Consider the following 144,179-nt stretch of genomic DNA (forward strand, 5'->3'; position numbering starts at 1 on the left):
CCATCGAACACTTCTCGAAGTTTCATCGTAAGTTCACTTATTTTTTTCTTTAGGCACTGATGCTATCAAAGAGGAAGTTTTAAGTAAAAAACAAAAGAAGACCCAAAAGTTCGTCTCGCCCTCCTGCAAGCCCCAGTGCAACAAGAATTATTTCTTATGACGATTAAACACTTACCCCGGGCTTATGGCAGCTTAATTAGAAACCATACTGGATATTTTTTCCAGCTCTGAGTTATATTTAACTTGGTAATCTTGTAACGTTACATCTAGTTAAGTATTGCTTTAGCCGAGAAAATGTAATTCGAAATTGTAAAGGATATTATTGTCATTTGTATCGCTTTGAGTATATGTATTGTAAACAGTGCAGACTAAAATTCCATATTTATAGTGCGTTAAATTGAACCAATTGTGAAATTCTACCAGCACGAAATGCATGCTGGTTGAGCGATCACATGAACATCACGTGCTCGTCATATAGGCTGAAACAAGGAGAGCGGCTCAGTCCTCACCATTCGAACCTCTTCAGTATACATTACCATTCGTGCTATTGGAGTCAATTTCTATCACCGGTCATGATTTGTTTATCGAAGTGGAATAAAATGATTCTGGACTAGTCTCGGCCACATTCTGTCTTTCCCCGTTCCGCCCGTAAATGCGCAAAGGCGTTGTAGTCGACGCTACGCGCTAACGAACCAAACTCGTAACCTGGTATTCCATAGTCGTATGTAGGAAAAAAGGGTGGCGCGAGATTTCTAGACGAATCACAGTTTATTAAAGATTTCATGCTTAAGAAAAAGTGGGAAGAGTACGATTAACTAACGCAATTTCAGATAGGAATGAAAACACTTGAGAGTCGAAGATACGCGTACTCTGGTGTTCCACAATCGTATATTAAAGGTGCAAACTAAAATGTTGAAATCTCTGTCTGGAGGTGGAGTTCAAAGCTTAGCTTGTCCCATCAATGGAGTTTTTACAGAAGACACCGATGAATTTGAAGATAATATAAGTTCGAGTATATTTCAAATTAATATTGTATTTGTAATTATATGTAAAAAGTGGTTTAACTGCAGAAGTATTCATTAACAAGCTAATATGCATGTATGCCTTCTATTGATTTACCTTTTCTCCATATGTTCCTTTATTAAAATGATCAGTTGATGTAGATGTGTTCCGAGTGAATTAAATTTGAGAGAGAACCTACTTGTGGCTTTTTTTTTTCTGGTCACAAAAGGCATAGCTGGTGATAGGTCCTCGGTAAGAGGAGAGAAGAAGAAAAGAGAGCGAGCAATAGTCGATGAGGTTCTTGGAAGGCATGACACTTTCCTTCATCCTAATTAGATTTTTCTCTCACTTACCCCACGTTTATGCTCGTCCTCACTGTGTCAGGCTTCCAGAGGCAAGGTTAGCTGTGTAGCACGAGGAAGAGTGTAGAATGGAAGGGAAGATTTTCCGGTTTGCTTCTAGTGAGTTGTACAGACGTTAAGTTATTTAAGTTTAGTTAGTTTTACTCAGTTTTTTGGCTCGATTTACTCAGGTTTAGCTGAAGGTCTCTTTCAAGTTTGGTCATTATAACTGTGTAGCTCTACATGTTACACCTTCGAGTCCTTCACTGGAAATGTAAATTTGGAGTGTAAATTCTATTCCCCTAGTAAATTAAACCGAAATGGCAAATTATTGAGTTTCTTAAGTTATCTCAGCGGTTGACAAGAAGGAAATATCACAAGCAGTCACTAAGGACAAAAATTCATGAAGAGTCAACACCCTAAAAGGCAGAACAAAGGGTGGTCCGAGATTTCTAAACCAATCACAGTGCAGTAAAGATTTCATATCTGAGGGTTTTTTAATACTAACCGTCACTCCCACCCACCCTTGGTGGAAGTCTTTGGATAGAAAATGAAAAGCTTAAAAATGTTTCCTAACCTCCCGGAAATATATATTTGTTACGCATTATTTTACATGTGGGGGGGGGGGGGTAACCAAAACCCCTCAAGAGAGTCGAGTCAAGGAGATACATTATGGTTTCAAAACAAAACGGCTCAGTTTTTGGGAAAAACTCAAACTGAATAATTCATTAAAAACAAAAAGTTCAACATTATGAGAGATACAGAAAGCAATTTTGTATCAGTTTACTTGTCACAGGTCATTGTGGCACAAAATCCGCACTGCGGATGAAGCTGAAGCGTGACTTAGAAACCTTGATAGGATAAACTGAGAACGGACTCATATGTAAGGTCTTAAAGATATTTTATTGAAGTCTTCGTTAACGTTTTACAGTAGATCTTGAACCCCTTGTTTGTATCTCTGTGAGACTTCCCTCAAAAAGCCACTAACACATTCAATTTTTTCTTGCTGTAGAAGCCATGTTGATGATCCCGTTTTAACAAAGATATAAAAGAATACCACATACTAAAATGAACTAGAATTCTCGTTGTGAGTTAAAAAATCTAGAAATGGGCTACAAAATTAGATTTAAAAACACTACTAAATATCTAAGTTAGTGGCATTCTAAGACCTTTTTTCTTTTTTCCTTTTTTTGATTTTCAGGTTAATGTGAATAATAATGACGAATTATGTAAAGAAGCAGGCTTCAGCCATGACAGAAGTCACTAATGCTCGCAAACGAGTTATCAAAACTCTAAGACACGACCTATTTAAATCATTTTCATTCTATAAAAACCTCTAAAAAACGAATTCTGACCTTGTTTATTTTCCTCTAACAATTCTAAACTCAGTTTGCATGCAAAGCACTCACAAGCTTGTTGTGGAAATGAACTATTCAAATTTTTGTCGTACCAATTAATATCCTATATCTGACTTGTTACTCGTTACCACAGCATCTTTCTAATTTCTTTTTTAAGGAATTTGCGTTCATAAAGAACGTAGTAACATAACGAAAATAGACTTCACTCTACCTTTTAGTTATCATTATGCTCTCATACGAGTTATAAAAATTATAGAAATGAGCTACTTAGGTCTTTCAATATATTGTTAAATCTCTAATGCGTGACGTCTTATCCAGTAACTGTTTCTCTTTTTTTGTGTCACATTTTTACCTTTTTTTTTCAACTAGAGATATTAACGAAATTAAACAACTCGACACGTACTCTGAATACTCGCTGGACGAGTTGTGGTAATGTTCGAACTATTCAGATTATTGTTGTACCGACTAATGTCTACTAACTGTGGAAATCTTAACCGCAAGTCTAAGTTCTTTGATATAATATCCAACCCAAAATTACCGTCACTTTAACTCCTTATGACTTTAATGCTCGCGGATGAGTTCTAACATGTTAAGAAATGAACTATTTAGTTTACCAGCGTATCATCAAATATCTATTAAGTGGACGTGTTCGACCCATGCATTTGTCTAAGTTTTTCTTGTCAAATTTCAGATGATTTTTCGTGTTTAAACAAAACCTAGAAATGAGCTATCTAAATAGTTGTTATACAGATAAATCTCTGATAATTCTTATTCAAGCCCCTTAGTGTTCTATTATTATCACATTATTTGCTCTTTTCTATATTAGGAACGCTAAAAGAAAGTTCTTCAGGGACATCAAATCCCCTCTAAACTAAGAGTAAACTCCGAATAAACCTAACAATTTCCTATCACACTAGGAGCATAGCCAGCTTTTCGACTTATCGTGGGCCTATACCCTAAGAAAGTTCAATTTTTGTTTCAAAATTTGCACGAGTGATGTGATAAAAGTTAAGATGTACAGGACTCTACGCTGGCTACACCCCTGATATTGTTGTGTTCCGTCTTGAGCCATCCGATTTAACTGCGGTGTAGCAATCATGGTCTTTAGAAATACGCTAAAACTAACAGGCTAAAAGTGTCAGGTAGATGTACATGTTACAAAAAGAAACAAACAAGCAAACCAAAAACGGTCAAAACAAGACAAAAGGAAGATGGACTGATAAATACAGTGCAAGGTATACAATGATTAGCTCGGACAACAAAGTTTTCTAATTATTGTTAACATTAGATCTAAGAAAAAGAAATTACACGCCCACTCAGATATAGCGCAATATGTTCTACTTCAACAATACCTTGTTACCATACAACGATAAGTTCAGACAACAAAGCTACTGAGTATTGTTAACATTAAATCCAAGAAAAAGAAATTAAAGACTAAGATGTTACCATAGACAGTATGTATTGATTACTAGAATTATTTTTCTCCTTTTCCTTGAAATTTTTTAGTTTTTCTCTAGGCCTCGCGGTCTCCATACTAATGGCAATGTTTTTGGCTCTTGGTAACTGTCAGAGAAAAAGGAAAAAAACACGCTTATCAATGAACGCAAAATTAACTTATCGACTAGTTGTTTGTTTGATCTACGGACCCGAAAGTCAGTCAGTCAAGCGTTGAATGTTTGCATGTCTGTATTGAAGTGTTTTGCAGCCATAATCTAATTCAGTTAGTTATAACCATGCCCACTGGCCAGGTGGAGAGTCCAGCAGACAGTCGGGCAGACAATCAGCCCATCTGTCAGTCAGCCAGTGGTCATAGCTCAGGTAGTCCATTCAATTTGACGGCTTACCGGCCAGTTGCACAAATAGTCAGGTTACCAGACTGTCAATCAGGAAGCTGGTCAGTGCATTAAGGACATAAGGCAAATTTGAATATACAAGCATATACAAAGAGAGCACTCATCAGTGCAGCGTATTAGCCACCCAGAAGTTTTTTTTTCAAGTTATACTTTTTCAAATCATAATCAAGCAGAGAAAAAATTGATTAGTTTGAAAATGTTTTGGTAGCCTTACTGCCAACAATGAATGGGCTGCCTGAAAAAATTTGCAAGTGACTTTGAAAAAGACAAGCAGTATATTATAGCTACAACAAATCAGACTTCATCTCCTTCATCTCCAATAACTTCAACCATTACAGTTGCAGTGAAATCTCTAATTTGAAACTGGTTTGAGTTAGCCAAGGAGTAAAAAAATTTAGGATAGAGTTACGCTTTGTGAATGGCATCAAAAAAGTCACTTTTGATTCAGAATATAGATCGGGTTCAACAAACTGATAGTTTAAGTAATCATGAGTCAACTATACATGCATACACACCGTAACGCATCGAAGATTTTCACTCTAAACCTCAAATATTACACTTATTCTGATTGGATTCATGTAACAAAAAAAACTACCTTCTTTAGAGGGATTTGTTTTCCGTACCCCTTTAGTCAGCGGTATTCAGTATTAAAGCAGACGTAATAAGCATTTACCTTGAAAGTACTAAAGCGGCCTGGTATCAAACACGTCTTCTTCCCCTAGACGGAACACGAAAGAGATAGAAATGCAACGCGCTCATTTTTTCTCAAGCGATGCAGTACTAAATTGCACAAGTACAGAATACAGAGCTGCCACTTATTACAGCTCATTTAATTTTGCTTACTTGTGTTGAAGTGTTTTGAAACCTGAGGTACACAACATCAAAGTCACTATTTCCATTCAATGAGTTGTGGTAAGTGGCGGTTCTGTTTTCTGTATCTGGGCAAATTATTACTGTATCGCTTAAAAAACAAACAAACATTTAAAACGGCTCAATAAATTCATAAATGTAGGATTTTAGCATTGTATAAAAAGTTATGGCTCTTCGTTACGAGGAGGTATAATAATACTCAAGTGGTGTGTTTTTTTCCTCAATGTAATCAACTCCCGATGTGAATCGCGACCTTTCGACAGAGCACTTCAAGTGATCTTCAGCCAATTGAGTGGACTGCTTATGCGTCACCTTATAAAGCATGTGTGGAACAATCTGAGTTTATCTCTTCTGATTTATGAAAAATGTTACCTTCCTCTACGACATCCATGTCAGGCTCATGCATCTCCTCTTCTTCTTCAGCTTTTCTAGCTTCTTTAAAAATATATTTATTTGATACAATGTAAGTTAGTATACAGTCATTAAATTTTGTTTTTGTACTTAGGAATTAAAATCATAAATGTTTCACCAATTTCAACACTAGAATTTTTCAGGTGACTACCAAGGGAAAACAGATGTTTTAATTACTCATAAAATGCCTTACTCTCTTGAGTGACTAATCAAAAACCATTATCTCATTTACCTTTGTTACTGGGTACTGAAATCTCTTCAATTTCCACCTGCTCCTCAGATTCAACAGCTGTGTGAAATCAGATTCATTGTTAAAATTCGTAAGGTTAGACAACGCAGCCCATTGCCCGCTATCAAGTCAGAAAATTAGCCTTGTTGCTACTTACACTGTACGCTGGAATAAATGAGACCCATGTGGGACAAATGTTCAGTTCCTAAAAAGCAATTCATTGTTTTTACCTTCCTCAGTTGTCTTTTTAGGTTCATGCTTACTTCCTCCTTCTTCACCTGCACACAAATATTAAAGATATCTTGACATTATAGAAAGTAAAGTATTGTGCTCACTGAAATCCGCAACAATCGCCTTATTCTGCAACTATTATAAGAAGCTATAAGTAACACTGAAGATGAGTGTCCATCATTAAAAAGGTTCTTGTAAGTAGCTTAACCTTCGATCACTTCTGATAATTTTTCTAAAACCTTTCATATGGTTAATTGCAATTGGAACTAGTGGTTCCTTAAAACTGGGCGATTCTCAACATCAAAAACTTCTGTTAGTGTGAAGAGACACTCCTACTTACAGAAAATGTCAACTATTACCTTCTCTTTGTGTTCTTCGTCGATACTGGCTCTCGCGATGATGAACAGTGATTGCATTAAAGAATACCATCCATTTAAATAAACCGCGAGTTATTCCGGAAAGGCTCAAACGTTAATAACGCAAATATGTCTTAAGTCTTTGACAACAGCAAACTTTCCGACAGGACTTTTTTGATTGCATAGACCCGTTAGGTTTAGTAACTGAGGAAGGGTTTTGTGCCTTACGGGAAATAGTGGCCAAAAAGCTGCTCTCGCTAATTTTTTCATGAGACAGACTTAGAATCTGTGATTTGATTGGTGATTACGTGTTAATATGATAACCCTAATCTTATTGGTTTGACATACAAAACCATGCAATCAAGTATACCAAGTGCGCCAGCTTGTTAGCACCAGCCACCTTTCGCTGTTTTGTAGAGTTATGACATTTCTTTAAAAAAAATGAAAATTGAAAAGGTGTTTACCTTCTACAGTCTTTTCAGAGGCTGGTCTGATGTCGAAATCATCCTCATAATCTGTTTTAAGGAACAAGTAGAGTAAAACATGACATAATGCTCATGGTTCATGTTTTATTCTGAAATAAATTTCTTTACAAATGTATTTTACGTACGTTAGATTTTCATATATTTATTTGAGTATTCATTGATTGATCAAACATCACTGAGTTACAAAGCTCAAATTTAAATCTGCAAGTTAATTACTGCGCATGAAAATGGTAGCCGGAATAATACCTCTGCCAAAGACAGTCGGTTAAGACGCATTACCTTTCTTCATTTTGGCGATTCTTATGATCGGTTGTAAGGTGCAATATGCAGTTGAAGTCACCTTGTATAACTGTGATTTTTGCAGTACTTCTTTTGTAAATAGAGCGGTTGTCTATGCCTTCTTTTGATATTTCTTTCATAAATAATTTTTACCTGAGGAAGATGGATTCGCATCCCCCTCACAGGCTTGTTCAATATCTGCCAACAGAGCAAAGAGTTATCTTAAAGTTATTTTTCATATAATATAACTGAAAACTGGAAACAACGAATAATCATTGTCAATATATACGTATCATTCATTTACTACAACCACATCATATGGGGGACGATGGTATCTTCCTTCCATACTGGAATACTACATACTTTGGCACATTACAGTTTACTAATGTAAAGGAATGGTGATATCATGAGTGGAGGTGTTAAAAGTGCATAAGGCAATTTATCACCAGAATATCTGGAGGTAACTTATCAATCAAAATTAATCCAACCTAATTTCATTACATTTGTGTCATACGAGAAACCCTTCCTTGAACTCTCCTTTCTCGAAGTGCACCTACAGCAACTATCAGAGCAGAAAAAGAATACTGTGGTTTCTGGGCATCTTATTTGAAAGAGCTCATATTTGATAGATTAATTAATTAGACTATACACACCTGGCAAGAGAGTTGAATTACAAAGTCAATTACAACATTGTCTTTGGCATAAAAAATTCTACACTTATTTACTGACCTGGTTGGGGAGCAGGCAATTCAGGGGCTTCCACTTCTGGGATTTCGATCTGTGCTATTAACTGCATTTCAACCTGTTCTCCTAGGGGGGAGAAAAATGAAAAAAAGGAATTAAGTACAGAAAAGAGAAAGGAAAGAAAAGTATCGCACATAGAACCCCACAGAGGTGTAGAGAAGATATGTGATTAGATTGAGAAGCACTATATTTTTTACCCTCCTCGACGTTAGCATGTTCATCCCCATTTCCAATCTGTCCCTGCTGATCATTTTCTGCTTCTTTGATATAAAAAGGAACACCAATAAAAAAATAATGGTCATTGTTAGGTTTATCCAAAGGGAAAAAAAAAAACGCTCAGACAAACAATTCAGAATGGATCGTCATCTAATAATTTCAGACAGAAGTATAGTGATTCATATTTTTAGAATTGTTTGTAGAATGAGGTTTTGCTAGCACCTTATTTTAAAAATTTGTCGCAAACGGCAACTATTCGTCTCAATGTTTCTGATGGTTAGTATCTCTAAAGCTGTGTATTAAAGAAAATCGAACTGAAATCATGATTTCTAAACGTGTCGTTGCCTTCATTAAACTTGATGATTTATTACATTCATCCCTTCTCTACTTAGAATCATTCTGGTTTTCTTCTCTACGTCTGCTACAACTTTACATATTGTCAGTTGCACCTTTGTGGTTTCAATAATTTGCTCAGTTTCTTATTCGAAAAAATTAAAAAAAAACATGAGTTTTCTACGATTTCATACCATTTGAAAGCCTTATGAGTAAAAATGACATATGTTACTTAAAGAAAACTGGGTTGCTAATACTCAATTTGGTGAAACTTAAAGTTTGTTCATTTCAAGGTTTGGAATACAATTATTGTTATCATGGTATTTTTCAATGGAGCTTAAAACTGTACCTTCTTGATTTTGTCCTCTGCTGAAAATAGATCGAACATTGGACCACAGCTTCCCCAGTTTTGCTTTCAACGCAGGCTGAACCTAGACATTCAAAATATATTGAATAGTTTACGTAAAGACTTTCAAGTAACGTATTTAGAAGTCACGTTGGTCTCTATGGTTAAAGTTAACGGTGGAGAAGCTAAAAAAATCTGTCCGATCATTTACTTTTTCATGCTTGTTTTGTATGTCAATCGTTACAATTACAAAATTAAGTTGCCAGCCTGCTCTGACACGAAACCAAATTTGAACATAACGGTAGGTGCTATTCCAAAGTAACCAAAAAAGAAACGTTACCTGTGGAGTAGAAAGCGTATACAGCAATGGATTGATAGCTGAATTGATCGGCAGAGCGAACACTGCAATCCATACTGCCAGATCACCAGGAGGATCAAATGTTTTCTCGACGTGGGACCGGATGCCGATAGCAATGATTGGCATCCAACACAAGAAATCGGTCAGAATAATGAAGAAGACTCTTTTGGCAAGTGCTCTTTCTCTTTTAGCTTGTGCACTTTGTGCTCTTGCTCGTATTTCACGAACAGTTCCATGTGCACCAAGCCGTCTGCTTGACGACCATGATTTCCACAAGATGGCAACGTAAGCAACCGTGATGAAGATGAATAGGGAAAAATTCAAAACGATAAAAATGGAAGTGGAGTATTCCCAGCCTTCTTGTAATTCAGGGGAAAGCTGTAGGGGCAAGCACACTACATTATTGCCATAGTACCACTCGCTGAAATAGTGCATTCCAGACAAGGGAAGGAATGCCATAACGCCTCCCACCAGCCAGATAACTACGCACATTATACAGGTCTGCCTTGGGGTAATTTTTGCAAAGGTGTAAGGAAACACGATGTTCTTGAGTCTGTCCAATGCGATCAGAGAAATCATCATCACTGACACTTCACTTGAAAAGACAGACATGGCACCATTGAAATGGCAAAACCAACCGGTGCGCCACTCATAGTCATGCAGGTAGTATTCCCCTGACCATTGCAGGTCTTTTATGCCAATAATGATAAGGTATACCCCCATGATGCCGTCAGATACACCCAGATTCACCAACATGATAGACTGGACCACATTGTTATCAGGGTAGAAATACTGCCACCCAACTACGAATAAATAAATAGAATTTAAATAGATAGTTTAATCTCAAATGCATTTGCAGCCCGAGGGCTGAATTACACATTTTTACAATCCAAGAAATTTAAAATTTAAAATTCAAAAACCTAATTACACGTCTTATTATACCAGCAATTTACAATATAATAACATAATAATAAATTAAATAAAATACATTAGCTATAAATGTGAACTAATTAAAATAAATTTAAATTAATTAAAAGTATCTACATTATCATTATCATTATTATTACTATAATTATCACGCGTGCCGTAACAAAAATAAAGGATATCGTATCGATAAAAATCTAGCCATTAAACTTCCTTGCCATAGCAAATATAAAAGTGTTCATCGTTCTAGAAGTGCGAAGGCGTGGCATATTAAATTGGCGCTTATTTTTGAAGTTATAGCTGGGTTTATGTATGGGTGGAAGAAGCGCCTTTAACTTGTGGCTAGGGTTGTCTAAGATACCTTTAAAAACTTCTGACATAGAAATTCGTAATGTTCTAAGATGGGTCGTATTCCTAAATCTTGAGCAACCGCGCAATCACCCGCAGTTATAATGGAAATTGACCGTTTCTCAATACGTAAAAGCTCATTCTTCAGATATTGCGGAAGCGCATTATAGAAGACAGGTATCGCGTACTCTGTTACAGATCTTACACATGATGTGTAGAAAAGTACTAGGTCTTGTAAGGGAACCCTAGCTCTCTTTAGTTGCACTAAAAAATACAACCTCTTACTGGCCTTTTTGATTACTTCTGATATATGACTGTTCCAGGTCAAATCGCTAGCTATATTAAGGCCCAGGAGCTTTACGCTACCAACTACCTCCAACTCTTTGCCTTCAATTACTATGGGATCAAAGAACCCGGGCCTTTTAGAAAATGAGATCCGAAGCTCTTTGCACTTATCAGAATTCAAGTGAACTCTATTTTCCCGTGACCACTCAATAACACAATCTGCTATATTTTGGGCGTGACTTTCACTCTCTTTTGGTATCATCTCCGAGGCTGTTGTATCATCAACGTATTTCCATAGTGGATACTCGATTTCAAGGTCATTTATCATAAGCACAAATAACCATGGGCCCAATTTTGTGCCCTGTGGTACTCCGGAGGGCACAGATCCCCACTCCGAAAAGCACTCCGCAGCCAGCTTAATTCTTTGTGATCTATCAGAAAGAAAATCAACTATCCAATTGGTAATACTAACTGGCAATTTACACTTAGTACGCAGTTTTCTAATCAGAATTTCATGGTCGATAAAATCAAAGGCCTTTCGATAATCGAATAAGATTGTTCTTACAGTAGCGCCATTTCCATCAGTGTTAATTGACCAATTATGTAACATGCTAATTAAGGCCATAGTCGTGGAAGAGTTTGGTATTGCCCCGTATTGGCTGTCGTCAATGATACTCATAACAGCTGGTTTGACGTAGTCGTCCACAATAAACCCTTCTGCGACCTTAGAAATGCATGGAGTAAGCGAGATAGGTCTTAGGTCCTTTTTCAGTTCCTTTACTGATTTCTTTTTGGGCAGGGGTGTCACGACAGCCAACTTCCACATTTTTGGTAAATGCTGCTCGGAGTAGGAGGCATTAAGGATTTCTGTCACTGGGAAAGCTACTGCATCTGAATATTCCTTCAGTAGCCAATTGGGAATTCTATCAGGCCCACACGCTTTCCCAGGGTTAAGGTGAGACAGAACCTTCTGAACACGTTGTTCACCCACGTGCAGGATCTCTGGTGTTGTATTCGCCTCCATGGGGAGAAACTCTAGTGGAGTTGGCAGTCTGTACTCCTCCAGCGGTTCTAAAAACGCGGCATTGATGGTGTTGGCCTTTTCTATTAATGACAATTCTGAAAAACCTTCCACGTCAATCTGGCTCAAAAGGTCGCCATTTTTCCTTTTGAGCCGCTCAGACGCTTTACTTCGTCCCACCATTTCTTTGGGGCTTCTTGTCTTAAATTCTGAATTCTCACTTCATAATATTTAGCTCTGCATGCCTTTCTTTCCCGGTTAACCAGATTTCGGAAGAACTTGAATTGGGCAGAGTCGCCGCCATATGATTTGAACGCTTTTTGTCTTTTCAGTATCATTGACTTCAGCTTATGGTCAATCCAAGGAGCGTCCGCACTACAGGTGCGAATTTCTTTCTCAGGCATCAGAATATCAAGCCCTGTATGTACAGCAGTGTGGAAAATCTCCCACTTTTCCTGGCAACTATCCGTAGGAGCGAACAATAAAGGCCAATCAATAGAGGTTAGATATCTCCCCAAGGCAGCCTTGTTACTCTCACGTAAGTCACGCCTTTTAACAACGTGCTTTCTGTTTACATCACGTTTACCATCTTTTGGCGACACAACAACAGCGTTGTGATCCGACAACCCGAATGGAGGGTAGGCTTGTGGCGGATTATAGTATTCTTGCATGTTATGACATTCGCTAACATGATCTTAGGAACTTTGGGTGACCATTCAGTACTGGCTGCTCTGTTTTCCTTGGTGCGATCTATAACAATGCAGTTGTTTAGATTGCTACGTGGAAAGGTGTCATTTTGAATATTTAATATGTTCGCCAGTTGGTTATGTAAATGAGGTTTCCTGTGAAGGATTAAGTTCCTGGCAAAGAAACACCCATTAAAGTTCGGAAATTGCTGAATCTTGCGTGCTCCATTCCCCATGCAAATCCCAATCTGCCTTTGTTTGCGCTGTCCTGCTCTTGTCCCTCGACGTGTAGGTCTTTGCCGTGTTATTCCCAGATCAGATATGTTGCGCCATAACTCACGACCGAGCGACTTCTTCGTCGTTGAAGATAAAATGGCATTCAGTGCCGCTCTTGAATAAAATATCGCCATGTAACTAGAGGCCAATATTATAAAAATCTACTTGTGATTAAAATAGTGCTCTTTGTCGTTTCGAGGAAGTTATTTTGAAGAAAGTTCGCTTAGAATCACGGAGCAGGAAAAAACGCGTGCTGCCTGTCAGGCGCTACGTCATAAAGGTGTAGACCCTAGCAACGAGAGAAGACCGACAATCCAAAGAGTTCTCCTTGGAGCATGGTGGCGGAACATGGAGTGGCAGCTTGCGAAATTGTCATTGAAGGAATATTCGCAATCAGCATCCTGCCTGAAAAGATCGAGATGGCAGCACATCAGGTTGGTGTCCAAAGTTCTGGAATTCGAAAAAAGAAGAAAAAAAGAAGAAATAACACTATTATTGCATCATTGAAATCCCTCAATAATCATTAATTGATTAATAACATAGACTATTATTAAAATAATTGTTTTGAAGGGATGAGTGAAGGAAAGGATCGTCATGGAACCTTACACTCTGATGATGTGCGTCAAATGCTTGAAAAAGCCTTTGGGGAGCTCGGCCATCAGGTTGTAATGCATGAACCTGTGATTTAAAATAATCATAATGTGCATTTTAAGTCGGTTTATATCATAAATAACCTAAAAAAGTGAATTTCAATAATAAGATTCATTAAGTTAATGTTAATGTTCAAATTGGCTGTCCAAAAAGACAAAATCAGGAACCTAGCTGAGGATCTTCAGTACGGACCCTAGCTTGATGTTTTCTCAAAGATTCTTTGAAAAGTAGTCATTTAGCCTAAGATAAGTCTCGTCTTGCTTTCTTGGAAATTTTTGATGGCTACTGATTTTATGGACGTGACAGCCCATTCGGTTGAGGTCGTTCGCTGTACAAAAGCCTCTTTCCGGACTCTTCCAGGGAAAAATTCCTTTAGTATATTTATGTTATTTTCCAAAATACTTTGCACGAGTCTTTTCTTTGACAAAACGAAATCAAAAGAATGTTATCTGATTTCAATATATGCAACTAAGTTTAGTTGCCTAGATAAACATCTGTCATTTGCAGTAAACTTACAACATTCGCAATTCGTGGGCATAGTTGAAAGTCGTGCTGGTAACGTTTTGTATCCTATTGCCGAAGATATTCCTGAAACGAAGAATGTAACTGTTTACAACTAACACCAAAACGGGGACTTGCAGCAGTCACATTCCTCATTCTAATAAATTCTCATGGAATTTCAGTTAAGACCACATAGATCGCCACAATGTTTGTTTCCGCTTTTTCATAATATCCACCTAGGTGCACCAAAAGTATGTTATATAAAGGCACATTTTTAGTGCAATATAAATTAAAAAACATTGCTTTGTTGAGGAAGATAACTGGCACCACCCCTGTTCTACATCGTGGTAATTTGTAGACAAAGATCTCAGATTTGAACGCTGATATCATATTCATTCTATCATTTCAAATATTCTGGAATGTTTTGTATGTGATAACTGTACTTACAGAGATCTGAGCTTTTTAACGCCCTTGAAAATTTTATCAGGCAGAGCCTCGATTTGGTTCTCCGAGAGATATCTTAAACAAAGGAAACGGATAAGGAAATAAATATTAAAGTACAATAACATAATATGATTGGGTAGGGCAAATTTATTTGAACAATGACGGAGTTAACAGTAAAAAAATATACTGTATACGGTTTGAGATTCAGATCATTGTGGAAAATGGTTAAACTCTAGATGCACTTACAAATCCAATAGCTCCACCAAGCCCTGGAACTGATCTTCATGAATGCGTTCTTAATTTTGTTGTACTCCATTTTCCTGAAGAAAGCATTATGTGCAGTTTAGAATGAAATGTGTAGTGATATCTTTAGCTCTACTTTTTTTGTGAAGATTTGCGGTTAAGGCAGGGAATTGGCAAACGTTTTCCAGTAAAATAGCTCCAGTATTATATCTTAATGTTCAAAGAACACATCAGACTTATCTATAATGATCTCAAGATTACGCGCGAAAACTCTCAAGTTCATTCTCTGTGACAAATTACAAAATTAGTGCCAGGGTAGTCTGATCTGGCAATACAACAAATTCTTAGATATTGTCACGCCAGATAAAAAGGAAACAAAACAACCTTTGCCTTCCAGAAGTAATTTACAATGTAAGTTGTCATTCACTGAGAAGCTTTGATAGTCACCAAGTGCTGTTATTTTCAAGGAAAATCTTTTAAAACAGTTCTTAATATTTGGGACGGTATCAATCTTACTTACAGAAATTTTACCGCTCTTATGTTTTTGAAAGCATACGCTGGCAGATTTTCAAGTTCATTGTTTGATAAATCCCTGAAAACAATTATTACACAGTTACTAAAATTTCGCTTATGTTAGAGCTACCAAACTGAAATCTGGGAGATTGTTTGAGGTTGCTATTTAATCAGAAGCTATTAAATTCTTACACCACAAAAAGTAACTTAACATTACTAAACCGAAAGCACAAGAAATACATAAGATAGCATCGTCTACTTCAAATTAAGATTTGCAGATACGAGCTGGAAAACAACTTCATGATTGTTTCAAAACTATGAACTGGCCTTGTGCTTTTAACAACACTTATTTTAAAGAATGATCATTTGTTTCGTCCAAGTATTCTCCTTGGTTCAACTAACTAACTCACTAACAAATATGTCCGCTTGGAAAGGCTGTTAACACTGTCCGTCTGGTAAAGCCTATTCAACTTGTTATTTGGGACAGATAGCTGAGAGGAATGGACGCGAATCAAGGGGGGGGAAAATGCATTTTAAGTCTGCAAACTGAAATTTATTTAGGGTAAAAATACATAAAGATTCTGGTCATCAGAAAAACAACCAAAGAACCAAAGAGAAGTACGTAGTTATACAAATGCAATGTTTTGTCTTACAGTACAGAAGAATATTCAAGAGTCCACTTCATTTTTATTTAGTTTGGTCAATATTTATGACAAAAAGCAGAATTGAAGGCGTTGGAAAACTTGAAATCTGCGTGCATACTGAACTCTTTTCCACAACACTGGCAAATGGCTGCCTCTTGGATCAATAACAATGCAATCATTAGGCTCGTGATCCTAAGAAAAGCACTCTGCCAACCCTTTTTCACAAACAGAGAAAGACAACCCCATAAAAAACAACTCTGCTATTCAGAACATGCGTGAATTTTCATTGTTGTATGTATGATCGCTTGTCACTGAAATGTTAGTTTCAGCAACAAACACAAAATTCTCGATGGTTCAATTTTAAAACGTGTTATTAAGTGCAGTGGGACCCCCAAGATTTTAATAATCTGTAACTGAAAAAGATTTTCTTTCGATATGCTCTCAATAGTAGAAAGGGACGAACGAAAGTATGATACTACCCGGAATCTGTGTTTAAATAACACTAGCAGTGATTTAACAAAAAGCAACGGAAAATTTTAGTAAGTGCTGGAACACATTTATGTAGTCACTTGAGTTAAAACAAAGGGAAAGCTGGGAATGAAATAACTTACCGTTCTTTCAAGCTTTGAGATCTTGGAATCAATTAGGAGGCAATTCCGTGAAGTTGTTGTCTGGCAACCATCTGTGTGTGAAATTAAAAAAAAAAACATGTGACCTGTATGTAAAATATGTTTATTTTCATTAAAACAGTTATAAAACCGACTCGTCTTGTGATCACTGAGTGGAAGGGACGAACAAGAGCAAGGAAAAAAAAGTTAATTTGAAAAACAAGTATAGACAGGCCGGTAGAGAGGGGAATGCTGCTGCCCGTTTACCACACCCACACCACCAACCCCGCTCTATCTTCCACAGCCGTATTGATATCTTAACTGACAGTTCCTCTAAACATGTCAAGTTTGTGGAAGGCCACTTCCATTCAACCCTTGCATGTCGTTGTCATTCAGGCGTCTGCGTATTTACCATATAAAACTGACGATTAGTTTAAAGACCATCACACAAGCGAAGTTCATATTGACGCTAGTGGATAGGCAGGTACTACCTGAACACCTTCAGGGCTGTGATCGCAAATACATTTACGGTTTGTTCTGACTTGTGAGCCAAAGTCGGCATGCACTGTCCTTGAGCGAAGAGTTGTGTGGTGCTAAACTTCATGTGTTTACTCGATTTACAACATAAGATTATAATCAAATTTGACTAGATATGGAAAGTTGTTAATGATGGAAATTGGAATGATCTTTATTTAATGAAGGCACTTCTTGATGCCTTTATACAGAGACAGAATCTCAAAACGTCAGTCCTGGACAAAGATCCAGAATGCAACAGTCGATATGTGATCTTCATGATATTTCATATTAATTCTTGATTTACGAAGCGAAACGAATAATCTCATAAATTAATAACACAACGACAACAACAAAAGCAGTTGGAGTCCGGTAGAACGGTTGTGCAGCTGGTCTGAGATTACAGTTAGTCTTATTCTGCAGGTGCGAAAGTTGACTAGTAGTGTTAATTAAAGATGAATTTATTTTGTACTTAAATAGCTACATATTATGAATGAAATATTTGCAAATTTTGTCAATCTTATTAACGCTTACATTGCATCACTAAGAATCTAGGAGCGCGGATCAGACAGAAAAAATGAGGTTACTTACAGAACCTTAGCTGTGTGTTCTTGTCAAAGATTCCTGGAGGTAGGTGGTGCAATTGTATTTCAGACAAGTACCTATGAATTCGACGAAAATTTAGCACACTAAATAAAGGCCAGAGCTGGGATGCATATAAAGTAATAAACCAGATGACTAGTGGAATAAACTCAGTTTTGAAATGCAGCTTGAGGATTGTGTAGACAACTCAAAATGATTATTATTGAGATTTTACCGTGAAATCAAAATGGTGCAGCCATGTACATGTGTTTTAATATTCTCACTTGTCAAGACGAGCAAGGTTTTGCTGTCGTGCTTATCCTAACTCAGTTATGTACCCTTTGACGGAGAAACAAGCTACTCATAAGGCCTCGAAACAATCCTCCAGCTACATCGGTCTTAGGCCACCTTTCGGGCCTTTTCCCATGATAGATGAACTGAAGCAGGCTTTCTTTTTTTTTTTTGGCGGTTCATCTTACGATAATTTGTGGTTCCCCCGTTTCCTTTCCGAATCTGTTGCTCCGAAAACATATAGAAAGGTTATCTTTCTGATTCTCGAATACACCATCGTATTTTTCCTCCTCACATGATTCCGAAAGTTCTTGCGATATCTTGTCTTGTATTTTGATCCTATTTTCTTAAAAAGTTTCATTTTGACCTGCAGATGAAAATCAAGTACAAAACTGATCTTCGCAGGCGCGGTTGTGCAATTGCACCTTACCTGCAGGGATTGCTTTGCTTGATTTTCATCCGCAAAATTTTTCATTTCATCAAAAAATATGATAATATTCCTCTACGGGATAGAAGAAGAACCCTCCAAAATGTGCCCTGATCTCAACGAGTGGCGTCTTAGCTCAGTTGGTTGAGGCACCCCACTAGGTTTGGGGAGGCACGGGTTTGAATCTTGTTGAAGCCTGAATTTTTCTTCGGGCTTCTCAGTTTTTGCAATTGTAAAATACAGGTCAACTTCGAGGATCATTGTCCAATTTTATTTTATTTTATACTCTTTCCTTAAAGCCTTTCTAATGTCGTCATATGATCTGTTAGTCTCAGCGTATAATCATAATATCAGAGTGAAATTTTTTTTCTTTTTTTTCAAACTAAAAGTGGTACCCAAACATTTATAAACACGTAATAGTGGTTAATGTGTTTTAAAATACAAAGACAAATATTGTTTGATGTCCCTTAATAGAGGAAAAATTAACTTACAGCCAAATCAATTTAGTATTTGTAGCGAAAATGTCAGATGGCAAACTCTTCAACGGGTTATCAGACAAGTCTCTAAAAGATAAAAAAAAAAAAATTAGAATTATACAATTTGAAATTGTTAATAGTGGCCTTCTTTAAGCTGTCAGTTTGGCATTGTCAAGTAAAATTCGATATGCATAAGAAATTTGTCATACTGATATAAAGAATAAAAAAAATAAATGGTTATCCGATAAAACGCTCTTAACATAAATCGCCTCCTTTCATGTCAGAATGTGTCACTTAATTTACGTGAAAGACTTTACGTTTACTCACGGTCAATCCTCGTGGAATTACAAGATTATGATTATAAATATAGACACTGACACGGAAGTATGATCAAGTAAAAACGTCGTACTTCTACCTTCTGTACTTCTAAAATTAAAATATAGCAAGTCATAATACAGATTTGCATGGATGCCCGCTACAGATATAATGAAAGGAGAACTGACTAAAAAATTGGGGTTTATTAAAGTTTAAATTTGTGTCCTTAAGCAAGACGCTTCACATCACAGTTTCAAAAATTCGTCTTCTCGCGATAGACGTTAATTTCCCACGCACTGCGATTTGCCGTAAAACTGGAGCTTCCTCCCCTATGGGATGGTGAGATTTCAGAGATTCTTGAGAGGAGAAGTGCAATTATGATCCCAGTATTTCTCAGATTGCAAGAAGTATAATCGTCGTTTCAATGAAATTGGATTTTAAATATTCTAAAGGCTTGCTTTTTCCTTTTTTCAGTTTGTTTTAAGTGTGCTTTGTAATATGTCAATTTGCTTTCCATCTCGCCAGTTTAAGTTCGAGAACCCCCTCGATTATGTCATCTAAATGAATTGGTTGGTTCATGATCAGTTGATTCTCGATGAGATTGATTTCCGACCGGACACATTTTGGACCTCAGAAATAATTCCACTTTTCGACGAAGCTTTCGGTTGCCCGGTGCCACGCACAATTTTTCTCGTGGTCCTTGTTCACACTTTTAGGTCCCTACCTGATCTGAGCGTTTTCAACTATCGTCGTATTTTCTTGAAGTCCAGTAGACTTATTGCGTACAGAGCTCTGTCTATCTATGGGCGATTTTGAAAATTGTCAGGTGTTACAGAGAGAGAGAGTGGGCCTTTGGTATTGCCACTGTGGGTTTGTCTAGCTCTTTAGTCTTAGTGGTCTCACATTTTTTGCAACAAGGAAGCCTTCCAAGATTGTGTTTTTCAAGCTCTGAAGCGCTGAGGGACAAGTCGTCTCTCTCTCCCTCTGGATGTCATTGAGTTAGAGGTCTGAAAAAGGAAGGAATTGATAGGCATGTGAGCGTTCGACCTCTTACTTCTGGGGACCAACGCTCACAGTCCTTTATGTAAGCTCTTGACAAAGTGTTGGCTGTCAGTACACCTTTCCTAGGCTTGTAGCGTATCTTGTAGTCATACTGCTGAAGTCGCGACAAAAGCAGTCCGCAGGATGACTTTCTTACCGAACACATATAGGTGGTTACGCTGTATACCAAGGACCGGGGCAAAAAAATTCCTTCTCGATCTTTGAGCACTTCCTCACTGCCAACGGGAGTGCCCCACTTCTAGATGTCACTGGTTGACCATGCTCCATCAGTAAAGCTAAGCTTATCCTTGGACACATCTCCTTAGTCCTCTGAAGTAAAGTAAAGTTGCTATATGTCTTGCTGAGAATTTGCCACGCCACCATTAGCGTTAGCAGCCCGACATATCAGAAAAGACAGGGGGTAAACAGAACTTTAAAAGGAGTTGATGGCCTACCATCTCAAAACACATGGTTCTACCAAGTCGCGATAGGACTCTTAGAGAGCCTTACTGAGAGACTCGAATAAATGTTATGAGTTTTCTTGTTGTTCTCCAGGCCTTGTAAATCATAGAAAATAGACACCTTTCATGCGCTTTACTTTGTACGCGAACTAATACAGGTTTAACTGGTAAGTAGTTTTGACCTCTAGAGGCTTCAGTTAAAAACCGGTCACATTGAGAACATTTTTTACGCTATTATCAATTAGTAACCTGCGTACTTAAAATGTGACCAGACTTTGTTTTGATTTGTCACATAGCAGCCTTGAGACTTTGTCATGTTGTGCTGCATTGATGTTTTTTTGGTTTATCTTCCGGCCTAAGTAACGAACTTTTCCTTGTCAGCACATTCAAAATCAGCTCGATTGAACGAGACAACGAGACGCCCTTCCCTTAAGTAGCAAAAGTTGGCCTCTGGTGGGCATTCACTACCCCCTTTTCCCAACTCGACGGTCTTAAAGGGAATCAGGCTGAGAAATTGCTTGAATGAATTACTATATATTAATCATTAATGATAATCAGATTTTATTAGGGTAAATAATCACTAAGTAATTAAAAACTATATTACTCCTTCATATAAGATAGATTACAAGCTTAGCATTTTTTCTTCGGAGCTGAAGAGTCATCAAGACTGATGTATCATACATTAATATAAATCTGTGACTTTGGAGACAAAGTCTATATATTTTAATGCCTTAAACGTCACTAACTGTCCTGAAATTATCTCTTCATGTACTCTTCTTCCTTTTAAAAAATTAGTAGGATTAAATCTGGGAAGAATGGTCTTCACTTTTGACCAACAGATATATTTTAGTTCGTTATTTGGGACGTATGAAACAGCTCTATAAAACGTTCGTAGACAAAATATGAGCGTCCACTTATTGAATTTAAACAACACATGTCCAACTTGGAAACTCATTGCGATGGCTTAAACCTAAATAACTTTGAACAGCGAATTCCTATAGAAACTACATGCCAAATATGAACGAATGACTAAATGATACTAAACGAACTAGATACTTATTTATATTTTGACGTCTCTTCTTGTGCAAGTTAAACACCATAAGTGTCACTAGCAAGTACTTATGACTCTCATATGACAAAGATAAAGAAATAGGTAAATAAGGAGGAGTCCACTGAACATTGACCTGACCCTGCTTCGATTTGTTGCATGGAGTTTAGAGATCGACGCTGTGTAATGATGCTTCATTGAATAGATTTCTTTCTCTGGTCTACTTGGTTTTCTTTAAAATGAGCTATGCCACTTTTGACCGAGGAAGCTTACCATTAGAAAACTTGTAAAAGGCGAAAAACTTAGAAGTGTAGTTTGACAAGGAGATTGTGTAAAAAAAAAAATAAAAAAAAAAAAAAAAAAAAACCCAGAGATAGAAAGGAATTTTCGTTCAGAGCACTAACTTCAGAACATACTAACTTTAAAATAGACGTCATAAGTTTTCTTTGATAATTTGCAGAACGAGCAAAATTAAAAGATCCAAAAAATTTAAAGATTCGTAAAGTAGTGTTCAGCAGAAGTGAGGACAGGGATGTAACACGGGGGTAGGAGGGTGGTGTCTGAGGATGCACTTGACCCACACCCATACCCCATTTTACTTGCAGAGGAAATAAATTACATGTTTACGAAAATTAAACATTCCTACTTCGTAGTAGCTGATTTTTTTTGGAGCCAAGACAACACTGCTCGTATCTGCTGGGTTTTTTTTCACCAATGCGCAATGGATTTGACGCGCGTTTGCTACTGAAAATGCCTGATGGTAATTTCCTCAACTGGTTGCTGTCCAACGACCTACCAAAAGTAATAGAAAGAGGGTGTCGGGTGTTGAAAAATGTCGTATTTTTCTTAATTTTCTTATCTTCTAACAAAAAACATCTTCCAAGAACCGATGTCTTCTGTTCAGAATAGAGGTGGAAAGTTTAGAAAGACGATGTTAAGCCGAAGGTGAAAGGAGGGCATGCCTTTGGTTATATCTGAGGAAACTCTACGAATTGAACTATTTCACAAGACCAAATCAGACACCTTCTCATTGACGAATTCCTCTCGTGAGCCGATCGCCGCTCTTTAATGGTTCTTCCCTTCCATTGTCATATTAATGTCTGTGTCCTTAGATATTTCTTTCACACTTTCTTTCTTGTCCCGCTTTGCGATAATCCAGCACTTCTTGGCGTTTAAGAATAGCCAAAATCTGGACCCAGGGTACTCAACAACGCCATCTCTTGATTTCTGTAGTGGAGCCTGCCCCACCCGCATCATTGGCGAACCAGCACTGCTGCTTTGCTGTGGACCTCATCTGTAGACTCGTGGATAGAGGCTGGATGCTAAGAGCACAAAGGGCCGTAGCGATCGGATCTCCCTTTGTTTCCCTTCTTCTCAGTGGCGGGATCTCTTAACCGCCAGCGATAAGTTAGTAATTGTCACTACGTATTAGTCTCGAACGTACTTATAATGTTTTACTTATGTTTTTATTGATTTTGGAATGGGTCCTTTGAGCATCACCATGCGTATATAAAAGCTGAGTTAGCATCCTTTAGAGAGAGTTTTCTTTTTTTTTTTGATTTCGAGTGGCTTTTTTGAGTGACGTTTTTTTGACTCTTAACCCTTGGCCCACCTTCGTTATTTTGTTGAGGTTACGTTTGATAGTTATGGGCAAAAAAAAATACAAGAGAACATATATTTTTTCATGTTCTACCTGAGGTCCTGGAACATAACCCGCTAACAAACTTTTTGTGCTAATGTTACTTTTTAAAGAGTGGGATAATTTAAAAAATAAACAAAATGTCTCAACAGTTTTATTTGAAATAATGCCCGTAAGACACAGCGCGCAAATGACTGCGCATGCTTCATTACTCGTGCCTTTTGAGCGTTTAGGGCTACCATTCTTATTCCTTTGCAAACAAAGCTGATGCTGGTTTTCCACCAAAAAAACAAACTTTTTCGCCAGGGATTTAACCACCGAGGAGGCGATGACGTAAAGAAGCGCTAAAGCCGGTGACACACCTGGCGATTTTATACGCCGATCACGGTGATCGGCGAAAATCGCCAATTGTGCTCGGTGCGGCGATTGCGATATTCGCCAATCCCCGCGATCGGGGTATAAAATCGCCGATATCTGGCATGTCAGATATCGGCGATTTAATTCGCCGGCATTCGCTAAGTCTGCCCGTTCCCGCGATTTTCTCGCCTTTACTCTGGGAGTCGGGCAGTAAAATTAACCAATCAAGTTGGGCGATATTATCACATGATTTTTCAAAATGGCGGAAAGGCATCGAAAATTGTTTCTGAACCGAAGAAAAAGAGGTAAATTTGACCACACTGTGGTCAGAAAAGCCATGCTTATTTGGTGTAACGTCGAGCGACTACGGTAATCGTCTCAAGAAAGACTCTGCGTTTCAATAAATCCATGTCTTTGACCATACTTTTCCATTGTCCCACTTTTAAGAACGCTTCCTGGAGCGCTTTGGGTGCAAAAAAATTATGGCAGCCAACAATTTTTTTTTTCGCTTCGCTGTCGCCATTCTGTTTGTTTATATTGGTTCGCGCAATTTTTAAACGTCACCCTATGGAACCTGGGATGAAGTGCCACATTGTCGCGATCGGCAAAAAAAAAAAATCGCCAAGTGTGTCCGCAGCTATCTGTGGCGATCAAATTGGCTGCAATTGGCGCATAAAATCCAAGGTGTGTCGCCGGCTTAAGGCAAAAGGTGCTACGAACTTTGTAGCCATATTAAGGATGCTCTACTTCTGTTGATAAATCCACACCTGCTTCTGCAACATATTTTTTTTTTTTTTTTTGTGACGTAGAAGGTTTTAAGGTTTTAGAAGGTTTTAGTGACGTAGACGGAAACTTTCCTGAAAACGTTAGTCTTGTCTGTTTTGGTTTGGGTTTCTCCTCGTGAAATGAAAACAGACAATGGGAATTTAAAAAATGCCGCCATTTTGCCTCGATAGTTATACTATGTAAATATTGTCGTTCCTATTCCTTTACGCGCGTAAAAAATTTCTCGTGTGTTACAAGCATGTACACTCATTTATCCGCTTTGTCTACACCGTGTGTTCATTTGAGCATGCGCAAATGAAAACGCTATGCTTTGGTTTAACAGGTAATTTGGTGTTATCAACTGACTTCAAAACATAAGCCGGCCCCCGTAGAGGGTAAAGCCTTTTACACTCTTTACGGTGGCCAATTTACGTGTTCAACTCAGTTGTTAACAAATTACCCCTGTTATACTTTCCCACCAACGCAGCACCACAGTTTCTTTAGAAACTTACCCCCTTTATTCGTGTTTAGGTTTATATTGCCAGCTATTGTCATGATAATTAAAATATGTATCTGTTTAAAAAAATTTGTCTGAGACTTTAAAAGAGGTGATTAAAAGGGAACCGGCATGTTATTCTTCCTTTCAGGCTTTATGAAGCATAATTTGCATGCTTTATAGTCAGTGATATATACTCTGTGGTTTTGAACTCTCGAGTGATGGTGAGGACTAGGCACATTATTTCCTCTGGTGACGAATAACGTCAAAGATAGTGGTCCACAGTGAAGAAACCATGTTGAATATAGCTGGTTCTATATTATTTTTCAAAATATTTGAAATGAAAATACCCGAGGTTGTTTAACCACAAAATATCCACAAAAAATTCTCTCGGTATCATTTTTTTACACCTTTCTAATCCTGTTAATAGCCAGAAGCCCTCACATATTGAAGAAACTTCTCGGAAAAAAAAAGCTCAGTAGAAGGACGTATGGCATCTTATTTTTTCATTAAGTGTGGTCGCTTCGTAGGTTTAAAGCTGCCCGTATCCCCCAAAGTTTACTTGATCAAATACAATTGGTGGTAGTGGCCTGAACCTTCAAAGGAAACAGGAAAAAAAAAACCCTTGAAAGTCTTCACGTGCAAACACTGTCGTGATGAGTGTATATAGGCATTACTACTACTAAGCCCTAAGCCCTCGAAAAAAGACGCTTTAACCCTTTAACTCCCATGAATGACCAAGACAGAATTTTCTCTTCAAAATATCCTTACAATATCAAGTACACATGTGATGAGAATAGAGAAAAAGATGATTTAGTAGATTATTAGTCGATCCAGGTGCCAAATTCTCCGCACTAACATCTTAAGGATTTATGGCAGACAGTAGAGAGAGTTAATGATGAGATCTTGCGAGCGAAAGGGATAAAAACACTTGAAAGCTTTTGGATTGTTTGTTAAAGTATGATGGTCGTTTCAATTTAATTTTCATCTCAGGAAGCTAACGAATTATGCAAAAAGGCTCGCAGAATCTCTGTGTGCTGATAGTATGTGCTGTGAGAGCTCTTCTAGTGCCCCTTGTTGTAACGTCACGGAATCTTCGTCTCGGTGTCAAAATTTCGTAGGGAAAATAATGAAATATATTAGCAATGTTAGCAGTCCAAAATATCAGAGGGGACATGGTAAACACGGCTTTGATCAGGTTTCCTGGCCTGCCAGTTCAAACCAATAGGGTCTACTAGGCCACGGACCTCACACCACAGGCTTACTATTACATCCATCTTCTCACAGAAAATGGTAAAAAGACACAATTTTAACACTTTTGAAGAAGCTTAAATTTAAAAAAAGTTACTTTGAATCTTTTGTAAGAGTAAAGTCAGGCTCTATGTGTTCAATGTTTCCCTTTTTTTAGATTTTGGGTGGTCTGCAGTCAGCCATTCGAATATACTTATGCATAGTCCTGCAAGTAACTTGATGGCTTTTACAACCGTCGAGATCTAGTGTCTCCGGCTTCCACTACTTGGGGCTTGCCAGGTGTTGCAGCTTAGGAAAAGCCTAATTTCCCACGGTCACAGCAGAATAAAATAGCCGCAAGTAGTGTGTCATTTTATTATATTGGAACCGCAATGAATATCATTGTATCACTAATACCGATGAAGAACAACTGTAGCTGCAGTTTAAGCTGTCTCCAGCATAAGTACCGTTATCACAAACACACAACTTTAGCTTACAGAGGATCTTACTTGAAGGGTTAATAATCTTTCGGGACATATAAAACAGCTCTAAAAAATATAAATAACATTCTTTGCAGTGGCCCTCTCATTTCTAAAAAGTTTTAAAGAAATATAGAAAGATACCTCCTAGCCCTATAAATCTTTGCGCTGCTGATGCATCTGCTGGTCGCTCCATTTTGACTGTTGCCTCCGATCCATTGTTCTTCATCACATGTCCAATGAATGGCACTTTCGTTTCATTTGAATTCGAACCTCTCCTTTTTCAGCTAGATGAATTTTTTGCTCCACAACACTCCTGTTCTATTATGACTGAAATTTGTGTAGCGTAGAAAATTGTGTTCTTCTTGCCTACGCAGTAATTATTCTACATCTCTACGACTTTCCATGGCGGAAAAGGGTAAAAACCAGAGTGGATGTCGATGGCTTCTGTCCCGATACATGTGATCTCCTGGAAGACCTGGCCTAGAAATGGAACAGTAGAAGTGAAGATTTGCCGCGGTGTTTGAGGCTAGAACTGATGCGCTACTGCTGCTATCTGGTTGGAACGTCATATTTTTCACTGTCATATTTGTCACTTTCTCTGTCCAAAGTCAGCTTAAATTCGGCTCAAACACAGTTTAAAAGGTGCTTTATGTCTTGCTGAGAACTTCCCATGCCCTCAAATGATGTCACGCCTAACTTTTCTTGTTGTCCCCCCAGGTCTCATGCATCCATCGAAAATAGGCACCTTTCATGGGCTTCCCGTACGTAGGTCTCACCGGTTAGCACTATTGACCTTTGCGTCCTTAAAAACCGGTCACATTGAGCTAAGTACTTAAAATTTGACCTGAAGTTGCTTTGATTTGTCACATATGGCTTGAGACTTTGTAATCTCGCTGCATTGATGGTCTTTTGTTTATCTTCCGGCGTAACTAACGAACTCATCCTTGTCAGAGTATGTAAAATCAAGCACGAATGAACGAGACAACGAGACGCCCTTTCCTTTGGAAAGCAAAAATAGGCCTGTAGTGGCCCATCCATGCTTCAAGGCCGAGAAGTGCTCAATTTACTATAAATTACTATAAATTAATCATTAATGATTGATCAGATTTCATTTAGGTAAATAATCACCAAGTAATCAAAACTACAGACTTCCTGCATATGAGATAAGTTCCAAGCTTACCATTTTATAGGGGGGGCTGGCGGGTGTATTAAGACTGATGTATCAAACAATGATACAAATCTGTGACTTTGGTGGCAAAGCCTTATTATTCTGATGTCATAAATGTCGCTATCTGTCCCTAAAAAATTATCTGATTATGTCCTCTTTCTTGCTTTTTAACAGTAAGTAGGATGAAAAAAACTAAGAAGAGTCTCAACTCTTTGACTTACAGATATTTTAGTTAGTTATTTAGTACGTATGAAACAGCTCTATGACAAGTTATTAGACAAACTATGCGCTTCCACTTATGGAAGTTAAACAACACATGTTCAACTTGGAAACTCGTCACGATGGTTTAAACCTTCGGACTTCGAATTCCTATAGTAAATACATGCCGAATGAACGAATGAACGAATGTCTAAAAATGTAATAAAAACAAACTAACTACTTGATAACATTTGAACCCCTCCCTGTGCAAATGAAACACTATAAATGTCACTACCGGTATTTTTGACTTTTTCACAAAGATAAAAAGCAATAGGTAAATTAAGGAGTGTCCTAGTGATTATTGACCTGATTCTGTTTCGATTTGTTGCCTGGAGATCGACGCTGTATGATGTTCCTTCACTGTATAGATTTCTTTCTCTGGTTTACTAGATTTTCTTTTCGACGAGCTATGCCACTGTTTGACCAAAGAAGCTTATCATGGGAAAACTTTTAAAAGGCGAAACTTGGGAGTGTAGTCTTTGACCAAGAGATTATACAATATAATAAACTACGATTAGAAAGGAAATTTATTTTTTGAAAACACTAACTTCAGAACACATTAACTTCGGAATACACTTCACAAGTTTTCTTCGATAATTTATAGAGTGAGCAAAATATGAAGATATATAAATGGGAATGGTATGTAGTGTTCAGCAGAAGTGAGGAGAGGGATGTAGCACAGGGGGCAGGAGGGTGGAGTCAAAGGGTGCATTTGACCTACACCACTACTCCATTACGTGCAGGGTAAAAAAAAATTCCATGTTTACAAAAAAAAAACATTCCTGCTTCGTAGCTGATTTTTTTGGAGCTAAGACAACGCGCTGCTCGTATCTGTTGTTATTTTTATCAATGCGCGATGGATTTAACGTTCCTTTCCTTAATAAAAGACAGACTCCAAACTTACAGATCTCAGCTTGGTGTTGTTACTGAAAATACCTGATGGTAATTTTTCAACTGGTTGTTGTTCAACCAACCTACCAAAAGTAATATAAAGGGGTTTTAATTACGTTGTGCTTATCAACATGGTGCGGGCACCGTGTATGCTCGAAACTGACGTATAATTTAGAGTTATAATCTGCTAACAAAGTCATATTGTCTGATGACCGATGTCTTCTGTCCGGTTTTTATATATAGAGAGACCTAACATTGCACACTGTCATTTAGAGCAGTCCTCATTATAATCCAGGCGACATTGATTGCAGGGAGGGGGAGTTTAAGAAATACCAAGACAAATTGTCTGAATAGTTTTTTTTTTTCAACTTTACATACACATTGTATTCACTTGTACCAGCACAAATGATAACGCCATGTTTAAACTTATTTCGCTAATCAAACTCTAGATTGACGCGGTGTGATGTTCCTTCATTGTACAGATTTCTTTCTCTGTTTACTAGATTTTCTTTTCGACAAGCTACGCCACTGTTTGACCAAAGAATCTTATCATGGGAAAACTTTTAAAAGGCGACACTTGGGAGTGCAGTCTTTGACCAAGAGATTATACAATATAATAAACTACGATTAAAAAGGAAATTGTTTTTGAAAACACTAACTTCAAACACATTAACTTCGGAATACACTTCACAAGTTTTCTTTGATAATTTATAAAGCGAGCAAAATATGAGATATATAAATGGGAATGGTATGTAGTGTTCAGCAGAAGTGAGGAGAGGGATGTAGCACAGGGATAGGAGGGTGGAGTCAGAGGGTGCATTTGACCTACACACCACTACTCCATTGTACGTGCAGGGTAAAAAATTCCATGTTTACAAAAATAAAACATTCCTGCTGCGTAGCTGATTTCATTTGGAGCTAAGACAACGCTGCTCGTATCTGTTGTTATTTTTATCAATGCGCGATGGATTTAACGCGTTCCTTACATAAATAAGACAGACTCCAAACTTACAGCTTCTCAGCTTGGGTGTTACTGAAAATACCTGATGGTAATTTTTCTTCAACTGGTTGTTGTTCAAAACCTACCAAAAGTAATATAAAATTTTTTTTTTTAATTACGTTGTGCTTATCAACATGGTGCGGGCACGTGTATGCTCGAAAACTGACGTATAATCCCTAGAGTTATAATCTGCTAACAAAGTCATATTGTCTGATGACCGATGTTTTCTGTCCCGGTTTTATACATAGAGACCTAACATTGCACACTGTCATTTAGAGCAGTCCTCATTATAATCCAGGCGACATTGATTGCAGGGAGGGGGAGTTTAAGAAATACCAAGACACAAATTGTCTGAATAGCTTTTTTTCAACTTTACATACACATTGTATTCACTTGTACCAGCAGAAATGAATGCCATGTTTAAACTTATTTCGCTAATCAAACTCTAGATTTGAAGCGGTTTGATGTTCCTTCATTGTATAGGGCAGTGTTGCCAGAAAGTGCGTCCACCGATGTTTTAAGCCCGAGATAGAAACGGCATAACATGCCTGTGGCTGTGTCTGAGCGAGCCCCGCCAATTATTACCCTACTTCACTGACCCAGTCAGACACCTCACTGACGATTCCGAATTCCTCTTGCTACTCTCGTAAGCCTATGGCCGCGCCTCGTTGTTGTTTTGATGTCCTTTTCTTTAAATACTTCCTTCACACTTTCTGTCTTGTTTGGCTTTTCGATAATCCATCACTTTTTTTTTTGTTTGGGAAGAAGCCAAAATCTGGACCCAGAGTACTTCGCATGCCTTACTATCTCATTTCTGTAGTATAACCTGTCCCACCAGCATCATTGGGAACTATGTCTGCTTTGCCGCGGACGCCACCTGTAGACACGTGATCATAGGCTGGACGGTAAGAACAAAAAGAGCCACGGCGATCGGATTTCTCTGCCCTATGGTCATTGATCAGATCTAGTGGTCTGAAGTCCACCACTTAGGTTTTGTCTCGTGTTACAGACAGAGACTGGGCCTTGCTGATATTGTCACGATAATTTTGCTTAGTTGTGAAAATAATATATGAGCGTCTGCTAGCAGAAGTACTTGAGGCTTGTCTGGAGCGCCTGGGATGGATTGCCGCAAGGAGATCAAGTTCTGCAGCATAGAAGCCGTCCATATTGGTGGATACGCTTAATGCCAAGGACCGACGCCAAAAATTACTTACTTGTGAATACTTACTATCTGCCACCGAGAGCGCCCCACTTATATATGTCACTGGTTGACAATGCTGCAACAGTAAAAAGCCAAACCCATCCTTGGACGCATCTTCTTGTCTCCCTGTTGGGTCAATCTTACTAAAGTAATTGAGTACTGGTGCTTTAGAAACAGGGTCTTTGAATTCTTTGAAGGCATCTTTCTGCTCATGAGTCTAGATCCACGAAGCATTCTTGCTTAAAAGGCGGCGTAGTGGGCTTTACATTCTTGAAAGGTTTTATACGAATTTGAAAAAGTACCTCACTAGCCCTTATAATCTCTGCACTTTTGATCGTGTTCTTACTTAGCAGTAATTAATCCACATCTCTAAGACTTTATCGAATCCTGCCTTTCTCCTCCTTAGGGGTAAAGGGTAAACCAGGGTGGATATGGAGGGCCTCTGACCCGATACACATGTGATGAAAGACGTTACTCGATAGCCGTTCAGCTTCAAGTGTAAATGGAGGATAAATTCTGTGTTTCAAGTTATTTATTTCAATATTTTTTTCTAGATCTCCACGAATTTCTAGCCTCGAAAGAACTTGAACATTAGAAGTGAAGATTTGCTCTCTGATGTTTGTTGCTTGGAACTGATGCATTGCTGCTGCTATCTGCTAGCCACGTCATATTTGTCTAGATTCTGTCGCTGTGTTTAGGTCTAAAGTCAGCTTAAATTCGACTGAAACACAGGTTAAAAGCTGCTTCCATGTAGCGTTAGCGGCCCGAATTATTATAAAAAAAACAAGGTAAACAGGACTTTGAACCGGTTTGATGGCCTACCAGCTCAAAAACAGTTAAGGTCACTAACTCACGATATCTCGCACTACAGTCTTACCATTGTAAGACCCTCTTACAATTTTGGAGGGAAAACGTCATAACATGCATAGTTTTAAGCAATTCGAGGTTCTTACTCTGCATTGGATGTTTTTCCGTGATAATATATCAAAAACCTTTTTCAGATTTTCTTTAATTGAGAAATTGTAACTTTCGACCAATGTCCTCTCCTGATTATAAACAATTATATTGTAAATGAAGAGAATGTGACTAGTGGGTATACCACTCGACAGCTTCGCATAGTTATTATTCCAACACAAATAACTCATACCTTGTTTTATAGATTGTCTTTTTATCGTACAATTCAACCTTGCAACCCGCATTCAAAAGCGATAACACATCATCCTCTGGAGTAAGTTAAATGCACAGTCAATAGGACTCTTAGAGAGCCTTATCGAGAGACTTGAATAAATGATATCGTGCCTTTTTTTTTTCTTGTTGTCTCTCCAGGCTCATTCGTTGTAAACAAGCACATTTCTTGCGCTTTACGTCGTACGCTTAGTACTACAGGTTTCACTGGTAAGTACTTTTGACCAAAATCGGTCGGAGATAAATTTTTTTTCACGCAATAAATTGCAACTTGGCCGCTGGGACAAATTAATGGTCTGCGTACTTAGAATGTTGCCATAATTTATAACCTTGGCTACAAGGTTTAATCATTGTTATACCTTAAATGTTTCAACTGTCCCTCAAATTATGTTGTTTATGTCCTCTTGTCTTCCTTTTAGAATTCAGTAGGCCTGGAGTAAAACTATTGAAAATACTCTTTACTTTTTTACTTACAGCACCATTTAGGTCGATATTGTTACTGATATGAATATGTCTTTTGGCAAGTCCTCCAACTGGTTTTCCAAGTACCTTTTCCAAGTACCTTTCAGCAAAAGACGACAGTTAGTGTTTGTAAGAAGTATTGAGCTGCTTTATCATATAGCAAAAAACTATGCATTATCATTATCATCAATATTTTTTTTGACCAGCTAGAGTTGTTTGGGGGTTAGCACCGAACAAAACCATTTCTAAATCTTGCTCTTCGTTTGCTGATGCCTATAAAATTCGTCTATGATTTCTTCAAATTACATCCTTCCAAGGAGGAAGATAAACTTAACTGATTCTTTTTACCATTTGCAACTATTTGTGGTAGACTCTGAAAAGCTAGTACAAATAGTGTTTCATTAGAACAGTAGCCATCTTTGCAAATAGGCTTTGAGCTCTGAAGCTGATAAAGTTTCACAGAAAAATATCAATTTATTGTTAAGACCGATAAACAATGTAACTGCAGTTTAAGTTGTCTCCAGCATTAGTACAATTATTGCAAACACAGAACTTTTGCTTACGAAGGATCTTACTTGAAGGGTTAATAATCTTTAGGGACGCATGAAACAGCTCTATAAAAATCTAAAGAACATTTCTGGACTCAAACCGAGTACTTCCACTTGGTTCTAGAGCATTTTCGTATTTTGCCTAATGGTCGTATTGAGACTTGGTTCATAATCCGCCGACAGCTCGTAAGCGCAAAGCGGTAAACTCTTATAGTTTGATTATCTGATAGCGGTGCACATAGAATGTTCTTTAACTCTTTTTCTTTCCTGACGTTGCATTTTATCTGTTCTTGCCTTTATGAAATCCGATCAAATCGAATATTGATCGCATTTCAATGTCAGGAGGCTAGTGAATACTCTGAGCGTTAAGGATACCTGGCAAAGGCCCATTTTTAAAAAAAAAAATGAAAATAAAAGTGTCAAATAAATGATACAACCACAGCTATGACAAAGTGGTAATGATAACAATGGTATTTATAATAGCAGTTTTGATACTACTTTCGAGTACAATCATATATTTTTTCAAGTTATTAATAATTGTCTCCATGTCTTAGCCACGAACGTACCTATAACGTTTACTTTTTGTTGTTTTTTTTTTTTTTTGTTTTTTGTAATCGGTCCTTTGAGTATTACCAACACTTTGATTTCGAGTGGCCTTGTCAATCTGTCTCTCATCATTTTTTTTGAATCTTGACGCTTTGCTCAAGCGGGACTGATTTTTTAGTTCCTTTGTAATTTTTTTTTAGATTACTTTTTATCGTTATGGGCAAACAATACAAAACAACATATCTCTTTCATGTTCTGAATGAAGCCTAAAAAAAACACATCCGCTAAGAAACTAAGATTCTTATCGATCCTCCTATCTTTCTCTTCTTTAGAGGCAAAGCAGAGCCCCTGATATCCTGGTTTACCGGGTAAACCAGGATATCGAGGGCTTCTGACCCGATACATGTGATGAACGTCGCTGCTCGTAGTCTTCCAGCTTCGAGTGTAAATGGAGGGTAAATTCCATGTTTGAAGTCAATTTTTGCATTGTTTTCTAAATCTCCCAAAGATCTAGCCTTGGTGGAACTGGCACAAAGAAGTGAAGATTTGCTTCGCTGTTTTTGGTGGCTGAGAACTGATGCGCTGCTGCTGTATCTGCTTGCGACGTCATATTTGTTAAGGTTTGATGGCCTACCAGTTTGGTCTTTGAACCGGTTTGATGGCCTACCAGCTCTACAGCACATAATTCTTCTAGGTCACGATATCTAGCAACACACTCCTACCATTACAAAACCCTCTTACAATTTGGAGGGGAAACAACGTAAGAGGCATAATTTTATCTTTATTTTTATTTTAAATTTAAAGTCAAGGTTCATATTCTGCATTGGATGTGTCTTACCTTGATATATTCACAAATACCTTTTTTTTTCTTTTCTTCAAACTAGAAAATGTAACTTGCGACCGGTGTCCACACCCGATTACAAACAGTTATAATGTAAATGAAGAAATGTAATCAGTGGGTATACCACTTGACAGCTTTGCTTAATAATTATTCTAACATAAATAACGTTTTTTTGTTTTATATAGATTGTCGTTTTATCGTAGAATTGAAACTTGCAACGCGCATTCAAGAGCGATGATCACAACCTCTGGATCAAATGCACAGAGGAGAGGACTCTTAGAGAGCCTTTTTTGAGAGACTCAAATAATGACATGCATGCCTGCCTGAGCTTTCTTGTTGTCTCTCCTTTCTTTCTTGTACATTCATCGAAAATAAGTACTTTTAATGGGCTTTAATTCATACGCTAAGTAGTACAGGTTTCACCGGTGATAACTTTTGTCCTTTTCTTTAGAGTCTTAAAAGAATAAATTAGTAACCTGCCTACTTAAAATGGGCGAACGTTGCTTTGATTTGTCTCGCAGTGGCTAAAAACTTTGTGTGATGTTACTTCATTGATGGTATTTTCAGTGTTTATCTTCGGCGTAACTAACAAAACTCATCCTTGTCAGCAGATTCAAAAATCAAACACGATTGAACGACACAACGAAGCGCCCTTTTATTTTTCGGTTCTTCTCTGGTGGCCAGATTTCTCCTCCTCTACCCCCTTTTTATTTTTCTTACTTCAACGTTTTAAAGGGAGTTAGGTCGTGAAATTGCAATTGCTTACCCTGAATGGATTACTATATTTAAAATGTTAATGAAAATCAGGATAAATAATCGCCGAGTAATTAAAAACTATATTTTCCCTGTAGGTGACATGAATTACATGCCTCCCTATTTATATAAAGGGCTGAGGGTCTATTAAGACTGACGTATCAAAAAATAATACAAATCTGGGACCTAAGCGACAAGCATAATTATTGTAATGCCTTAAATCCCACTAACTATCCTTAAAAGTATCTGTTTATGTCCTTTTATCTTGCTTTTAAAAAGTCGGTAGGATTAAAATTGCTTGATATTTCTATTGAATACGTCTTTTGGCAAGTCCTCCAATTGGATGAATTAGATGCATCATTATTATCATCAATGCATTTAGGTAGCTAGAGATGTTGTGGGTAAGAAAACAATCAAATCCATTTTTAAATTTGCCCTTAGAACATCCATCTATAATTTCTTCAATCGAATACTTATGGGGATCACGATAAATTCATTAGCCCATTTTGAAATTCATTGGCCCATTTTGATAAAAAGAAAAAAAATTGAAATCACAGCAATGACAACAATGGTGATGGGAACAATGGTAAGTCTATAAGCAATTATTTATTAATTTTATTAATTAATTTTCGCCAACAACACCAATCAAAATTAATCGATAAAAGAAAAAGAAGGAAAGTGAAAAAACGAAAAAAAATTGCAGGGACACCCGCAACAGCGTAGCCAATTACAACGGGCCCAGAATATGCTGAAAGAAAATGAGACGAGACGAGAAGAGAGAGAAAAAAAGGTATCAATCTCTATGCAGCAAGTAATCTTAGAATTTAGTGGACGGACAGTATTATATTTTAAATCATAGACTTTTGGGATTATTTGGATCGCAAGAGATAAGTAACTTGGCCATAGAGTAATTAGACATTACGGTCTTAAATGCTCAGTTCAGAGATTGGGTTTCAATTTATTTGATGCCTGGATAAGTTAATAATTGTTCCAAATCCGACAAGTTCTGTTAACGTTTAGGACTTTTGATGAGTAGTTGCTTTTTTTTTTAGAAACGAATTTGGTGACAGTGTTAGTGTAGCGCGTGGTTCTTGCAACACGCTTTACAGGTAATACAGACCCTTGGCTCAAAAGACAAGTTATGCGTAGCCTTGTAGATTACTTTTTATCGTTAATAATATCAAGTCCAAAAAATTGCGCCAATACGTTTCAGCTAAGTTTCAGCGTAAGAGGAGTCGTGTCCTATAATTTATAGATGTTGAGAATGATAAACGTAAGATGAACTTTTTTGGCACGTAAACCTTTGGATGGACTCTAACTTGGAAATTAGTTCAATGAATTGAGGAACCCACACTTGGGTGGCATAACTTCAATATGGGGGCGCACTGAAGTATAGAGTGCGCCTCACAGGTTTGTGTGTGTGTACACGGGTAGCTTGCTCGCAAAATCTTGGTTGTTCCAGGTCAGGTCACTGGATACAGACACACCCAGATCACACTCTAACGCTGTAGACTTAATGACGCAGCCAGTAATCTGGTAGACTGCAGAGATTGGACGTCCTTTCCTTGTAATGGTTTTGTACTTTGCATTTGGTCACGTTGAAACACAGTCCGGAGTCAATACCACCTCGTGGAAAGGCTATCAAGGTCCTCCTAGAGAGAGGCACAATCGTCTCTGGACTCTATCTATTTATAGATATTTGTATCGTCTTCGAACATCATTACCTCGCTGTTTCTACGGCACTCGGGAGACTTTCATATAAATAAGGAACAAGGCTGGTCACAAAAGGGACCCTTGCGGAACCCTGGAAATGACTGGTAGGTCACTTGGAAATATTACCCTCACGTAGGGATCTATTAAACAACACTGTTGAAGACGGAGCGTTCATAGGGGCAGTCTCTTTGAGGAACCTGCAAGAATAATCATCGGGACCGGTAGCTTTTTTCAGGTTTTAACGCCTCAAGAATTGTTTGAACTTCTTTATACAGGCAGAGAAATGTCCGAAACTTGACGGAGTTTGACGTAGAGTCAATTGTGTGAGCAGGATTGATTTTGTATTTGTATTGTCTACAAAAGCCGATGTGAAGTACTTATTAAACATCTATGCTATCTCTGAGGTGTCAGCAGTTGGTCTTGTATGTTCTCCTTTCCATGGAGACGAGCTCTAGAAAATAAGTACGTGTTGGAGCTTTTATCTTAAGAACTGACCATAGGCGTTTCAGGATTGCATTTGAAACTCCTTTTTCTTGATCAGGTCGAGATTGCACCTGACAGCCAAAAAACTTTGTGGTTACGACCTTTCATTGATGGTTTGTCAGAATGTTTGTCTTTTACAACAAACTAAAAAAAAAGGTATTTCCAAGCTATATATATCCAGCAGGTATGTACTGTGATTTTAATACTGATCTTTATTTTAAAAAAAAATTGATAAAATAAAGCAATATTTGGCTAGAAATTGAATCCATGTTTAAAAAATAACTACGCTTAAAAAATCGATTAAAAGCTGATGAAATCTAAAATTTCGGAGTCGACTTCCTTCTCTCTGTTGTCTGGACGTCAAAATCAGCTTTCTTTGCATCGCAAGCGACTCTTCTCGTTAATCTTGACCCCTCGAGTAGATGAAGGCGCATCTTATTAGGAAAAAAAAGTTTTTTGCCCTACTTTGCATATTGCTTTTCGCTAAAACTATCATTTTCGCGAGACGACTGTGTTATCTGAAGTCAAGCATTCTTAGCCAATTCCGCCGGTTGTGGTAAATATTAGGGGTGTAAATGTTCCATGTTCAGTGTCGAGAACTGTCCTTGATTACTGTCGCTTCCTCTCATCTCTCATACTATATATATTTTGTGGCTCTAGGCTCTCCAGGACATGGTATTTGGTTGGAAAAACCCTGACGTCAAAGAATGCCCATCGTTGGTGCTCGCAGAATCCATGTGCAAGAATGACCAGCCTTGTGCTTTGTTAGCTCCTCTGTTCAGTTGTTCTCAGCTGATGTCTTGAAGGACGGGTTCGCCTTTAACATCGTTGCATACCGCACTTAAGAGTTCAGGGTCCAGGTCTCTCAGCTCATTATGTCGTTGTACGAAATCATGGCGTGGTCTAACGTAAAGACTTTCCCGCATACACACGTGGACATGAGGAGGGAATATCATGGACTGGCCAGTCATATTGTAGTTTGACAGCATTACGGAACTCCCGTTTAATCTGGCTGATTACAATTGCGTTCCGTTATTGCAACAATAAGTAGTAGAGATATTGCATTCTCCAGTGGCTTTAGTAGATCCTGGTTCTGAGGAGGTAAGTCGACGGATATTTTAAGCCGAGGTGAAAGCAGCATAGCATGACTGTGCCTCTTTTCTGAGCGAACTTTGCCAATTAAACTACCTCGCTCACCCAATCAGACACCTCACTGATGTAATCCTCCTGATACTCCCGTGAGCTTATCGCCGCGACCAGATGTATCTTCGCTTTCACTCATGTTAATGACCGTTTCCTTAAATACTTCTTTCACACTCTCTTACTTGTTCGGCTTTGCGATAATCCAGCGCTCTTTGCCGTTTGAGAAGTAGCAAAGTCTGGACCAAGGTACTCAACATGTCTCACTATCACTATCTCATCTCTGTAGTAGAGCCTGTCCCACCTGCATCATCGGCGAACGAGCACTGCTTTGCTGTGGACGTTACCTGTAGACTCGTGATAAGAGGTTGGATGCTTAAAGCACAAAAAGCCATAGCTATCCGATCTCCCTGTGTGGTACTTTCTGCTCAATTACAGGATCTCTTTACCGCTAATGATAAGTTAATAAATTGTCTCTACGTCTTAGTCACGAAAGTACTTACAATGTTTACCTCTGTTTTTATGATTTTGTAATCGTTCCTTTGAGCATCAACAACGTGCATATAAAAGCTGAGTTAGCATTCCTTTAAAGTAGTTTTCCCATTGATTTCGAGTGGTCTTCAACCCTGACCTCTTGAAGTTCTGTAGAGATGGTTACCGATAAAGGACAAGAGTGGAAAATTTTAAAAAATGACACAAAACGTCTCAATAGTTATATCAAAATTATAAACAGCGTGTTAAATTGAGCAGGTGCGAACTAGAACGCTATGTCCAGGTTTATAATGCCAGGTATAGTCATGATTTAAAATAAAAACTACGTTTAAAATAATTTGCTTCGGACTTCAAAAGAGATGATTAAAAGAAAACCGGCATGTTCGTCTCCTGATTAGGCTTCGTGAAGCAAAATTTGCATGCCTTACAGTCAGTGATATGTACTCTGTGGCTATGAACTCTTAAGCGGTAGATGGGTGGGGTTGGTGGTCTATAGTCAGCATAGTCCTGCAAGTAACTTGACGGCTTTGACAACCGTCCAGATCTAATGGTCTGGTCTCCATTGCTTGGAGCTTGTCAGGTGTTACAGAAAGTGACTGGCCAGTTCTTGGTTTTGCCGCTGTGGCTTTGTCTAGTTGTTAGGTCATATTGTAGCGTCTGCTAACGGAGGTGCTTGAGGCTCGTCTAGAGCGGCTCGGATGGATGACTGCTGGAAGATCATCTTTTGTATCAGGAAAGCCATCCAAGGTTGTGTTTTTTAGCCTCTGTAGAGTTGGCTCACAAATTTCTCTCTCTGAGTTTCATTGAGTTGGTGATCCGGAACGGAAAGGAAATGGTTGGTATGAATGCGATCGACCACTTGTTCTGCGCGGGTAAGCTCCCAGTCCTTCATGAAAGCTCTCGATAGATAGCCGGCCGGCAGCATCCTTTTCCTACGCTTGTAGCTTATCTCGTAGTCATACTGCTGAAGTGGTAACAAGGCACTCTAGCTTCTTGGGTGCTGATGCTAAGGGCTTCTGCATAATAAAGACCAGGGCTTTTTGATCAGTCCGCAGGATGACTTTCTTAACGAACACATATTGGTGGTTATGCTCCGTGCCAAGGCCGGGAACAAAAATTACTTGTCGATCTTAGAGTACTTCCTCTTTGCCAACGGAGTGTCACTGGTTCACCATGCGCATTAGTAAAAAGTCAAGTCTATTCTTGGACGTATCTCCTTGGCCCTCTGTTGGGTCACCCTTTCTGAAGTACTTGAGTTCTGCCGCTTTTTTAACAGCGTCTTTGATCTCTTCGAAGGCATCTCTCTGGTCATGAGTCCAGATCCACTTACATTCTTACATGTCAGTCCGCTCTACTAAGACTGAAATTTGTTTAGCGCTCGAAAATTGTGTTCGTCTTGCCAAACAGTAAGTATTCCACATCTGGAAGACTGTATCGATCCTACCTTTCTCTTCCTTGGAGGTAAAGGTTAAACCAGAGTGTATATATCGAGGGCTTCTGACGCGATATGTGTGGGAGACACTACTGATAGATGTCCAGCTTCGAGTGTAAATCGAGGGTAAATTCCATGTTTGACAGGTTTGATGGCCTACTAGCCTAAAAACACATGGTTCTACAAGGTCACGATATCTTGCACCACAGTCCTATCATTACAAGACCCTCCTACAATTTGGGAGGAAAAACAACAAAACATGCATATTTTATGCAAGTCGAGGTTCATACTCTACATTGGATGATTTTTTTTTATAGTTATCACATAAAAATCCTTTTCGATTTTCTTTAACTGAGAAATTGAAACTTGCGACGGTATCTACACTTGATTACAAGCAGATTATTGAAAATGAAGAAATGCGACTAATGGGTACATCTCTCGACAGCTTCGCATAATCAGCATTTTCCAGCATAAATAAAGTTTACCTTTTTTATACAGATTCTCTTTTTATCGCAGAATTGAAACTTGCAACCCGCATTCAAAGTGATGGTCACATCCTCTGGACCAAAAAATGCACAATGAATAGACTCTTAGAGAGCCTTATGAGAGACTCGAATAAATAATATCGTGCCTGAGTTTTCTTTTCATCCATCGAAATCAAGGACGATTGAACGACAAAACGAGACGCACTTCCTTTGGATAGTAAAAATAGGCCTCTAAGGGCTATTCCCCCACTTCCCCCTTTTCCCAACTAACGCTCCAAAGGGAATAAGGCTGAGAAGTGCTTGAATGGATGACTGTATATATAATTAACGATTTAATTCCGATTTTATTGGGGTAAATCATCACCAAGTAATTAAAACTACATCCTCCTGCATGTAAGATGGATTCGAGCTAGAAGCTTTTTTTAGCGGGGGATGACGGGTCTATCAAGACTAATGTATCAAGCAATAATACAAATCTGTCACTTTAGCGACACAGTCTAATTTTATAAAGCCTTGAATGCCACTAATTGTTCTTCGTTTTATCTGTTTACGTCCTATTGTCTTTTTCAAAATGTCTGACCAGGATTAAAACTAAGAAGAAACCTTCTTTTTACTTTACATATAATTTAGTTTAATATTGGGGACGTATGAAACAGGTCTATAAAAAGTCAGAAGACAAACTATGTGCCTCCACTTATGAAGTTTTGCAAACTGTGTATGCTGAAATTTCTTATTTTTTATGTTCTAATCCCCTAACAAAGTCTATGCTACAAGATGGGATGAATTTTTTCCGTTTTTTTACATATAAATAAGGCAACAACCTTACAAGTAATGGCTCAAAACTGGATTGAAACTTGTTGGTTTTGGAAATACCAGATAGCAATCTCTTTAACTGGTTGTTTCGTAAGAACATACCAAAATAAATTCAAAGTAGGGTTAACAACATCGTTTTTGTGCGTTAAAAGTTTGACCTGAACAGTTGTCTTATTTTGTATGCTCAGAATGGTGTTTTTCACTTTTTGCCTGCCACAGCTGAGTCAAATCACTGAAGACAACCTAGGTTCTACACTCTACAGCAAATTTTTCTTGTAAGCACTTTGATTGGTTCATTTACTCTCTGTTTTCACTTTTCATTTTCGGTGCCTCTATCTCCAAACTATGAATGTTTACTTTAAAAAGAGTCAGCGTGCTCTGATCTGCTGGTATCTTGCCCAGTGCGCGATAGAGATATCTATTTGCCCTTTTAGGCATTTTTTACAAAAAGAAGATGAGTCCTAACTTACAGGAAGGACAGCTTGGTATTGTTACTGAATATGCCTGATGGTAATTCCTTCAACTGGTTTTTTTCCATTTCCCTGCCAAGAATTGATAGAGGGTGGTGTTTTTCATTGCCATGTATTCGATAATTAGTTAAAAAAGGGTATATATCCGGTAGTGCTGTACTTTCTTGCATGCTTTGATATGGAGGCTCAGACAAATCTATGTAATAATTTCTTCTCTATCAGCTATATGAATATAGCCTATTTTTTGCTTAACTAGAACTGTAAGTGAGCTCGTCCATTTTCACGTTAAGTATTTTTTCTTTATTTTTTTTAATTCTTTTTGGGAGACTCTATGTAACCCTTAGTTCTTAGATTTGCGGGGTATTGGTTAAATACCATGAACATTAAAAAAGCAGGGGGTAGAGGGGATTTCGCAATCTCTATCGGGGAGGATCCCCAAAAATAAAAAAAAGTTTTTATCGGGTAGTTATCATTGTACGGGTGAGAGTGGTGCTGCGAGGAATTGTGTTCGGAACCATTTCCAACGTTTTGATAAGTCCAGGGGAGGTCATCTAAGGGTTGATTAAAGAATATTGCCAGGGCTTAAATCCTTCGAATACCCTCATCCAGACGATTAGGCCACAAGGTCACACGTCAGTCCGTGTCACTGACACAGTGATTGAAGGAATGAGTTCAAGTACACTTGAGGTGTTCAAATAAAGGTTGGGCGGAGCTAGTCATGATTTTTAGGAGCTAGAGAGACTCAACATTATAACTGCAAATTACTCGGAAAGGAGTCCTTTCGTTCACCATTACTCACATTCCTATCAAGAATCCTTACAATGAGTTTGACACGGATAAGAAATAGTCTTGGCTTACAGCAATTCCAGATGGGTATAACTACTGAAGATTCCTTGGAGCAAGTCTCTCAGCTTGTTGTTGCTCAAGTACCTATCAAGATAACGGTAGAAACGTGTAAAGTGCATGCTGAATACAACCGTTACGATAAGAATGACACCTGAACGTTTAATCTCTTCATTGTGAAACTATAAGGAGGTACATAAAGAAAGTAACTAATAAAATAATTACCGACATCGTATCTTGAATCATAGTTTACTCTCGTCAGCCTAATGACCCATCAAGTACCCGATAAAGCAAATCCCTTATTTCCTACTTTGTTATTATACTACACGCTGGGTGTTCAGTTCGCACGGTTCAGGACATACGCGTTACTAGTTTTAAGAGAGGATCAAGTAAAGTGATTGAATCCCACATGTAAGCCTCATTCTTGAACTTATCTCTCTTAACTATTTTGAGATCACACCCTTCCTTGTAGATCCTAGGAGGATATAGCCAATCCAACGCAGAAAATCGTGCACATTAAGAATTCCCACGACTCGACTACCCGTTATGGTACATTTACATTGTCCTGTGGTTGTCCTAATTGATTTGAGTCTTGCAACAACATGAAAGTAATTCCTTTGAGAATAAGGCCTACGATAGCATAAGAGGAATTCCTCTAAGAATAGGGCTTTTAGTGGAGAAGCATTCCTCTGGGCCAATATTTTCTTGGTGTTTATAACTTTTTTAATTACACTCACAATTTTGACATGGCAGGCAGAAATTTCCATGAATTGAATGAAGGCTTTTTTCCACTACAATCCACACTAACGATAGTTTGGTGGAAGACGTCACATTCGCAAGGGTCTGGGCACTCTAAAATGAGGCAAAAAATGATTGGCCGTTAAATTTCTTCAACAAAGGCTTCAAATTTGAAAGAGTTAACTCAGTTGTTTTGGCAACGAAGGATGTTTCATTTTGATAGAACATTACTGTAAAATCAAATTACCAAGATTAGAGGAACGCTTCAGAGTTAGGATGTAAATTACTAGATCATGAGTCAAAGATGAAAACTGGACGAAAACACGAACTTCAGTTACACTGTATGCGGGCGCCAAAATCGACAAACTGTGACATAGTAACTTCACTTGGAATAGAAATAGTTTAAGCATATAAATGTGAATTTCCTTTAGTTGTCATCATATACGCCTCCCTTCACCAGATAACTATCATACCAATAATTACCATTTAAACATAAAAACAACATACAAGTTAAATTAAAGTGATATAGAAAGATCACTTTTGAAAGGTCAAATAAGATCCAACCACCAAAGTAGCTCAAACGTTTTTTTGGGTGGTGGTTAGAATTTTGAGCAAATAAAAAAGTACAGGTTAGACAATCCAATTATGCAAAGTGCTGATGATATGCATCAATAAAACCTCACCTTCAATTCTGAGGCTGATGTTCCTTCTTGACACCTCTCCATCTCCTCTTACCTCGCAGCTGTAATTCACGTTGTTTTCCGATGTTTACTTTAAGCTTAAATGTTATGCTGGTACTATTTTGAACAGTGACACCATCTTTTCTCCATACAATGTATGGAGCCGGCGCACCTTTCACTGGGCACCACAGTTTAGAGGTTCTGTTCAAAAATACATACTGCGTCTTTGGAGCTTGGACCATCGTAGGATTGACTGTATCAGTTTAAAAAAAAAAATTAGTAATAATGTCAGGATGACTATGGTGCATGTATTCAGAATACCTTAGAAACAGTATGGACGTGATAATCTTTTCCATTCGTGTGTCTTAAAAACTAGAATGTGAATGAAGAAAAATGAAAAGTAAAAGAGTCCATATGTGGAAAGAAAAAAGAAGCCTTGCTTGCTTTCAGCAAAAGAGGTAAAGAAATTCGTCACGGAATGGCGAAATAATCTCATCAAAACAGATAAATCATCGGCAATTTTCGCTGCCCACAGTCGATCACCAACCATTCATTTTTGCAGCGGCGTGCTTAGGCCGCTTTTTAAGTTGAAAAAAAAAAAAAAAAAAAACAAAAAACCTTGAACTCAAAATTGCCGTTCAGCAGAATTGAACTAAAGGTCTATCACAGGTTACTGTTAAATAGTTACCGCAAATCGTGTTTTTTCAAGGAGTCTCCTGAGATTCTGCAAGACGCTTCTATGTTTCTATTAGGAGTTAGCATTCTAAGTTTTTCAGTTTTGACTTAACTTGACATGTGGTTACCCAAACGCGTGAACTGTTGGGAAAACCTTGGAAGCATACAACAGTCTACGTCGTTTGCATGCCAATGTGCATTTCTTTGAAGAGTCAATAGAGTATGTAAACTTCACTAATTGCCTTGAAATTTGGTCCGAAGACTCTTAAGATACTAACCTAAAAGGCTTTGTTAGGTAATTGCGTTTTTCAAAATGGATCTCCCGCAATGGCCTCCGTCGTAATGCAAATCGGTTAAGTTTTCATTGGTAAACTTGACAGATAAATTGCAAAGCCTATAAGAATATCGAAATATCCTCACACAATTTTGAATACCAACCCTTCAGAATTGAAATTTTTCAGAAATTTTAATTTGTGCAGTCAGATGTGATATCGTCCATTTCGAATTGTTGCGCTTTTTTGGTCTAAGATTAGATCGAGCTAAAACGTCATCACACAAGTTAATTAATTAGCTACTTATCTAATTTGTATATAAGGAGGTATGTTCTTCATTGAATAAAGTTTTATCTGACGAGCGCTTAGGCGCGAAACTCAGAGTCACAGAGAATCGATGCGTCCTCTTTAATTCTTTAACTTATGTATATATATAGATACATACATACATAAAACGTTGCAAGTTTGAAAATACTTGACATGTTTATATTTCCTAATCAGGAATAGACACTTTTTGATGAATAAGCAAAGGTATATATATATTCATATGTAATTTCAAATTGCAGCGATTTTGAAAACGGGTATATATATATATATATATATATATTGATTTATTGAAAGAAACATCATGCCTGTTTCATTGATGGATCTGGCGGTATAGAATACAGAGATAGAGTTATAGAAATGTGGCCGGATAAATTTTAACCACATGTATCGTCCACTGGATCGCACTACTCCAGTTCCGTAATCTCCACAGAATTCACCAAGAAGATTCGTTGCCTGATTACTGCCATCACGAATTTCAAGATTAAATCCCCGTAAACATGTTTGTGGAAAGTAGCTGCGTATCGTAAAGTTTAATTCCACATAATGTCCCCGTGGAACTAAAATAATTTTTTTTCCATCGAACTCCTGCACTCGTTCCCAGCCTTGTGCTTGCTTATCATATTCCAACAACCTGAAATTACTGCAACAAATCAATTAGTCTGGTTTCAACAAAAACATTAATTGTTATTAGATTATAGACCATTAGAAAAATCGTTACAAAAATACACTTTACTTTTTTTTTCCTCCGCACAGGAAAGAGTGAAGCAGTACCTACAAATCTACCTCTGTTGAACTGGGACGAAAGACCACAAAACGAATGACGATTTTAAAACTTCAAGGTTTCAACTTCAATGGAATTTTAAAAAATACGAATATTTCTCCGCAGAGGTTATCCTAAAATGAGCTATCTCATTCACAGAAATAAAGCAAACAAAAGCTCAATGAAAAAATAAGCAGAGACATTCTGTAACGTAAGTAGCTCAATAACACAACAGAAATTTTCGGTCAGCTGGTGCTCACTAAGCTTAGGGTATAGCCACTACACCAAAGAGTCTCCGATTCCAAATGGAAAACTTGCCACCGTTTCAGAATTAAGAGCGTCAATGTAATGTAAAACATGCAGCAGATGCTTATGGACATTTTGTAAGAAAGAATGCGCCCATTTCACATGCATAGTTTAAGTTGTATGATACACTCATATTCAAGAGATAACTCTTCCTCATCTTTCAGCAGATGCCATCTTCGTTCATCATTTAAGTCTTCAATACCTGTTTTCCCTTCCCAGTGGCGCCCATCCTACCCATAGAGCCTCCCCTCCCTTAAAATTAGAAAAAAAATTTAGAAAGCTTAAAAAATTTTAGATAATGGTTGTAAACAGCCGAGGCGCTTACAGAAAACAAGGATGAAACTCCAGTTGGCCATTGAAGATACCATCACAATGTTGTGAGCTGAAGAAGAAAAGTTAATATGCTTTATTTTTTTTTTTTCTGCTCGTGAATTTAAATATCAATCCTTTTAGTAGCCATCGGTTGTTAACGTTGTCAACAAAATATTGTGTACTTGTTTAGAACTCGTTTAAGAATTCTATCTAGGTACAATTATAAAAAGCGTTAGTTAATATGCTTCCATAAGTCCAAAAGCAATCGTTATCCGTCGATGCCGATGATTTGGCCTTCAGTTTTCCTTTCTTTATGAAAAAATATCAGGATTATTTGCCCTGGGAAAGTGGAAAATTCTGTCTGGTTCATTATTAATTTGAGGTACGCTGTCGTCGATTGACTCAGCGCGTTGACCTTTATCTTCATCCTCATCAGACGTCAGTTTAAATATTCTAGTATTGCACATATATTGTATTGCATATTCTAGTATTGCACATATTTTCGTTTTCCTTTGTTGTTTTTCATTCTCTTATCGGGACATAGGTTTTAGAACAAAGCTTTTAAGACGACTTGGCAAAGTCGAAGAGTAGTACATATTTCTTTTAAAGATTATGTCCGTTACTCTGTAAATATAACTGTTGATCGTTTACAAACTGACTGCTTCGTGTCTTTACTCTCAGATGTCATTTGACTTTCAAATTTACGTTTGAACAACTGACAAGGCATATATGTTCCGTTCGGTAAAATTCGCATCTGCATTGTTAAATACCATTACAAAACATAACACTCTTAGAATATTACTAGGATAATACTACTATTTGTATTTGTCGAAGAATTCGGACTCTTTCTCTGTCGATCAGTTTTCCTTAACTCTCAACATCATTCTTCTTGAAAATGTATCGTTAATGGTAAGGAGAAACTTGATTCTGAGAAATTATATAAAGCGCTGTGAAAAAAACAATTATGTTTCACTTTTTTTTTCGTGCGCTTTGTTTATCAGAAAACGTGGGAAATGCACCCAACGATAACAAAAAAATCAAAAAAACAGAGAAACAAACAAAACGATCGAGTTGAAGAACTAGAAGTCCGGGAGCTAGAATATAGTTTAGAATAAACATTGTGGTAACAAACATAACAAAAATATTTCATGGAAAAGATTGCAATCTGTCAACATCTCGAAGGAAGCGGCTAAAGCACTCAAGAAGTTGGGAAGCTAATTTCCTGGTTAAAAAATGCTCTCTACTTTCCAATCTAACTTATGTACCGTATAGTGAGCGAGAGAGATGAATTAAAATTTTATAAGATAAGAACAGAAAGATACGAAACTCTCATGTTTAGGACGTGAATGTTAATTGTCCCTTTACTCTGTAAGAATCTGATCGCATTTATCCACATAAGCAGATGATAATTAATTCACACAAAGGTAAAGGTTTTTACAGCTGTTTTAATTGTTGTTTTCAAAAACTTGAGAGTTTTTAACAGACAAAATTTCCATCACGTAATTTTCCAAGTCCGCGTTCACCTCAAAAGAGAAATTAAAATAAGGTCTCTTTGGCTCTCTTTTTTCTTCTCCCCTTTCTCTTTGAGCAGTTTTAATAACTAATTCATATAATGTTGCAATGAACTGAATGCACAAATGAATTATGACTATTCATCGGCAACCAACGCTTTTATTAATTCAAAACAGTATTTGACTTTCAAAACCAAATATGTTAAATTGGTTTTCCTTTATTTATGGAAATATCATATTTCCTTTCAAACAGTGGACAATTCTGTCCATTTCAGTGTTAATTCGAGAGACGCTGTCGTAGGTTGACTCTGCACGTTGACGTTTTTCTTTATTCTCATCAGACGCCAGTTTAAATGTTGTAATACAAGAAGCAGAAGTGATATGTTGACTTATCTTAGAACGACCTCAATCTTCACTGTAAGCTTACATCAAGCCAGGCAATATTTTATGGTAAAGGAGAAAAAAGCCATTGTCTATGGTCAGCAGAAAGCAACAAAAGGGAGTAAAAAACAAACAGTAAAATCGTTCGTTAGACTAAGAATGCAAAAAATAGAAACACGGAATAAAAAGAAAAAATGATTGATCACCTAATGAGAACGCAATTTTTATACTAACTTCATCTTCACAGAGGGGGCCATTTTTAAATAAAATTTTCGAATAAAATCATTGTTTTGATCGAAGACAGGTGTCAAAAGCTAGTTCCTCATAGCTTTTTTTTTTTTCTTATCACGATTCTTGTCTTATTTTTATATAAAACCTCAAATACATCTACGAAATCTTTTTAGAGCAAATAATCATCTTCTTTTCCTTCCTTAGCCTAAATCTCTCGGAAAAGAGGCCATTCAAAGTATCTCGATAAGTTCATATTTTCAGGTTTGATTACGCAGTCCATCAACATGCACTCAAAATGGATCAGATCAGTCTCTCAATTCTCGCTACAGACCACTTAACACCCGCATTAAAATAAGAAATAGGACTAATGTGATCACTGAGCTCAGTTAGAATTCAGTTTCGAGATGAATCATTGATAAACTTATTGCTAATTCATGGCGACCGATAAAATATTCCATACTATATTTGGCGCTTTTCATCCTCTAAACAAGAAATATAAAGGTGATTTTTATTGCTTTTGAAAGCTGAACAAAATCCCGACCGTTGCGCAAAGTAAATATTATGTTCATGCATTTTTAATGTAAGGAAGAAAGAATGTACAAATTTTTTGGAATTTTCCTTCCTACAAAGAAAGTGCTTCTCTTTTCCCTTGTGGTGTTCTCCAACCTCTCTCGGCGAAGATATTGATGACACATTTACAGTTTTGGAGGAAATAAATTGAAATCCTCGCGCTGGGAATAGTTATCCTTTTATCCATCACTCAGCTGATAATTTTACAAGCTGCATGCTTTTTGTTTGTGCTCTGATGTCATTTGAATTTTTCATTTGATCGAGTTGATCGTTTTCCAAAATTCTCAACACTAATTTTCTTGACAATATAACGATGTTGGTAGAGGGAAATGAGATTTCGATGAATTGAATGAAGTGTTATCATGAATTGATTCAAGTTTTACTCATTTTGTGTGTACTGGTTTTGACAGGGCGTAAAATGCACATCTAGAGCATAACTCACACATACTATGGTTAAAAACTGAAAGGAATCGAGTTGATTTTGTAGTGGAAAAATATTTTAGACATATTAGAAACTATATTGTGGCAAAGCACGTAGCATATTCATCAACAGGATCGACATCTGTACTGACTGTGTACATGTAGTTATCTCGCAATAAAAAAAGGAAGGCTCGCCACCTTTAGATAAAAAGAGCTCGTAATAAAATAACTAGGTTCTTCATTGTTTGAAATTTATCTTAAATTCGAAAACCGTCACTATTCGTTCTTTTTGGAAAGAAACGGCTACTTCCCTTTAAACAAGAGATGTTTCAATGTCTATATAAATATTCTAGCCATATTTTGCATATATTTATGGTGCGAACGTCGGAGAAAACTTTAAAAGTGTTTTTTTAATCTTTAGAGATGAAAAGCCGCAGAAATGTTAGGTTTGCGATTTTGTGGTTTAACCGGTCTCGTTCTTCTCAAAGTAAATCTGCTTAATATCATCATATATTGAAGATAGAAGGAGAAATTGCGCTTATATCACTCTACTGCATAATTGTAACTGACAACACATCATAAAAGAACTGACAGAAAAAAAAGATCTGTATGCGTTGCGCGCTTTCTATATCACCTCAAAAAAAGACTAATTGATTCAGCAATTTTTCAATTTCTCATCAGGACATAGATTTTTGAACAAGGCTTCTGGAAAGACTCCACAAAATCGAAGAGTTGTAATTTTTTTTTTTTTTGTCCGTTACTCTGTAAATATAACTGTTTATCGTTCACAAACTGACTTCTTCGTTCTTTTTTCTCAGGTGCCATTTGACTTTCAAATTAACGTTTGAATAACTTACAAGGAATATGTTTCCCTTTCAGTAAAATTCGCATCTCTATTGTAAAATACCATTACAAAACATACACTCTTGTTTATTATTTCGAGGATAATACTACTATTTTTGTGTTTTTCGAAGAATTTAGACTCTTTTCTATGTCGATCAATAGTCGATTAAAATGTTTAACTTTTTTCGTGTCCTTTGTTTCTCAAAAAAAGCGGAAAATTCACCTAACTAACATAAAATCACAAAAATAGAGAGAAAACAAACTAAAATGATCGAATTACAGAACTTCAGAAGCTAGAATAGTTTAGGATAAATACAGTGGTAACAAAACAGAACAAAAAATAATGTCATCGAAAGGATCGCCATCTGTCAACATCTAGGAAGCTTATTTCCTATGAACAAAAAAAATTCTCTCTACTTTCAAATCTAACTTTTGTACCGTATAGTGAGCGAGAGAGATGAATTAAACTATTATGAAATAAGAACAGAAAGAAACGAAACTCTTATGTTTAGTACCTGAATGCTGATTTCCCTTTACTCTGTAAGAATCTGATCGCGTTTATCCGCATAAGCAGAAGATAATTAATTCACACAGAGGTATAGGTTTTTTACAGCTGTTTTAACATTGTTGTTTTTAATAAATTGAGAGTTTTAGATAGACAAAAATTTCCATCATTTCTAAGTCCACGTCTACCTCAAAAGAGAACTGAAATAAGGTTTATTTGTTTTTTTTTTCTTTTCCCTTTTCTTCTTTGAGCAGTTTTAAAAACTAATTTATATAATGTTGCAATGAACTGAAAAAACTGACTAAATTATGACTAACGTGACTATTCATCGGCAACCAACGCTTTTATTATTTCAGAACAGTATTTGACTTTCAAATCCAAATTATGCCAAATCTTCTTTACGCTAAAATATTTTTTTTTCATGAACACTGACTTACTTTTTTGAGCCAGGAATCCAAAACTACAGATCATCTCAAAAGCATTTTAATTTTCTTCTTTTAAATGACATTTACAGTTTTGGAGGAAATAAATTGAAATCCTCGCGCCGGGAATAGTTATCCTTTTATCCATCACTCAGCTGATAATTTAACAAGCTGCATGCTTTTTGTTTGTGCTCTGATGTCATTTGAATTTTTCATTTGATCGAGTTGATCGTTTTCCAAAATTCTCAACACTAATTTTCTTGACAATATAACGATGTTGGTAGAGGGAAATGAGATTTCGATGAATTGAATGAAGTGTTATCATGAATTGATTCAAGTTTTACTCATTTTGTTGTGTACTGGTTTTTTGACAGGGCGTAAAATGCACATCTAGAGCATAACTCACACATACTATGGTTAAAAACTGAAAGGAATCGAGTTGATTTTGTAGTGGAAAAATTTTAGACATATTAGAAACTATATTGTGGCAAAGCACGTAGCATATTCATCAACAGATCGACATCTGTAATGACTGTGTACATGTAGTTATCTCGCAATAAAAAAAGGAAGGCTCGCCACCTTTAGATAAAAAGAGCTCGTAATAAAATAACTAGGTTCTTCATTGTTTGAAATTTATCTTAAATTCGAAAACCGTCACTATTCGTTCTTTTTGGCAAGAAAAAACGGCTACTTCCCTTTAAACAAGAGATGTTTCAATGTCTATATAAATATTCTAGCCATATTTTGCATAGTTTATGGTGCGAACGTGGCGAGAAACTATTTAAAAGTGTTTTTTAATCTTTAGATGAAGAAAAGCCGCAGAAATGTTAGGTTTGCGATTTTGTGGTTTAACCGGTCTCGTTCTTCTCAAAGTAAATCTGCTTAATATCATCATATATTGAAGATAGAAGGAGAAATTGCGCTTATATCACTCTACTGCATAAATTGTGTAACTGACAACACATCAAAGAACTGACAGAAGATCTGTATGCGTTGCGCGCTTTCTATATCACCTAAAAGACTAATTGATTCAGCAATTTTTCAATTTCTCATCAGGACATAGATTTTTGAACAAGGCTTCTGGAAAGACTCCACAAAATCGAAGAGTTGTAAACTTTTTTTTTTATGTCCGTTACTCTGTAAATATAACTGTTTATCGTTCACTAACTGACTTCTTTTTTTTTTTTTTCTCAGGTGCCATTTGACTTTCAAATTAACGTTTTACAAGGAATATGTTTCCCTTTCAGTAAAATTCGCATCTCTATTGTAAAATACCATTACAAAACATACACTCTTGTTTATTATTTCGAGGATAATACTATTATTTGTGTTTTTCGAAGAATTTAGACTCTTTTCTATGTCGATCAATCAGTCGATTAAATGTTTAACTTTTTTCGTGTCCTTTGTTTCTCAAAAAAAAGCGGAAAATTCACCTAACTATAACATAAAATCACAAAATAGAGAAAACAAACTAAAATGATCGAATTACAGAACTTCAGAGGCTAGAATATATTAGGATAAATACAGTGGTAACAAACAGAACAAAAATAATGTCATCGAAAGGATCGATCGCCATGTGTCAATATCTAGGAAGCTTATTTCCTATGAACAAAAAAATTCTCTCTACTTTCAAATCTAACTTTTGTACCGTATAGTGAGCGAGAGAGATGAATTAAACTATTATGAAATAAGAACAGAAAGAAACGAAACTCTTATGTTTAGTACCTGAATGCTGATTTCCCTTTACTCTGTAAGAATCTGATCGCGTTTATCCGCATAAGCAGAATAATTAATTCACACAGAGGTATAGGCTTTTACAGCTGTTTTCATTGTTGTTTTTAATAAATTAGAGTTTTAGATTTACAGCTGTTTCCATCACGTCTACCAAAAGAGAACTGAAATAAGGTTTTTTTTTTTTTTTTTTTCTTCTCCCTTTTCTCTTTGAGCAGTTTTAATAACTAATTTATATAATGTTGCATGAACTGAACTGAATAAACTGACTAAATATATGACTAACGTGACTATTCATCGGCAACCAACGCTTTTATTATTTCAGAACAGTATTTGACTTTCAAATCCAAATTATGCCAAATCTTCTTTAGCTAAATATTTTTCTTTCATGAACACTGACTTACTTTTTTGAGCCGGGAATCCAAAACTACAGATCTCATCTCAAAGGCATTTTGATTTTCTTCTTTTATCAACTTCTCGAAAAGGAAAACTTATTTCCGCAGTATTATGTCCTCGGATTGAAAATGACATGTCAGTGGAAAGATAAGTATATTATTGACCGACTGGGAGGTCCTTACAGTATAAATCTCCGCTAGAGGGCAGCATTTTCAAGTTTCCACCATACGGACCTTCCCTTAGACGGTTAATAGCTTACCATTAGTTTCTCTTTTTTTCTCAGCTCGTGAGCGGGCGGAATTTTACAATTTTGTGATTTGATTGGTTCTAGGAGCGGGCAATCCCCCTTCTCCCCCCCCCCCCCACCCCCCTCTCTTCACACACACGCACACACACTCTCACGCTCGCAGCGGGTGATATCTGTCGGGTGATGAGCTGTGCTACATATAAATCCATTTTTTTTTTTCCGGCGGGACAGCGTGTTTAAAACCTTGCTCGTAGTTCACTTCTAGTAGGGCCCACCTTCATCAGGCAAATTACTTTATCATATTTTTTTCCTTCTTCTTCTTAAAGCTAAACTTTGGGTAAGTCTATGAAAGTTTTTTTTTTCAATACAGGATTCCACATCAGAAACCGAAAGAATTCAGTGAGCGAAAGCCGAATTAAACCGCATCGTTTCTTGTTTAAGTTATCTCATTTAACTTCAGTTATCCATTGGAATAGAGATAGGATGTATAAGCACCATTACGTCGTACAAACGAACAAATTCTTACAACTCTAACATAACCATTTGAACCTACTAACCGTGACTTTCCTTGTCATTTAGAGCGTTACCATTGAATAATCGTCAATAGAGGCGGATAATACTTTACGATAAATTATTTGACTGGTTCTTAGAAATTATCGATTTAGAGCAATTTTTCGGTGTCTAAAGTAAGTGTGAAGAGTCGAAAAACAAGCCAAGTTCTCTTTGGGTTTGCTTCACTTTGCTCTGTGATTGGTCCAGAAAACTCGCACCATCCTGTCAACCAATCAGATCTAAATTAAAAGCCAATCGCGACTTGGACACTGGCGTTTGCCCGCGCTCCAGGCATTGTACCTAAATTGTCACCTTACTCAGACACTAACTGAGTTCTGGTTTCTGGGCTGATTGCTCCAGAGGTGGTCAACGAACTTCAAGCGTTGCGCATGGAAAGTTTCAAAAATGAGGGGAAAAAATCGTGTCACAGCCAACTTAAGCCGGGTAAGAGGTATATTGTGACACCATTTACGAATAATCTCATAAATTAAACAGTTTCCAGTTTTATTATTTCTTTTTGTTTTCCTTGCTCTTTGTTTCAGGCCTGCCAGATTTCTTAGATGCCTTTCTATACAGATAGTACAAGATCATTCCAGCCACGAACGGGCAAATCCTATTTGCAGCAGTAACTTGGATCGAACAGCGACTTCCTCTTAATGGACATGAGCTCGGTGGTAAAAATAAGTACAGAGTTGGCTATGCTTGAATAAAGCAAAAATAAGAAAATGTTTGGATTTACTGTTTATTTAGTAACGTAGAATGATATTAATATCATGAGTAGCAGAAATATTTCTGTATAACCCCATACTATTATTGTAATAAAAAAATTTAAAGTCATAGTCCTAGAGGCAATATATTGTTTCTGCCGTTGTTTTTTTTTATCCATAAACTATCTACATAGTGAAGTATGGGGTTGTGGAGAAATATTGCTAATTGAGGGAAAAGGAAAGGCTTCTTGACCATTCCCTTTCTATGTTATTACAAGAAATTTAAAGAAAAATTTCCCTTTTTGGCTATTACCACATGCCCAACAGATATCTCGTTCGTGATTGGTCAATGACTCATGCCAAAATAAGTTCTGGAGTGCAACACAGGGTTTACATATTGCACGTGCTCAGAATTAAAGACAAACAAAAAAAAAAGCTAAGTTCTAAATGTTTTGAAAAACTTTCAACTTGGTTGAAATGTCACAACTTTTTTGCAACTCCGTGAAAATTTCTTATTTTAAGTAATATGTATTGAGGACAAACAAAGAGATTTAAAAAAAAATGAAAAAAACCGACTTTGTGTTTTGCATTTATTGTTAGTGCGACTTTGTTGAATCTATAATTTTCCCACTTTTTTTTTTTTTTTTGTTTCTTTTGTTTCAGGCTTCACAACAAAGGAGTTTACTTTAGAGCAGGTATAAAGAAATGGTCAAAGGCTACTCGCGGACATTTACTCAAGAGGTCGAAATAGAGGTGATTAACTAATCTATACAACGATGGTATTGATGGCTGATATAAAAGGAGTGTACCGCTGACTGTAAGACCTCTTACTGCCTTCTGTTTTATCCTGAGGGCGGGCTCATGTTTAGGTTTCACCATACTGCCCTTTTTCGGGCGCAGCCGCCTATTTTACCATCGACAGCTGCTTATGGAAAAAGGTTATTAAAACCCTGTATCAGAATGGGTTATGTACCTAAAGGGATGGCTAACATGGAAAACGGACCGTACTACGGGTCGAAAGGTTTATGTTCTTGCCTTGGCCAGCTCGTGTTGATGCCCTCATGGGATGAACACTGTCTTCTCAGAGAGCCTCTCGCCACCTAGGAGCGAGCGAACGGCTAAGGAAACCTGACAAAATCCCGCGGAGGGGGAGGGAGAGGGGGAGGAGTGTAAGCTGCAATGGACAACCATCATAATCAGGTGGAATAGCAAATTTTGAAGTCACTTCACGTTGTTGCGGAAAGCTTAAATAGCCCATCAATAGGGGAGTCAGTCTTGTCATTCAAACTTAACTTTCTTAGCATTGAGTGTCGGTCCAAATCATCATCGTCTTTCAGTTGTATTCAACACTTAATGATTGCATGTATATCAGTTGCACATTTTTTTTTTATTTCATGCCCCAAACACACCTGAGCATTTTGTTTTGGCGTTTTGCGGTGGTTGTTTGCCTCCTCCTCTTTAACTTTCCAGACACCAGTATCTTGTTTACTCAGCATCCTCTGTTGTGACTTCCTTTTCGCTGCAGATTGATGGCAAAAAACTCGACTTACGAACACTAGAAGGAATGTAGTTCTTAACATAGGCAGGTAAGTAAAAGCTTGAAGTTGAGTTCAATCAAATTAATTCGAATTAATTTTGTAATAGTTAGATGTTCAATTTAATTGCAAGAAAATCGCAGAACATCTGCTTCACAAGTAGTTTTAAGCTGCAAGGTTTTTATCCCCGGTGAAAGTATGATTCGTGTAGGTCAACATTATCTATTTCATATAATTATGACCTGATTCCTTTACGGGAACGAATAACCTTTCAAAATTTGTCTCCCTCACATCATGTGGCTTCACAGCTCAATTGGTAGCAGTCCCCAACTATTATCTGGGAGGCCCGGGTTCGAATCTGATCGAAGTCGGAATTTTTTTAAGGGTTCTTTTCTGAGATCACTTTGATTGCAGCTGATTATCACTTCGTTACTTGTAAAGTCTTTTTGTATAAATTTTGCCCTTTTACTTTGTTTTTAAATTTGTTTTTTGGCCAGTTGGGGAGCAGGCACAGATGCATGGGGACCAAAAAAAAGATGTGTAGTACCTCATGAATTTAGTAGTGATATCTGCTCATATTCTTAGCACCAAACAGCTGATGATAAAATAACCATGACATGTTGTCCTCAGAAGGTGAGGTCTGGAAAAGACTCTAAGATTCAGCGCATCTGCTAAGAAGAAGCCAACCATGAAGTTATCACAACGGCCGATCAGAACCGACGAAAGTTCAAGAAGTCAATAAGTACGAAGAGAAGAATGGCGCAAACTGCCATTAGCGCGGGAAGTTGCGAATGACCAAACCACTTTTGGTTTTAATTTTGCCCATGATTGGTTCAGATAGTGGCTTGAGTTATCTGGACCAATCGCAAAGCGAAGTTAAACGAAATAAGTGCAATCCCGGATTCCTTTTCCACACACAATTGAAATTGCTTGAATCTTTTTGCAGGGTCATGCCTCAGCTTGTCACTGTGACGGTCTTGTCGAGGTGGTTGGACTTCAGGGAGTAATGCACCTAGTGAGTCAGAATCACCACCATCTTTACCCGTTCGACCCTAGCATCAGCAGGCATATTCACCATACTGTTCTCTCCAATCTGCTCCACGTATTTTTTTCTACTAATAGCCACAATTTTTGTATCCTGCCTTTTCCTTTTTTCTTAAGTATTTGCATAGGAAACGTTTTTATTTAGCAATAAAAATGGTGCATTAGTTCTTAATTGAGACGAATTCTTTATTAAAAGGGTCAAATTCAAAGTGGAATCAGGACTGGTATTCGGCTAGCACAGGGAGCCCAGGTATAGATGTCTGGTTGTAAATCCAGTAAATAACATAATGAAGCCATATTTATTATCCTCGTACTATTCTCTTGGTTATTTCTGTTTTTCCACGTTGCTATGTTCCCACCAGTTGGCGTAGCCATCATTTTTTCTGCATATTTACTTTATAAATCAGTTTGATAAAAAAACTATCATGTAATACTACCCCTTCCGTCCCCCCCCCCCTCCCCCCCCAACCACGCCCAAACACAAATTTCTTAAAAATTACTCTCTTCCTCCATCCCCCTCCATTCCTTTTTTTTATTGTTGACAATTATTTTTAATTCTTTACAAATCAAAATCAAATTAAATCAGAGATGCCCGGACAAATAGATGGTGAAGCTTGGATGCAGCCTCCTGGTAATGTGATTGCACGGCCCATACTAACACAGGTATTAACGTAACGACGCCTGTAAAAGATTACTTTTTAGGGAAAATGAAAGGCTTATGATTGGACTTTCATATCTCAGTGTTAAAAAAGCACATCCCGAAAAAATCAATTTCGTTTGAGCTTTTAACTTGAGAAACTTTTTTGTTTTTTTTTTTTTTCTTTTGTCATAATTAAAATCAAAGAATTTAATAAAACTTCTATAACCGGACGACTTTGGTTCGGAATTCTTTGAAGAATAAGAAAATATTACTAGAACCCAAACGGCCATCGAACACTTCTCGAAGTTTCATCGTAAGTTCACTTATTTTTTTCTTTAGGCACTGATGCTATCAAAGAGGAAGTTTTAAGTAAAAAACAAAAGAAGACCCAAAAGTTCGTCTCGCCCTCCTGCAAGCCCCCAGTGCAACAAGAATTATTTCTTATGACGATTAAACACTTACCCCGGGCTTATGGCAGCTTAATTAGAAACCATACTGGATATTTTTTCCAGCTCTGAGTTATATTTAACTTGGTAATCTTGTAACGTTACATCTAGTTAAGTATTGCTTTAGCCGAGAAAATGTAATTCGAAATTGTAAAGGATATTATTGTCATTTGTATCGCTTTGAGTATATGTATTGTAAACAGTGCAGACTAAAATTCCATATTTATAGTGCGTTAAATTGAACCAAGTGTGAAATTCTACCAGCACGAAATGCATGCTGGTTGAGCCGATCACATGAACATCACGGTGCTCGTCATATAGGCTGAAACAAGGAGAGCGGCTCAGTCCTCACCATTCGAACCTCTTCAGTATACATTACCATTCGTGCTATTGGAGTCAATTTCTATCACCGGTCATGATTTGTTTATCGAAGTGGAATAAAATGATTCTGGACTAGTCTCGGCCACATTCTGTCTTTTCCCCGTTCCGCCCGTAAATGCGCAAAGGCGTTTGTAGTCGACGCTACGCGCTAACGAACCAAACTCGTAACCTGGTATTCCATAGTCGTATGTAGGAAAAAAGGGTGGCGCGAGATTTTCTAGACGAATCACAGTTTATTAAAGATTTCATGCTTAAGAAAAAGTGGGAAGAGTAACGATTAACTAACGCAATTTCAGATAGGAATGAAAACACTTGAGAGTCGAAGATACGCGTACTCTGGTGTTCCACAATCGTATATTAAAGGTGCAACTAAAATGTTGAAATCTCTGTCTGGAGGTGGAGTTCAAAGCTTAGCTTGTCCCATCAATGGAGTTTTTTTTACAGAAGACACCGATGAATTTGAAGATAATATAAGTTCGAGTATATTTCAAATTAATATTGTATTTGTAAGTATATGTAAAAAGTGGTTTAACTGCAGAAAGTATTCATTAACAAGCTAATATGCATGTAGGCCTTCTATTGATTTACCTTTTCTCCATATGTTCCTTTATTAAAATGATCAGTTGAATGTAGATGTGTTTCCGGAGTGAATTAAATTTGAGAGAGAACCTCCTTGTGGCTTTTTTTTTTCTGGTCACAAAAGGCATAGCTTGGTGATAGGTCCTCGGTAAGAGGAGAGAAGAAGAAAAGAGAGCGAGCAATAGTCGATGAGGTTCTTTGGAAGGCATGACAACTTTCCTTCATCCTAATTAGATTTTTCCTCTCACTTACCCCACGTTTATGCTCGTCCTCACTGTGTCAGGCTTCCAGAGGCAAGGTTAGCTGTGTACACGAGGAAGAGTGTAGAATGGAAGGGAAGATTTTCCGGTTTGCTTCTATGAGTTGTACAGACGTTAAGTTATTTAAGTTTAGTTAGTTTTACTCAGTTTTTTGGCTCGATTTACTCAGGTTAGCTGAAGGTCTCTTTCAAGTTTGGTCATAATAACTGTGTAGCTCTACATGTTACACCTTCGAGTCCTTCACTGGAATGTAAATTTGGAGTGTAAATTCTATTCCCCTAGTAAATTAAACCGAAATGGCAAATTATTGAGTTTCTTAAGTTATCTCAGCGGTTGACAAGAAGGAAATATCACAAGCAGTCACTAAGGACAAAAATTCATGAAGAGTCAACACCCTAAAAGGCAGAACAAAGGGTGGTCCGAGATTTCTAAACCCATCACAGTGCAGTAAAAGATTTCATATCTGAGGGTTTTTTAATACTAAACCGTCACTCCCACCCACCCTTGGTGGAAGTCTTTGGATAGAAAATGAAAAGCTTAAAAATGTTTCCTAACCTCCCGGAAATATATATTTTGTTACGCATTATTTTACATGTGGGGGGGGGGGGGGGGTAACCACCCCTCAAGAGAGTCCGAGTCAAGGAGATACATTATGGTTTCAAAACAAAACGGCCTCCGTTTTTGGGAAAAACTCAAACTGAATAATTCATTAAAAACAAAAGTTCAACATTATGAGAGATACAGAAAGCAATTTTGTATCAGTTTTACTTGTCACAGGTCATTGTGGCACAAAATCCGCACTGCGGATGAAGCTGAAGCGTGACTTAGAAACCTTGATAGGATAAACTGAGAACGGAACTCATATGTAAGGTCTTAAAGATATTTTATTGAAGTCTTCGTTAACGTTTTACAGTAGATCTTGAACCCCTTGTTTGTATCTCTGTGAGACTTCCCTCAAAAAGCCACTAACACATTCAATTTTTTCTTGCTGTAGAAGCCATGTTGATGATCCCGTTTTAACAAAGATATAAAAGAATACCACATACTAAAATGAACTAGAATTCTCGTTGTGAGTTAAAAATCTAGAAATGGGCTACAAAATTAGATTTAAAAACACTACTAAATATCTAAGTTAGTGGCATTCTAAGACCTTTTTTCTTTTTTCCTTTTTTTTTGATTTTCAGGTTAATGTGAATAATAATGACGAATTATGTAAAGAAGCAGGCTTCAGCCATGACAGAAGTCACTAATGCTCGCAAACGAGTTATCAAAACTCTAAGACACGACCTATTTAAATCATTTTCATTCTATAAAAAACCTCTAAAAAACGAATTCTGACCTTGTTTATTTTCCTCTAACAATTCTAAACTCAGTTTGCATGCAAAGCACTCACAAGCTTGTTGTGGAAATGAACTATTCAAATTTTTGTCGTACCAATTAATATCCTATATCTGACTTGTTACTCGTTACCACAGCATCTTTCTAATTTCTTTTTTAAGGAATTTGCGTTCATAAAGAACGTAGTAACATAACGAAAATAGACTTCACTCTACCTTTTAGTTATCATTATGCTCTCATACGAGTTATAAAATTATAGAAATGAGCTACTTAGGTCTTTCAATATATTGTTAAATCTCTAATGCGTGACGTCTTATCCAGTAACTGTTTCTCTTTTTTTGTGTCACATTTTTACCTTTTTTTTTCAACTAGAGATATTAACGAAATTAAACAACTCGACACGTACTCTGAATACTCGCTGGACGAGTTGTGGTAATGTTCGAACTATTCAGATTATTGTTGTACCGACTAATGTCTACTAACTGTGGAAATCTTAACCGCAAGTCTAAGTTCTTTGATATAATATCCAACCCAAAATTACCGTCACTTTAACTCCTTATGACTTTAATGCTCGCGGATGAGTTCTAACATGTTAAGAAATGAACTATTTAGTTTACCAGCGTATCATCAAATATCTATTAAGTGGACGTGTTCGACCCATGCATTTGTCTAAGTTTTTCTTGTCAAATTTCAGATGATTTTTCGTGTTTAAACAAAACCTAGAAATGAGCTATCTAAATAGTTGTTATACAGATAAATCTCTGATAATTCTTATTCAAGCCCCTTAGTGTTCTATTATTATCACATTATTTGCTCTTTTCTATATTAGGAACGCTAAAAGAAAGTTCTTCAGGGACATCAAATCCCCTCTAAACTAAGAGTAAACTCCGAATAAACCTAACAATTTCCTATCACACTAGGAGCATAGCCAGCTTTTCGACTTATCGTGGGCCTATACCCTAAGAAAGTTCAATTTTTGTTTCAAAATTTGCACGAGTGATGTGATAAAAGTTAAGATGTACAGGACTCTACGCTGGCTACACCCCTGATATTGTTGTGTTCCGTCTTGAGCCATCCGATTTAAACTGCGGTGTAGCAATCATGGTCTTTAGAAATACGCTAAAAACTAACAGGCTAAAAGTGTCAGGTAGATGTACATGTTACAAAAGAAACAAACAAGCAAACCAAAACGGTCAAAACAAGACAAAAGGAAGATGGACTGATAAATACAGTGCAAGGTATACAATGATTAGCTCGGACAACAAAGTTTTCTAATTATTGTTAACATTAGATCTAAGAAAAAGAAATTACACGCCCACTCAGATATAGCGCAATATGTTCTACTTCAACAATACCTTGTTACCATACAACGATAAGTTCAGACAACAAAGCTACTGAGTATTGTTAACATTAAATCCAAGAAAAAGAAATTAAAGACTAAGATGTTACCATAGACAGTATGTATTGATTACTAGAATTATTTTTCTCCTTTTCCTTGAAATTTTTTAGTTTTCTCTAGGCCTCGCGGTCTCCATACTAATGGCAATGTTTTTGGCTCTTGGTAACTGTCAGAGAAAAAGGAAAAAAACACGCTTATCAATGAACGCAAAATTAACTTATCGACTAGTTGTTTTGTTTGATCTACGGACCCGAAAGTCAGTCAGTCAAGCGTTGAATGTTTGCATGTCTGTATTGAAGTGTTTTGCAGCCATAATCTAATTCAGTTAGTTATAACCATGCCCACTGGCCAGGTGGAGAGTCCAGCAGACAGTCGGGCAGACAATCAGCCCATCTGTCAGTCAGCCAGTGGTCATAGCTCAGGTAGTCCATTCAATTTGACGGCTTACCGGCCAGTTGCACAAATAGTCAGGTTACCAGACTGTCAATCAGGAAGCTGGTCAGTGCATTAAGGACATAAGGCAAATTTGAATATACAAGCATATACAAAGAGAGCACTCATCAGTGCAGCGTATTAGCCACCCAGAAGTTTTTTTTTTTCAAGTTATACTTTTTCAAATCATAATCAAGCAGAGAAAAAATTGATTAGTTTGAAAATGTTTTGGTAGCCTTACTGCCAACAATGAATGGGCTGCCTGAAAAAATTTGCAAGTGACTTTGAAAAAGACAAGCAGTATATTATAGCTACAACAAATCAGACTTCATCTCCTTCATCTCCAATAACTTCAACCATTACAGTTGCAGTGAAATCTCTAATTTGAAACTGGTTTGAGTTAGCCAAGGAGTAAAAAAATTTAGGATAGAGTTACGCTTTGTGAATGGCATCAAAAAAGTCACTTTTGATTCAGAATATAGATCGGGTTCAACAAACTGATAGTTTAAGTAATCATGAGTCAACTATACATGCATACACACCGTAACGCATCGAAGATTTTCACTCTAAACCTCAAATATTACACTTATTCTGATTGGATTCATGTAACAAAAAAAACTACCTTCTTTAGAGGGATTTGTTTTCCGTACCCCTTTAGTCAGCGGTATTCAGTATTAAAGCAGACGTAATAAGCATTTACCTTGAAAGTACTAAAGCGGCCTGGTATCAAACACGTCTTCTTCCCCTAGACGGAACACGAAAGAGATAGAAATGCAACGCGCTCATTTTTTCTCAAGCGATGCAGTACTAAATTGCACAAGTACAGAATACAGAGCTGCCACTTATTACAGCTCATTTAATTTTGCTTACTTGTGTTGAAGTGTTTTGAAACCTGAGGTACACAACATCAAAGTCACTATTTCCATTCAATGAGTTGTGGTAAGTGGCGGTTCTGTTTTCTGTATCTGGGCAAATTATTACTGTATCGCTTAAAAAACAAACAAACATTTAAAACGGCTCAATAAATTCATAAATGTAGGATTTTAGCATTGTATAAAAAGTTATGGCTCTTCGTTACGAGGAGGTATAATAATACTCAAGTGGTGTGTTTTTTTCCTCAATGTAATCAACTCCCGATGTGAATCGCGACCTTTCGACAGAGCACTTCAAGTGATCTTCAGCCAATTGAGTGGACTGCTTATGCGTCACCTTATAAAGCATGTGTGGAACAATCTGAGTTTATCTCTTCTGATTTATGAAAAATGTTACCTTCCTCTACGACATCCATGTCAGGCTCATGCATCTCCTCTTCTTCTTCAGCTTTTCTAGCTTCTTTAAAAATATATTTATTTGATACAATGTAAGTTAGTATACAGTCATTAAATTTTGTTTTTGTACTTAGGAATTAAAATCATAAATGTTTCACCAATTTCAACACTAGAATTTTTCAGGTGACTACCAAGGGAAAACAGATGTTTTAATTACTCATAAAATGCCTTACTCTCTTGAGTGACTAATCAAAAACCATTATCTCATTTACCTTTGTTACTGGGTACTGAAATCTCTTCAATTTCCACCTGCTCCTCAGATTCAACAGCTGTGTGAAATCAGATTCATTGTTAAAATTCGTAAGGTTAGACAACGCAGCCCATTGCCCGCTATCAAGTCAGAAAATTAGCCTTGTTGCTACTTACACTGTACGCTGGAATAAATGAGACCCATGTGGGACAAATGTTCAGTTCCTAAAAAGCAATTCATTGTTTTTACCTTCCTCAGTTGTCTTTTTAGGTTCATGCTTACTTCCTCCTTCTTCACCTGCACACAAATATTAAAGATATCTTGACATTATAGAAAGTAAAGTATTGTGCTCACTGAAATCCGCAACAATCGCCTTATTCTGCAACTATTATAAGAAGCTATAAGTAACACTGAAGATGAGTGTCCATCATTAAAAAGGTTCTTGTAAGTAGCTTAACCTTCGATCACTTCTGATAATTTTTCTAAAACCTTTCATATGGTTAATTGCAATTGGAACTAGTGGTTCCTTAAAACTGGGCGATTCTCAACATCAAAAACTTCTGTTAGTGTGAAGAGACACTCCTACTTACAGAAAATGTCAACTATTACCTTCTCTTTGTGTTCTTCGTCGATACTGGCTCTCGCGATGATGAACAGTGATTGCATTAAAGAATACCATCCATTTAAATAAACCGCGAGTTATTCCGGAAAGGCTCAAACGTTAATAACGCAAATATGTCTTAAGTCTTTGACAACAGCAAACTTTCCGACAGGACTTTTTTGATTGCATAGACCCGTTAGGTTTAGTAACTGAGGAAGGGTTTTGTGCCTTACGGGAAATAGTGGCCAAAAAGCTGCTCTCGCTAATTTTTTCATGAGACAGACTTAGAATCTGTGATTTGATTGGTGATTACGTGTTAATATGATAACCCTAATCTTATTGGTTTGACATACAAAACCATGCAATCAAGTATACCAAGTGCGCCAGCTTGTTAGCACCAGCCACCTTTCGCTGTTTTGTAGAGTTATGACATTTCTTTAAAAAAAATGAAAATTGAAAAGGTGTTTACCTTCTACAGTCTTTTCAGAGGCTGGTCTGATGTCGAAATCATCCTCATAATCTGTTTTAAGGAACAAGTAGAGTAAAACATGACATAATGCTCATGGTTCATGTTTTATTCTGAAATAAATTTCTTTACAAATGTATTTTACGTACGTTAGATTTTCATATATTTATTTGAGTATTCATTGATTGATCAAACATCACTGAGTTACAAAGCTCAAATTTAAATCTGCAAGTTAATTACTGCGCATGAAAATGGTAGCCGGAATAATACCTCTGCCAAAGACAGTCGGTTAAGACGCATTACCTTTCTTCATTTTGGCGATTCTTATGATCGGTTGTAAGGTGCAATATGCAGTTGAAGTCACCTTGTATAACTGTGATTTTTGCAGTACTTCTTTTGTAAATAGAGCGGTTGTCTATGCCTTCTTTTGATATTTCTTTCATAAATAATTTTTACCTGAGGAAGATGGATTCGCATCCCCCTCACAGGCTTGTTCAATATCTGCCAACAGAGCAAAGAGTTATCTTAAAGTTATTTTTCATATAATATAACTGAAAACTGGAAACAACGAATAATCATTGTCAATATATACGTATCATTCATTTACTACAACCACATCATATGGGGGACGATGGTATCTTCCTTCCATACTGGAATACTACATACTTTGGCACATTACAGTTTACTAATGTAAAGGAATGGTGATATCATGAGTGGAGGTGTTAAAAGTGCATAAGGCAATTTATCACCAGAATATCTGGAGGTAACTTATCAATCAAAATTAATCCAACCTAATTTCATTACATTTGTGTCATACGAGAAACCCTTCCTTGAACTCTCCTTTCTCGAAGTGCACCTACAGCAACTATCAGAGCAGAAAAAGAATACTGTGGTTTCTGGGCATCTTATTTGAAAGAGCTCATATTTGATAGATTAATTAATTAGACTATACACACCTGGCAAGAGAGTTGAATTACAAAGTCAATTACAACATTGTCTTTGGCATAAAAAATTCTACACTTATTTACTGACCTGGTTGGGGAGCAGGCAATTCAGGGGCTTCCACTTCTGGGATTTCGATCTGTGCTATTAACTGCATTTCAACCTGTTCTCCTAGGGGGGAGAAAAATGAAAAAAAGGAATTAAGTACAGAAAAGAGAAAGGAAAGAAAAGTATCGCACATAGAACCCCACAGAGGTGTAGAGAAGATATGTGATTAGATTGAGAAGCACTATATTTTTTACCCTCCTCGACGTTAGCATGTTCATCCCCATTTCCAATCTGTCCCTGCTGATCATTTTCTGCTTCTTTGATATAAAAAGGAACACCAATAAAAAAATAATGGTCATTGTTAGGTTTATCCAAAGGGAAAAAAAAAAACGCTCAGACAAACAATTCAGAATGGATCGTCATCTAATAATTTCAGACAGAAGTATAGTGATTCATATTTTTAGAATTGTTTGTAGAATGAGGTTTTGCTAGCACCTTATTTTAAAAATTTGTCGCAAACGGCAACTATTCGTCTCAATGTTTCTGATGGTTAGTATCTCTAAAGCTGTGTATTAAAGAAAATCGAACTGAAATCATGATTTCTAAACGTGTCGTTGCCTTCATTAAACTTGATGATTTATTACATTCATCCCTTCTCTACTTAGAATCATTCTGGTTTTCTTCTCTACGTCTGCTACAACTTTACATATTGTCAGTTGCACCTTTGTGGTTTCAATAATTTGCTCAGTTTCTTATTCGAAAAAATTAAAAAAAAACATGAGTTTTCTACGATTTCATACCATTTGAAAGCCTTATGAGTAAAAATGACATATGTTACTTAAAGAAAACTGGGTTGCTAATACTCAATTTGGTGAAACTTAAAGTTTGTTCATTTCAAGGTTTGGAATACAATTATTGTTATCATGGTATTTTTCAATGGAGCTTAAAACTGTACCTTCTTGATTTTGTCCTCTGCTGAAAATAGATCGAACATTGGACCACAGCTTCCCCAGTTTTGCTTTCAACGCAGGCTGAACCTAGACATTCAAAATATATTGAATAGTTTACGTAAAGACTTTCAAGTAACGTATTTAGAAGTCACGTTGGTCTCTATGGTTAAAGTTAACGGTGGAGAAGCTAAAAAAATCTGTCCGATCATTTACTTTTTCATGCTTGTTTTGTATGTCAATCGTTACAATTACAAAATTAAGTTGCCAGCCTGCTCTGACACGAAACCAAATTTGAACATAACGGTAGGTGCTATTCCAAAGTAACCAAAAAAGAAACGTTACCTGTGGAGTAGAAAGCGTATACAGCAATGGATTGATAGCTGAATTGATCGGCAGAGCGAACACTGCAATCCATACTGCCAGATCACCAGGAGGATCAAATGTTTTCTCGACGTGGGACCGGATGCCGATAGCAATGATTGGCATCCAACACAAGAAATCGGTCAGAATAATGAAGAAGACTCTTTTGGCAAGTGCTCTTTCTCTTTTAGCTTGTGCACTTTGTGCTCTTGCTCGTATTTCACGAACAGTTCCATGTGCACCAAGCCGTCTGCTTGACGACCATGATTTCCACAAGATGGCAACGTAAGCAACCGTGATGAAGATGAATAGGGAAAAATTCAAAACGATAAAAATGGAAGTGGAGTATTCCCAGCCTTCTTGTAATTCAGGGGAAAGCTGTAGGGGCAAGCACACTACATTATTGCCATAGTACCACTCGCTGAAATAGTGCATTCCAGACAAGGGAAGGAATGCCATAACGCCTCCCACCAGCCAGATAACTACGCACATTATACAGGTCTGCCTTGGGGTAATTTTTGCAAAGGTGTAAGGAAACACGATGTTCTTGAGTCTGTCCAATGCGATCAGAGAAATCATCATCACTGACACTTCACTTGAAAAGACAGACATGGCACCATTGAAATGGCAAAACCAACCGGTGCGCCACTCATAGTCATGCAGGTAGTATTCCCCTGACCATTGCAGGTCTTTTATGCCAATAATGATAAGGTATACCCCCATGATGCCGTCAGATACACCCAGATTCACCAACATGATAGACTGGACCACATTGTTATCAGGGTAGAAATACTGCCACCCAACTACGAATAAATAAATAGAATTTAAATAGATAGTTTAATCTCAAATGCATTTGCAGCCCGAGGGCTGAATTACACATTTTTACAATCCAAGAAATTTAAAATTTAAAATTCAAAAACCTAATTACACGTCTTATTATACCAGCAATTTACAATATAATAACATAATAATAAATTAAATAAAATACATTAGCTATAAATGTGAACTAATTAAAATAAATTTAAATTAATTAAAAGTATCTACATTATCATTATCATTATTATTACTATAATTATCACGCGTGCCGTAACAAAAATAAAGGATATCGTATCGATAAAAATCTAGCCATTAAACTTCCTTGCCATAGCAAATATAAAAGTGTTCATCGTTCTAGAAGTGCGAAGGCGTGGCATATTAAATTGGCGCTTATTTTTGAAGTTATAGCTGGGTTTATGTATGGGTGGAAGAAGCGCCTTTAACTTGTGGCTAGGGTTGTCTAAGATACCTTTAAAAAACTTCTGACATAGAAATTCGTAATGTTCTAAGATGGGTCGTATTCCTAAATCTTGAGCAACCGCGCAATCACCCGCAGTTATAATGGAAATTGACCGTTTCTCAATACGTAAAAGCTCATTCTTCAGATATTGCGGAAGCGCATTATAGAAGACAGGTATCGCGTACTCTGTTACAGATCTTACACATGATGTGTAGAAAAGTACTAGGTCTTGTAAGGGAACCCTAGCTCTCTTTAGTTGCACTAAAAAATACAACCTCTTACTGGCCTTTTTGATTACTTCTGATATATGACTGTTCCAGGTCAAATCGCTAGCTATATTAAGGCCCAGGAGCTTTACGCTACCAACTACCTCCAACTCTTTGCCTTCAATTACTATGGGATCAAAGAACCCGGGCCTTTTAGAAAATGAGATCCGAAGCTCTTTGCACTTATCAGAATTCAAGTGAACTCTATTTTCCCGTGACCACTCAATAACACAATCTGCTATATTTTGGGCGTGACTTTCACTCTCTTTTGGTATCATCTCCGAGGCTGTTGTATCATCAACGTATTTCCATAGTGGATACTCGATTTCAAGGTCATTTATCATAAGCACAAATAACCATGGGCCCAATTTTGTGCCCTGTGGTACTCCGGAGGGCACAGATCCCCACTCCGAAAAGCACTCCGCAGCCAGCTTAATTCTTTGTGATCTATCAGAAAGAAAATCAACTATCCAATTGGTAATACTAACTGGCAATTTACACTTAGTACGCAGTTTTCTAATCAGAATTTCATGGTCGATAAAATCAAAGGCCTTTCGATAATCGAATAAGATTGTTCTTACAGTAGCGCCATTTCCATCAGTGTTAATTGACCAATTATGTAACATGCTAATTAAGGCCATAGTCGTGGAAGAGTTTGGTATTGCCCCGTATTGGCTGTCGTCAATGATACTCATAACAGCTGGTTTGACGTAGTCGTCCACAATAAACCCTTCTGCGACCTTAGAAATGCATGGAGTAAGCGAGATAGGTCTTAGGTCCTTTTTCAGTTCCTTTACTGATTTCTTTTTGGGCAGGGGTGTCACGACAGCCAACTTCCACATTTTTGGTAAATGCTGCTCGGAGTAGGAGGCATTAAGGATTTCTGTCACTGGGAAAGCTACTGCATCTGAATATTCCTTCAGTAGCCAATTGGGAATTCTATCAGGCCCACACGCTTTCCCAGGGTTAAGGTGAGACAGAACCTTCTGAACACGTTGTTCACCCACGTGCAGGATCTCTGGTGTTGTATTCGCCTCCATGGGGAGAAACTCTAGTGGAGTTGGCAGTCTGTACTCCTCCAGCGGTTCTAAAAACGCGGCATTGATGGTGTTGGCCTTTTCTATTAATGACAATTCTGAAAAACCTTCCACGTCAATCTGGCTCAAAAGGTCGCCATTTTTCCTTTTTGAGCCGCTCAGACGCTTTACTTCGTCCCACCATTTCTTTGGGGCTTCTTGTCTTAAATTCTGAATTCTCACTTCATAATATTTAGCTCTGCATGCCTTTCTTTCCCGGTTAACCAGATTTCGGAAGAACTTGAATTGGGCAGAGTCGCCGCCATATGATTTGAACGCTTTTTGTCTTTTCAGTATCATTGACTTCAGCTTATGGTCAATCCAAGGAGCGTCCGCACTACAGGTGCGAATTTCTTTCTCAGGCATCAGAATATCAAGCCCTGTATGTACAGCAGTGTGGAAAATCTCCCACTTTTCCTGGCAACTATCCGTAGGAGCGAACAATAAAGGCCAATCAATAGAGGTTAGATATCTCCCCAAGGCAGCCTTGTTACTCTCACGTAAGTCACGCCTTTTAACAACGTGCTTTCTGTTTACATCACGTTTACCATCTTTTGGCGACACAACAACAGCGTTGTGATCCGACAACCCGAATGGAGGGTAGGCTTGTGGCGGATTATAGTATTCTTGCATGTTATGACATTCGCTAACATGATCTTAGGAACTTTGGGTGACCATTCAGTACTGGCTGCTCTGTTTTCCTTGGTGCGATCTATAACAATGCAGTTGTTTAGATTGCTACGTGGAAAGGTGTCATTTTGAATATTTAATATGTTCGCCAGTTGGTTATGTAAATGAGGTTTCCTGTGAAGGATTAAGTTCCTGGCAAAGAAACACCCATTAAAGTTCGGAAATTGCTGAATCTTGCGTGCTCCATTCCCCATGCAAATCCCAATCTGCCTTTGTTTGCGCTGTCCTGCTCTTGTCCCTCGACGTGTAGGTCTTTGCCGTGTTATTCCCAGATCAGATATGTTGCGCCATAACTCACGACCGAGCGACTTCTTCGTCGTTGAAGATAAAATGGCATTCAGTGCCGCTCTTGAATAAAATATCGCCATGTAACTAGAGGCCAATATTATAAAAATCTACTTGTGATTAAAATAGTGCTCTTTGTCGTTTCGAGGAAGTTATTTTGAAGAAAGTTCGCTTAGAATCACGGAGCAGGAAAAAACGCGTGCTGCCTGTCAGGCGCTACGTCATAAAGGTGTAGACCCTAGCAACGAGAGAAGACCGACAATCCAAAGAGTTCTCCTTGGAGCATGGTGGCGGAACATGGAGTGGCAGCTTGCGAAATTGTCATTGAAGGAATATTCGCAATCAGCATCCTGCCTGAAAAGATCGAGATGGCAGCACATCAGGTTGGTGTCCAAAGTTCTGGAATTCGAAAAAAGAAGAAAAAAAAGAAGAAATAACACTATTATTGCATCATTGAAATCCCTCAATAATCATTAATTGATTAATAACATAGACTATTATTAAAATAATTGTTTGAAGGGATGAGTGAAGGAAAGGATCGTCATGGAACCTTACACTCTGATGATGTGCGTCAAATGCTTGAAAAAGCCTTTGGGGAGCTCGGCCATCAGGTTGTAATGCATGAACCTGTGATTTAAAATAATCATAATGTGCATTTTAAGTCGGTTTATATCATAAATAACCTAAAAAAGTGAATTTCAATAATAAGATTCATTAAGTTAATGTTAATGTTCAAATTGGCTGTCCAAAAAGACAAAATCAGGAACCTAGCTGAGGATCTTCAGTACGGACCCTAGCTTGATGTTTTCTCAAAGATTCTTTGAAAAGTAGTCATTTAGCCTAAGATAAGTCTCGTCTTGCTTTCTTGGAAATTTTTGATGGCTACTGATTTTATGGACGTGACAGCCCATTCGGTTGAGGTCGTTCGCTGTACAAAAGCCTCTTTCCGGACTCTTCCAGGGAAAAATTCCTTTAGTATATTTATGTTATTTTCCAAAATACTTTGCACGAGTCTTTTCTTTGACAAAACGAAATCAAAAGAATGTTATCTGATTTCAATATATGCAACTAAGTTTAGTTGCCTAGATAAACATCTGTCATTTGCAGTAAACTTACAACATTCGCAATTCGTGGGCATAGTTGAAAGTCGTGCTGGTAACGTTTTGTATCCTATTGCCGAAGATATTCCTGAAACGAAGAATGTAACTGTTTACAACTAACACCAAAACGGGGACTTGCAGCAGTCACATTCCTCATTCTAATAAATTCTCATGGAATTTCAGTTAAGACCACATAGATCGCCACAATGTTTGTTTCCGCTTTTTCATAATATCCACCTAGGTGCACCAAAAGTATGTTATATAAAGGCACATTTTTAGTGCAATATAAATTTAAAAAACATTGCTTTGTTGAGGAAGATAACTGGCACCACCCCTGTTCTACATCGTGGTAAATTTGTAGACAAAGATCTCAGATTTTGAACGCTGATATCATATTCATTCTATCATTTCAAATATTCTGGAATGTTTTGTATGTGATTAACTGTACTTACAGAGATCTGAGCTTTTTAACGCCCTTGAAAATTTTATCAGGCAGAGCCTCGATTTTGTTCTCCGAGAGATATCTTAAACAAAGGAAACGGATAAGGAAATAAATATTAAAGTACAATAACATAATATGATTGGGTAGGGCAAATTTTATTTGAACAATGACGGAGTTAACAGTAAAAAAATATTACTGTATACGGTTTGAGATTCAGATCATTGTGGAAAATGGTTTAAACTCTAGATGCACTTACAAATCCAATAGCTCCACCAAGCCCTGGAACTGATCTTCATGAAGCTTCTTAATTTTGTTGTACTCCATTTTCCTGAAGAAAGCATTATGTGCAGTTTAGAATGAAATGTGTAGTGATATCTTTAGCTCTACTTTTTTTTGTAAGATTTGCGGTTAAGGCAGGGAATGGCAACGTTTTCCAGTAAAATAGCTCCCAGTATTTATATCTTAATGTTCAAAGAACACATCAGACTTATCTATAATGATCTCAAGATTAAGCGCGAAAACTCTCAAGTTCATTCTCTGTGACAAATTACAAAATTAGTGCCAGGGTAGTCTGATCTGGCAATACAACAAATTCTTAGATATTGTCAACTCAGATAAAAAGGAAACAAAACAACCTTTGCCTTCCAGAAGTAATTTACAATGTAAGTTGTCATTCACTGAGAAGCTTTTATAGTCACCAAGTGCTGTTATTTTCAAGAAAATCTTTTAAAACAGTTCTTAATATTTTGGGACGGTATCAATCTTACTTACAGAAATTTTACCGCTCTTATGTTTTTGAAAGCATACGCTGGCAGATTTTCAAGTTCATTGTTTGATAAATCCCTGAAAACAATTATTACACAGTTACTAAAATTTCGCTTATGTTAGAGCTACCAACTGAAATCTGGGAATTGTTGAGGTTGCTATTTAATCAGAAGCTATTAAATTCTTACACCACAAAGTAACTTAACATTACTAACCGAAGCACAAGAAATACATAAGATAGCATCGTCTACTTCAATTAAGATTTGCAGATACGAGCTGGAAAACTTCATGATGTTTCAACTATGATGGCTGTGCTTTTAAAAAACTATTTTAAGAATGATCATTTGTTTCTTTCCAATTATCTCCTTGGTTCAATAACTAACTCACTTACAAATATGTCAGCTTGGAAAGGCTGTTAAAAAGTCCGTCTGGTAGACTATTCAACTTGTTATTTGACAGATAGCTGATAGGAATGACGAAACAAGAAAATGCATTTTAAGTCTGCAAACTGAAATTTATAGGTAAAAATACATAAAGATTCTGGTCATCAGAAACAACCAAAGAACAAAGAGAAGTACGTAGTGATACAAATGCAATGTTTTGTCTTACAGTACAGAGAATATTCAAGAGTCACTTCATTTATTTAGTTTGGTCAATATTTATGACAAAAAGCAATTGAAGGCCGTTGAAAACTTGAAATCTGCGTGCATACTGAACTCTTTTCCCCAACACTGGCAATGGCTGCCTCTTGGATCAATAACAATGAAATCATTAAGCTCGTGATCTAAGAAAATATGCCAACATGGTTCAAAACAGAGAAAGACAACCCATAAAAACAACTCTGATATTCATAACATGCGTGAATTTCATTGTTGTATGTATGATCGTTGTCACTGAAATGTTAGTTCAGCAACAAACACAAAATTCTAGATGGTTCAATTTTAAAACGTGTTATAAGTGCAGATGGAAAGATTTTATAATCTGCAACTGGAAAAGATTTTCTTTCTATATGCTCTAATTAGAGAAAGGGACGAAAAGTATGATACTACCAGAATCTGTGTTAAAATACACTAGCAGTGATTTAACAAAAGAAAGGAAAATTTTATTAAGTGCTGGAACACTTTATGTAGTCATTGAGTTAAAACAAGGGAAAGCTTGGAATGAAATAACTTACAGTTCTTTCAAGCTTTTTAGATCTTGGAATAAATTAGGAGGCAATTCCGTGAAGTTGTTGTCTTGCAACCATCTGTGTTGAAATTAAAAAAAAAAACATGTGACCTGTATGTAAAATATGTTTATTTTCATTAAAACAGTTATAAACCGACTCGTCTTTTGATCACTGAGTGGAAGGGAAGAAAAGAGAAAGGAAAAAAGTTAATTTGAAAAACAAGTATAGACAAGGCGGTAGAGAGGGGAATGCTGCTGCGTTACAAACACAGTTTTTCTTCCACAGCAGTATTGATATATTAACTTACAGTTCCTCTAACATTGTCAAGTTTTTGAAGGCACTTCCATTCAACCCTTTCATGTCGTTGTCATTCAGGCGTCTGCGTTATTTACCATATAAAACTGACGATTAGTTTAAAGATCCACCAGAAGTTTATCTGCTTAGATAGGGGTACTACTGAAACCTTTCAGGGCTGTTGTCGAATACAATTACGGTTGTTTTGACTTGTGAGCAAAAGTCGGCATCACTGTCATTGAGCGAAGAGTTGTTTGTGCTAACTTCATCGTTTACTCGATTTACAACATAAGATTATAATCAAATTTGACATAGATATGGAAAGTTGTTAATGATGGAAATTGGAATGATCTTTTTATTTAATGAAGGCACTTCTTGATGCCTTTTATACAGAGACAGAATCTCATAAACGGTCAGTCCTGGACAAAGATCCAGAATGCAACAGTCGATATGTGATCTTCATGATATTTCATATTAATTCTTGATTTACGAAGCGAAACGAATAATCTCATAAATTTAATAAAACAACGACAACAACAAAAAGCAGTTGGAGTCCTGTAGAACGGTTGTGCAGCTGGTCTGAGATTACAGTTATTATTCTGCAGGTGCGAAAGTTGACCAGTAGTGTTAATTAAAGGTGAATTAATTTTGTATTTAAATAGCTACATATTATGAATGAAATATTTGCAAATTTTTTCAATCTTATTAACGCTTACATTGCATCACTAAGAATCTAGGAGCGCGGATCAGACAGAAAAACATGAGGTTACTCACAGAAACCTTAGCTGTGTGTTCTTGTCAAAGATTCCTGGAGGTAGGTGGTGCAATTGTATTTCAGACAAGTACCTATGAATTTGACGAAAATTTAGCACACTAAATAAAGGCCAGAGCTGGGATGCATATAAAGTAATAAACCAGATGACTAGTGGAATAAACTCAGTTTTGAAATGCAGCTTGAGGATTGTGTAGACAACTCAAAATGATTATTATTGAGATTTTACCGTGAAATCAAAATGGTGCAGCCTTATACATATGTTTTAATATTCTCACTTGTCAAGACGAGCAAGGTTTTATCTGTCGTGCTTATCCTAACTCAGTTATGTACCCTTTGACGGAGAAACAAGCTACTCATAAGGCCTCGAAACAATCCTCCAGCTACATCGGTCTTAGGCCACCTTTCGGGCCTTTTCCCATGATAGATGAACTGAAACAGGCTTTTTTTTTTTTTGCGGTTCATCTTACGATAATTTGTGGTTCCCCGTTTCCTTTCCGAATCTGTTGCTCTGAAAACATATAGAAAGGTTATCTTTCTGATTCTCGAATACACCATCGTATTTTCCTCCTTACATGATTCCGAAAGTTCTTGCGATATCTTGTCTTGCATTTTTATCCTATTTTTTAGGAAATAAGTTTCATTTTGACCTGCAAATGAAAATCAAGTACAAAACTGATCTTCGCAGGCGCGGTTATGCAATTGCACCTTACCTGCAAGGATCATTGCTTTGCTTGATTTTCATCCGCAAAATTTATTTCATCGAAAAATATGATAATATTCCTCTACGGGATAGAAGAACCCTCGTAAATGTGCCCTGATCTCAACGAGTGGCGTCTTAGCTCAGTTGTTGAAGCCTGAATTTTTGCTCGGGCTTCTCAGTTTTTGCAATTGTTTGAAATACAGGTCAACTTCGAGGATCGTTGTCCAATTTATTTTATTTTATACTCTTTCCTTAAAGCCTTTCTAATGTCGTCATATGATCTGTTAGTCTCAGCGTATAATCATAATATCAGAGTGAAATTTTTCTTGTTTTTCAAACTAAAAGTGGTACCCAAACATTTATAAACACGTAATAGTGGGTTAATGTGTTTTAAAATACAGAGACAAATATTGTTTGATGTCCCTTAATAGAGGAAAAATTAACTTACAGCCAAATCAATTTAGTATTTGTAGCGAAAATGTCAGATGGCATACTCTTCAACGGGTTATCAGACAAGATTCTGAAAGATAAGAAACAAAAAAAATTAGAAATGCAATTTAAAATTGTTAATAGTGGCCTTCTCTTAGCTGTCAGTTTGGCATTGTCAAGTAAAACATCGATATGCATAAGAAATTTGTCATACTGATATAAAGAATAAAGAAAATAAATGGTTATCCTGTAAAACGCTCTTAACATAAATCGCCTCCTTTTCATGTCAGAATGTCACTTAATTTACGTGAAAGACCTTTACGTTTACTCACGGTCAATCCTCGTGGAATTACAAGATTATGATTATAAATATAGACAGTGACACGAAGTCTACCAAGTAAAAACGTCGTACTTCTACCTTCTGTACTTCTAAAAGATTAAGATATAGCAAGTCATAATACAGATTTCCATGGATGCCGTGCTACAGATACATCGAAAGGAAAACTGACTAAAAAATTGGGACGGTTTATCAAAGTTTGAATTCTGTCAGCGATGACGCTTGACGCAAGTGGCGACCTAAGCTATTTCACAACACTGCATTGCCGTAACTAGAGCTTCACTTCAAAAATTCTGAGAGGAGAAGTGCAATTATGATCCCAGTATTTCTCAGATTATAAGAAGTAACTAGTTCCTTTCAATGAAATTGGACTTTAAATATTCTAAAGGCTTGCTTTTTCCTTTTTTCAGTAGTTTTTAAGTGGCTTTGTAATATGTCAATTTGCTTTCCATCTCCGCCAGTTTAAGTTCGAGAACCCCTCGATTATGTCCATCTAAATGAATTGGTTGGTTCATGATCAGTTGATTCTCGATGAGATTGATTTCCGACCGGACATTTTGGACCTCAGAAATAATTCCACTTTTCGACGAAGCTTTCGGTTGCCCGGTGCCATGCACAAATTTCTCGTGGTCCTTGTTCAAACTTTTAGGTCCCATCTGAGCGTTTTCAACTGTCGTCGTATTTCTTGAAGTCGAGTAGACTTATTGCGTACAGAATCTATGGGCGATTTCTTGAAAATTGTCAGGTGTTACAGAGAGAGACTGGGCCTTACTTGGTATTGCCACATGTGGGTTTGTCTAGCTGTTTAGTCTAACTTTTGCAACAAGGAAGCCTTCCGAGATTGTGTTTTTCAAGCTCTGAAGCGCTGAGGGACAAGTCGTCTCTCTCTCTGTCTGGATGTCCTTGAATTAGTTGTCTGGAAGGTAGTGATAGGTATGTCGGCGTTCGACCTCTACTTCCGGGGGGTACGCTCACAGTCCTTTATGTAACCTCTTGATAAAGTGTTGGCTGTCAGCATACCTTTCCTAGGCTTGTAGCGTATCTTGTAGTCATACTGCTGAAGTCGCGACAAAAGCAGTCCGCAGGATGACTTTCTTACCGAACACATATAGGTGGTTACGCTGTATACCAAGGACCGGAGCACTTCCTCACTGCCAACGGGAGTGCCCCACTTCTAGATGTCACTGGTTGACCGTGCTCCATCAGTAAAAAGCTAAGCTTATCCTTGGACGCATCTCCTTAGTCCTCTTTTGGGTCACTCTCGCTGAAGTACTTGACTATTGGTGCTTTGAATCTCTTGAGTTCAGATCCACTCGCATTCTTGTGTGTCAGGCGGCGTAATGGTCTCACATTTCTGAAAGGTTTTGAAGGAATTTAGGAAGGTGCCTCACTAGCCCTATAGATCTCTGCACTGCTGATACATGTGCTGTTCGCTCCATCTTGACTGTTGCATCCGATTTCCTATGCTCTGCCTTCGAATTCAATCCATTCTTTGTCATCACATGTCCAATGAATGGCACTTTGCTTCATTTGAATTCGAACTTCTCCTTTTCCAGCTTGATGAATTTTGCTCAGCAATGGTCTTACCCTATTTTGACTGAAATTTGTTTAGCGCTCGTAAATTGTGTTCGTCTTGCCTACGCGGTAATTATTCCACGACTCTAAGACTTTATCGATCCTACCTTTCTCTTCCTTGGAGGCAAATGGTGAACCATAGTTAATATTGACGGCTTCTGACCTGATACATGTGATGAAAGACGCTACTCGGTACTGCGAGTGTAAATTGAGGGTAAATTCCATGTTTGAAGCCAACTTTTCCAATTCTTTTCCAGATCCACAAAAAGATCTAGCCTCAGAAGAGCTGGTAAACAGAAGTGAAGATTTGCTGCGGTGTTTGAGGCTTAGAACTAATGCGCTGCAGCTGCTATCTGCTTGGGAAGTCATATTTGTCTAGGTTCTGTCGCCGTGTCTCGGTTCAAAGTCAGCTTAAATTCGACTAAAACACAGGTTAAAAGTTGCTATATTTCTTGCTGAGAATTTGCCACGCCACCATTAGCGTTAGCAGCCCGACATATCAGAAAAGACAGGGTAAACAGAACTTTAAAAAGGAGTTGATGGCCACGATCGGACTCTTAGAGAGCCTTACTGAGAGACTCGAATAAATGTTATGGGTTTTCTTGTTGTTCTCCAGGCCTTGTAAATTCATACAAAATAGACACCTTTCATGCGCTTTACTTTGTACGCGAACTAATACAGGTTTAACTGGTAAGTAGTTTTGACCTCTAGAGGCTTCAGTAAAAAACCGGTCACATTGAGAACATTTTTTACGCTATTATCAATTAGTAACCTGCGTACTTAAAATGTGACCAGACTTTGCTTTGATTTGTCACATAGCAGCCTTGAGACTTTGTCATGTTGCTGCATTGATGTTTTTTTGTTTATCTTCCGGCCTAAGTAACGAACTTTTCCTTGTCAGCACATTCAAAATCAAGCTCGATTGAACGAGACAACGAGGCGCCCTTCCCCTTAAGTAGCAAAAGTTGGCCTCTGGTGGCCATTCACTTCCCCCTTTTCCCAACTCGACGGTCTAAAGGGAATCAGGCTGAGAAGTGCTTGAATTAATTACTATATATTAATGATTAATGATAAATCAGATTTTATTAGGGTAAATAATCACTAAGTAATTAAAAACTATATTACTCCTTCATATAAGATAGATTACAAGCTTAGAATTTTTTCTTCGGAGCTGAAGAGTCATCAAGACTGATGTATCATACATTAATATAAATCTGTGACCTTGGGGACAAAGTCTATATATTTTAATGCCTTAAACGTCACTAACTGTCCCTGAAATTATCTCTTCATGTGCTCTTCTTCCTTTTAAAAAATTAGTAGGATTAAATCTGGGAAGACTGGTCTTCACTTTTGACCAACAGATATTTTAGTTCGTTATTTGGGACGTATGAAACAGCTCTATAAAACGTTCGTAGACAAAATATGAGCGTCCACTTATTGAATTTAAACAACACATGTCCAACTTGGAAACTCATTGCGATGGCTTAAACCTAAATAACTTCAAACATCGAATTCCTATAGAAACTACATGCCAAATATGAACAAATGACTAAATGATACTAAACGAATTAGATACTTATTTATATTTTGACGTCTCGTCTTGTGCAAGTTAAACACCATAAGTGTCACTAGCAAGTACTTATGACTCTCATATCACAAAGATGAAGAAATAGGTAAATTAAGGAGTGCTCCACTGAACATTGACCTCACCCTGTTTCGATTTGTTGCATGGAGTTTAGAGATCGACGCTGTGTAATGATGCTTCATTGAATAGATTTCTTTCTCTGGTCTACTTGGTTTTCTTTAAAATGAGCTATGCCACTTTTTTGACCGAGGAAGCCTACCATTAGAAAACTTGTAAAAGGCGAAACTTAGAAGTGAAGTATTTGACAAGGAGATTGTGTAAAAAAAGAGAAAAAAAACCAGAGATAGAAAGGAATTTTCGTTCAGAGCACTAATTTCAGAACATACTAACTTTGAAATAGACGTCATAAGTTTTCTTTGATAATTTGCAGAACGAGCAAAATTAAAAGATCTAAAAAATTTAAAGATTCGTAAAGTAGTGTTCAGCAGAAGTGAGGACAGGGATGTAACACGGGGGTTGGAGGGTGGTGTGTAAAAAAATTCCATGTTTACAAAAATAAAACATTCCTGCTGCGTAGCTGATTTCATTTGGAGCTAAGACATCGTTGGTCATATCTGTTGTTATTTTTATCAATGCGCGATGGATTTTACGCGTTCTTCACATAAATAAGACAGAATCCAAACTTACAGAAATATCAGATGGGTGTTGTTGCTGAAAATGCCTGATGGTAATTTCTTCAACTGGTTGTTGTCCAACCACCTACCAAAAGTAATATAAAGGGGTTCTAATTACGTTGTGCTTATCAACATGGTGCGGGCACCGTGTATGCTCCAAACTGACTTATAATTTAGAGTTATAATCTGCTAACAAAGTCATATTGTCTGATGACCGATGTCTTCTGTCCGGTTTTACATAAAGAGACCTACTCCATTTTGCGTGCAGGGTAAAAAAATTCCATGTTTACAAAAATAAAACATTCCTGCTGCGTAGCTGATTTCATTTGGAGCTAAGACATCGTTGGTCATATCTGTTAGTATTTTTAGCAATGCGCGATAGATTTAACGCGTTCCTTACACAAATGAGACAGACTCCAAAACTTACAGCCATCTCAGATGGGTGTTGTTGCTGAAAATGCCTGATGGTAATTTCTTCAACTGATTGTTGTTCAACCACCTACCAAAAGTAATAGGGAGGGGTTTTGATTACATTGTGCTTGTAAACATGGTACAGGCCCCGTGTTTGCCCGAAAATGACATTTTTTTAGAATCATAATCTGCTGACAAAGTCCCATTGTATAAAAACCGATGTCATCTGCCCTGTTTTACGTATTGAGACCTAAGATTACACACTGTCATTTAGAGCAGTCCTTATCACAAGCCAGGTGACGTTGATTCCAGGAGGGGGGGAGGGAGTTTAACATACCAAGACACAAATTGTCTGAATAATTTTTTTTTAACTTTACATACACAGTGTCCTCCCTGTGATTTTTATCTCTCAATGGATGGATTTGTTATTGAGAGACTCAAAAAAATGATGTTATGCCTTAGTCTTCTTCTAGTCTCTCTAGGCCTCGTACAGTTATCGAAAATAAGTACCTTTCTTCACCTTACATTGAACGTTAAGTTCTATACTTTTCATTGGTGAGTACTTGTGACTCGTAGATCCTCATAAACTTGTCAGATTGAATCAACTCTTGGACGCAACAAACGGTGACAAACCCTGACATCAGAGAATGCCGATCATTTGTGCTCGCAGAATCCACGTGCACGAATGACTAGCCTTGTGCTTTGTTAGATCCCCTGTTCAGCTGTAATATCATCCACTGGCCAGTTATATTGCAGTTTGACGGAACTCCTGTTTAATCAGGTTGGCGCCCAATTCTCGGAAAGGAAGTATTGTCAGCCTTTTCCAGCTACTTGGTCAAGCACTCGCCTGATCTTTTGTGGTCCTCCTGGTCTTTCGAAAGTGACTACGTTCTGTGACGACTTACTAAGAGGCTCACCTGTTAGCTGTTGTTTTTGAAATGTTTGAGATACTTAACGAGGTGCGTTGACACTTTGACTGATGAAGCGTACTTCCGGCCTAGATTTGCAAGGCACAGGCGCCTCCAAGGCGAACATTAGAGCTAGCATGGTCGTTGCCAGCTGATTACACTTGCGTTTCGATATTCCAGGAATAAGTCTCAGAGTTGTTGCTTTCTCCAATGGCTCTAGTAGATCCTGATGCCTCGGGCAGTGTTGCCAGAAAGTGCGTCCACCGATGTTTTAAGCCTGAGATGGAAATGGCATAGCATGCCTGTGTCTGTGTCTGAGCGAACTCCACCAATTACCCTACTTCAATGACCCAATCAGACACCTTCTCATTGACAAATTCCTCTTGCTACTCTCGTAAGCCTATAGCCGCGCCTCGTTGTGCCTTCCATTCTATACTGTTGTTTTGATGTCCTTTTCTTTAAATACTTCCTTCACACTTTCCGTCTTGTGTGGCTTTTCGATAATCCATCACTTCTTTTTGTTTGGGAAGAAGCCAAAATCTGGACTCAGAGTACTCCGCATGCCTTACTATCTCATTTCTGTAGTATAACCTGTCCCACCAGCATCATTGGGGAACTACGTCTGCTTTGCCGCGGAGGCCACCTGTAGACACGTGATCATAGGCTGGACAAATAGAACAAAAAGAGCCACAGCGATCGGATCTCCCTGCGTAGTCCCTTCTACTCAGTGACAGGATCTTTTTACCGCCAATAATAATTTAATAATTTAATAATTGTCTTCACGTCTTTTTTCAGTTGTAGCCTGCGTACTTAGAATGTGACCATAATTTATAAGCTTGGCGACAAATTTCAATCATTGGTATACCTTAAATGTTACTGACTGTCCCTCAAATTATCTGTTTATGTCCTCTTTTCTTCCTTTCACAAATTTAGTAGGCTTGGAGTAAAACTACTGAAAATACTCTTTAATTTTTTACTTACAGCTCTACCAGGTTGATATTGTTATTGAATATTTCTTTTGGCAAGTCCTCCAACTGGTTGTACCTCAAAACCCTTTCAACAAAAGACGACAGTTAGTGTTTGTAACAAGTATTCAGCTGAGTTATCAATCTAAACGCATTATCATTATCATCAATATTTTGACCACCTAGAGTTGTTTTGGGTAGTCATCGAACAAATCCATTTCTAAATCTCGCCCTTCGTTTGCTGATGTCTATAACAACATTCATCTATGATCTCTTCAATTACATCCTTCCTAGGAGGAATCCTTATTGATTCCCTTTTTACCATTTGCGACTAATTTGTGGTAGGACTGCTAAGGAAAAGGCTAATTTTTCATGGTCACGGAAGAATAAAAGAGCCGCAAATAGTGTGAAATTTAACAACACTATAACTACAGCCATCTTTGAAAATAGGCTTCTGAGCTCTGAAGCTGATAAATTTTCACAGAATTACTGAATTTGTAATTAAGTGCCGCTCCCGCTAAGAGCGGTCCTCCCGGCTTCCCGTCGGAAAAAAGTTTTCTTTTATTTTTTGCCCATGAAAAGGGTTTAGGGCACATGTTTCAAAAATAGTTTAGTTGTTCTCCAATTCTCTTTTTTTGCGTCGCCACAAGCCAAAAATGATTTTTGGCCAGACCACCCCTTTGGACAGCGATCGCAAGTGTAAATTTCAAAGATTTTGTCCAGCGCGCAGCGACTGCAACAATGCAGCTCACGGGATTCTATCTTGCTACAAGTAACAAGGTGTATTCATTTAGTTCACAGACAAAATATGGAAACTTCAGCTGAAATATTTTTCATACCAGCGTGATCAGAGGAGACCCTTCTATTCGAACTTAATTTGCATATCCAAAACTCACTACTTTGTACGAAAGAATTCTCAAAATGCAGACGTTAATCGGGCTGAAAAAGCATATCAGTGCATAGTTTATACACCAATGAGGTCACAAATTGCCTCAAACCCGCGGGTATATCTCTAGCTTCCATCCACCAACTTCTTAAAAACAACGCAAATCCATGTGTTTGCTCAATTGCGCTCGTGTCAAAAATCATTTGCATGATTCTTAGAATTGACCAAGATCTCCTTTTGACCGTTCAACTTCGTTCGTTTATCTTCTACGTTGAGGATTTAAGGTTTTCACAGCAACTGAAAGGAGATTAGATGTCGAGTTGTCCTAAATCGTTGCATAAACGTGATCAGTCGTAACGCTTGCGCGCTTGCGTGACTTACAAAGTAGACAAAGGTGATCGGAAGGTGCCTTCTCGATAATTTACGTTGAAATATCAGGTCATGAACTACGCACAGTGTGGAGAAGATCAAAATTAAAGAATAAACCTTGGTACTCTGGTCATAACAGACATATCACGTTGCTTAAAAGGACACAAAAACAAGTTAAAATAGATTGCAATGTTTATATTTACAACCAACACGCAAACACTCCGAAACAATTCTTGGAGTTTCTCCCGAGATTTAGTATACGGAACCCGATGAACTAACCCTCCTTTCTGCAAATTTTTTCCGTCATTAGTGATGTTACGCATTTATGGACCACAACGGTCTTGAGCGACAAACTCGACATTTCCCTGCGACCATCAAAATCAACTGGACAAACCCAGCTTGATGTATTGCGTGACATCATTGTGCTAACTTTTCTCTTTCTCATACGACCTGTTTCGCAGGTTCTACAAGTTGGAACCAAAATTAGTTAATGTAACGAACTAGAATCGAAAGTTATTCAAATGGACTGAAGAATTTTACATTTTAAGGAAAATTTTATCGTTTAAATGTTTACTTGATTCACGGAAAGCAAAGATTGCAGTGGCTTTGGGTATTTCAGCCCTGATTTGGACAAAAAAAAACAGTTAGTGGTATGTTCTAAACACCGGAACACCTGAGAGGACACTGGAAATGTAGTAAAAGTATTTTTTAGCATCCAGAGCAAAAAGAAGAATGTGAGGCAGCGAAAGTGGACTGAGTTTTCAACGCCATTTGTCGTAAAAGCTGCCACCAGCTTGTTCTTAAACTCACTAAAATTTACCTGGAAGGTATTAATTTTCTTTTGCCGCGAAACTCGTGGATTTTAAAACTTTGAAACGACGTACGATGAATCATAAAACTGGAGTTTGAGTCCATTGGTAAGCTATGCCAGTTGGTCTCATGAGAAGATCAAGCTCTGACGAAATTTGACAGTTTTGAAGTTTTAAGCGGATGCAAAAATCGAGACAAGAATTCGTCATGACACAATTTGTCCTTTGATTTTGTCAAGAGAATTCTGGTTTTGTCTGCTATTGCAGATAGCCCAGATAGGCAATTACGAACCAATTTTTAGTTAAATAATAGCCTTCACTCTCGAGAAACTGCAAATATATTACCCATGTGATCCGACTATAGCTTTAATTCCGAAAACTTCAAAAATATCTCCAATCAGTCTGGCTTTCTTTATTTCCTCACATTTTCCCTTGTGCTGTGGCTGTTAACAAGTACTTTCACCGCATTTCCGATGTTTCTTAAAGTGTTCGGATGTTTAGAACATGCCAATAACTGTTACATTTTTTCCATATTGTGGTCAAAATAACCGGAACCATACAAAATTAACTTGTAATCGAGGATTTCGCTGGTTAGCTGGTAGTAATTCAAAGAACTTGTTACGTCGTCCCGTTGTCACAGCCTATTTAAACCTCACGTGGATTTGGACCCCCCTTCGCAAATTTGGACCCCCCCCTACCGAACTTTCCTTTTAAGCATCGTTTGTGTCATATTTGGTAACTAATTCTATTTGCAAGCTTTTTGTCGGTGTTCTTTTCAATTACAACACAACATTCCTCAATAAAGGTAAAGAAAAACAGCCATTTCGTTCCAATCCTGCCGCATTTATTATAGCGAGTCTTACAGTACTACTGCGTATAGTATACGCAAGAATTAGATGCGAACAAACTACTGCATTTTAACGATTGAAATTGTAACAATAAATCTTTGCTTCTTCTGATGCGAATCAACATTGATACGAAACGTCATAACAATGGTGGTGACTATTGCGTCCAGTCACAAAAATAACTCAGTCTGATTTTATAATTAAATAACATTAAGCGGATTTGGACCGGTGGGTCCATATCCGCCAGCGGATACTACATTTACTACATTTACTACATTTACTGCATTTACTACATTTCTAGTGTCCTCTAAGGTGTTATGGTGTTTAGAACATACCACTAACTGTTTTATTTTTTCCAAATCAGGGCTGAAATACCCAAAGCCACTCCAATCTTTGCTTTCCGTGAATCAAGTAAAAATTTAAACGATAAAATTCTCATTAAAATGTAAAATTCTTCAGTCCATTTGAATAACTTTCGATTCTAATTCGTTACATTAACTAATTTTGGTTCCAACTTGTAGAACCTGCGAAACAGGTCGTATGACAAAGAGAAAAGTTAGCACAATGATGTCACGCAATACATCAAGTTGGGTTTGTCCAGTTGATTTTGATGGTCGCAGGGAAATGTCGAGTTTGTCGCTCAAAACCGTTGTGGCCCATAAATGCGTAACATCACTAATGACGGAAACAAATTTGCAGAAAGGAAGGTTAGTTCATCGGGTTCCGTATACTAAATCTCGGGAGAAACTCCAAGAATTGTTTCGGAGTGTATGCGTGTTGTTTTGTAAATATAAACACTGCAATCTATTTTAACTTGTTTTTGTGTCCTTTTAAGCAAAGCGATATGTCTGTCATGACCAGAGTGCCAATTTTTATTCTTTAATTTTGATCTTCTCCACACTGTGCGTAGTTCATGACCTGATATTTCAACGTAAATTATCGAGAAGGCGCCTTCTGATCACCTTTGTCTACTTTGTAAGTCACGCAAGCCCGCAAGCGTTACGACCGATCCCGTTTACGCAACGATTTAGGACAACTCGACATCTAATCTCCTTTCATTTGCTGTGAAAACCTTAAATCCTCAACGTAGAAGATAAACGAACGAAGTTTGAACGGTCAAAGGGAGATCTGTGAAATTTACACTTTCGATCGCTGTCCACAGGGGTGGTCTGGCCAAAAATCATTTTTGGCTTGTGGCGACGCGAAAAAAGAGAATTGGAGAACAACTAAACTATTTTTGAAACATGTGCCCTAAACCTTTTTCATGGGTAAGAAATAAAAGAAAACTTTTTTCCGACGGGAAGTTGAGAGGACCGCTCTTAGGGAGAGTGGCACTTAAGACCGATAAGGAACAAGTTGTCTCCCGCATTAGTACCATTATCGCAAAGACAGAACTTTGGCTTACAGAGGATCTTACTTGAAGGGTTAATAATCTTTTGGGACGCATGAAACAGCTCTATAAAAATCTAAAGAACATTTCTGGACTCAAACCGAGTACTTCCACTTCGTTCTAAAGCATTTTCGTATTTTGCCTAATGGTCGTATTGAGACTTGGTTCATAATCCACTGACAGTTCGTAAGCGCAAAGCGGTAAACTCCTATAGTTGATTATTTGATAGCGGTACGCATAGAATGTTCTTTAACTCTTTTTCTTTCCCTGACTTTGCATTTTATCTTTTCTTGCCTTATGAAATCCCATCAAATCGAATATTGATCGCATCTCAATGACAGGAAGCTGGTGAATATTCTGAGCGGTAAAGATACTTAGCTAAGGCCCATTTTGATAATAAATAAAAAAAATTTAAAATCAATGTCAAATAAATGATACAACCACAGCTATGACAACAGTGGTAATGACAACAATGATATTCATAATAGCAGTTATGATACTTCTCTCGAGTACAATCATATTTTATTCTTATCGAAGTCACTCATTCTGCCGGTTGTGGTAAATATTGGGGGTGTTAAGGTTCCGTGTTCAATGTCGAGAACTCTCAGCTAATTTGTCGTTGTATGACAAATCCGCCTCGTTTACAAATCATGGTGTTGTCTAACGTACAGACTTGTCCGCATACACTCTTGGATACGTGGAGGGAATATCATCGACTGGCCAGCCACATTGTAGTTTGACAGCATTACAGAACTCCTGTTTAATCAAATTGGAACCCATTTCTCGGAGAGGAAGTACTGTCAGCCACACCGATGACCCTTTTTTAGCTGCCAGGTCAAGCACTAGCTTAATCTTTGGTTGTGCCCTTACCCTGGTATCTTTGAGTTTTCCTGGTTTTTGGGAACTGTTTACGTTGTGTGCCGACTTACTAAGAGACTCGTCGAGTAGCTGGTGTGTTAAAGATGTTTGAGATGCTTGACGAGGTGCGTTATGACTTTGACTGATGAAGCGTACTCCCGCCTTGGATTTGCAAGGCACAGGCGCCTCCCAGGCAAATAGGGGCGCTGGATGTCCGTATCTAGCTGATTACACTTGCGTTTCGTTATCCCAGTAATTAGTCATCATTGGGGAACCGGCACTGCTTTGATGTGGACGCCACCTGTAGACACGTGATCATAGGCTGGACGTTAAGAATAAAAAGAGCCATAGCGACCAGATCTCCCTGTGTGACCCCTTCTGCTCAGTGACAAGATCGTTTTACCCCCAGTGATAAGTTAATAATTGTCTCCATGTCTTAGCCACGAACGTACCTATAACGTTTACTTTTGTGCTGTTGGTTTTTTGTTTTTGTTTTTGTAATCGGTCCTTTGAGTATTGCCACACTTTGATTTGGAGTGGCCTTTTCAACCTGTACTCTTCATGTTTTTTGAATCTTGATCCTTGGCTCAAGCGGGACTGATTTTTTAGTTCCTTTGTATTTTTTTTTTAGATTACTTTTTATCGTTATGGGCAAACAATACAAACAACATATCTCTTTCATGTTCTGAATGAAGCCTAAAAACACATCCGCTAAGAAACTAAGATTCTTATCGATCCTACCTTTCTCTTCTTTAGAGGCAAAGCAGAAGCCCCTGATATCCTGGTTTACCGGGTAAACCAGGATATCGAGGGCTTCTGACCCGATACATGTGATGAACGTCGCTGCTCGTAGTCTTCCAGCTTCGAGTGTAAATGGAGGGTAAATTCCATGTTTGAAATCAATTTTTTCAATTGTTTTCTAAATCTCCGCAAAGATCTAGCCTCGGAGGAACTGGCACAAAGAAGTGAAGATTTGCTTCGCTGTTTGTGACTGAGAACTGATGCGCTGCTGCTGCTATCTGCTTGCGACGTCATATTTATTAAGGTTTGATGACCTACCAGTTTAGTCTTTGAACCGGTTTGATGGCCTACCAGCTCTACAGCACATAATTCTTCTAGGTCACGATATCTAGCAACACACTCCTACCATTACAAAACCCTCTTTCAATTTGGAGGGGAAACAATGTAAGAGGCATAATTTTATCTTTATTTTTATTTGAAATTTAAAGTCAAGGTTCATATTTTGCATTGGATGTCTTACCTTAATAGTATATCACAAATACCTTTTTCAGGTTTTCTTCAATCTAGAAAATGTAACTTGCGACCGGTGTCCACACCCGATTACAAACAGTTATAATGTAAATGAAGAAATGTAATCAGTGGGTATACCACTTGACAGCTTTGCTTAATAATAATTCTAACATAAGTAACGTTTACTTTGTTTTATATAGATTGTCGTTTTATCGTAGAATTGAAACTTGCAACGCGCATTCAAGAGCGATGATCACAATCTGTGGATCAAATGCACAGAGGAGAGGACTCTTAGAGAGCCTTTTTGAGAGACTCAAATAAATGATATCTGCCTGCCTGAGTTTTCTTGTTGTCTCTCCTCCTTTCTTGTACATTCATCGAAAATAAGTACTTTTAATGGGCTTTAATTCATACGCTAAGTAGTACAGGTTTCACCGGTGTTTACTTTTGTCCTTTAGAGTCTTAAAAAACCATTCACAATGAGATAACTTTTCGACTTATTTTTGATGCTGGGATAAATTAGTAACCCGCGTACTTAAAATGTGACCGAACGTTGCTTTGATTTGTCTCGCAGTGGCTAAAAAACTTTGTGATGTTGCTTTATTGATGGTCTTTTCCAGTCAGTGTTTATCTTCGGCGTAACTAACAAACTCAGCTCAAACTCAAAGGTCTTTCCAAGCTTTTTTATCCAGCAGGTATGTACTGCGATTTAATACTGATCTTTATTTAAAAAAATTAATAAAATAAAGCCATATTTGGCTAGAAATTGAATCCATGTTTAAAATAACTACGGTTAAAAAAATCGATTAAAAGCTGATGAAATCTAAAATTTCGGAGTCGACTTCCTTCTCTCTGTTGTCTGGACGTCAAAATCAGCTTTCTTTGCATCGCAAGCGACTCTTCTCGTTAATCTTGACTCCTCGAGTAGATGAAGGCGCATCTTATTAGGAAAAAACAGGTTTTTGCCCTACTTTGCATATTGCTTTTCGCTAAAACTATCATTTTCGCGAGACGACTGTGTTATCTGAAGTCAAGCATTCTTAGCCAATTCCGCCGATTGTGGTAAATATTAGAGGTGTAAATGTTCCATGTTCAGTGTCGAGAACTGTCCTTGATTACTGTCGCTTCCTCTCATTCTCATACTTACCATAGATATTTTGTGGCTCTAGGCTCTACCAGGACATGGTATTTGGTTGGAAAAACCCTGACGTCAAAGAATGCCCATCGTTGGTACTCGCAGAATCCATGTGCAAGAATGACCAGCCTTGTGCTTTGTTAGCTCCTCTGTTCAGTTGTTCTCAGCTGATGTCTTGAAGGACGGGTTCGCCTTTAACATCGTTGCATACCGCACTTTAAGAGTTCAGGGTCCAGGTCTCTCAGCTCATTATGTCGTTGTACGAAATCATGGCGTGGTCTAACGTAAAGACTTTCCCGCATACACACGTGGACAGGAGGAGGGAATATCATGGACTGGCCAGTCATATTGTAGTTTGACAGCATTACGGAACTCCCGTTTAATCTGGCTGATTACAATTGCGTTCCGTTATTGCAACAATAAGTAGTGGAGATATTGCATTCTCCAGTGGCTTTAGTAGATCCTGGTTCTGAGGAGGTAAGTCGACGGATATTTTAAGCCGAAGGTGAAAGCAGCATAGCATGACTGTGCCTCTTTTCTGAGCGAACTTTGCCAATTAAACTACCTCGCTCACCCAATCAGACACCTCACTGATGTAATCCTCCTGATACTCCCGTGAACTTATCGCTGCGACCAGATGTATCTTCGCTTTCACTCATGTTAATGACCGTTTCCTTAAATACTTCTTTCACACTCTCTTACTTGTTCGGCTTTGCGATAATCCAGCGCTCTTTGCCGTTTGAGAAGTAACCAAAGTCTGGACCCACGGTACTCAACATGTCTCACTATCTCTTCATCTCTGTAGTAGAGCCTGTCCCACCTGCATCATCGGCGAACGAGCACTGCTTTGCTGTGGACGTTACCTGTAGACTCGTGATAAGAGGTTGGATGCTTAAAGTACAAAAAGCCATAGCTATCCGATCTCCCTGTGTGGTACTTTCTGCTCAATTACAGGATCTCTTTACCGCTAATAATATGTTAATAACTGTCTCTACGTCTTAGTCACGAAAGTACTTACAATGTTTACCTCTGTTTTTATGATTTTGTAATCGTTCCTTTGAGCATCAACAACGTGCATATAAAAGCTGAGTTAGCATTCCTTTAAAGTAGTTTTCCCATTGATTTCGAGTGGTCTTGTCAACCCTGACCACTTGAAGTTCTGTAGATGGTTATCGATAAAGGACAAGAGTGGAAAATTTTAAAAAAATGACACAAAACGTCTCAACAGTTATATCAAAAATTATAAACAGCGTGTTAAATTGAGCAGGTGCGAACTAGAACGCTATGTCCAGGTTTATAATGCCAGGTATAGTCATGATTTAAAATAAAAACTACGTTTAAAATAATTTGCTTTGGACTTCAAAAGAGATGATTAAAAGAAAACCAGCATGTTCGTCTCCTGATTAGGCTTCGTGAAGCAAAATTTGCATGCCTTACAGTCAGTGATATGTACTCTGTGGCTATGAACTCTTAAGCGGTAGATGGGTGGGGTTGGTGGTCTATAGTCAGCATAGTCCTGCAAGTAACTTGTCGGCTTTGACAACCGTCCAGATCTAATGGTCTGGTCTCCATTGCCTGGAGCTTGTCAGGTGTTACAGAAAGTGACTGGCCAGTTCTTGGTTTTGCCGCTGTGGCTTTGTCTAGTTGTTAGGTCATATTGTAGCGTCTGCTAACGGAGGTGCTTGAGGCTCGTCTAGAGTGGCTCGGATAGATGACTGCTGGAAGATCATCTTTTGTATCAGGAAAGCCATCCAAGGTTGTGTTTTTTAGCCTCTGTAGAGTTGGCTCACAAATTTCTCTCTCTGAGTTTCATTGAGTTGGTGATCCGGAACGGAAAGGAAATGGTTGGTATGAATGCGATGGACCACTTGTTCTGCGCGGGTAAGCTCCCAGTCCTTCATGAAAGCTCTCGATAGATAGCCGGCCGGCAGCATCCTTTTCCTTCGCTTGTAGCTTATCTCGTAGTCATACTGCTGAAGTGGTAACAAGGCACTCTAACTTCTTGGGTGCTGATGCTAAGGGCTTCTGCATAATAAAGACCAGGGCTTTTTGATCAGTCCGCAGGATGACTTTCTTAACGAACACATATTGGTGGTTATGCTCCGTGCCAAGGCCGGGAACAAAAATTACTTGTCGATCTTAGAGTACTTCCTCTTTGCCAACGGGAGTGTCACTGGTTCACCATGCCGCATTAGTAAAAATTCAAGTCTATTCTTGGACGTACCTCCTTGGCCCTCTGTTGAGTCACCCTTTCTGAAGTACTTGAGTTCTGCCGCTTTTTTTAACAGCGTCTTTGATCTCTTCGAAGGCATCTCTCTGGTCATGAGTCCAGATCCACTTACATTCTTACATGCCAGTCCGCTCTACTAAGACTGAAATTTGTTTAGCGCTCGAAAATTGTGTTTGTCTTGCCAAACAGTAATTATTCCACATCTGGAAGACTGTATCGATCCTACCTTTCTCTTCCTTGGAGGTAAAGGTTAAACCAGAGTGTATATATCGAGGGCTTCTGACGCGATGTATGTGATGGGAGACGCTACTCGACAGATGTCCAGCTTCGAGTGTAAATCGAGGGTAAATTTCATGTTTGACAGGTTTGATGGCCTACTAGCCTAAAAACACATGGTTCTACAAGGTCACTATATCTTGCACCACAGTCCTATCATTACAAGACCCTCCTACAATTTGGGAGGAAAAACAAAAAAACATGCATAATTTTATGCAAGTCGAGGTTCATACATGGGATGTTTTATTATTATAGCATATTATAAAAATCCTATTCGGATTTTCTTTAACTGAGAAATTGAAACTTGCAACCGGTATCTACACTTGATTACAAGCAGATGTATTGAAAATGAAGAAGATGCGACTAATGGGTACATCTCTCGACAGCGTCGCATAATCAGCATTCCAGCATAAATAAAGTTCACCTTGTTTTATACAGATTGTCTTTTTATCGCAGAATTGAAACTTGCAACACACATTCAGAAGTGATGGTCACATCCTCTGGACCAAAATTAATGCACAATGAATAAGACTCTTAGAGAGCCTTAGTGAGAGACTCGAATAAATGATATAGTGCCTGAGTTTTCTTTTCATCCATCGAAATCAAGGACGATTGAACGACACAACGAGACGCACTTCCCTTTGGATAGTAAAAATAGGCCTCTAAGGGCTATTCCCCCACTTCCCCCTTTTCCCAACTTAACGCTCCAAAGGGAATAAGGCTGAGAAGTGCTTGAATGGATGACTGTATAAATTATAACGATTAATTTGATTATATTGGGGTGAATAATCACCAAGTAATTAAAAACTACATCCTCCCTGCATGTAAGATGGATTCCGAGCTCAGCTTTTTATAGCGGGGGCTGACGGGTCTATCAAGACTAATGTATCAAGCAATAATACAGATCTGTGACTTTAGCGACACAGTCTAATTATCATAAAGCCTTGAATGCCACTAATTGTCCCTGAAATTATCTGTTTACGTCCTATTGTCTTCCTTTTAAAATGTCAGAAGGATTAAAACTAAGAAGAATAGTCCTTACTTTTTACTTTACATATATTTAAGTTTAATATTGGGGACGTATGAAACAGGTCTATAAAAAGTCAGAAGACAAACTATGTGCCTCCACTTATGAAAGATAAGTGCAAGAACTGTGTATGCTAGAAATTTCTTATTTTTTAATGTTCTAATCCCCTAACAAAGTCATATTCTACAAGAAAGATGTCTTCTTTTCCGTTTTTTTACATATAGAAACCTAAGGTAGCACTACGAATTATAATATGGCTCAGAACTATTTGAAACTTGTTGCTTTTTAAATTTTTAAGCACTGAGAACAACTAAGTGCTTTATACATTTCGTTGTAAAGCTGGAAAAGTGAGATAACATCACTTCGCCACAAGGTTCAACTTGAATGTTAGAATAAATTTGTGACTTGCATAAGTTAAATTCGACCTGACCAGTTGTCTTATTTTGTGTTGCTTCATTGATGGTCTATTGTTTATTTTTCTTTACCTAACAAACGTATACTTTATAGCAGATTTAAAATCAAGCGCAACAAGAAGAAACTTTCTCCTCTGAAGGCATTCTTTACAAACAGAAGAAAGAGTCCGAACTTACAGGTAGTACAGCTTGGTATTGTTACTGAATATGCTTGATGGTAATTCCTTCAACTGGTTGTTGCCTATACTCCTGCCAAGAATTGATAGAGGGTGGTGTTACGATATATTCAACAATTACGTTGAATTGAAGGGTGTATCCAGTAATGCTGTATTTCCTTGCATGCTTTGATATGATATCTATCTTGCCCTGTGCGAGATGGATCTTTTTACAAAAAGAAGAAGGGGTCCCAACTTACAGGGCGGACAGCTTGGTATTGTTACTGAATATGCCTGATGGTAATTCCTTCAACTGGTTGTTTCTAATATCCCTGCCAAGAATTGATAGAGGGTGGTGTTCATTACCATGTATTCGATAATTACATTAAATCAAATGGTGTATCCGGTAATGCTGTACTTTCGTGTGAGCTTTGATAGGGGGGCCCAAACAAATCTATGTTATCATTTCTTTTCTATCAGCCATGAATATAGCTTATTTTGTGCTTAACCAGAACTGTAAGTGAGCTCGTTCCATTTTCACGTTAAGTATTTTTTCTTTATTTTTGGAGACTGTGTCTTAATTCTTAGATTTGGGAGCTCTATGTAAACCCAGAGCCTGAAGGAGGGGGAGGGGGTATTGGTTAAATACCCATTAACACTAAAAAAGCAGGGGGGGGATTTCGCAATCTCTAGCGGGGAGGCTCCTCAAATTAAGAAGAATTTATCGGGTAATTATTATTGTCCGGGTGAAAGTGGTGCTTCGAAGGATTGTGTTCGGAACCAATTCCAACGTTTCGATAAGTCCAGCGGAGGTTATCCTAAGGGTCGAGTAAAGAAATATTGTCAGTCGACAACTATCCTTCGCAGGACTACCCCCATCCGGACGATCAGGCCACAAGATCACACGTCAGTCCGTGTTACTGACACAGTGACTGAAATAATGAGTTCAGGTACACTTCAGGTGTTCATGTAAAGGTTGGGCGAAGCTAGTCATGATTTTTGGGAGCTCAACATTACAACCGCAGATTACTCGAGGAGGAGTCCTTTAGTTCACTGTTACTCAAATTCCTATCAAGAATCATTACAAACGTGTCTGACATAAATAACAAATAGTCTTGGCTCACAGCCACTCCAGCTGGGTATAATTACTGAAGATTCCTTGGGGCAAGTCCCTCAGCTTGTTGTTTCTTAAGTGCCTATCAAGATAACGTTAGAACGTGTAAAGTACATGCTGAGTACAACCGTTACGATATGTGTGCTGCAACCGTTGTAAGCCTTATTCTTGAACTTATCTCTCTTAAATTATTTTAGGATCAAACCCTTCCTTGTAGATCCTAAGAGGATATAGCCAATCCAGCGTAGAACATTGTGCACGTTAAGAATTCCCACGACTCGACTACCCGTTATGGTACATTTTACATTGTCCTGGGGTTATCCTAATCGATTTGAGTCTTGCCATAACATGAAAGTAATTCCTTTGAGAATAAGGTCTACGGTAGCATGAGAAGAATTCCTCTGAGAATAGTGCTTTTAGTGGAGAAGCAGTCCTTTGGGTCAATCTTTTCTTGGTGTTTATAACTGTTTAATTACACTTACAATTTTGACATAGCAGGCGGAAATTTCCATGCAATTGAATTAAAGCTTCTTCCACTACAATTCACACTAACGATAGTTTGGTGGAAGACGTCACATTCGCAAGGGCCTGGGCACTCTAAAATGAGACAAGAAATGATTGGCCGTTAAAATTCGTCAACAAAGGCTTCAAATTTGAAAGACTCAAGTCAGTTGTTTGGGCAACGAAGAATGTTTCACTTTGATAGAACATTACTGTAAAATCACAATTACCAAGATTAAACGAACACTTCAGAGTTACGATGTAAATTAACTGATCATGAGTCAAAGATGAAAACTGGATTGAAAACACGAACTTCAGGTACACTCTATGCAGGCGCCAAAATCGACAAACTGGTAAAGTAACTTCACTTGGAATAGAAACAAGTTTAAGCGTAGAAATGTGAATTTCCTTTGGTTATCATCATATACGCCTTCCCCTTCACTAGATAACTATCATACCAATAATTAAAATTCAAACCTAAAAACAACATACAAATTAAATTAAAGGGATATAGAAAGATCACTTTTGAAAGGTCAAATAAGATCCAACCACCAAAGCAGCTTAAACGTTTTTGGGGTGGTTAGAATTTTGAGCAAATGAAAAAGTACAGGTTTAGACAATCCAATTATACAAAGTACTGATATACTTTAACAAAACAATAATACCTCACCTTCAATTCTGAGGCTGATGTTTCTTCTTAATACCTCTCCATCTCTTCTTACCTCGCAGCTGTAATTCACGTTGTCTTCTGAAGTTACTTGAAGCTGAAATGCTATGCTGGTACTATTTTGAACAGTGACACCATCTTTTCTCCATACGATGTATGGAGCTGGCGCACCTTTTACTGGGCACCACAGTTTAGAGGTTCTGTTCAAAAATACATACTGCGTATTTCTAGCTTGATCCAACGTAGGATTGACTATATTAGATTTCAAAGAAAAAAGGAAAGCAATTGTTGGAATTATTATGGTTTATGTATGCAGAAAACCTTAGAAACAGTTCGGGAGGATAATTCGTATACATGCACATCAAAAAATATTCTAACTCTGACACAATTCAGTGTTCAGGCCAAAGTAACATACGGATTCTATTTGTATCCTTCCCCTTTCTTTGTGTCCGCCTGTCTGTCTGTGGATTTAAGGATACAGTAGACCTTCGAGTGCCAACTTTTTACTTTTTTATGTTTTATTTTTTTTTTCATGTCAAACTAAGCATTATTGATTTCACTATAATTTTCAAGAACATTTTGGTGAGATATTGAAATGCGGGCGAAAATCTCTGTTATCCGTCTGCGTTTAAAAGTAGCATGTGAATGGAGAAAAATAAAAAGGAAAAGAGTCCATAGCTGAAAGTAAAAAGAAGCCTGGCTTTCAGCAAAAGAAGTAAAGAAATTCGTTGCGGAATGGCGGAAACCAGACCAGACGAAAAACATCTTTTTCTACTTCTTTACCAAGCTCAAAACCTACCACTTCTCTTACTCTATTAACTAAAAGTCTACTTGTTTCTGGAATTTAAAATTAGTAATAGATATATATCTTTATGCATATATATAGGTATATATTGATTAATTGAAAGAAACATCATGCCTGTTTCATTGATGGATCTGGCGGTATAGAATACGTCGAAGTTATAGAGATCTCTCCGGATAAATTTCAACCACATGTATCGTCCACTGGATCTCACTACTCCAGTTCCGTAATCTCCACAGAATTCACCAAGAAGATTGGTTGACTGACTGCTGCCATCACGAATTTCAAGATTAAATCCCCCTAGACATAGTAGTGGAAAGTCGCTGCGTATTGTAAAGTTTAGTTCCACATAATTTCCCCGTGAAACTGAGAGAAATTTTTTCCCGTCAAACTCCTGGACTCGTTTCCAATCTTGTGCACGTGGTTGCTTATCATGCTCAATCAAACCTGCAATAACTGCAACGAGTCAATTAGTCTGGTTGCAACAAAAACAGTTGATAGTTATTATGAAGAAATTATAAATGATACATTAAGACCAAGAAAAAAGACAGTGGCTTGCAAAAAAGCTGAGCTCTGTCTTGCGAGCACAATTACTCCATTTATTGAATTTTAGACCATTAAACAAATCCTAAATAAAAATATACTTTACTTTATTTTATACTCCGCGCAGGAGAGAGTGAAGTAATACCACAAATCGACTTCTGCTCCAGCTGGGACAAAACGAATGATGATTTCAAACATTCGAGTTAAATTAAATCTTTAAAAAATCCATTTATTACCCCGCAGAGGTTATCCTAGCTTGACAGAAACAAAACAAACAAAAGCTAAATGAAGAAATAAGCACAGACATTGTGTGAAGTAACTAGCTCGATAACACAACATAAATTGTCGGTCAGGGCTAGGGCTCACCAAGCTTGGAGTATAGCCACTGTACCAAAGAGTCTCCGATTCCAAATGGAAAAAGTGCCAGCGATTTAGAATTAAGACCGTTAATCTAGTTTCCTTGTGAAAAAAAGTGTATCGAGGATAGAGAAAAATTGGTTTATCACTGGTTTTCAAATACATTTTAGTGGAACTATTTTATTGAATTTTAATTTGAGTTAATTTTGTTGAACTTGAAAGAGATTGAAATCTCATAAAAATTAGTGCACCAGCAAAATATGCAAGAGATCCTTATTTCAACCTCAGATGAGACAATCTTGACGTCTTGGACAATTTGTAACAAAGAAAGCGCCCATTTCACATGCATAGTTTTTAAAACTAAAAGTTGCATGATACATTCTTTCAGCAGATGCCGTCTTCGTTCATCCTCTAACTCTTCAGTACCCTCCTTCGTCGAATATCCCACTCATTATCTCTGTTCCCTTCCCAGTGGCGCCCACCCCACCCATGGAGCCTCCCCTCCTTCATAATTAGAAAAAAAGAATGAGAAAGCTTAAAATTTTTAGATAATGGTTGTAAACAGCCAAGGCGCTTACAGAAAACAAGGATGAAACTCCACTTGGCCATTGAAGATACCATCACAATGTTGTGTGCTCTAGAAGTAAAGTTCATATGCTTAATTTTTCCTTATTCACTTTAAGCTTACATCAAGCCAACAGATATTTGTAAACAAAATACATGTAGACACAATGAAATGCAATAATTGTATTCAAATAGAAAATTATGTTTATGTATGCTTTTATCATCGACGAAATTGATTGACATTTTCTTTTCTATAGACCATTACTTCACCTGAGTTTTGGAAATCATTGCTAGTGTGAGAGCCAACTCTAGAAAAAAGTGTATTAAAAAAAGCCGAATCTCTTGATCGGTCCATTACGTAGTTTGGGACCAAGATTGAAAACAACAAGATCATTTATTATACGGTTTATTCTAGATAGTCCATAAATGATGAATTTTGTTTTTCTCGACACCTATTTCCTGAAAAAAACATGTTGATATGTTGAGAGAGTTAACTCTTTTTTAAATCTGAAATTGGGATAATGTACTTTGGTTACTGAGGCTGATGTCATCTAATATCAGCATAAAAAAATATTAATTCTTGGAACCCTTATGACTGATGGATGACTTTTCTGCATTCAGAATCTAAATAGAAATTGAATTCGATTTTTTAAGCTTTCAATATTTCATGGTAAAGGAGAAAAAAGTCCCTGCCTATGGTCAGCAAAAGCCAACAAGAAAGATTAATAAACCGGTTGTAAAATCTTTTGTTGGACTAAGAATTCCAAAATAGGGACACGAAATAAAAAGAAAAAATAATTGAAAGAGCAGCTTTGTGAATATAAGTTTTTGTCTTGTTTTAACGCGTGGAGTGATATATGTATCTAAGGAAGCTGTAGGATTAGGCTTTGCATTGCATGCTGGGTTAAAGGTCGGCCATCATGAATAAACCTCGCGCTAGCTTGTGTTTAGTCGAAGTCTCCTTTCTTCTTCGTCTGATACTACAGAAGCCATATGTATTCACCTTATAAGAAAGCAATTTTTATATTAACGTCATGTACATAGAGTAGGCAATTTTCGAATAAAAATCGCTGTTTCCCTTTTATTTTGATCATAGACAGGTAGTAATAATAATCCTTTATTCACTGTAATTACTAAAAACATTTACAAAATAATGATAAAATCCATAAAAATCGAAAAAAACATAAAAATGTCAAATAAAAATCCAAGAACAACTAACGGATACATGCTTCGTTTACGTTTACTTCTTGAACTTTGAATAAGAAGATAATTGGAAAAAAAGTAATAATAGTAATGTGAAGAATATGAAAAGTTTTAATCCTAAAATATATCTTGGTAGTTTGCTACCGGTTCCAAAGCCCCTACTAATCCTGAATGTGAGGAACAGTAAAAGGTAGTAAAAGCTAGTTCCACTTTGATTCCTCATCACGATTCTTGTCTTTTTTTTTAAAAAAATGACCTCAAATACAGGTACGAAATTTTGTAGAGCGGATAATTATTCTTCTTTTCCTTCCTTAGCCAAAATATCTTGGAAAAGAGGCCATTCAAAGTATCTCGATAAGTTCATATTATCAGGTTTAAATTACGCACTCCATCAACATGCACCCGAAATGAATCAGTCTCTCAACTCTCGCTTACAGACTACTTAACAACCCAATAAAATAAGAAATAGGAATTCTAATGTGATCACTGAGCTTAGTTAGAATTCAGTTAGGAGGTGAATCATTGATAAACTTATTGCTAATTCATGGCGACCGATAAAAATATTCCATACTATATTTGGCGCTTTTCATCCTCTAAACATGAAATATAAAGGTGATTTTTATTCCTTTGGAAAAGCTGAACAAAATCCCGACCGTTGCGCAAAGTAAATATTATGTTTATGCATTTTTAATGTAAGGAAGAAAGAATGTACAATTTTTTTGGAATTTTCCTTCCCACAAAGAAAGTGCTTCTCTTTTCCCTTGTGGTGTTTTCCAACCTCTTCGTCAAGAATATTGATGACGCATTTAAAGTTTTGGAGGAAATAAATTGAAATCCTCGCGCTGTAAATAGTTATCCTTTTATCCGTCACTCAACTGATAATTTTACAAGCTTCCTGTTTGTGCTCTGATGTCATTTGAATTTTTCATTTGATCGAGTTGATCGTTTTCCAAAATTCTTAACACTAATTTCTTGACAATATAACGATGTTGGTAGAGGGAAATGAGATTTCGATGAATTGAATAAAGTGTTATCATGAATTGATTAAAGTCTTACTCATTTTGTCGTGTACTGGTTTTGACAGGGCGTAAAATGTACATCTATAGCATAACTCACAGATACTATGGTTATAAACTGAAAGGAATCGAGTTGATTTTGGAATGGAAAAATAATTTAGACATATTAGAAACTATATTGTGGTAAAGCACGTAGCATATTCATCAACAGGATCGACATCTGTACTGACTGTGTACATGTGGGTATCTTGCAATTAAAAAAAGGAAGGCTTGCCACCTTTAGATAAAAAGAGCTCGTAATAGAATAACTAGGTTCTTCATTGTTTTAAAATTTATCTTGAATTCGAAAAACGTCATTATTCGTTCTTTTTGGCAAGAGAAAGGCTATTGCCCTTTAAACAACAGATGTTTCAATATCTAAATAAACATACTAGTTATATTTTGCATAATTTATGGTGCGAACGTCGCGAGGAACTATTTAAAAGTGTTTTTTAATCATTGGATGAAGAAAAGCCGCAGAAATGTTGGGTTTGCGATTTTGTGGTTTAACCGGTCTCGTTCTTCTCAAAGTGAATCTGCTTAATATCATCATATATTGAAGATAGAAAGAGAAATTGCACTTTGTCACTCTACTGCAATAATCGTTAGACAGCACATCATCAAAGAACTGACAGAAAAAAAGATCTGTATGCGTTGCGCGCTTTCCAGATCACGTAAAAGAATAATTAATTCAGCAATTTTTCAATTTCTCATTAGGACATAGATTTTTGAACAAGGCTTCTGGAAAGACTCCACAAAATCGAAGAGTTGTAAACTTTTTTTTTTTAAAGATTGTGTCCGTTACTCTGTGAATATAACTGTTTATCGTTCACAAACTGACTTTTTCGTGCCTTTTTTCTCAGGTGGCATTTGACTTTGAAATTAACGTTTGAACAACTTACAAGGAATATGATTCCTTTAAGTAAAATTCGCATCTCTATTGTAAAATACCATTACAAAACATACACTTGTTTATTATTTCGGGGATAAAACAACTATTTGTGTTTCTTGAAGAATTTAGACTCTTTTCTATGTCGATCAATTGGTTGATTAATATGTTTAACTTTTTTCGTGTGCTTTGTTTCTCAAAAAAGGCGGAAATGCACCTAACGATAATATAAAAGTCACAACACAGTGAGGAAAAAAAAACTAAAATGATCGAATTACAGAACTTCAGAAGCTAGAATAGTTTAAGATAAATATTGTGGTAACAAACAGAACAAAAATGATTTCATCGAAAGGATCGCCATCTGTCAACATCTAGGAAGCTAATTTCCTATCAACAAAAAATTCTCTACTTTCAAATCTAACTTTTGTACCATATAGTGAGCGAGAGAGATCAATTAAACTATTATGAAATAAGAAAAGAAAGAAACAAAGCTCTTATATTTAGTACCTGAATGTTGATTGTCCTTTTACTCTGTAAGAATCTATCGCATTTGTCCGCATAAGCAGAAGACAATTAATTCACACAGGGGTAAAGGGTTTTACAGCTGTTTTAACTGTTGTTTTTAATAAATTGAGAGTTTTAGATAGACAAAAATTTCCATCACGTAATTTCCTAAGTCCACGTCTACCTCAAAAGAGAACTGAAATAAGTTTTATTTCTTTTTGTTTTTTTTTCTTCTCCCTTTTCTCTTTGAGCAGTTTTAATAACTAATTTATATAATGTTGCAATGAACTGAATAAACTGACTAAATTATATGACTAACGTGACTATTCTTCGGCAACCAACGCTTTTTTTTATTTCAGTCATAACAGTATTTGACTTTCAAATCCAAATTATGCCGAATTTTCTTTACCCTGAATACATTGTTTTTATCTTCCTGAACACTGACTTACTTTTTTGAGCCGAGAATCCAAAACTACGGATCTCACCTCAAAAGCATTTTCATTTTCTTCTTTTATTAACTTCTCGAAAACGAAACTTATTTCCGCGATGTAATGTCCCTGGATTGAAAATGGCCTGTCAGTGGAAAGATTAATATGTTATTTACCGAATGGCAGGTCCTTAGGGTTTAAATCTCCACTAGAGGGCAGGATTTTCAAGTTTTCACCACACGGACCTTCCTCAGCAGTTTACCATCACTTTCTCTTGTTTTCTCAGTTCGTGAACGAGCGGTATTTTAAAATTTTGTGATCTGATTGGGTCTAGGAACGGGCAATCCCGCTTACCACCCAACCACCCCCCCCCCCCTTCCGCACACCCACACACGCTCACAGCGGGTGATATCCTGATATCCGTCGGGTGATGAGTTGCGTTATATGTAGATATCCATTTTTTGCCAGTGGGGGACAGCGTGTTTAAAGCCTTGATCATGGATCACTTCTACTAGGGCCGACTTTAAGCAGGCAAATGACTTATGTAAAGTTTTACTCCTCAAATCATTTTCGTTGTTTACGTAAAATTGGTTTCCAAACAAATTTGTTACCGCAAATGTATCATTTATTGGGTTATAACATTTGACACGCCGTCTAAACACCATGGGTATTATTTACTCCTTTGCAAAATGACTTGGAGAGGTATTTATTAGCATTTTAATTAATAATTCTCACGTTCAGTTATTTAAAGCCCGGATCCTCCTTATGTTTTCGGTGAACAAAATTTAAGCATAGTTATGAGTTCTTCTAAACTAAACTTTCGGTAACTTCTTTTAATTCGGGCTTCCACATCAGAAACTGAAAGAATTCAGTGAGCGAAAGCTGAATTAAATGCCCTCGTTTCTTGTAAAGTTATCTCTTCAGGTAACCATGGGAAGGAAATAAGATGTAGAAGCGCCATTACGAGCAAACGAATAAATTCTACTAACCGTGACTTTCCATGTCATTTAGTGAGTAGCATTACCATTGCATATTATAATAAAGTTCGGATATAACGCGCGCTGTCATTGGTTGAAAGAGCGTGCTCTATGAGAGTATAGAGCATAGAACTGAGCTAAATCTGTCAAGCCATCTGCCAAAGTGTATTATGTTCGACCTTTTCCGGGACTTCTTTTTAGCTTTTTTTCCGATAATTGAAAGTGAAATTTCGGAACAAGCGAGCTGGCAAGTAGCAACAGAAGAACCAAAGAAAGGTTTGTAAACATACCAGGCGCCGTAATTTACGTTATTAAAACGTGAGCAGATACGAAAATCCTCAAAGGAAAAACAAAATAGACATTCCGATAAAGATTTTCACGCTCAGTTAGATTGCAAGCTTACGTAAGGAAATAAAAATCAAACACATCCAACACTCGTATAGTATATAAAGTTCAGAGTTCAAAAACAAAACAGAAATGATGAAAAATATAACCAAACTGGCATAACTGTTAAAATTCATACTAATCATGACGGTGTCTGAGTAAATATGATCATGCTGAAGTCCATCGCGGTTCGCTTATCATGGCGATCTCCGGTCATCACAGCAAAGCAAGAAGTGGGACTACGTCTCGTGTTTCTCCCTACACTTTTTTCGTGCTCTAGCCGCTTCCTGCGTGCTTTATAACAGAACAGAGCACAGTCAAGGCTTCTCTATTTGTTAAATCGTTAATAGAGGCGGATAATACTTTCCGATAGATTATTTGGCTGGTTCTTAAGAAAATACCGATGTAGAGTAATCTTTCGGTGTCTAAAGTAAGTGTGAAGTGTCAAAAGCAAGCCAAGTTCGCTTTGGGTTTGCTTTACTGCGCTCTGTGATTGGTCCAGAAAACTCGCACCATCCTCTCAACCAATCAAATCTAAATTAAAAGCTAGTCGCGACTTGGTCAGTCGCGTTTGCCCGCGCTTCAGGCAATGTTCTTTAACCCTTTAACTCCCTGAAGTGATTACCAAGTAACTTCTCCCTCTAGTATTCATATATTATACAGCTAACAGGTAATGTGAACACTCAGACTCATCAGGTACAATTTATTTATTATTGATTGAACACCTAATTCTCGTAATCAATTAACAAGGAAATGTGTAGTAGCTAGAGGGGAGAATTGACAATCAGATCTTGGGAGTTAAAGGGTTGATTGTCACCTTTATCAATCACTAACCGAGTTCTGGTTTCTACGCTGATTGCTCCAGAGTGGTCAACGAACTTCAAGCGTTGCGCATGGAAAGTTTCCCAAATTAGGGTACAAAATCGTGTCATAGTCAACTGATGCCGAGTAAGAGGCATACTGTGATATCATTTACGAATAACCTCATAAATAAAAAGGTTCACAGTTTTATTACTTCCTTTTATTTTTCTTGCTCGACTTTGTTTCAGGCTTTCCAGATTTCTTAGATGCCTTTCTATACAGATAGTACAAAATCACTCCAGCCAGGAGCGGCCAAAATCCTATTTGCAGCAGTAACTTTGGATCGAACAGCGACTTCCTCTTAATGGACATGAGCTCGGTGGTAAAAATTAGTACAGAGTCGGCTATGTGTGAATAGAGCAAAAATAAGAAAATGTTAGGATTTGCTGTTTATTCAGTAACGTAGAATGATATTAATATCATGATTAGCAGAAAGATTTCTTCATAACCCCATACTATTCTAAAACAAATCAAAGTTGTAGTCCTAAAGGCAAAATATTGTTTCTGCCATTATTTTCTTTATCCATAAACTATCTGCATAATGAAGAATGGGGCTGCGCAGAAATCTTGCTAAGAGAGCGAAAAGAAAAGGCTTCTTAACCATTCCCATTCTGTGTTATAACAAGAAATTTAAAAGAAATTTTTCCCTATTTGGCTATTACCACATATCCAATAGATATCTTGTTCATGATTGGTCAATGACTCATGCTCAATAAAAATTTAATAAGTTATAGATTGCAACACAAGATTTACATATTACATGTGCTCAGAATTAAAGACAAACAAAAAATGCTAAGTTCTAAACATTTCAAAAAACTTTAAACTTGGTTGAAATGTCATAATTATTTTATCAAATTGCCATTACAAAGAAAATATGAGCATTTTCCAACTTGTTGGAAATTTCTTATTCTAAGTAATGTGTGCTGAGGACATACAAAGAGATTTGAAAAATGACTTAAAAATCAAAGATCATACAAACTGCTTTTGCATTTAATGATTAATGGCTGCTTGTGACGTTCTGAAATGTTTTGGTCGTCCAAGTTCAATTAACCCTTTACCTCCCAGAAGGGATTAACACAAAACTTCTCCCTACAATATCCATACATTCTTCAGCAAACAGGTAATGAGAATATTCAAACTTATCAGGTAGAAGCTGCTATCTTGATCTAGCATCAAGTTCTCATAACTAATTTATAAGGAAATGTGTAGCAGCTACAGGGGAGAATTAACAATCAGATCTTGGGAGTTAAAGGGTTAAGTAAACTTCCCAAATATCACTTGTGTCATAAATCAGGACTTGCACTTGTGCGCGGGCAATTTTCTGTATTTATAGGCCCCCTTAGTTCCCCCATGGTCATTTTTACAATCAACATTTACTTACGAGGAATAACATTCTGAATTCCACGAGCTCCATACCCTAGGTGAGGAGGGATGATCAATTTTCTTTTTTCACTGAAAAGAGAAAAAGTAGAATTGAGGACTGTTGAAAAATATCAGCCTGAGCACCGCTTCTTTAAACTCATTTGAGGGAGCCACAAAAATGATCAACCAAAAGGGTTTTTGAATTTATTTGTAGAGAATAAACAATGTGAAAAGAAGAATAAGAAAGGCAGTTAAGACAGTAAGGGGCTATGAAGCCCAAAGGGAGTTTTACTTAAAAGTTGCCATGCCAATCTTGTTGTCAGTTATGTTTGCAAATAGCTTATTTCAAATTAATAGAACTTGGAAAATAGTATCCATCCATGGGCACAATTTTTTGCACCCCAACTTGTCGCTTAGAAGTAAAATTTTGAGCAGGTATTTTTTTTTCACTTGAGGAAATCCTGCTAAGCTAAGACCCATTTTAGAAGAAGTCCCTTCCTCAATGGCACTAATTGCTAATGACAAAAACCTGCTCATGATGAAAATATTTGACCTTATTGTTGTTTTTTATCACATACTGTAGTATGTATAGCACTTGGATGGTATATTTGGACCCAACATATTGACCAGCTCTCAGTTGGTAGAGCACTGCACTGGTATCACAGAGGTCATGGGTTCAAATCCAGTACAAGCCTGAAATTTTTTTCAGGTCCTATTTTCAACTACTCATTTCAGTAGAGTTCTTAGCTGCGAGGATCCTTTAATTTCATCTCTTCGCTGCAGTGCAAATATATGAATTTCATATATCTAAAATCATTATACGCATACTGTAATATTTCTAAATCTTACCCTATGCATATTCCTTTTATACCCATCTCCCAACCTGTAAAAAAAAAATTACAGAAATAAGTGGAAAAGTTAAGGTGGCAATTACTTGTAAAGTGGTGAACTTTCTGTCACTGCAGTTCACATAAAATCACAATTTGGGAAATCTTAACATCTCTAAAAGGGCTTTAACTGGGAGCTTTTAAAAGAAGTATTACCAACCAGGCAAAAGAAGAACTCAAAATATTGGAAGTCATTATTATTCATCACCTGGATGGTTTATTTGGACCCAACATATTGACCAGCTCCCAGTTGGCTTGTTAGCTCAGTTGGTAGAGCACTGCACTGGTATCACAGAGGTCATGGGTTCAAATCCCATACGGGCCTGAATTTTTTTAAGGTCCCATTTTCAACTACTAGTTCAGTGGTGTTCTTAGCTGTGAGGATCTCCTAAATTCATTTCTTCATCGCAGTGCAAATATATGAATTTCAAATATCTAAAATCACTGTACAGTAATTACACTTTGGTTTTTATTTTCAATGATGCTCAGTCTACATTAGATATCACAAAAGGTAACCTCATATAATCAAATTCACCAGAACACTTGACTGAGGACACAGTGGTTCCTTTCTAGTTTAGCTTTTAATGTTTCCTCCTTATAATTTTTATACCTCACTATGCATGTATACATCACCAACAAAGTGTCACATAGTTGTAAGTAAACTTCTAGTCGCTAAATAATTCACAAATCACGAGTCAAGAGAATACTTCATTCACATGAAATGAAGAATTGGGATATCTTCGCATCTCTTAAATGGTTTTAACTAAGAGCTTTTAAAAAAGAATCAGAAACCAGATAGTAAAAGAAGTCAAAATATTGCAATTAGAAAAATTTTCATTTGACTAAGTATAAGTATTGACAGTAACTAAGTTTAATTTTATGGTTTCACCTCAAGTTTCTATGTGATTGGCCAAGAACACTTGCTCCATATTCTCAACAAATCAGATTTAAAAATAAAACCAATTGCCTGTCAAATGCTCATTTAGTGTTCTCATGCTTTATGCAATTTAATTGTTGCCAAACTGTGTTCTCATCAGCTCATGATTTTAAAATGTTTTACCTTTTTTGCTCTAGAGAGCACTTGACTGATAACTTTGGCTTAATGGCTTTATGAATCCAAAATTAAATCACCCTGATAGTATAGCAAAATAATCAGAGGTCCTGATGCAAGTTACCTTTGATAACCTTCCCGTTGCCCAACTGGAAGTCAAGTGGCTCCCTTCCTTTTGCCAGGGATGAGTCGAACATTTGTCCATTCACCAGTGTACCCTAAAAGAGTTCATTCAACAAATTAAGGAAATTCAAACATTTGCAATAGCTACATCTTTAATAAGAATTGAGAACAGGTTTTTACTTTTTTTGTTGTTTACTTTGTGCTGTTGTTGTTGTTGTTGTTGTTGTTTTTTTTTTGACAGTTTATTTTTGTCTTTTTGTTTAGGCAGTCTAATTTAAAATGATAACAGAAAGCTAAAGGGAGAGGATGCCAAATTCTATTTATTAATGACAGCTTGGCATCCAAGTGGTTAAAACAATTTTGGTTCAAATTTCTGGCTTGAAAAATGTAAGGATGTGAGAACATCCTTTCCTTAGGAATTCACTGTAATGCTTTCAAGTAAGAAGCAAACAACATGAAGTCAAACATGTGCATGCTGTATAGTGAACAGAAACAATGTTGTCATTATCTGCTTTGTCCTCACAGGTAGCAGGCTTTTACTGAAATGGAAAGGTCACATATATAGAATACTTCATGGAAAGTCTGTCCATGTGGCAATTATGCACAAGTTGGAAGTATTAAATATTCAAGGAGTGAGACTTCTTAAAAAACTCAAAATTTCATCTACTTAATTAGCCTTCATTTTTGCATTCTTTCCTGATTAGTGTGAAAGTTTCTATAATTTAAGAAATTAAATAACTGCATTCTGTGCAAACCCCAGAGGGAATTTAAGTAATGTCTTTAATTCCTTGGATTTGATTTTGCCCCCTCACTTAATTATATTTACAATACTTATCTAATTTAACACAATCTACTTGATTATGTCCATTGCCCACCAGTTTCCAAATTTGGCAATAAAATATTTCATTGAAAAGAACACCAAAAGCCATCACAGATCAGAGGATATTCAGATTACTGTGCAGACCATCTCTTCTAATGCTAAAATTATAGTGGCCCAAGCTTTTTTTTGTTTACAACTATTTTGAGAATATTCTTAACAAAATTGTTGTGTCACTCATATTCTACTGAGTTTCAAAACCATACTTTGAATGAAAAATCTAGTGAATGTTTTAATGAGACTGAAGGAATTTCCCCTCTCAACTCCATTTTGTTTGTCTTAATTCAAAAATATATACACAGTCAGGTATTTGAACTACTCTTCAGAAATGCACAAATCATACTATTTCTCTGATACATATTACAATTAAAATCTTGTGCTTATTAGATTGGTATATGTATGAATACAATTCATTGTTACATTGTATGAGTTACGTTGTATGAATCACATGTGAACCAGTTGAGATCTATGCTTTTAAGTCCTTACAAATTATATTTCATGTAAACTAGAAGATCAAAGCCATGATATTAGCCTAATCACTGCTGCCAGGAGACGAGATTTGTAATAAATTATTAATTTCTAGCATCACTTTAGACCACCTGTCGTGACACTCCTTCTCAAATAGCCCAGACTATTATGTAGTGTGCATGTATTTGAACAAAAAAAGCAAAAATGTTCTTAGTTATTTAATTTTCCACTTTTTCTCCATGTGGAGCGCTTGAAAAAATATTATTTTAAATATCGATGAAACAAATACCGCGATAAAAGGACAAAAAAAATATCGCGTGATATTTTAGTATCTTTCGCCTGCGAAGGACTAATCCTCTGGTTCACATTTACCACAGAAGTGTTATCAACTGGCATGCACAATACATATCAACAGTTTAATCGATATTTCAACAACCTTTAGCTTACCCACTTTTGGCTGACAAACGAATATCGATTTTTTTTCAGTATAACATATTTTGCCATGAAGTTCACCCAAACTCCTCCCGTACGTACCGTACGTATGCAAAATTAAAAACATAAGCTTCTAATTTTCTCGACTGCATAACAAAATCCGCGCGGGTAGGTTATCGCGACAAATTTCGTTAATTTTCCCTCAAATAATATCGATTTCACAGACTTAATAAATGCTCGCTTTTTTTTTTCGAAGAAAGATAAAATCCAAATTCAAAATTGCAGAAATTAGCACCCGATCGATCACAAAGAAACTAATTTAAGCGCAAGAAGCTTGTCTGAGATTTCAATCTCTTCACATACCTCAACATTAGTTTATAGATCCTTCTTCTTTTTAGCTCCAGCAGCATACCCACATGAAAAAAAAAAGTACCACAGAACAACAATCTTAAGTTGTTCTTCATTGGAGATCATCATCCAATTTACGCGATCTTTGAGTGTAATAAAATGTCGGCTGTAATCTAATCGTGGCAAGCGGAGGCAGGCGCAACTCTTCTTGTACTTCGAGAAAGCCTGGGAATGAACCTCAACTCAATATGGCGGACGAAGAGAGCCCAGAAGAATCGGAGAAAAAGATTGACTCTCCATCGCATCCAGAAGTGATGGTTCTCTTTGGTGAAAAAATTTGGGGAACATAGTGGAAGATCCACTCCATATATATATATAATTTTATATGCCTTTTAATAAACTTTCAGCTGTAGTTGTCATCCAAAATGCGACAGTGCATCACTTAAAGAAGGCAATACAGAGACACATCTCACTTAAACTCTTCAGGGAAGGAGGTCTGCATATTATCTCTTGGTAAGTGGATAAGGAATCAAATGATGCCAAGTTTACATAGTATGGTTTTACATAGTTTTATATTTCTGATTGATGTAATCAGATGGCCCCTATACACTGTACTTGAAAAATCAACATATCAGTCCACTGCATTGTGTGATTGATACATATTTATGTTTTCAGCCATGAAAATTTGATACTTAATCAAACAATATAACCTAATATTCATTTAATCGACCATTAGCCGACCATTAAGGACCTGTCTTCTCATTAGCTTTCTGCATGAAAACTTGTCAATATTCATAGTACAACACTCAAGGTGGTTGAGGGTTAGATATTAACTTTAACTGTTCAACTTATACACAAATCTAATACGTCAATAGAGATGATGGAATTGAAATGCTTACTATCAAATAGCATAACAGCTGATCAGTAACAAAGTAGACCTTTAAGGGAATAATTAATGAGTATCAAAATACTCCAATGACAGCAAGCTATAACCCACCAATAATTACAAACCAAGATGCTACAAGTAGTGACACAACAACTTTCAACCTCATCACCTGATGAAGGTGTTGATGGATTAAATAGATGTTGATCGATCAATTCGCCTGATTCTGACATCATGAGACAAACAGTTTAATGTTTGTTTACCAATACACAAATCATAATGTAATATAATTTTGTAAATAAAAACTAATAGGAAGTACATTTGGAAAACTTATTGGTTGTCATTTGAAGGACAGAAGCCAACAGAGAATCATCAACCTCTCACATAGTAAGTCAACAGTAGATGTGGTTATGTAGTATTAAACAGTATAATAGTTTGACCCTTTTACCCCTTAGACTGACCAACATCTAATTTCTCCTTACAGTATCACCCCTGAATCAAACATTGAGGTCATGAGAATTAAATAATGATCAACAAATACCAGAGCTCTTGATTGTTAAGCAAAATCTCCATGTCAGCACTGTAGGAAATGTATAGAAAACAGCACGGAGAATATGCACACTGATCTTTGGGTGTAAAGGGTTAATTATCTGGGTGAGGGGCTCCTCTGCCTTTTTACCTTCCACTTTTCTTATTTTTAAGTTATAGCCATTGAATGTATGGTGGTAAGGTGGTGACAACTTTGCTTTCCATAGTTTCATGTCTTTGCACCCATTTTCCTATTAACTTCCTTTGATAACTGCAAGGTGATTTTTAATGATAAATAATAGATCTTGTATTCGTCTGAAGGTGTTAGACTCCTTATAAAAGTTAATGTACTTCTTTTCTTTGTAGAAGTCTTTAAGGAAAATGAAACTCACAAGATTCTACCCGAGGCAAAACATAGAACCCTTGGGCAGTGTATGCATATGTGTTGGTAGTCTCCCAGTTGGCCTTGACACAAGCAAGTACAAAATTTTGATTGGCAACGTTCTAGGAGAAAGTAAGTTCTGTTTTGTTTGTTTTTTAGATGCTTCTAAACAAGTATCTTTATTTTACAAGAGGCTAATGTACGTTTCGGGAGTCCTCGTTCCCCTGACCAACTGCCATGTCCTTTTGGCTATTTAAGAGTGACAGAGGCCCTTTTACAAGATTGATGACACCTTGGGATGACACCTTGGGCAAATACTCAAAGGGAGGCTTTTGGTTGTTCTCATCTTTTTTCTTGTAATTGTTTTGTAGCCATGGAATTTTGTGAGGTGAAAAGTGTGTTTTCAAGTTGTGGTGAGTTACTAGTAATCCTAGAGCTCAGTTCATGTATCTAATAATACACAATAAAACACATTATTATATCACTGGTAGTGCCCATGGGAAATATAAAGCGAATACTGTGTTCTCTCTACAGAGCATTTCCTAGATATACTTTAAAAAACAGATGAACTGAAAAATACCAACCTGAATCAAGATTTCTTTTTCTTGCATATTGGTATTGTCTTCCTACAATAAAGGAGTTATGTCTATTTTGATTTTTTTTTGTTTCCCCCTGTAGCCTGGACTGTTCCCCCCTGGAAGCCAACCCCTTCTAATACTGGTAAACTCCAAAAGTGGTGGCGGTCAGGGGGCAGACATGTTCACAGCTTTCCAGAGACTGCTCAACCCTTATCAAGTGTACAGCCTCTTAGAGGGAGGCCCATTATTAGGGTATGTTAAACTCGCTCCCCCTCCATATCTAAAAACTGTATGTTGAGACGAGTTCCCACCAGAATTTGTTGAGGTTACACGGAAGTTGTTTACTTTGTAGGAACTATTTGCTTAGACTTTTGTGTCCACGAGAATTGACCGAGGCCGAGCTAATCAAGCCATGGTGCAGATATGGGTGGGTGCAGAATCTTTCCAGTGCAGATTGCACCCTTTAAAGGGCAATACCCATATTTACATGAGATAACCCGATATCTCCCCCCCAGCCTCGCTTTCAAGGTGGAACAAGCAAGGAAGTGGTAAAGATTGATGAAAAATTTTTAGTCCAAAAAAAGGCATGGGGGTTGGTCTTCCGCAATTCATTGTTAGTGCGACTCTGTTGAATCTCTAATTCCCCCTTTTTTTATTTTTTGTTTTTTGTTTTTTGTTTCAGGCTTCATAGCAAAGGAGTTTACTTTAGAGCAGGTATAAAGAAAATGGTCAAAGGCTACTCGCGGACATTTACTCAAGAGGTCGAAATAGAGGTGATTAATCTGTAGAACGATGATATTGAATGGCTGATCACAATAAAAGGGGTGTACCGCTGACTATAAGACCTCTTATTGCCTTTTGTTTACCCTGCAAGCGGGCTCATGTTTGGGTTTCACCATACTGCCCCTTTTCGGGCACAGCCGCCTATTTTATCATCGACAGCCAACCAACACTAGAAGGAATTGTAATTCTGAACATAGGCAGGTAAGTAAAAGCTTGAAATTGAGGTCAATCAAATTAATTCGAATTAATTTTGCAGTGGTTAGAATTTCAATTTAATTGCAGGAAAATCGCCGCACATCGGCTTCAACAAGTAATTTAAGCTGCACAGTTTCTATGCCCGGTGAAAGTATGATTCGTGTAGGTCAACATTATATGTTTCATATAATCATGATCCGATTCCTTTACGGGAACGAACAACCTTTTAAAATTTGTCTCACTCACATCACGTGGCTTCGCAGCAGTCCCCAACTATTATCTGGGAGGTCCGGGTTCGATTCTAGTCGAAGTCTGAAATTTTAAGGCTTCTTTTCTGAGATTGCTTTGATAGCAGCTGACTTGCGATTATCAATTCATTACTTGTAAAGTCTTTTATTCTTTTGTATAAACTTTGCGCTTTAACTTTTTTTTTTTTAATTTGTTTTCCGGCCAGTTGGGGAGCAGGCACAGATGCATGGGGACCAGACAAAGAAGATGTATGTAGTACTTCATGAATTTAGTGGTGATATCTGCTCATATTCTTAGCACCAAACAACTGATAAAATAACCATGACATGGTGTCCCTAGAAGATGAGGTCTGGAAAAGACTCTAAGATTCAGCGCATTAGCTATAAAGAAGCCAATAAGTGCGAAGAGTAGAATTGTCCAAACCGCCAATAGCGCGGGAAGTAGCAAATGACCAAACCACTGTTGGTTTTAGTTTTGCCCGTGATTGGTTCAGAGAGTGGCTTGAATTATCTGGACCAATCGCAAAGCGAAGTTAAACGAAGCAAAGGCAATCCTGGATTTCTTTTCCACACACAATTGAAATTGCTTGAATCTTTTTGCAGGGTCATTCCCCAGCTTGTCACTGTGACGGTCTTGTCGAGGTGGTTGGACTTCAGGGAGTAATGCACCTAGTGAGTCAGAATCACCACCATCTTTACCCTTCACACCCTAACATCAGCAGGCATATGCACCATACTGTTCTCTCCAATCTGCTCCGCGTATTTTTTTCTACTAACTGCCACAATTTTTGTATCCTGCCTTTTCCTTTCTTCTTAAGTATTTACATAGGAAACGTTTTTATTTAGCAATAAAAATGGTGCCTTAGTTCTTAATTGAGACGAATTCTTTATTAAAAGGGTCAGATTCAAAGTGGAATCAGGACTGGTATTCGGCTAGCACAGGGAGCCCAGGTATAGATGTCTGGTTGTAATCCAGTAAATAACATAATGAAGCCATAAGTTGATTATCCTCGTACTATTCTCTTGTTATTTCTATTTTTCACGTTACTATGTTCCCACCAATGGCGTAGCGTCATTTTTTCTGCATATTTACTTTATAAAATCAGTTGATAAAAAAACTTATCATGTAATACCACCCCTTCCCTTTCCCCCCTCCCCCCCTCCCCCCCTCCTCATACATAGTCGTATGTAGGGAAAAAAATGTGGCGCGAGATTTCTAGACGAATCACAGTTTATTAAAGATTTCATGCTTAAGAAAAAAGTGAGAAGAATACGATTAACTAACGCAATTTCAGATAGGAAACTTGAGAGTCGACGATACGCGTACCCTGGTGTTCCACAATCGTATATCACAGGTGCGAACTAAAATGTTGAAATCTCTGTCTCGAGGTGGAGTTGAAAACTTAGCTTGTCCCGTCAATGGAGTTTTTACAGAAGACACCGGTGAATTTGAAGATAATATAAGTTCGAGTATATTTCAAAATAATGTTGTATTTGTAATTATATGTAAAAAGTGGTTTAACTGCAGAAGTATTCATTAACAAGCTAATATGCATGAACGCCTTCTATTGATTTACCTTTTCTCCATATGTTTCATTTTATAAAATGATCAGTTCATGTAGATGTGATCCGCGTGAATTAAATTTGTGAGAAAACCTCTTTTTTCGTCGTTAAAGGCATAGCTGGTGATAGGCTCGCGGTAAGAGGAGAGAAGAGTAAAAGAGAGCGAGCAAAAATTGGCGAGGTTCTGGGAAGGTATAACACCTTCCTTCATTCTAATTCGATTTTACTCTCATTTACCCCAAATTTATGCTCGTCCTCACTGTGTCAGGCTACCAGAGGCAAGGTTAGCTGTGTAGCACGAGGAAGAGTGTAGAATGGAAGGGAAGATTTTCCGGTTTGCTTCCAGTGGGTTGTACAGACGTTAAGTTATTTAAGTTAAGTTAGTTTCACTCAGGTTTGTGGCTCGATTTACTCAGGTTTAACTGATGGTCTCTTTCAAGTGTGGTCATAATTAGCTGTGTATCTCTACATGTTACACCTTCGAGTCCTTCACTGGAAATATAACTTTGGAGCGTAAATTCTAGTCCCCCAGGAAATTTAACCGCAACGGCAAATTATTGAATTTCTTAAGTTATCTCAGCGGTTGACAAGAAGGAAATATCACAAGCAGTCACTAAGGACAAAAATTCATGAAGAGTCAACACCCTAAAAGGCAGAACAAAGGGTGGTGCGAGACTTCTAAACCAATCACAGTGCAGTAAAGATTTCATATCTGAGGGTTTTTTAAATACTAACCGTCACTCCCACCCACCCCTGGTGGAAGTCTTTGGATAGAAAATGAAAAGCTTAAAAATGTTTCCTAACCTCCGGGAAATATATATTTGTTACCCCTTATTTTACATGGGGGGTAACCAAAAACCCTCAAGAGTGTCGCGTCAAGAAGATACATTATGGTGTCAAAAGAAAACGGCTCAGTTTTTGGGAAAAACTCAAACTGAATATATCATTAAAAAACAAAAAGTTCAACATTATGAGAGATACAGAAAGCAATTTTGTATCAGTTTACTTGTCACAGGTCATTGTGGCACATAATCCACACTGTGGATGAACCTGAAGCGTGACTTAGAAACCTTGATAGGGTAAACTGAGAACGGACTCATATGTAAGGTCTTAAAGATGTTTTATTGAAGTCTTCGTTAACGTTTTACAGTAGATCTTGAACCCCTTGTTCGTATCTCTGTGAGACTTCCCTCAAAAAGCTACTGACACATTCAATTTTTTCTTACTGTAGAAGCCATGATGATGATCCCGTTTTAACAAAGATTTAAAAGAATACCACGTACTAAAATGAACTAGAATTCTCGTTGTGAGTTAAAAAATCTAGAAATGGGCTACAAAATTAGACTTAAAAATACTACTAAATATCTAAGTTAGTGGCATTCTAAGACCTTTTTTCTTTTTTCCTTTTTTTGATTTTCAGGTTAATGTTAATAATAATGACGAATTATGTAAAGAGGCAGGCTTCAGCCATGACAGAGGTCACTAATGCTCGCAAACGAGTTATAAAAACTCTAAGACACGACCTATTTAAATCATTTTCATTCTATAAAAACCTCTAACAAACGAGTTCTGACCTTGATTATTTTCTTCTAACAATTCTAAACTCAGTTTGCATGCAAAGCACTTACAAGAAGTGAACTATTCAAATTGTTGTCGTGCCAATTAATATCCTATATCTGACTTGTTACTCATTACCATAACATCTTTCTAATTTCTTTTTTAAGGAATTTGCGTTCATAAAGAACGTAGTAACATAGCGAAAATAGACGTCACTCTACCTTTTAGTTATCATTATGCTCTCATACGAGTTATAAAAATTATAGAAATGAGCTACTTAGGTTTTTCAATATATTGTTAAATCTCTAATGTGTGACGTCTTATCCAGTAACTGTTTCTCTTTTTTGTGTCACATTTTTACCTTTTTTTTTCAACTAGAGATACTAACGAAATTAAACAACTCGACACGTACTCTGAATACTCGCTGGACGAGTTGTGGTAATGTTCGAACTATTCAGATTATTGTTGTACCGCCTAATGTCTACTAACTGTGGAAATCTTAACCGCAAGTCTAAGTTCTTTGATATAATATCCAACCCAAAATTACCGTCACTTTAACTCCTTATGGCTAATGCTCGCGCATGAGTTCTAACATGTTAAGAAATTAACTATTTAGTTTACCAGCGTATCATCAAATATCTATTAAGTGGACGTGTTCGACCCATGGATTTGTCTAAGTTTTTCTTGTCAAATTTCAGATGATTTTTCGTGTTTAAACAAAACCTAGAAATGAGCTATCTAAATAGTTGTTATACAGATAAATCTCTGATAATTCTTATTCAAGCCCCTTATTGTTCTATTATTATCACATTATTTGCTCTTTTCTATATTAGGAACTCTAAAAGAAAGTTCTTCAGGGACATCAAATCCCCTCTAAACTAAGAGTAAACTCCGAATAAACCCAACAATTTCCATGGAAATGAACTTACACATTACTTTTAAAACCAGTGAGGCATTCCTAATCAAAACATTTACTCAGCTATATTGTAATTAATGATGGAAAGATCAGCATGCAGAATAGAATATCTTATCACACTAGGAGCATAGCCAGCTTTTCGAATTGTCGTGGGCCTATACCCTAAGAAAATTCAATGTTTGTTTCAAAATTTGCACGAGTGATGTGATAAAAGTTAAGAGGTACAGGACTCTAGGCTGGCTACACCCCTGATATTGTTGTGTTCCGTCTTGAGCCATCCGACTTAACTGCGGTGTAGCAATCATGGTCTTTAGAAATACGCTAAAACTAACAGGCTAAAAGTGTCAGGTAGATGTACATGTTACAAAAAGGAACAAACAAGCAAACCAAAAACGGTCAAAACAAAACAAAAGGAAGATGGACTGATAGATAGAGTGCAAGGTATACAATGATTAGCTCGGACAACAAAGTTGCTAAGTATTGTTAACATTAGATCTAAGAAAAAGAAATTACAATATGTTCTACTTCAACTATACCTTGTAAACCACACAATGTTAAGTTCAGACAACAAAGCTACTGAGTATTGTTAACATTAAATCTAAGAAAAAGAAATTAAAGACTAAGATGTTACCATAGACAGTATGTATTGATTACCAGAATTACTTTTCTCCTTTTCCTTGAATTTTTTAAGTTTTTCTCTAGCCCTCGCGGTCTCCATACTAATGGCAATGTTTTTGGCTCTTGGAAACTGTCAGAGGCAAAAGAAAAAGCACGCTTATCAGTGAGCGCAAAATTAACTTATCGATTAGTTGTTTGTTTGATCTACGGACCCGAAATTCAGTCAGTCAAGCGTTGAATGTTTGCATGTCTGTATTGAAGTGTTTTGCTGCCATAATCTAATTCAGTTAGTTATAACCATGCCCAACGGCCAGGTGGAGAGTCCAGCAGACAGTCGGGCAGACAATCAGCCCATCTGTCAGTCAGCCAGTGGTCATAGCTCAGGTAGTCAATTCAATTTGACGGCTTACCGGCCAGTTGCACAAATAGTCAGGTTACCGGACTGTCAATCAGGAAGCTGGTCAGTGCATTAAGGACAGAAGGCAAGTTTGAATGTACAGGCATAACCAAAGAGAGCACTCATCAGTGCAGCGTATTAGCCACCCAGAAGTCTTTTTAAGTTATACTTTTTCAAATCATAATCAAGCAGAGAAAAAATTGATTAGTATGAAAATGTTTTGGTAGCCTTACTGCCAGCAATGAATGGGCTGCCTGAAAAAAATTGCAAGTGACTTTGAAAAAGACAAGCAGTATATTATAGCTACAACAAATCAGACTTCATCTTCTTCATCTCCAATAACTTCAACCATTACAGTTGCAGTGAAATCTCTAATTTAAAACTGGTTTGAGTTAGCCAAGGAGTAAAAAAATTTAGGATAGAGTTACGCTTTGTGAATGGCATCAAAAAAGTCACTTTTGATTCAGGATATAGATCGGGTTCAACAAACTGATAGTTTAAGTAATCATGAGTCAACTATACATGCATACACACCGTAATGCATTAAATATTTTCACTCTAAATCTCAAATATTACACTTATTCTGATTGGATACATGTAACAAAAAAAACTACCTTCTTTAGAGGAATTTGTTTTCCGTACCCCTTTAGTCAGCGGTATTCAGTATTAAGGCAGACGTAATAAGCATTTACCTTGAAAGTACTAAAGCGGCCTGGTATCAAACACGTCTTCTTCCCCTGGACGGAACACGAAAAGAGATAGAAATGCAACGCGCTCATTTTTTATCAAGCGATGCAGTACTAAATTGCACAAGTACAGAAAACAGAGCTGCCACTTATTACAGCTCATTTAATTTTGCTTGCTTGTGTTGAAGTGTTTTGAAACCTGAGGTACACAACATCAAAGTCACTATTTCCATTCAATGAGTTGTGGTAAGTGGCGGTTCTGTTTTCTGTATCTGGGCAAATTATTATTGTATCGCTTAAAAAACAAACAAACATGTAAAACGGCTCAATAAATTCATAAATGTTGGATTTTAGCATTGTATAAAAAGTTATGGCTCTTCGTTACGAGGAGGTATAATAATACTCAAGTGGTGTGTTTTTTTCCTCAATGTAATCAACTCCCGATGTGAATCGCGACCCTTCGACAGAGCACTTCAAGTGATCTTCAGCCAATTGAGTGGACTGATTATGCGTCACCTTATAAAGCATGTGTGGGCCAATCTGAGTTTATCTCTTCTGATTTATAAAAATGTTACCTTCCTCTACGACATCCATGTCAGGCTCATGCATCTCCTCTTCTTCTTCAGCTTTTCTAGCTTCTTTAAAAAAATATTTATTTGATACAATGTAAGTTAGTATACAGTCATTAAATTTTGTTTTTGTACTTAGGAATTAAAATCATAAATGTTTCACCAATTTCAACATTAGAATTTTTCCAGTGACTACCAAGGGAAAACAGATGTTTTAATTACTCATAAAATGCCTTACTCTCTTGAGTGACCAATCAAAAACCATTATCTCCTTTACCTTTGTTACTGGGTACTGAAATATCTTCAATTTCTACCTGCTCCTCAGATTCAACAGCTGTGTGAAATCAGATTCATTGTTGAAATTCATAAGGTTAGACAACGCAGCCCATTGCCCGCTATCAAGTCAGAAAATTAGCCTTGTTGCTACTTACACTGTACGCTGGAATAAATGAGACCCATGTGGGACAAATGTTCAGTTCCTAAAAAGCAATTCATTGTTTTTACCTTCCTCAGTTGTCTTTTTAGGTCCATGCTTAATTCCTCCTTCTTCACCTGCACACAAATATTAAAGATATCTTGACATTATAGAAAGTAAAGTATTGTGCTCACTGAAATCCGCAACAATCGCCTTATTCTTCAACTATTATCAGAAGCTATAAGTAACACTGAAGATGAGTGTCCATCATTAAAAAGGTTCTTGTAAGTAGCTTAACCTTCGATCACTTCTGATAATTTTTTTAAAACCTTTCATATGGTTCATTGCAATTGGAACTAGTGGTTCCTTAAAACTGGGCGATTCTCAACATCAAAAACTTCTGTTAGTGTGTAGAGACACTCCTACTTACAGAAAATGTCAACTATTACCTTCTCTTTGTGTTCTTCGTCGATACTGGCTCTCGCGATGATGAACAGTGATTGCATTAAAGAATACCATCCATTTGAATAAACCGCGAGTTATTCCGGAAAGGCTCAAACGTCAATAACGCAAATATGTCTTGAGTCTTTGACAACAGCAAACTTTCCGACAGGACTTTTTTGATTGCATAGACCCGTTAGGTTTAGTAACTGAGGAAGGGTTTTGTGCCTTACGGGAAATAGTGGCCAAAAAGCTGCTCTCGTTAATTTTTTCATGAGACAGACTTAGAATCTGTGATTTGATTGGTGATTACGTGTTAATATGATAACCCTAATCTTATTGGTTTGACATACAAAACCATGCAATCAAGTATACCAAGTGCGCCAGCTTGTTAGCACCAGCCACCTTTCGCTGTTTTGTAGAGTTATGACATTTCTTAAAAAAAAATGAAAATTGAAAAGGTGTTTACCTTCCACAGTCTTTGCAGAGGCTGGTCTGATGTCGAAATCATCCTCATAATCTGTTTTAAGGAACAAGTAGAGTAAAACATGACATAATGCTCATGGTTCATGTTTTATTCTGAAATAAATTTCTTTACAAATGTATTTTACGTACGTTAGATTTTCATATATTTATTCAAGTATTCATTGATTGATGAAATATCACTGAGTTACAAAGCTCAAATTTAAATCTGCAAGTTAATTAGTGCGCATGAAAATGGTAACCGGAATAATACCTCTGCCAAAGACAGTCGGTTAAGACGTATTACCTTTCTTCATTTTGGCGATTCTTATGATCGGTTGTAAGGTGCAATATGCAGTTGAAGTCACCTTGTATAACTGTGATTTTTGCAGTACTACTTTTGTAAATAGAGCGGTTGTCTATGCCTTCTTTTGATATTTCTTTCATAAATAATTTTTACCTGAGGAAGATGGATTCGCATCCCCCTCACAGGCTTGTTCAATCTCTGCCAACAGAGCAAAGAATTATCTGTAAGTTATTTTTCATATAATATAACTGAAAACTGGAAACAACGAATAATCATTGTCAATATATACGTATCATTCATTTACAACAACCACATCATATGGGGGACGATGGTATCTTCCTTCCATACTGGAATACTACATACTTTGGCACATTACAGTTTACTAATGTAAAGGAATGGTGATATCATGAGTGGAGGTGTTAAAAGTGCATAAGGCAATTTATCACTGGAATATCTGGAGGTAACTTATCAATCAAAAGTAATCCAACCTAATTTCATTACATTTGTGTCATACGAGAAACCCTTCCTTGATCTCTCCTTTCTCGAAGTGCACCTACAGCAACTATCAGAGCAGAAAAAGAATACTGTGGTTTCTGGGCATCTTATTTGAAAGAGCTCATATTTGATAGATTAATTAATTAGACTATACACACCTGACAAGAGAGTTGAATTACAAAGTCAATTACAACATTGTCTTTGGCATAAAAAATTCTACACTTATTTACTGACCTGGTTGGGGAGCAGGCAATTCAGGGGCTTCCACTTCTGGGATTTCTATCTGTGCTATTAATTGCATTTCAATCTGTTCTCCTAGGGGGGGGAGAAAAATGAAAAAAAGGAATTAAGTACTGAAAAGAGAAAGGAAAGAAAAGTATCGCACATAGAACCCTACAGAGGTGTAGAGGAGATATGTGATTAGATTGAGAAGCACTATATTTTTTACCCTCCTCGACGTTAGCATGTTCATCCCCGTTTCCAATCTGTCCCTGCTGATCATTTTCTGCTTCTTTGATATAAAAAGGAACACCAATAAAAAAATAATGGTCATTGTTAGGTTTATCCAAAGGGAAAAAAAAGACGCTCAGACAAACAATTCAGAATGGATCGTCATCTAATAATTTCAGACAGAAGTATAGCGATTCATATTTTGAGAATTGTTTGTAGAATGAGGTTTTGCTAGCACCTTATTTTAAAAATTTGTCGCAAACGGCACCTATTCGTTTCAATGTTGCTGATGGTTAGTATCTCTAAAGCTGTGTATTAAAGAAAATCGAACTGAAATCATGATTTCTAAACGTGTCGTTGCCTTCATTAAACTTGATGATTTATTACATTGATCCCCTCTCTACTTAGAATCATTCTGGTTTTCTCCTCTACGTCTGCTACAACTTTACATATTGCCAGTTGCACCTTTGTGGTTTCAATAATTTGCTCAGTTTCTTATTCGAAAAAATTAAAAAATACATGAGTTTTCTACGATTTCATACCAGTTCCATCCTCTCCCCCTTGAAAGCCTTATGAGTACAAATGACATATGTTACTTAAAGAAAACTGGGTTGCTAATACTCAATTTGGTGAAACTTAAAATTTGATCATTTCAAGGTTTGGAATACAATTATTGTTATTATGGTATTTTTCAATGGAGCTTAAAACTGTACCTTCTTGATTTTGTCCTCTGCTGAAAATAGATCGAACATTGGACCACAGCTTCCTCAGTTTTGCTTTCAACACAGGCTGAACCTAGACATTCAAAATATATTGAATAGTTTACGTAAAGACTTTCAAGTAACGTATTTAGAAATCACGTTGGTCTCTATGGTTAAAGTTAACGGTGGAGAAGCTAAAAAAATCTGTCCGATCATTTACTTTTTCATGCTTGTTTTGTATGTCAATCGTTACAATTACAAAATTAAGTTGCCAGCCTGCTCTGACACGAAACCAAATTTGAACATAACGGTAGGTGCTATTCCAAAGTAACCAAAAAAGAAACGTTACCTGTGGAGTAGAAAGCGTATACAGCAATGGGTTGATAGCTGAATTGATCGGCAGAGCGAACACTGCAATCCACACTGCCAGATCACCAGGAGGATCAAATGTTTTCTCGACGTGGGACCGGATGCCGATAGCAATGATTGGCATCCAACACAAGAAATCGGTCAGAATAATGAAGAAGACTCTTTTGGCAAGTGCTCTTTCTCTTTTAGCTTGTGCACTTTGTGCTCTTGCTCGTATTTCACGAACAGTTCCATGTGCACCAAGCCGTCTGCTTGACGACCATGATTTCCACAAGATGGCAACGTAAGCAACCGTGATGAAGATGAATAGGGAAAAATTCAAAACGATAAAAATGGAAGTGGAGTATTCCCAGCCTTCTTGTAATTCAGGGGAAAGCTGCAGGGGCAGGCACACTACATTATTGCCATAGTACCACTCGCTGAAATAGTGCATTCCAGACAAGGGAAGGAATGCCATAACGCCTCCCACCAGCCAGATAACTACGCACATTAGACAGGTCTGCCTTGGGGTAATTTTTGCAAAGGTGTAAGGAAACACGATGTTCTTGAGTCTGTCCAATGCGATCAGAGAAATCATCATCACTGACACTTCACTTGAAAAGACAGACATGGCACCATTGAAATGGCAAAACCAACCGGTGCGCCACTCATAGTCATGCAGGTAGTATTCCCCTGACCATTGCAGGTCTTTTATGCCAATAATGATAAGGTATATCCCCATGATGCCGTCAGATACACCCAGATTCACCAACATGATAGACTGGACCACATTGTTATCAGGGTAGAAATACTGCCACCCAACTACGAATAAAGACCCTAGCAACGAGAGAAGACCGACAATCCAAAGAGTTCTCCTTGGAGCATGGTGGCGGAACATGGAGTGGCAGCTTGCGAAATTGTCATTGAAGGAATATTCGCAATCAGCATCCTGCCTGAAAAGATCGAGATGGCAGCACATCAGGTTGGTGTCCAAAGTTCTAGAATTCGAAAAAAGAAGAAAAAAAAGAAGAAATAACACTATTATTGCATCGTTGAAATCCATTAATAATCATTAATTGATTAATAACATAGACTATTATTAAAATAATTGTTTGAAGGGGCGAGTGAAGGAAAGGATCGTCATGGAATCTTACACTCTGATGATGTGCGTCAAATGCTTGAAAAAGCCTTTGGGGAGCTCGGCCATCAGGTTGTAATGCATGAACCTGTGATTTAAAATAATCATAATGTGAATTTTAAGTTGGTTTATATTATAAATAACCTAAAAAAGTGAATTTCAATAATAAGATTCATTAAGTTAATGTTAATGTAAATAGACAAAATCAGGAACCTAGCTGAGGATCTTCAATACGGACCTTAGCTTGATGTTTTCTCAAAGATTCTTTCAAAAGTAGTCATTTAGCCTAAGATAAGTCTCGTCTTGCTTTCTTGGAAATTTTTGATGGCTACTGATTTTATGGACGTGGCAGCCCATTCGGTTGAGGTCGTTCGCTGTACAAAAGCCTCTTTCCGGACTCTTCCAGGGAAAAATTCCTTAAGTATATATTTGTTATTTTCCAAAATTACTTTGCACGAGTCTTTTCCTTAACAAAACGAAATCAAAAGAGTGTTATCTGATTTCAATATATGCAACTAAGTTTAGTTGCCTAGATAAACATCTGTCATTTGCAGTAAACTTACAACATTCGCAATTCGTGGGCATAGTTGAAAGTCGTGCTGGTAACGTTTTGTATCCTATTGCCGAAGATATTCCTGAAACGAAGAACGTAACTATTTACAACTAACACCAAAACGGGGACTTGCAGCAGTCACATTCCTCATTCTAATAAATTCTCATGGAATTTCAGTTAAGACTACATAGATCTCCACAATGTTTGTTTCCGCTTTTTCATAATATCCACCTAGGTGCACCAAAAGTATGTTATATAAAGGCACATTTTTAGTGCAATATAAATTTAAAAAACATTGCTTTGTTGAGGAAGATAACTGGCACCACCCCTGTTCTACATCGTGGTAAATTTGTAGACAAAAATCTCAGATTTTGAACGCTGATATCATATTCATTCTATCACTTCAAATATTCTGGAATGTTTTGTATGTGATTAACTGTACTTACAGAGATCTGAGCTTTTTAACGCCCTTGAAAATTTTATCAGGCAGAGCCTCGATTTTGTTCTCCGAGAGATATCTTAAACAAAGGAAACGGATAAGGAAATAAATATTAAAGTACAGTAACATAATATGATTGGGTAAGGCAAATTTTATTTGAGCAATGACGGAGTTAACAGTAAAAAAATATTACTGTATACGGTTTGAGATTCAGGTCATTATGGAAAATGGTTTAAACTCTAAATGCACTTACAAATCTAATAGCTCCACCAAGCCCTGGAACTGATCTTCATGAAGCTTCTTAATTTTGTTGTACTCCATTTTCCTGAAGAAAGCATTATGTGCAGTTTAGAATGAAATGTGTAGTGATATCTTTAGCTCTACTTTCTTTTTTTGTAAGATTTGCGGTTAAGGCAGGGAATGGCAACGTTTTCCAGTAAAATAGCTCCCAGTCTTTATATCTTAATCTTCAAAGAACACATTAGACTTATCTATAATGATCTCAAGATTAAGCGCGAAAACTCTCAAGTTCACTCTCTGTTACAAATTACAAAATTAGTGCCAGGGTAGTTTGATGTGGCAATACAACAAATTCTTAGATATTGTCAACTCGGATAAAAAGGAAAGAAAACAACCTTTGCCTTCCAGAAGTAATTTACAATGTAAGTTGTCATTCACTGAGAAGCTTTTATAGTCACCAAGTGCTGTTATTTTCAAGAAAATCTTTTAAAACAATTCTTAATATTTTGGAACGATATCAATCTTACTTACAGAAATTTTACCGCTGTTATGTTTTTGAAAGCATACGCTGGCAGATTTTCAAGTTCATTGTTTGATAAATCCCTGAAAACAATTATTACACAGTTACTAAAATTTCGCTTATGTTAGAGCTACCAACTGAAATCTGGGAATTGTTAAGGTTGCTATTTAATCAGAAGCTATTAAATTCTTACACCACAAAGTAACTTAACATTACTAACCGAAGCACAAGAAATACATAAGATAGCATCGTCTACTTCAATTAAGATTTGCAGATACGAGCTGGAAAACTTCATGATGTTTCAACTATGATGGCTGTGCTTTTAAAAAAATATTTTAAGAATGATCATTATTTCTGTCCAATTATCTCTTTGGTTAAATAACTAACTCACTTACAAATATGTCAGCTTGGAAAGGCTGTTAAAAAGTCCGTCTGGTAGACTCTTCAACTTGTTATTTGACAGATAGCTGATAGGAATGACGAAACAAGAAAATGCATTTTCATTAAGTCTGCAAACTGAAATTTATAGGTAAAAATACATAAAGATTCTGGTCATCAGAAACAACCAAAGAACAAAGACAAGTACGTAGTGATACACATGCAATGTTTTGTCTTACACTACAGAGAATATTCAAGAGTCACTTCATTCATTTAGTTTGGTCAATATTTATGACAAAAAGCAATTGAAGGCCGCTGAAAACTTGAAATCTGCGTGCATACTGAACTCTTTTCCCCAACACTGACAATGGCTGCCTCTTGGATCAATAATGAAATCATTAAGCTCGTGATCTAAGAAAATATGCTAACATGGTTCAACACAGAGAAAGATAAACCATAAAAACAACTCTGATATTCATAACATGCGTGAATTTCATTGTTGTATGTGTGATCGTTGTCACTGAAATGTTAGTTCAGCAACAAACACAAAATTCTAGATGGTTCAATTTTAAAACGTGTTATAAGTGCAGATGGGAAGATTTTATAATCTGAAACTGGAAAAGATTTTCTTTCTATATGCTCTAATTAGAGAAAGGGACGAAAAGTATGATACTACCAGAATCTGTGTTAAAATACACTAGCAGTGATTTAACAAAAGAAAGGAAAATTTTACTAAATGTTAGAACACTTTATGTAGTCATTGAGTTAAAACAAGGGAAAGCTTGGAATGAAATAACTTACAGTTCTTTCAAGCTTTTTAGATCTTGGAATAAATTAGGAGGCAATTCCGTTAAGTTGTTGTCTTGCAACCATCTGTGTTGAAATTGAAAAAAAAATATGTGACCTGTATGTAAAATATGTTTAGTTTCATTAAAACAGTCATTAACCGAATTGTCTTTTGAACACTGAGTAGAAGCGAAGAAAAGAGAAAGGAAAAAGATAATTTGAAAAACAAGTATAGACAAGGCGGTAAGAGAGGGGAATGCTGCTGCGTTACAAAAACAGTTTTCCTTCCACAACAGTATTGATACACTAACTTACAGTTCCTCTAGCATTGTCAAGTTTTTGAGGGCACTTCCATTCAACCCTTTCATGTCGTTGTCATTCAGGCGTCTGCGTTATTTACCATAAAAAACTGACGATTAGTTTAAAGATCCACCAGAAGTTTATCTGCTTAGAGAGGGGTACTACTGAAACCTTTCAGGGCTGTTGTCGAAGACAGTTACGACCTTCATGATATTTCATATTAATTCTTGATTTACGAAGCGAAACGAATAATCTTATAAATTTAATAAAACAACGACAACAACAAAAAGCAGTTGGAGGCCTATAGAACTGTTGTGCAGCTGGTCTGAGATTAGAGTTCTTATTCTGCAGGTGCGAAAGTTGATTAGTAGTGTTAATTAAAGATAAATTTATTTTGTACTTAAATAGCTACATAATATGAATGAAATATTTGCAAATTTTGTCAATCTTATTAACGCTTATATTGCATCACTAAGAATCTAGGAGCGCGGATCAGACAGAAAAAAATGAGGTTACTTACAGAAACTTTAGCTGTGTGTTCTTGTCAAAGATTCCTGGAGGTAGGTGGTGCAATTGCATTTCAGACAAGTACCTATGAATTAGACGAAAATTTAGCACACTAAATAAAGGCCAGAGCTGAGATGCATATAAAGTAATAAATCAGATGACTAGTGGAATAAACTCAGTTTTGAAATGCAGCTTGAGGATTGTGTAGACAACTCAAAATGATTATTATTGAGATTTTACCGTGAAATCAAAATGGTGCAGCCATGTACATATGTTTTAATATTCACACTTGTCAAGACGAGCAAGGTTTTGTCTGTCGTGCTCATCCTAACTCAGTTATGTACCCTTTGACGGAGAAACAAGCTACTCATAAGGCCTCGAAAACAATCCTCCAGCTACATCGGTCTTAGGCCACCTTTCGGGCCTTTTCCCATGATAGATGAACTGAAACAGGCTTTCTTATTTTTTGGCGGTTCATCTTACGGTAATTTGTGGTCCCCCGTTTCCTTTCCGAATCTGTTGCTCCGAAAACATATAGAAAGGTTATCTTTATGATTCTCGAATACACCATCGTATTTTCCTCTTTACATGATTCCGAAAGTTCTTGCGATATCTTGTCTTGTATTTTGATCCTATTTTCTTAAGAAATAAGTTTCATTTTGACCTGCAGATGAAAATCAAGTACAAAACTGATCTTCGCAGGCGCGGTTGTGCAATTGCACCTTACCTGCAAGGATCATTGCTTTGCTTGATTTTCATCCGCAAAATTTATTTCATCAAAAAATATGATAATATTCCTCTACGGGATAGAAGAACCCTCCAAAATGTGCCCTGATCTCAACGAGTGGCGTCTTAGCTCAGTTGGTTGAGGCACCCCACTAGGTTTGGGGAGGCACGGGTTTGAATCTTGTTGAAGCCTGAATTTTTGCTCGGGCTTCTCAGTTTTTGCAATTGTATGAAATACAGGTCAACTTCGAGGATCATTGTCCAATTTATTTTATTTTATACTCTTTCCTTAAAGCCTTTCGAATGTTGTCATATGATCTGTTAGTCTCAGCGTATAATCATAATATCAGAGTGAAATTTTTCTTGTTTTTCAAACTAAAAGAGGTACCCAAACATTTATAAACACGTAATAGTGGGTTAATGTGTTTTAAAATACAAAGACAAATATTGTTTCATGTCCCTTAATAGAGGAAAAATTAACTTACAACCAAATCAATTTAGTATTTGTAGCGAAAATGTCAGATGGCAAACTCTTCAACGGGTTATCAGACAAGACTCTGAAAGATAAGAAACAAAAAAAATTAGAAATGCAATTTGAAATTGTTAATAGTGGCCTTCTTTAAGCTGTCAGTTTGGCATTGTCAAGTAAAACATCGATATGCATAAGAAATTTGTTATACTGATATAAAGAATAAAGAAAATAAATGGTTATCCGATAAAACGCTCTTAACATAAATCGCCTCCTTTTCATGTCAGAATGTGTCACTTAATTTACGCGAAAGACCTTTACGTTTACTCACGGTCAATCCTCGTGGAATTACAAGATTATGATTATAAATATAGACACTGACACGGAGTCTGCCAAGTAAAAAACGTCATACTTCTACCTTCTGTACTTCTAAAAGATTAAAATATAGCAAGTCATAATACAGATTTGCATGGATGCCGTGCTACAGATATAATGAAAGGAGAACTGACTAAAAAATTGGGACGGTTTATTAAAGTTTAAATTCTGTCAGCGATGACGCTTGACGCAAGTGGTGACCTAAGCTATTTCACAACACTGCATTGCCGTAACTAGAGCTTCACTTCAAAAATTCTGAGAGGAGAAGTGCAATTATGATCCCAGTATTTCTCAGATTATAAGAAGTAAGTCGTTCCTTTCAATGAAATTGGACTTTAAATATTCTAAAGGCTTGCTTTTTCCTTTTTTCAGTTGTTTTGAAGTGGCTTTGTAATATGTCAATTTGCTTTCCATCTCCGCCAGTTTAAGTTCGAGAACCCCTCGATTATGTCCATCTAAATGAATTGGTTGGTTCATGATCAGTTGATTCTCGATGAGATTGATTTCCGACCGGACATTTTGGACCTCAGAAATAATTCCACTTTTCGACGAAGCTTTCGGTTGCCCGGTGCCACGCTCAAATTTCTCGTGGTCCTTGTTCACACTTTTAGATCCCATCTGAGCGTTTTCAACTGTCGTCGTATTTCTTGAAGTCCAGTAGACTTATTGCGTACAGAATCTATGGGCGAATTCTTGAAAGTTGTCAGGTGGTACAGAGAGAGACTGGGCCTTACTTGGTATTGCCACATGTGGGTTTGTCTAGCTGTTTAGTCTAACTTTTGCAACAAGGAAGCCTTCCGAGATTGTGTTTTTCAAGCTCTGAAGCGCTGAGGGACAAGCCGTCTCTCTCTCTGTCTGGATGTCCTTGAATTAGTTGTCTGAAAGGTAGTGATAGGTATGTGGGCGTTCGACCTCTACTTCTGGGGTGGAACGCTCATAGTCCTTTATGTAACCTTTCCTAGGCTTGAAGCGTATCTTGTAGTCATACTGCTGAAGTCGCGACAAAAACGGACCGCAGGATGAATTTCTAACCGAACACATATAGGTGGTTACGCTGTGTACCAAGGACCGGGGCAAAAAAATTCCTTCTCGATCTTTGAGCACTTCCTCACTGCCAACGGGAGTGCCCCACTTCTAGATGTCACTGGTTGACCATGCTCCATCAGTAAAAAGCTAAGCTTATCCTTGGACGCATCTCCTTAGTCCTCTTTTGGGTCACTCTCGCTGAAGTACTTGACTATTGGTGCTTTGAATCTCTTGAGTTCAGATCCACTCGCATTCTTGTGTGTCAGGCGGCGTAGTGGCCTCACATTTCTGAAAGGTTTTGAAAGAATTTAGGAAGGTGCCTCACTAGCCCTATAAATCTCTGCACTGCTGATACATGTGCTGTTCGCTCCATCTTGACTGTTGCATCCGCTTTCCTATGCTCTGCCTTCAATCCATTCTTTGTCATCACATGTCCAATGAATGGCACTTTGCTTCATTTGAATTCGAACTTCTCCTTTTCCAGCTTGATGAATTTTGCTCAACAATCCTCTTACCCTATTATGACTGAAATTTGTTTAGCGCTCGTAAATTGTGTTCGTCTTGCCTACGCGGTAATTAGTCCACGACTCTAAGACTTTATCGATCCTACCTTTCTATTCCTTGGAGGCAAATGGTGAACCAGAGTTAATATTGACGGCTTCTGACCTGATACATGTGATGAAAGACGCTACTCGGTACTGCGAGTGTAAATTGAGGGTAAATTCCATGTTTGAAGCCAATTTTTCCAATTCTTTTCCAGATCCACAAAAATATCTAGCCTCAGAAGAGCTGGTAAACAGAAGTGAAGATTTGCTGCGGTGTTTGAGGCTTAGAACTAATGCGCTGCAGCTGCTATCTGCTTGGGACGTCATATTTGTCTAGGTTCTGTCGCCGTGTCTCGGTTCAAAGTCAGCTTAAATTCGACTAAAACACAGGTTAAAAGTTGCTATATGTCTTGCTGAGAATTTGCCACGCCACCATTAGCGTTAGCAGCCGGACATATCAGAAAAGACAGGGTAAACAGAACTTTAAAAAGGAGTTGATGGCCACAATCGGACTCTTAGAGAGCCTTACTGAGAGACTCGAATAAATGTTATGAGTTTTCTCGTTGTTCTCCAGGCCTTGTAAATTCATAGAAAATAGACACCTTTCATGCGCTTTACTTTGTATGCGAACTAATACAGGTTTAACTGCTAAGTAGTTTTGACCTCTAGAGGCTTCAGTTAAAAACCGGTCACATTGAGAACATTTTTTACGCTATTATCAATTAGTAACCTGTGTACTTAAAATGTGACCAGACTTTGCTTTGATTTCTCACATAGCAGCCTTGAGACTTTGTCATGTTGCTGCATTGATGTTTTTGTGTTTACCTTCCGGCTTAAGTAACGACCTTTTCCTTGTCAGCACATTCAAAATCAAGCTCGATTGAACGAGACAACGAGGCGCCCTTCCCCTTAAGTAGCAAAAGTTGGCCTCTGGTGGCCATTCACTTCCCCCTTTTCCCAACTCGACGGTCTAAAGGGAATCAGGCTGAGAAGTGCATGAATTAATTACTATATATTAATGATTAATGATAAATCAGATTTTATTGGGGTAAATAATCACTAAGTAATTAAAAACTATATTACTCCTTCATATAAGATAGATTACAAGCTTAGCATTTTTTCTTCGGAGCTGAAGAGTCATCAAGACTGATATATCATACATTAATATAAATCTGTGACTTTGGAGACAAAGTCTATATTTTAATGCCTTAAACGTCACTAACTGTCCCTGAAATTATCTCTTCATGTACTCTTCTTCCTTTTAAAAAATTAGTAGGATTAAATCTGGGAAGAATGATCTTCACTTTTGACCAACAGATATTTTAGTTCTTTATTTGGGACGTATGAAACAGCTCTATAAAACGTTCCTAGACAAAATATGAGCGTCCACTTATTGAATTTAAACATCACATGTCCAACTTGGAAACTCATTGCGATGGCTTAAACCTAAATAACTTCGAACATCGAATTCCTATAGAAACTACATGCCAAATATGAACGAATGACTAAATGATACTAAACGAACTAGATACTTATTTATATTTTGACGTCTCTTCTTATGCAAGTAAAACACCATAAGTGTCACTAGCAAGTACTTATGACTCTCATATCACAAAGATAAAGAAATAGGTAAATAATAAGGAGTGCTCCACTGAACATTGACCTGACCCTGTTTCGATTTGTTGCATGGAGTTTAGAGATCGACGCTGTGTAATGATGCTTCATTGAATAGATTTCTTTCTCTGGTCTACTTGGTTTTCTTTAAAATGAGCTATGCCACTTTTTTGACCGAGGAAGCTTACCATTAGAAAACTTGTAAAAGGCGAAACTTAGAAGTGAAGTATTTGACAAGGAGATTGTGTAAAAAAAGAAAAAAAAACCAGAGATAGAAAGGAATTTTCGTTCAGAGCACTAACTTCAGAACATACTAACTTTTAAATAGAAGTCATAAGTTTTCTTTGATAATTTGCAGAACGAGCAAAATTAAAAGATCTAAAAAATTTAAAGATTCGTAAAGTAGTGTTCAGCAGAAGTGAGGACAGGTAGAAGGGTGGTGTCTGAGGATGCACTTGACCCACACCCATACCCCATTTTACTTGCAGAGGAAATAAATAACATGTTTACGAAAATTAAACATTCCTACTTTGTAGCTGATATTTATTTGGATCCAAGACAACGCTGCTCGTTTCTGCTGGTTTTTTTTTCACCAATGCGCAATGGATTTGACGCGTTCCTTAGACAAAAATAAAACAGAGTCCAAACTTACAAATATTCAAGCTCGGTGTTGCTACTGAAAATGCCTGATGGTAATTTCTTCAACTGGTTGCTGTCCAACAACCTACCAAAAGTAATAGAAAGAGGGTGTCGGGTGTTGAAAATGTCGTATTTTTCTTGATTTTCTTATCTTCTAACAAAATCACATGTCCAAGAACCGATGTCTTTTTTTCAGAAATAGATAAGGAGACCCAGGGTAGTGTTACGAATTAAAATCTGGCTCAAAACCAATTGAGACTTCTTGTTTTTTTTTTAAGCACTAAAAACAACTGAATGCCTTACATATGCCTTTTCTCCCTCCTTTCATTGCCCAGCGATGCAATACGTAAGGCTTGTATTTCAGAATAGTCTTCATCATGAACCAGGCGACATCGATTGCAGGGAGGGGAGGGTAATATACCGCGACACAAATTATCTGGATAGTTTTGTTTAAGTTTACATACACAGTGTCTTCAGCACAAGTGATAACGCCATGTTCAAACTTATTTCAAATTGTTAAAAATTTCAAATTGTTTTCCACTGAGACTCTTACAAACTTTTCTTAGATAATTACAGTTTACAATCTTTATCCACGTGATGCCACGTGAGGAAGCCCGTGAAGAGAGTGGTGTTCAAGGTTAGAAACCAATATTTTAAGCATATTAATGGAAGCGGAAAAATTATGCCTCAGAGAAAGATTGAATAACGTATGTTACGAGTGACGAAGGACTGTTGTCGGTCGCGGCGGACTGTTATAGAAAAGAGAGATGGAGAAATCTTTGTCAGTCACCCACAGCCAAATGTTTATCATCTCACCTATTTATCGACCGAACGCCGACAGATCTCAGCACGGTTATTTGTATCGAAATATCTGTTTCAGTAAAAATTGTTTTGTTTTAGGTGTTGATAAAACTGTCCAGTCATATCTGTTTTGATATAATCCTACGTGTCGCAAAAACATTTGAACAGCATCACATAAGAGGCTTCATGAGGTTTGAAGATACACTCGTTTTGTACCCCAAAATTAAGTCATTTCACCATACTAGGGCACTGGGAAGCAAAAGTGTAAATAAGCACCAGAAATATTGCATTCTCCAATGGCTCTAATAGATCCTGGATGTCGGGCAGTGTTCTTAGAAAGTAAGTCCAGCTATGTTTAATCCGAAGGTGAAAGGCGAGGCATGCCTTTGGTTATATCTGAGGAAACTCTACGAATTGAACTATTTCATTGACCAAATCAGACACCTTCTCATTGACGAATTCCTCTCGTGGGCCGATCGCCGCTCTTTAATGGTTCTTCCCTTCCATTGTCATATTAATGTCTGTGTCCTTAGATATTTCTTTCACACTTTCTTTCTTGTCCCGCTTTGCGATAATCCAGCACTTCTTTGCGTTTAAGAAATAGCCAAAATCTGGACCCAGGGTACTCAACATGTTCCGCCATCTCTTGATTTCTGTAGTGGAGCCTGCCCCACCCGCATCATTGGCGAACCAGCACTGCTTTCCTGTCGACCTCATCTGTAGACTCGTGGATAGAGGCTGGATGCTAAGAGCACAAAGAGCCGTAGCGATGGGATCTCCCTTTGTGGTCCCTTCTTCTCAGTGGCGGGATCTCTTCACCGCCAGCGATAAGTTAGTAATTGTCACTACGTATTAGTCTCGAACGTACTTATAATGTTTACTTATGTTTTTATTGATTTTGGAATGGGTCCTTTGAGCATCACCATGCGTATATAAAAGCTGAGTTAGCATCCTTTTAGAGAAGTTTTCTTTTTGATTTCGAGTGGCCTTTTTTGAGTGACGTTTTTTGACTCTTAACCCTTGGCCCACCCTCGTTATTTTGTTGAGGTTACGTTTGATAGTTATGGGCAAAAAAAACAAGAGAACATATATTTTCTCATGTTCTACCTAAGGTCCTGGAACATACCGGCTAACAAACTTTTTGTGCTAATGTTACTTTTTAAAGGGTGGGATAATTTAAAATAATAACACAAAATGTCTCAACAGTTTTATTTGAAATAATGCCCGTAAGACACAGCGACAAAATGACTGCGCATGCTTCATTACTCGTGCCTTTTGAGCGTTTAGGGCTACCATTCTTATTCCTTTGCGAACAAAGCTGATGCTGCTTTTCCACCAAAAAAACAAACTTTTTCGCCAGGGATTTAACCACCGAGGAGGCGATGACGTAAAGAAGCGCTAAAGCCGGTGACACACCTGGCAGTTTTATGCGCCGATCACGGTGATCGGCGAAAATCGCCAATTGTGCTCGGTGCAGCGATTGCGACATTCGCCAATCCCCGCGATCGGGGTATAAAATCGCCGATATCTGGCACATCAGATATCGGCGATTTAATTCGCCGGCATTCGCTAAGTCTGCACTTTCGATTTTCTCGCCTTTTTACTCTGGGAGTCGGCAGTAAAATTAACCAATCAAGTTGGGCGATATTATCACATGATTTTTCAAATGGAGAAAGGCATCGAAAATTGTTTCTGAACCGAAGAAAAAGAGGTAAATTTGACCACACTGTGGTCAGAAAAGCCATGCTTATTTGGTGTAACGTCGAGCGACTACGGTAATCGTCTCAAGAAAGACTCTGCGTTTCAATAAATCCATGTCTTTGACCATACTTTCCCATTGTCCCACTTTTAAGAACGCTTCCTGAAGCGCTTTGGGTGCAAAATTATGGCAGCTGCCAACAATTTTTTCGTTTCGCTGTCGCCATTCTGTTTGTTTATATTGGTTCGCGCAATTTTTTAACGTCACCCTATGGAACCTGGGATGAAGTGCCGCATTGTCGCGATCGGAAAAAAAAATCGCCAAGTGTGTCAGCAGCTATATGTGGCGATCTAATTGGCTGCAATTGGCGCATAAAATCCCAAAGTGTGTCGCCGGCTTAAGGCAAAAGGTGCTACGAACTTTGTAGCCATATTAAGGATGCTCTACTTCTGTTGATAAATCCACACCTGCTTCTGCAACATTTTTTTTTTTTTGTGACATAGAAGGTTTTAAGGTTTTAGAAGGTTTTAGTGACGTAGACGGAAACTTTCCTGAAAACGTTAGTCTTGTCTGTTTTGGTTCGGGTTTCTCCACGTGAAAGGAAAACAGACAATGGGAATTTAAAAAATGCCGCCATTTTGCCTCGATAGTTATACTATGTAAATATTGTCGTTCCTATTCCTTTACGCGCGTAAAATTTCTCGTGTGTTACAAGCATGTACACTCATTTATCCGCTTTGTCTACACCATGTGTTCATTTGAGCATGCGCAAATTAAAACGCTATGCTTTGGTTTAACAGGTAATTTGGTGTTATCAACTGACTTCAAAACATAAGCCAGCCACCGTAGAGGGTAAAGCCTTTACACTCTTTACGGTGGCCAATTTACGTGTTCAACTCAGTTGTTAACACTAAATTACCCTGTTATACTTTCCCGCCAACGCAGCACCACAGTTTCTTTAGAAACTTACCCCCTTTATTAGTGTTTAGGTTTATATTGCCAGCTATTGTCATGATAACTATAAAATATGTATCCTGTTTAAAAAAATTTGTCTGAGACTTTAAAAGAGGTGATTAAAAGGGAACCGGCATGTTATTCTTCCTTTCAGGCTTTATGAAGCATAATTTGCATGCTTTATAGTCAGTGATATATACTCTGTGGTTTTGAACTCTCGAGTGATGGTGATGGTGAGGACTAGGCACATTATTTCCTCCTGGTGACGAATAACGTCAAAGATAGTGGTCCACAGTGAAGAAACCATGTTGAATATAGCTGGTTCTATATTATTTTTCAAAATATTTGAAATGAAAATACCCAAGGTTGTTTAACCACAAAATCTCCACAAAATAATTCTCTCGGTATCAATTGTTTTTCACCTTTCTAATCCTGTTAATAGCCAAGAAGCCCTCGCATATTAAAGAAACTTCTCGGAAAAAAAAGCTCAGTAGAAGGACGTAAGGCATCTTATTTTTCTTTAAGTGTGGTCGCTTCGTAGGTTTAAAGCTGCCCGTATCCCAAAGTTTACTTGATCAGAAATACAATTGGTAGTGGGCCTGAACCTTCAAAGGAAACAGGAAAAGAAAAAACCCTTGAAAGTCTTCACGTGCAAACACTGTCGTGATGAGTGTATATAGGCATTATTACTACTAAGCCCTAAGCCTTCGGAAAAAAAGACGCTTTAACCCTTTAACTCCCATGAATGACCAAGACAGAATTTCTCTTCAAAATATCCTTACAATATCAACTACACATGTGATGAGAATAGAGAAAAAGATGATTTAGTAGATTATTAGTCGATCCAATGCCAAATTCTCCGCACGAACATCTTAAGGATTTATGGCAGACAGTAGAGAGAGTTAATGATGAGATCTTGCGAGCGAAAGGGATAAAAACACTTGAAAGCTAGGGATTGGTGATAAGATCTTTCTTACTTCATAAAAAAAAATCTTATGATTGATTGTGGGTCGCTTACAAAATCTATCATTGACGGAAAAATAGTATGGGCTTTCTCATATTTCAAGGAGACGTCAAATGCGAGAACTTAAACATAGTTTGAATTCTGTTGAACGGTAAATAATATCAGGGTCATTATGTCATTAGTTAAAGTATGATTGTCGTTTCAATTTAGTTTTCATCTCAGGAAACTAACGAATAAAAACGTTTCGCGCCTCAGCCAGCACAAGAGGCTCGCAGAATCTCTGTGTGCTGATAGTATGTGCTGTGAGAGCTCTTCTAGTGCCCCTTGTTGTAACGTCACGGAATCTTCGTCTCGGTGTCAAAATTTCGTAGGGAAAGTAATGAAATATATTAGCAATGTTAGCAGTCCAGAATATCAGAGGGGACATGGTAAACACAGCTTTGATCAGGTTTCCTGGCCTGCCAGTTCAAACCAATAGGGTCTACTAGGCCACGTGACCTCACACCACAGGCTTACAATTACATCCATATTCTCACAGAAAATGGTAAAAGGACACAATTTTAACACTTTTGAAGAAGCTTAAATTAAAAAAAACTTACTGTGAATCTTTCGTACGAGTAAGGTCAGGCTCTATGTGTTCAATGTTTCCCTTTTTTCATATTTTGGGTGGTCTACAGGCAGCCATTCGATTATACTTATGCATAGTCCTGCGAGTAACTTGATGGCTTTTACAACCGTCGAGATCTAGTGTCTCCGGCTTCCACTACTTGGGTCTTGCCAGGTGTTGCAGCTTAGGAAAAGGTTAATTTCTCATGGTCACAGCAGAATAAAAGAGCCGCAAATAGATGTTTAATTTTATTACATTGGAACCGCAACGAATATCACTGTATGACCAACACCGATGAAGAACAACCGTAGCTGCAGTTCAAGTTGTCTCCAGCATGAGTACCGTAATCACAAACACAGAACTTTAGCTCACAGAGGATCTTACTTGAAGGGCTAATGTTCTTTCGGGAAATATGAAACAGCTCTACAAAAATGTGAATAACATTTTTGAACTAAAAATCGAGTGCTTCCACTTTTTTCTACAGTATTTTCTCGTATTTTGCCGAATGGTTTCATTTAAACTTGGTTCATCATCCATTTACACCTCGCAAGCGTAGAGCGGTAAACTCTCATAGCTGTTTATTTGATGTCGGTGCGCATAGAATGTACTTTAACTCTTTATCTTTCCCTAGCGTTGCATATAATCTTTTCTAGCCTTATAAATCATATAAAATCAAACATTGATCGCATTTCAGTGACAGGAAGCTGGTGACGAGTCTCAGGGTTAAGGATACCAAACAAAGGATACAACAAAGTGTCAAATAAATCCTGCAAACCCAGCAATAACTACATTTGGTAATGATAACAATGACATTTATAATAACAATTATGATACTACTATTATGTAGGTATTATATTTTAATACTAATCTTCATGAAAAATCCATGTTTAAATGGCTACTTTTAAAAAGTCAATCAAAAGCTGATAAAATCTTAAATTTCACGGTCGTATTCTTTCCCTCTGTTGTCTGGACAGAGCAATAGGTAAATTAAGGTGTGTCCCAGTGATTATTGACCTGACTCTGTTTCGATTTGTTGCATGGAGATAGACGCTGTGTGATGTTCCGTCATTGTATAGATTTCTTTCTCTGGTTTACTAGATTTTCTTTTCGACGAGCTATGCCACTCTTTGACCGAAGAAGCTTATCATGGGAAAACTTTTAAAAGGCGAAACTTGGGAGTGCAGTCTTTGACAAAGAGATTATACAATATAATAAACTACGATTAGAAAGGAAATTCTTTTTGAAAACACTAACTTCAGAACACATAAACTTCGGAATGCACTTCACAAGTTTTCTTTGATAATTTATATAGTGAGCAAAATTTGAAGATATATACATGGGGATGGTATGTAGTGTTCAGCAGAAGTGAGGATAGGGATGTAGCACAGGGGGCAGGAATGTGGAGTCAAGGGGTGCATTTGACCTACACCACTACTCCATTGTACTTGCAGGGGAATAAATTTCCATGTTCCCAAAAATAAAACATTCCTGCCTCGTAGCTGATTTCATTTGGAGCTAAGACATCGCTGCTCGTATCTGTTGTTATTTTTATCAATGCGCGATGGATTTAACGCGTTCCTTACATAAATAAGACAGACTCCAAACTTACAGCCATCTCAGCTTGGTGTTGTTACTGAAAATACCTGATGGTAATTTCTTCAACTGGTTGTTGTTCAACAACCTACCAAAAGTAACAGAAAGGGGTTTTAATTACATTGTGCTTATCGACATGGTAGGGGCACCGTGTATGCTCGAAAATGACGCATAATTTAGTTATAATCTGCTAATAAAGTCATATTGTCTGATAACCGATGTCTTCTGTCCAGTTTTACATATAGAGGCCTAAGATTGCACACTGTCATTTAGAGCAGTCCTCATTATAATCCAGGCGACATTGATTGGAGGGAGGGGGAGTTTAAGAAATACCAAGACACAAATTGCCTGAATAGTTTTTTTCAACTTTACATACACAGTGTCTTCACTTGTACCAGCACAAATGATAACGCCATGTTTAAACCATTTTTCGCTAATCAAACTCTAGATTGACGCGGTGTGATGTTCCTTCATTGTATAGATTTCTTTCTCTGGTTTATTAGATTTTCTTTTCGACGAGCTACGCCACTGTTTGACCAAAGAAGCTTATCATGGGAAAACTTTTAAAAGGCGAAACTTGGTAGTGCAGTCTTTGACAAAGAGATTATACAATATAATAAACTACGATAAGAAAGGAAATTCTTTTTGAAAACACTAACTTCAGAACACATAAACTTCGGAATGCACTTCACAAGTTTTCTTTGATAATTTATATAGCGAGCAAAATACGAAGATATATAGATGGGAATGGTATGTAGTGTTCAGCAGAAGTGAGGGGAGAGTGTAGCACAGGGGATAGGAGGGTGGAGTCGGAGGGTGCATTTGACCTACACCACTGATCCATTGTACGTGCAGGGTAAAATAATTGAAATTGGTAAAAAAAAAAACTGGTTGTTGTCCAAAAGTAATAGGGAGGGGTTTTGATTACATTGTGCTAGTCAACATGGTGCAGGCCCCGTGAATGCTCGAAAATGACATTTTTTTAGAATTATAATCTGCTGACAAAGTCACATTGTCTAAAAACCGATGTCTTCTGCCCAGTTTTACATATTAAGATCTAAGGTTACACACTGTCATTTAGAGCATTCTTACAA

The 144,179-nt window shown here is 37.3% G+C and overlaps 5 protein-coding genes across 5 annotated transcripts; 1 reads left to right on the top strand and 4 right to left on the bottom strand.

Annotated features, from left to right (window-relative positions):
• Positions 1-5,237: 5,237 nt before the first annotated feature.
• Positions 5,238-13,611, bottom strand: LOC136280657 (G-protein coupled receptor GRL101-like). Its single transcript, XM_066166292.1, has 12 exons — positions 13,559-13,611; positions 13,238-13,402; positions 9,266-10,226; positions 9,058-9,139; positions 8,357-8,419; positions 8,145-8,225; positions 7,569-7,613; positions 7,116-7,166; positions 6,295-6,342; positions 6,068-6,124; positions 5,797-5,859; positions 5,238-5,272 (listed from the first exon to the last, which is right to left on the bottom strand). Exons 1-12 carry the CDS (start codon positions 13,609-13,611, stop codon positions 5,238-5,240), a joined length of 1,704 nt encoding a protein of 567 aa, XP_066022389.1.
• Positions 13,612-13,675: 64 nt separating this feature from the next.
• On the bottom strand, positions 13,676-73,129 carry LOC131772413 (G-protein coupled receptor GRL101-like). The gene is made up of 13 exons (XM_066166293.1): positions 73,077-73,129; positions 72,756-72,920; positions 68,782-69,742; positions 68,574-68,655; positions 67,873-67,935; positions 67,661-67,741; positions 67,085-67,129; positions 66,632-66,682; positions 65,811-65,858; positions 65,584-65,640; positions 65,313-65,375; positions 14,120-14,191; positions 13,676-13,686 (listed from the first exon to the last, which is right to left on the bottom strand). The coding sequence occupies exons 1-13, from the start codon at positions 73,127-73,129 to the stop codon at positions 13,676-13,678; spliced, it is 1,752 nt and encodes a 583-aa protein (XP_066022390.1).
• A 32,635-nt stretch (positions 73,130-105,764) lies between these two features.
• Positions 105,765-112,859, bottom strand: LOC136281184 (uncharacterized). The gene is made up of 5 exons (XM_066167433.1): positions 112,706-112,859; positions 110,567-110,660; positions 109,354-109,387; positions 108,524-108,594; positions 105,765-107,486 (listed from the first exon to the last, which is right to left on the bottom strand). Exons 2-5 carry the CDS (start codon positions 110,637-110,639, stop codon positions 107,293-107,295), a joined length of 372 nt encoding a protein of 123 aa, XP_066023530.1. The 5' UTR covers positions 110,640-110,660; positions 112,706-112,859; the 3' UTR covers positions 105,765-107,292.
• Positions 112,860-112,924: 65 nt separating this feature from the next.
• Positions 112,925-115,862, top strand: LOC136281181 (uncharacterized). The gene is made up of 6 exons (XM_066167428.1): positions 112,925-113,203; positions 113,924-113,960; positions 114,468-114,615; positions 114,855-114,896; positions 115,162-115,313; positions 115,744-115,862. Exons 1-6 carry the CDS (start codon positions 113,076-113,078, stop codon positions 115,750-115,752), a joined length of 516 nt encoding a protein of 171 aa, XP_066023525.1. The 5' UTR covers positions 112,925-113,075; the 3' UTR covers positions 115,753-115,862.
• Positions 115,863-122,040: 6,178 nt separating this feature from the next.
• On the bottom strand, positions 122,041-127,419 carry LOC136280658 (G-protein coupled receptor GRL101-like). The gene is made up of 12 exons (XM_066166294.1): positions 127,367-127,419; positions 126,085-127,210; positions 125,877-125,958; positions 125,706-125,732; positions 125,162-125,224; positions 124,948-125,028; positions 124,372-124,416; positions 123,919-123,969; positions 123,098-123,145; positions 122,871-122,927; positions 122,600-122,662; positions 122,041-122,075 (listed from the first exon to the last, which is right to left on the bottom strand). The coding sequence occupies exons 1-12, from the start codon at positions 127,417-127,419 to the stop codon at positions 122,041-122,043; spliced, it is 1,731 nt and encodes a 576-aa protein (XP_066022391.1).
• Positions 127,420-144,179: the final 16,760 nt, after the last annotated feature.

The sequence above is a fragment of the Pocillopora verrucosa genome, chromosome 5 (assembly GCF_036669915.1).
Source record: "Pocillopora verrucosa isolate sample1 chromosome 5, ASM3666991v2, whole genome shotgun sequence".
Taxonomy (NCBI): Eukaryota; Metazoa; Cnidaria; class Anthozoa; order Scleractinia; family Pocilloporidae; genus Pocillopora; species Pocillopora verrucosa.

Excerpts from the sequence above, each read along its gene's own strand:
- LOC131772413 (XM_066166293.1), bottom strand. The coding sequence starts at position 73,129 with ATGGCCGAGCTCCCCAAAGGCTTTTTCAAGCATTTGACGCACATCATC. Across the intron at positions 72,921-73,076 it reads TTGACGCACATCATCAGAGT|AACTTTGGACACCAACCTGA; the intron begins GTAAGGTTCCAT and ends TTCGAATTCCAG. Across the intron at positions 66,683-67,084 it reads TGCGAATCCATCTTCCTCAG|ATTATGAGGATGATTTCGAC; the intron begins GTAAAAATTATT and ends TCCTTAAAACAG.
- LOC136280657 (XM_066166292.1), bottom strand. The coding sequence starts at position 13,611 with ATGGCCGAGCTCCCCAAAGGCTTTTTCAAGCATTTGACGCACATCATC. Across the intron at positions 5,860-6,067 it reads TTCAGTACCCAGTAACAAAG|AAGCTAGAAAAGCTGAAGAA; the intron begins GTAAATGAGATA and ends ATATTTTTAAAG. Across the intron at positions 5,273-5,796 it reads CATGGATGTCGTAGAGGAAG|GGGAAGAAGACGTGTTTGAT; the intron begins GTAACATTTTTC and ends TGTTCCGTCTAG.
- LOC136281181 (XM_066167428.1), top strand. The coding sequence starts at position 113,076 with ATGCCTTTTAATAAACTTTCAGCTGTAGTTGTCATCCAAAATGCGACA. Across the intron at positions 113,204-113,923 it reads GGTCTGCATATTATCTCTTG|GACAGAAGCCAACAGAGAAT; the intron begins GTAAGTGGATAA and ends TGTCATTTGAAG. Across the intron at positions 114,616-114,854 it reads TGGCAACGTTCTAGGAGAAA|CCATGGAATTTTGTGAGGTG; the intron begins GTAAGTTCTGTT and ends ATTGTTTTGTAG.
- LOC136281184 (XM_066167433.1), bottom strand. The coding sequence starts at position 110,639 with ATGTTCGACTCATCCCTGGCAAAAGGAAGGGAGCCACTTGACTTCCAG. Across the intron at positions 109,388-110,566 it reads CAACGGGAAGGTTATCAAAG|GTTGGGAGATGGGTATAAAA; the intron begins GTAACTTGCATC and ends TTTTTTTTACAG. Across the intron at positions 108,595-109,353 it reads ATAAAAGGAATATGCATAGG|TGAAAAAAGAAAATTGATCA; the intron begins GTAAGATTTAGA and ends TTCTCTTTTCAG.
- LOC136280658 (XM_066166294.1), bottom strand. The coding sequence starts at position 127,419 with ATGGCCGAGCTCCCCAAAGGCTTTTTCAAGCATTTGACGCACATCATC. Across the intron at positions 123,146-123,918 it reads CTCTGCAAAGACTGTGGAAG|GTGAAGAAGGAGGAATTAAG; the intron begins GTAAACACCTTT and ends ATTTGTGTGCAG. Across the intron at positions 122,663-122,870 it reads TTCAGTACCCAGTAACAAAG|AAGCTAGAAAAGCTGAAGAA; the intron begins GTAAAGGAGATA and ends ATTTTTTTAAAG.